Source organism: Idiotropiscis lumnitzeri, chromosome 8 (genome assembly GCF_059441095.1).
Source record: "Idiotropiscis lumnitzeri isolate Australia: NSW breed Sydney's pygmy pipehorse chromosome 8, RoL_Ilum_1.0, whole genome shotgun sequence".
Classification (NCBI taxonomy): domain Eukaryota; kingdom Metazoa; phylum Chordata; class Actinopteri; order Syngnathiformes; family Syngnathidae; genus Idiotropiscis; species Idiotropiscis lumnitzeri.
Genome location: NC_142398.1, coordinates 19,490,023 through 19,616,380, shown reverse-complemented (window position 1 = coordinate 19,616,380; position 126,358 = coordinate 19,490,023). Strand labels below are relative to the sequence as shown.

General features: G+C 41.2%; 7 protein-coding genes and 1 pseudogene across 10 annotated transcripts in view; 5 read left to right on the top strand and 3 right to left on the bottom strand.

The window, feature by feature from the left end:
- Positions 1 to 4,768: 4,768 nt before the first annotated feature.
- On the bottom strand, positions 4,769 to 19,941 carry ccdc85al (coiled-coil domain containing 85A, like). 4 transcript variants are annotated; one of them, XM_088303561.1, is made up of 4 exons: positions 19,266 to 19,941; positions 17,048 to 18,128; positions 8,855 to 8,912; positions 4,769 to 6,026 (listed from the first exon to the last, which is right to left on the bottom strand). In XM_088303561.1, the coding sequence occupies exons 1-4, from the start codon at positions 19,509 to 19,511 to the stop codon at positions 6,008 to 6,010; spliced, it is 1,404 nt and encodes a 467-aa protein (XP_088159687.1). In that variant the 5' UTR covers positions 19,512 to 19,941; the 3' UTR covers positions 4,769 to 6,007. The 4 variants fall into 4 exon arrangements, with proteins under 4 accessions (XP_088159687.1, XP_088159688.1, XP_088159689.1 ...); XM_088303562.1 differs by lacking the exons at positions 4,769 to 6,026; positions 8,855 to 8,912 and adding an exon at positions 13,674 to 13,929 and having other exon boundaries at positions 19,314 to 19,941; XM_088303563.1 differs by lacking the exons at positions 4,769 to 6,026; positions 8,855 to 8,912 and adding an exon at positions 13,674 to 13,929 and having other exon boundaries at positions 19,386 to 19,941.
- Positions 19,942 to 20,714: 773 nt separating this feature from the next.
- On the top strand, positions 20,715 to 30,974 carry sec23b (SEC23 homolog B, coat complex II component). The gene is made up of 19 exons (XM_088302901.1): positions 20,715 to 20,881; positions 21,983 to 22,210; positions 22,707 to 22,764; positions 22,852 to 22,938; positions 23,086 to 23,322; positions 23,620 to 23,702; positions 23,811 to 23,955; positions 25,269 to 25,427; positions 25,522 to 25,637; positions 26,316 to 26,439; positions 26,665 to 26,745; positions 26,819 to 26,908; positions 27,036 to 27,142; positions 28,241 to 28,394; positions 28,504 to 28,581; positions 28,673 to 28,834; positions 28,969 to 29,055; positions 29,254 to 29,475; positions 30,525 to 30,974. Exons 2-19 carry the CDS (start codon positions 21,990 to 21,992, stop codon positions 30,612 to 30,614), a joined length of 2,301 nt encoding a protein of 766 aa, XP_088159027.1. The 5' UTR covers positions 20,715 to 20,881; positions 21,983 to 21,989; the 3' UTR covers positions 30,615 to 30,974.
- Positions 30,975 to 33,920: 2,946 nt separating this feature from the next.
- LOC148332623 (germ cell-specific gene 1-like protein) lies at positions 33,921 to 39,603 on the top strand. Its single transcript, XM_088303517.1, has 5 exons — positions 33,921 to 34,492; positions 36,941 to 36,988; positions 37,221 to 37,373; positions 38,065 to 38,176; positions 38,776 to 39,603. Exons 1-5 carry the CDS (start codon positions 34,204 to 34,206, stop codon positions 39,068 to 39,070), a joined length of 897 nt encoding a protein of 298 aa, XP_088159643.1. The 5' UTR covers positions 33,921 to 34,203; the 3' UTR covers positions 39,071 to 39,603.
- tmc5 (transmembrane channel like 5) lies at positions 39,509 to 47,783 on the bottom strand. Its single transcript, XM_088303518.1, has 21 exons — positions 47,648 to 47,783; positions 46,730 to 46,865; positions 46,143 to 46,363; positions 45,981 to 46,058; positions 45,756 to 45,869; positions 45,562 to 45,664; positions 44,735 to 44,810; positions 44,388 to 44,648; positions 43,775 to 43,917; positions 43,535 to 43,679; positions 43,313 to 43,465; positions 42,613 to 42,779; positions 42,232 to 42,307; positions 42,048 to 42,145; positions 41,876 to 41,971; positions 41,687 to 41,762; positions 41,229 to 41,362; positions 40,667 to 40,840; positions 40,412 to 40,490; positions 40,235 to 40,327; positions 39,509 to 40,169 (listed from the first exon to the last, which is right to left on the bottom strand). Exons 2-21 carry the CDS (start codon positions 46,798 to 46,800, stop codon positions 39,606 to 39,608), a joined length of 2,922 nt encoding a protein of 973 aa, XP_088159644.1. The 5' UTR covers positions 46,801 to 46,865; positions 47,648 to 47,783; the 3' UTR covers positions 39,509 to 39,605.
- Positions 47,784 to 48,574: 791 nt separating this feature from the next.
- On the top strand, positions 48,575 to 54,196 carry tmc7 (transmembrane channel like 7). The gene is made up of 16 exons (XM_088302385.1): positions 48,575 to 48,873; positions 49,182 to 49,446; positions 49,546 to 49,694; positions 50,304 to 50,459; positions 50,589 to 50,674; positions 50,754 to 50,899; positions 50,980 to 51,127; positions 51,255 to 51,437; positions 51,518 to 51,663; positions 51,777 to 51,891; positions 51,965 to 52,062; positions 52,203 to 52,386; positions 52,491 to 52,621; positions 52,936 to 53,091; positions 53,173 to 53,251; positions 53,572 to 54,196. The coding sequence occupies exons 1-16, from the start codon at positions 48,858 to 48,860 to the stop codon at positions 53,764 to 53,766; spliced, it is 2,253 nt and encodes a 750-aa protein (XP_088158511.1). The 5' UTR covers positions 48,575 to 48,857; the 3' UTR covers positions 53,767 to 54,196.
- Positions 54,197 to 54,277: 81 nt separating this feature from the next.
- Positions 54,278 to 65,914, top strand: nomo (nodal modulator). Its single transcript, XM_088302383.1, has 31 exons — positions 54,278 to 54,522; positions 54,758 to 54,847; positions 54,927 to 54,972; positions 55,075 to 55,175; positions 55,301 to 55,407; positions 55,852 to 55,924; positions 56,914 to 57,066; positions 57,158 to 57,295; positions 57,378 to 57,467; positions 57,561 to 57,666; positions 57,759 to 57,909; positions 58,419 to 58,593; positions 58,707 to 58,848; positions 58,933 to 59,064; positions 59,356 to 59,492; positions 59,555 to 59,642; positions 59,725 to 59,788; positions 59,861 to 59,956; positions 60,135 to 60,356; positions 60,633 to 60,715; positions 60,891 to 61,050; positions 61,372 to 61,498; positions 61,715 to 61,828; positions 61,920 to 62,047; positions 62,142 to 62,283; positions 62,442 to 62,525; positions 63,184 to 63,294; positions 63,419 to 63,520; positions 64,068 to 64,187; positions 64,282 to 64,374; positions 64,450 to 65,914. Exons 1-31 carry the CDS (start codon positions 54,367 to 54,369, stop codon positions 64,579 to 64,581), a joined length of 3,663 nt encoding a protein of 1,220 aa, XP_088158509.1. The 5' UTR covers positions 54,278 to 54,366; the 3' UTR covers positions 64,582 to 65,914.
- A 5,750-nt stretch (positions 65,915 to 71,664) lies between these two features.
- LOC148332619 (uncharacterized) lies at positions 71,665 to 72,319 on the bottom strand (annotated as a pseudogene).
- Positions 72,320 to 103,337: 31,018 nt separating this feature from the next.
- Positions 103,338 to 126,358, top strand: part of xylt1 (xylosyltransferase I) — a 63,536-nt gene continuing 40,515 nt past the window's right edge. The window contains exon 1 of the mRNA XM_088303650.1: positions 103,338 to 103,701. Within this exon, the coding sequence (XP_088159776.1) occupies positions 103,396 to 103,701 (306 nt within the window). The 5' untranslated portion in view covers positions 103,338 to 103,395. The remainder of the gene's footprint in view (positions 103,702 to 126,358) is intronic.

The window sequence follows — 126,358 nt, the reverse complement described above, 5'->3', positions numbered from 1 at the left end:
TTTGTTTGCCCCTCAAAGTCACAGATCAGGCTATGCCTTACGTAAAAACTGATCAGAAATGTTATGTTGAAATTTTATATATATATATATATATATATATATATATATATATACATATATATATATATATATATACATACATTATGACATTTTTAACAGAGATGGATTGAAAATCTTACTTTGTAATGCAGGTTGCATTACAAATTCATCTTTATCTAAAATCGCATTCCTCAGTGTCTGGATTATAAGAAGGCAATTAAGAACTTCATTAGAAATATTTCACCAAAGGTTTTCTTTGTTAATCACCGAACGCAAACATGCATTGCCTCGCTGCTGTGTGCGCAACGACGCCCGTACATACTATACTGTCTAACGGCGCAGTGAGTGCCAAGATCTACAATCTACTATCCCCAATCTTAATTGCCTCACATCTGGCTGAAAGCTGAGGCACTTTCGGTCTACTTTACCCTAGTGAGTAGTTGATAACACCTGACATGGATTTTTTTTTTTTTTACATTCACGGCACATACTTTGCACTTATGTGCTCTCCGTGGTTTTCTCTCACACACAAGACATGCCAACAATTAGGAAATCAATATCTGTACTGAAACACGGATATTGCTGTGAGCTTTTAGCCTCTCAGCTATGAAAAATGAATCAAACCTCTGTCAAAAAGTTTGAAATTAATGGCCTGTCTTGACAGTGACAGTCAAGGATGGTTATTTCTTTTCTTTTTTTTCAAACTGACTACTTCATACATGAGCTTCTCAAATGGAGCGGTGCGATGTTGAGCGGGGCGCGTGTGACCCTGGGGAACATGCTTTTTTTTTTACGCCGTACTGCAATAAAGTGTAATTGCACCTCCACTCCAGTAGTTGGCAGTGGCGCGCTCATTGCCCATTGTGCTAGGCAAGTGTTAACTCTACAACATAGGTTTGTTTTGCAACAAAAAGGCTATTATTTATAGTTGTGGCGGAGAGAGGGTGGTGGCAGGGGGCAAATAGTTTTTTTTTGCGCTAAGGGGGCGTAACAGAAAATTATTAAGCACTGCATTACAGTATTTCATTTAGCAAAAACCACAACCACCATCATTTTACTTTAATCACTGGAGGCAAATTTGGAATCCTCTGGCAAATGTCTGGAAAAAGAAATGATACTACAAAGTCTTATACAATTTGAAGAGGACGTCGGCTTTTCAAATAAAACAAAGAATCAAAGAAAAGAGTCCGAATGATTTCCAGGCATTGGAGTGGTTTCAAAGGTTTGGCCTGTCATCGTCTGGCCTGTCTCCACCGGTCCGTCCTAAATCCGACTTCGGTTCCGACTGCACCTCTTCCTTCCTCCGCTGCTGCCACCGCATATCAGCTCGCACTTCAACATTCCTAGACGTGTAAACACACAATTGAAATCTATTCCAAAAGACTTGCGGTCTGAATGTGTGCTGGATCCCTGTTGGTCACCCTTGATATTTTTATGGCATACATCCATGTTGCTATGGAAACTGCTGACCACATCAATCAATCCATTTACGACGGATTAGATCCCATCAGGCTTTCTTTTTGAGCAATTTCGTACATGCCACTCGCGTACCTATTAACCTAACGTGCGTTTCAGGGATGTGGAATGAAAACCCCAGCAAACACGTGCACATCATGTCAAACGACACACAAAAAAAGGTCTGAGCTCAAATGTCAATCTTAATCCATCTCCGACGTGCTAGCCACCACTCCGATCACCTGCGGTGTGCACAAATGTGCCGGTATTGGTTTTCATTACCCGCACCAAAATCACATAAATAGCTTCAATCCAGTTTTTCTCGTAGGAGTCAACGAAATGTGACAAGTGTCCCTCCAATGAAGTGGGGAAAGTTGTTTTAATAAGTCTTCCATTTCAAGCAAGATATGTGAAGGAGGGTAATGAGAGATCGTTTATCTCTGTTGGCCATTAGCCTTAGAGTGTGAAGTCATTAGCCAATGTAATTAACTCGTGTTATACTAAGATGAGAAGCACGTAGCATTGATGTGATTTTCTTAGCTTCTGACTGTGACCTACTTAGAATGAGGATTTCAACTTGTTTGGAGATACTATGTGAAGGAGACATCACGTCTAAAATCAGCATTGTTTTCACACTATATATGCAAAAGCGGCAATTGTGCAACTGTGTCGTAGAAACTTCCTTTACAAAATCTTAAACTGTGAATCTTACACATTATCAGGGTAGCATAATAAAAGCCATCCTAAGACGCTAAAATTAGTGATGGGAAAACGAAGCTTCGAATTTGCTTCATGAACCAGTTATTATATTTTTGTGTCCTCTAGATGGCACTGTTGGTTTAAATAAAGAGTTTAAAAAAATGGCAAGTCAGTCCACTTTCAGCCCCGTGTTGAACAGAGAGTGCCATCGACAGGAGTCCAAAAATACGACAACTGCTTCATGAAGCAGATTTGAAGTTTCATTTATCCATCACTGAACCATGACTATAGGATGAATTATGAGCCAAAAGTCTTCAAACACATCGGACAACAGTTTCCTTCTAAATAAACGACAGATGATATGATTTCCTTAAAATGCGTCAATCGGAATTGCATGCTTGCATGATTTCCACTAACGACCCGGGCTAAAATGACCTCCTCCCAAATTCAAAAGTTGCAGTTTGCCATATTTCAGTGAGTCATAAAGGTACAAAGTAAAATCACTCACCCAAGCTTCCCCTTTTTTTCTTCATTTATCACAGTGACAAATTATTGGCTCGACCATTATGAAAAAAATTAACTTGGGTCTACAGCGCAAAAGTCTATCCATCATCATCTATGAATATTGATTTTTTTTTTCCCAACGACTGCAAATGAATGTATCGTGTTTCGTTTATGCCCTTGAAATTTGGACTTTGCAGGAACACATGAATTTCCATACCTACGTTTTTTTTTGTTTTTTTTTCTGAGGGGGTGTCTTTTATGCTATCTAAAATAGTTTCCGAGATAGCATAAAACTGCACTCAAATAGCGTAACCTTTTTTGACCAGGCTTATTATGCTTTTCTCTCGCTTAATGCCTCACTGATGTCCTGTCGCCGTTGCAGCACACAAATTTGGGTTGGTCTTTCGGCTTTAACCTCGCAATGGGTGGCTATGCAGATGGGGAGGATTGACCTGCTGTGACCTTGGAGGAGTGCCCTGCTCAGCGACGACGGCGACCTCGTGATGCAAAACATGCTGCAATGCACCAAAGCGGATCAGTGCCGATGCGTGCACAGACACCAAAAAAAAAAAAAAAACACTGCCTGCTGCTCACTTACGCACGTTGAACACATGAAAATACGCAAAACAAATACGCAAAAACTCAATACCTGCAATGCAAAAAAAATAAATAAATAAAATAAAATTTCAAAATATTTTCTTTTCGTTTCTGCTTTCCAATGACAGGAATCAGTTCATTCCATCGGCCGCCCACACACTGACACGGTGACCCCAACCCGCTATCCCAAAGACTCCAAATATAGAGCACCACTGACACTACGGCTGTGATTAAACAGCCGTTAAGCACCAAGAAGATATTTTCTAAGCCAAATGAGTAAACTCTGATCACACTGAGCACAGAGATCAAAACAATTAAGCTTCACTTTGCTTTCACAGAAAATAACTACAACTTGAAGCTAATGGACAGCCACCTTAGCTCACATTTTAAAGCGACAATTTTTTTTCATTAGTTTATTTTATGGAGCCCCTGAATTGACATTAGAGGCAGGTTAAATAACTAGGAAAATCCAAAATATATACAAAAGGCATGAAAGAATTCAACACGGCAGCAGACATGGACAACTGAGATAGAAAATGACCTGACAAAAACAGAAAGGAAACGGGGAAAATAAATACACACAAATTGACGAGACAACAAGGAACACCTAACGCAAAGGCTTGGCGGGAGTTGATTGGTCAACACGAGGGCTTGGGTAAACAAACACAGATGGACAGAATAAGCATGACGAGACTCAAAGGGACACAAGGCAAAACATGAAAGTCAGAAACATAAATCAAAAAAACTCATCATGACCATTTTTTTATGGCTTTAAAATAGCTTTTGAAGTTACAAAAGTAATCAGTATCCTTTAAAAATGGCCTAATAGCTGTGCCTCGATTTATTTTGTAATTTTTTTGCAGGGTTTTGTCTTCCTCTCAAATAGGCCCCTTCTTTAAAATAATTTCTTGGTTCTTAATGAACTAAATACATATCCCCATCTTCTGCTCGAGGTATGTGTATTAACTTTACATAAAAAATGCAAAATGAAGAAACCTGCAATTGCATTCTTGTTTTTTTGCGTTGTATTGTATCAGTGTTTCCAATGAGGTGGCCTGCGTATGTGCGTTGCATGAGATATCCGAGGATACAGATGTTAAACACCAATTGTTTGAACAGGATGTAATGGAAGCTGATAGCGGCACAGGAAAGGAGAACTTGCTCGACTCGTTCCATTATTTAACGGGAAATCCTGCCTCGTTTGAATCTGTTCTTTTGCACTTGGACTGATCCAACTGGCTCAAAGGATGAGATAATATTTAGCGTAATTGCTCAGCACATCAAAACAGATGAATTTGCATTTAAGCCATTGATTACCATTGACGGCTAAAGACGTCAAAGATCCATTTTATTTTAACTTGAGTTAAAGTAGTATTCTGTGAAATGCAGTTTTTGTAAATACGGCTTTGTGTTCGCACTCACACGAATTCTGAATTATGCAAGTCTGTAAGAATCGCACCAGTGCTCTTTTAAATACAGAAATCTGTTTATTATTTGATATATATCTTATACATTTTGATATATTAGTTCTAATACCTGGAAGTCAAAAATAATGATCATAATATAGTCATAAATATTGATATATAGAAAACTAATCCAATAATCTACAATAACTTGGACTTTGTTTTCTTGTAAAAAAGAGAAACGAAACAAAACATAAAACATCATAGCTTCAATCTAGGCGCTTTATCGGAGATGTTTATAAAAAAAAAGAAATGACACCTGGACATTGCAATTTTATACGACGATAACTTTTTTTCAGCAGCTATAAGATCATCTTGGTTCAAGACACAGGAAAATATTTTTGTCTTTGCTAGAATATCAAGATTTTTTTTCTCAACATGTAAGGTTTAAAGGTCAGTTGAAACAGACGGCTTTAACAAGTAAGCGACGGGAGGTCTGGATTTGACATGGGTCAGATTACACATCTCTTAATTCCAACACTTGAAAAAAAAACTAAGTTAAAGGAGAGGAAGGGAGACGGTGGAACCAGAGACCTTCAAAAGTTCAAGATTGAGGAAAAAAAAAAAAAGAATGTCAGATGGTGAAGGCTTCTCTACCAATGAGCTATATTTGTAAACAGATGGAAGGCAACACGCATACACGCCAATTTAGTTCGATTCTGCGCGCAAAGTTATGCCTTGCGACCATCCTCCAAAAAAAATTTCAATTGATTCCAACCACAATTTGAAGCAAAATAGATCATTGCATCGCGGCTCGCTTTCTGTTGACCTTGACCTTTTCAACATGTCACTGTAGTTGTTAACTCAATCAGTGATGCTCATGTTGCCATCGTCCACTTTGAACAATTTGTAACGTTTCCTTCTAAATTCTCATTCCCACACAGCAAGTAACAACAGCAAAGTCATTCAAACATCCCAGCATGCATCCATCTCTCGCGATTTCTCTCTCATATCACAATTGGCAGGGAGAGACCTCCATTCGAATCATTTTGATCTGCAGCATAGTTTTAGAAACAGTTAATCACACCCCTTCCCCAAAGTGCTCAATCGAGTAGTAGAGATGAAAACGTGAAGGCAGGTTGTTTTCAGGCGCTGTAGACATGAATGAGGCCAGGGATGGACAGCAGACCATCTGGTGCCTTGGACCACGGCGCCACAGAATCTTTGCAGCGATCAAGACGACGGACGCACCAAGGCGCAAACCGCTGTGATCCTTTTTGTTCCGAGGAGCCTGGCTGACGACGGTGAGGTCAAGATGAGGCATCAAAGCTGGACAGTAATTGAAGAGGAATGACAGAAAGATGCATTATTATTATGTAGAAAGGAAAAAAAAATGTCATAGCACCCAAATTATACCAAAGAATTTTGAAACAGCTTAATTGTAATTTGCAGATCATTGTAGGTTTCTCTATAATTATTTTCTTTCTGGTTAATTTCTTTTTTGACAGTGCACAATTATTTCAGAATTACCGTATTTTCCGGAGTATAAGGTGCACCCGAATATAAGCTGCAGCAACTTATTTATGCAAAAAAAAAGGCTTAAACCGCAGTTTTCTATCTTGGAAAAAAACCCCAGATTGTTAAAACAGTGCCTTTTAACACGGCAACAACTTGGCTCATTAAAACAGACCAGACCCAAGAGAGAAAAAAAATCAAGATTTATTTTGCGTATTTTCTGTATAACTGAGGAGCGCCCCTACTGGTGAAAGAAAAATCCACATAAAAGCCGCACCAGTGTATTAGGCGCATGGTTCAAAACCGAGGAAAAAAGTAGCGGCGTATAGTCGGGAAAATACGGTAAATATTACCGACTAGATTAAACCATAGTTCCAAGAATATGCTTGAAGTACGATTGGTATTTTACTCTTCTAAAAACAAAAAATACAATTAAAAAAATCGCATTAAAAGGAGTATAATAGAAGCATGTTTTCACTTGTAAATAAAATGTAAAATAACATCATTCATGCATCCCAGTTTCTAAACTTCTCATTACAACATCCAACATTAACACGGCAGTCACACCTGCTCGTTATTTCAGGCAACTAGAACTACTGTATGAAATACATCACTTGCATGGCAAGCACTCTAAATGTTATGGTGCATTTAAACACTTTCTTTACAGCCATGCGGACAGAAAGATGGGTGGTTAAGGTCTTCTCGTGAGATATACGTCTAAATGATAAGTAATATTGCGATTGATTTCAAATGTTAGCTGCCGAAATACCAATAATTCGGAGAAGCCCTGGCAGTGTAACAGTGAACAGGAGGAGTCGGAGACAAAAGCAACAACGTGACATGATTCGAAGGTTATTTTTATACCCATGTCAGATCTTGTCAGATCATATCCACAAATAGACTAACAATCAGAGATGGGCATTCCGTCCCAGGAACAGAATAGTTAGTCCATTGCTCTTGGAGGGACGGCCATTTTGGGGATGGGAGGACGAGAAGTTTTGTAAAAAGGACGGACTAAGCAAGGACGGAATTGGGTTTTCGTCCGTCCCTAACCGGGTCGAGTATAAAATTAAAATATTTGTACTCAGCGTAGAATAAAATCTTGTCATGCTGGTGTACTGGCCCTTTAACTGAGAGTTCACCTGAGAGAGAGCGACTGAGAGAGCGTGAGACTTGAAGTGGGCGATACACGCTGCTGTGTGAAGAAGCAATTGAGAGCCAAAATGAACATCTTAAATCGCATTTCATTTGAGGAAAGGGATGAAGTGCAATAAATAAAGCCATTTTTTTTTTTTTTTTTTTTTGAGCCGGGGGAGGGCGAACTGGTGAAATGCGAGGACAGAAGGTATTTAAAAGCACGAGGACTGATGGGGACGGAGGACGATTACTTGATAAATAAAGACACAGGGACGATGGGCTAGGAAAAATGAATTTAAAAAAGGTATGAATAGAACAAAATTTTTTTTGTGTTTGACGGATCAACCCTGCGCAAGAGAGCTGAGGGACTACTTGCAGCTCGCTTCAGTGTTGATGCTTTTGAGAGCTCACAAATCAACGTTCTTCTTTCTTATCAGCCGAGTACCGGATATGTGTGAGCAAGATGCAAAGAAAGCAGAATCACCTGCTTGTCTAATTGCATAAAGTGAGAAAAAAAATGGGTGTCTGTAATTATACATGGTCATGCGTGGGTGCTTTCCTGAAACAGCCTTTGAGGGAGGATATGCCTTATTGTCTTGCAGTCATTAAATATTAACGCAGCCATCTAACCTGCCCCCCACTGAGGTCTGATTGAAAATGTTCAATATTGCAAATAGGACAAGAGAGGGTCACCTTAAACTGGGTTCTCCTGCTGAGATCATACGTGGTTAAAACAAAGTCGGAGGAAATGAACCAGATTACCGTATTTTCCGGTTGCTAATTTTTTTTCTTCGATTTTGTACCATGCGGCTAATCCAGCGGTTTGGCTTTTCTGTGGAATTTTCTTTCACCAGTAGGGGGCGCTCTATAGTTCATAAAATACGCTAAATAAATCTTGTTGGTTTTTTTTTCTCTTGGGTCTGTTCTGTTTTAATTAGAAAAGTCGTTGCCGTGTTAAAAGGCACAGTTTTAACAGTCTGTTGATGTACCTTTAGGTGCATTCACAGGACAAAATCGTTCTGTGCATGCAGTAAACAACTCATTTTTTTCAACATAGAAAACTGCGGCTTGTATATCTTTTCATTTATTCATTTATTTATTTAATAAATTTTTCATTTTTATTTCTTTCCCAAAAAAAGAGCTGCTGCGGCTTATATGCAGGTGCGCTTTATTATTCGGAAATTACGGTGCTTTATCCACAACAGCTTGAAGACTTTTAGAGAGATCAGCTCATGAAAAACATTTTTTTTTTTTTTTCAATACCACCCGCTTCCAGTCGGAAATCAGCTTTAATGCAAAGCACTGCAGGGCCTATAAATTCAATCTGAACAGTTTTGAAGAAAGCATCTGAAGGAAGACTACATAACGGCATCTAATTGCAGGATTATGGACCCTCGTGGAAAAGAACAGACAGTGACCTTCGTTTGCCAGTCTTCTTCTTCTTCTCCAATTAATGTAAAGGAAATTTGAAAGAAGGGCAACAGAGGAGGAAGGAAAGTTCTTACCTGTCCCATAGCTTGACATTTCTGCAGTTGTTGGTGCAGCAGCCGGCTGATATCAAAGCTGTGTCGAAAGAAAGGGGAAAGAAGACAGCAGAGGGAAGAAGTGACGGAAGAAGAGAAATAGGTTTAGGGATGTTTCTTTCACATGGGAGCGACGCCTCATTAATCTAATGATTTAGATATGACATGTGCTTGGAGTGCCACGAGAAGCAAAACGCCTCATAAATAAAACACTGAGATGTCGTGCCACCGGTTTTCATCCGAGGAGCAATGCAGTGTGTGAAGGGGATATACTTGTGATGTGTTGTTCTAGAACATGACAACTATAATTACGACATGAAACGCTGATTGAACCAACCGGTGTGTCATTTTAGGGAATACCTATCTTTGCGGTTTTGACAAGAACAGATGATACTCTTTCATGTCTGAGAATCTCGGCTCAATCTGGGAGATGATTAAAATGTAGTGAGTTCAAAGCAACTAATTCTGTCGACCATCACGTCCGATATTATTTATTTTGCGCACAAACTGAAATGTCGAAATGACAGTTGAAAGGCTTAAGGTTGCAGTGTGGGATTCCCATTTAAAGTCATATCATCATTTCAAGGAGCAAATGCCAAAGCGCATCCTGAAAAATCAATGAGCCGCCACGCACACACACACACAAATAGCATCTCAGTTTGAGGTTGCAATAAGATATCCTGTTAATAATGATGCAGCCATGAGGAACCGGAAGTCTGGGATGTACGTACTTGGCTGCACTCTATGCAGGAAATGGGGGAAAGAAATTGCAATAAAAATAAGTCAGCGCGTATAGCTAATATAAGGTTGGCACATTATTTACTGAAGGTCCGTCAATTGGTCACAGCCACAAAGACTCACTATCGGGGTATGAAGGCGGTCTCCAAGTACCCACTTTGCAGCAGGCAACTTTACATGATCAGAAATTTCTGATTTCTGAAAAAAAAAAAAAAAAGGAGAGATTTGCTTGCAGTTCCTTATAAACATACAAGTTACACGCTTAATTTGTTCTGTGATCCATTTGTTACCCGAAACGTTCGTAAACCGAGGTAACTTTTCCCATTGAAATGAATGGAAATGCAACTAATCCATTACAGGCCCCAAACTATGCTTACATTTTATGATCAATACTATATATATATATATATATATATATATATATATATATATATATATATATATATATATATATATATATATATACCAATGACAACCAAAGTCAATTTCTACACAATACCCTTATCGACGATTCACGTAACGGATTTTTGTTTGGTTGTTTTTGTGTTTTGTTCTTTTAAAACACCCGTTGGACAGGTTTTGGCGGATTTCGTTATGGGCAGTGAGTCAACGTCAAAATAAGATTTAATGGGATGTGGCAGATGTGTCAAGGGAAAGAGTTTCAGTGTCGGTCAGAGCCGGAGTGTATAGATAACATGATTATCCCAGAATAATATGGACCTTAGCGTAGCCCTTTGAATTCCTCCTCCAAAAGATTATCTCGGAAGGAATTCATTGAAGATATCAAAAAACATTTTTTGGAGGAGATTTCCACCATAGTTTGATGAACGTAAAGAGAATAAATTGATTTAAGGGGGTGATGAATGACGTCTACACTCATGTCTTAAGCCTCTTTTATCTGTCACCCATCCTCTCTGCTATTCTCTCAATTTGCAGGATCAATGCAAGGTAATTTCACATGACCACGATTCTCAGATCTCTGAAAAAGTGCAGCCTAAATTATTCAAGCGGGCCGGACAGGGAAGCCCATGCCCAGATGCAGGATAGATCACTGACCTTTTGTTCAGAAAGAAGTCAGTCAGTCTGTCAGGCTGGTGTACTCTCTGGCTGGGAGGCGAGATACTTGAATGTATACTATTGAGACTTTAAAGCGTTTATATCAATCAAAAATCAACTTTTTTTTCCCATCACCTAAAACAACCCCAAAGTGGCGCTTACGGCTCACGTGTTTTCTGAAGCCGAGCCATGATTGGTCGTTAGCTGAGCCCTGAGCAACTGTGATGTCATTTTCAGCAGACCGAAGTGACAAAATGGCTGCCCCCTGAGATGGCTAAAAACGGGTGGATTTTGCGGTTTAACTCATATTCCACAAAGATAATATTTATTAATCAGAATACAATCGAAGGCAAATAGAACATTATTGGGGGGTGACTTCCCCTTAAAAAAAAAAAAAAAAAAAAAACGATAAAATTGTAGGTTTTTTTCATTACATTGTAATTAATATTCAGTACGTTGAGGAAAAATGCAAGTCAACAAAACGAAAATAACCGACAGAAAAAAAAAAATAAAAGAATATTATCCATTATAATCGTATTTCCTTTTCTGTGTTGTCTCACTAGACGGTAGAGAGATAAGAGCATGAAGCTCACTGAAGTAGAGCTGGATAATTGGAGCCCCGTTGGCTGATCAAGCCTGAGAACACTGTGTATGTTTTGCGTGTGCAGTTCTTTTGCCTTTCTGCTTTTATGGAAGCATGCACACATTTTAAAAGACAACACATTCTCTTGCAAATGTATTTTACGCCGATTCTATTCATATTCCACAATATCTTCAAAGCATTTTAATGTTGTTTTGTGTTTGCACGAAATTTGTGTGCGAGTGATAAGTGTGTCCAATTTGATCTAGCTCTGATGAAGATTTATTTTTTAACAGGACATATGAAGCAAGCTGGATACTAAAACTAAATACTCCTTGAGATTTACTGTGAGAAAAGTCTGCTTTTGTTTTCGAGATCTACATTAACCAACAATTTCTACACAGGTCTATTTTGTCAGCTGTATTGACAGAGGTTAAATATTTAAGCAAACGTTTGCAATATAAACTACAGCTTTTTTTTTCTTCCGATTTTATTATGTGAGCAAGCGACAACTCGATGCTAATGAATAAAACATGATAAAGGGCATGCCATGGGGAAGGTGACGAGCGTGCACTCCTACTGAATTGTTTCAGTATTTATGTAAGGTTTAAATGTGCTTGGCTACAGAACAATGGATTGAAATTTCACAAATATAAGGACCACTCCATCACACAGAACCTGAGAATCATCTTGAAGGTTACATTAGGTGCGGGGAAACCAATGGCGGGCCGTGCATTTCACACCTGGGCCTTCAGTGAAGTCCTACTTAGTCCGACTTGAATAAATACCCCTCATAATACCATCATTTATGACACCACGGCTGGACAAAAAAAATAAACTGACACAGACTAACGCACTTGGACCGCCTCGGCATATATAAGGGCGAGCTTCTCTTGAAAATGGCTGCAATTAAATCCACACTTTTCCCTCTTTCGGCCATTGTGGGTTAAAAAAGCAAGAATATATTTTAGATTTTCCAAGCGAACGTTGAATAACAAGACACGTATGCACTTTTAACGTAACTGTAACCAACGAGTGATCTGATTGGCTATCACAGCTGTCTATCAATTTTAAGAGCCCGTTCAGTCACACAGCACAGACGCCCGCACAGGTTCATTCTGAAGGTCTTGGACAAATATTACGGGCCCCACTGATATGATGAAATCTGCCTGGCAACACAAGCTAGCTGAATTGTCATTGGATAAAAATTCTCACCTGAAAATTATAACACTGGGATATAATATGACAATGTGAAAAATTATTATATATATATATATATATATATATAAAATCTTCTATGCTGCTGAAAGTCAGCATACTATCATACGACGCATAACGAAATCAGCTCCCCCCTCTGCAGTTCCACTTCTCCTTCACTCATAATCTGATCATCCGATACCTCCAGACTGACAGCTCTCAGGATGGCACTCAACTTCACCTCAACCTAACGTGACACACACACAAATACGGTGACTGCGGCTGACTTTAGGACGGACAGACACAGTTTCCCTCCGGTCCAGTCGTGCCCCTGCTAAATGACAGCGCTATGTCTAAACTTCCAGTTAATTACCTGGCCTCTCAAGCTAATTTCCTTTCAGATCACTGAGCCATTCCCCATTGGCACTGTCTAAAAAGGACAAATACCCTTCTTCAGTCCACTGGGTTTGCGTGTCTACCGGATGACTGGGGTTATTGTGGAACAGTTGTCACATACCTCAGGGCTTTGTGCTGGAGTGATGCTAGAACACGGAAAGCTGCCTGCTCGCTAACTCGCACAGCTACGACAGTGAAAATATTCCGAAGCATCTTTGCATTCTTAATGAGCTCATGAATTATGAATGGGTTGTTTCTATTCAATTTTATTCTTGACACCCGTCAAATCTTTAGAGTCCAATGGGACGCTTAGACACTCAGTCTCAATATTTTTATTTCGAAGATCGGAACTATATCCCGCCATCCAACCTGATTATCATTTAACTTTACAAAATCCCATTCGTATTCTTTCTAGGGACATCAAACACTTTGATCCAAGTTGCGACTGCAACTGTTTGGAATTAGTATTTACCACACAACAAAGAAGCAGAATGACACCGCTTGTAGCGTCCAGGAAGCGCATTAAGGAGACGAATTTCGCTGCATCTTGCTTCAAAAATGACGACGATCTGCATCTGAAGTAGTGAACAAAATGCCTAATCATGCGCTCCTTGGCTAATGGCTGCTTTAATGGCTTACGGACAAGGTTGTTGGGGATGATTCATCTCAGGTGTGATTACATATTCAAATGCCAGGATAGCAGTTAAAAGTAACATTTAGATACACATCCACCTTGAGAAGCTAAGATCACTTTTTAGTGCAAGCAAAGGGATTGCACATTGAATTTAAAAGTCAAATGACCTGCAGCAGACGTTTGAAACTTTATGCGCTTGAATAAGACAATGAGGACAATAACATGCTATTGTTGCAAATTCACAGCATCGTGAACGGCAAAGGCTGACATAATAACAGTCCAGATGAGGCTTTCTGCTAATAATACTAATCCATTAGCGTTGCAGAAGCCAAATGCTTCCCTAAATCCTTTCATACGAGCAGCTGTGACAAACATTTGGGTTTCTTCGTGAGTCTCTAAGGATGTGGCACTCCACAATTTTATCGGGGGAAGCTTTCCATCCAACAAGTGGACAGACTGGAGGAGGAAGAAGAAAGAAATACGTGAAGGAGGCGGGGGGGGGGGGGGTAGCCAGTAATCCACTCAAATACATATTCAATCCTCTTTCCCTTGCTTAGCCTGCCAATCAGTATCCTCCAGCATCCTCCAGAAATCGTGCTTTGTAATCATTTTTTTTTTCTTTCTCCAACTAACAGCTGATTTTAACACTGCAATCCAATTATGTTGGAAAGAAGAAAGAGAATGACTGAGATTACACAAATCTTAGATGCATCTTCTGCAAAGTTGGCTATCTCATGTAGCTAGCATTCCATAGGATTGTCCATCGTGACCTGCTCAAAGTAGACAACTACAAATTCCACAATCAAGTTCTTCTTTATTTTATTTTTTTTTAATTTGGGCCAACTGAAAAATGGCTAAAAACACATTTGTGTATCACAAAAGGCTTTCCTTTTTTTTGGTATTTATTTATTTATTTTATTTATTTATTTATTTATTTTTTTGGAGCCTATCCTAGCAAAGAATCTCAATTATTGGATGATTATTTATGGAGACAATAACAAATTGTTATACCTTTATATTGAGATGCATTTTATTTAATTTCTTTTTATTTTCATGTTGTTTAGTGCACATTGTGTTTTATAGGTCCTAAAATAACTTCAGGACCTGCATTTGTTCTATTATATGTACTTCTGTAGTAATTGTCAAATCCTCAAAAGCCTTATTAATAGAGTGTCTCTTGTGTTTCGGATGGGAGAGAAGGATTATTCTTCGTGTTTACTTAGCAAAAGTCGAGTTTTTAGTGAGAATGCAATTATTTTTGCTCCTGCTGCTGCTGCTGCTGCAAAGATAAAATAATAAAATAATAACACGCGTGATAAGCCTCACAGAAGATGCAACAGCAGAGCAGAGGTCGGAGTGTTGTTTTTTTTTGTCCCGAATTTAAAAGGCTTAAACTTGTGCACTGTAGAGTGCCACATGAACATGAGACTTTGATTTGTCAACAACAACACAGCTACAGAGACAGCCGTCTCACAAACTCAAGCACGCACACACAAGTTCATAAAAATTGAAATAATACTGCGCAAAGAGCTTACAGGATAATCCCAGAAAGTGGAATGTACGACAACGTCATAGGAATTAAATTCCTTCTTCGTCCAAAAAAAAAGAACATGCAAGGATTGGGTGTATTTATTTTCGCTTGAACTGTCGCTTCCTCTTTTCATCTAAAAAAAAAAAAAAATCAACGCGTGGTGAAGTGAACATTTGAGGTCGTTCATTCATCATCCAATCTCAGAGTTTTTCAGTCAGGGTTGCATGTCATGAGCTGAGTGAAAATGATGTTTTGCTGCTGCGTCTTTATCAAGCCGGTGGCGACCGAGCAGTCCCAGAGGGGTCACGCTCTCGGTAGATAAGCCACCATAGTGACAAATAGCCATTAGAAAATATGACTTTATCACAAGTCATCCACCGTAATGACTAACTCATGCGAGCAGGCTTAATGAAGTCCATATGGACCTGGATAAACACGACTCGCCGCACATGTTTCTCTCTGAGCTCGATTCGCAACTGCTTTGCCACTTGGCGACTCACCAGAACCGAAAGCCAGCGAGTGCCCCTGCGCACTTCAAGTTGTACAATGAAAGAAGTCATAAAGGCAACGCCCTTTGCAAAGATATCAGCCAAAGGACGATATACAACGTGAGGGCGTGCACTTTCGCCACAAGCCAAAGAAGAACAGAAAGATGAGCCAAATGAAAAGTGGTGGGCGTCTTTGCAATAATCCACTGCAATCCAAAAGAGATTTCAAAATGACAAGGGGAGAAGCAAAATAGCTCAACAAGGATACAGAGCAATTTACGTTTTTTGTTTTTTTTTTTCCAAATGACTACATTTGTGTCTTTATTAGTGCAATAGGAGGGTAAAGGGAAATTAAATTATGTATGTTTAGAATACATCATGAAATGAGCCGTATTGTGTTTTGGGTTCATTTTTTTTTTTTGTAGAGACAACGACACATTTCTCCTTGAGACAACCTTTCGTGTCGGCCAGCTCTGTGCCACTCAGCACCTTTCCCCCCCCCCCCCGGACTCCAGAAATGATTATCAGTCACTGTGGGGTATTTTAACAGCAGCCAACTTGGTCGGCTATTTTTGATATCATCCCACAATTTGATACCCTATGCTCAAGGAAATAACTTGCTGGGTGAACGGAATAAATGAATGGAAAGAATTGCCACCGAATGAAAATGCTTTCATTACGCTAAATACAATTTTGTTGAAGCAACTGATTGTAACTATTTTGAGTGAACATTAAAACATGTGACACGTTTGTTAGGAAATAAATACCCATATTGCTTTTTCTTTTTTCTTTTTTTTTTGGTATACTCAGAGAAAACCCGCTCATGTGCAGGGAGAAGATGCTGACGCCGCAAAGGAAAGCCAGAGCAAAAAATAAATTTAAAAAAATGCAAATTCTACTTGATTTAATAATGCTCACTGTGTAAACATCATTGATTACCGATTACATGTTAGATTTAAATAAATGAAGCAGGTTGCTTTTTTGGGGGTATAAAATTGACCATGGACAAGAATTTTGCATGTTTGCCTCACTCACAAACTACGAGGAAGAAATCTGTTCTCAAGTGTTACATTGTACAATCATGGGTTCATTATTAAATTAACTTCAGGAATTCCACTTTTTTTTTTTAAAGAATTATTCTAAGTAGAGGTTGTGTGCATTTGGAGTGTGTACAGCATACATGTCACAATTTAATTTTAAAAATCATTTCGCACGCATTTTTTTTTTCCCTTTAAAGGGCAAGTCATCCGAAAAATTGCTCTATGCAGCCCGACTAGTCTTCGTGTTCCGATTAATATTGCATTTCTGGAGCAAGCTTTGATTGGTCGTTACCTGAGCCCTGAGCGACTGTGATGTCATTTTCAGTCGACAGCAAGTGGCAAAATGGCCGCCCCCAGAGATGGATAAAAAAAAAAAATGAGTGGATTTTGCCGCTTAATACTTTCCCCTTAGATGCCACTTTGCTTTCTGAATTAATCTGTCTGATACTGCGTTTGCGAGGCTCTCAAATAAAATGACAATATTTCATGACATTCAAAGGATTCCTTCAACGTACCATTCATCCCGTTATAGATGCTCCGATGATGGGGTGACAACTCATCTCCAGCTGACCTCCTCTGTGCGTCTCTAATCGGGCTGCCAAACTTCCCATGGTCAGGACTCAAACTGTATTGGTGCCGATGAGTCTCCGGACTGCCTCCTTGGACAATACAACTTTTTTCCACATGCTCACTGGTCCCTAAATGCGTATGGCGAAGCTCAGGGCTCTCACAACCGGTACTGCTAATGCTGCTCCTGTGGTGCCTCTGGTAGAGGTCACCGCTGCCACCCTGGCTCAGGTAGTGCTGCCTCTGGCCTAAAAGAAGGTCAGAGCTGTAGTGCTTCGGGTGCTGCTCCGGACTACTCCGTCCCACGCTCCTTCCATATTTCTCTGGGCTCAAGCCTCGCATGACCCGGTGGTCAGGTACTGATATCGAGCCGCAACGTGGTCGACAGAGTTGGGGCAAAGTGTACGGGTACTCCAGACTTGTGCTCCGGTTGCGCCCGGCCGGGTGTTCGGGGCTGGACACCTCCCTGTCTGCCATTCCGCCTCCGATGGCACTGATGCTGCTACATCTCGGTTTGTGCGCCAGCTCAGGACTGCCTTTGTCCCCGGAATTTCCAAGACCGCTCACTCCCACGGCCAGGTGTGTTTGCTTATGCTGATGGTGATCTGAGCTGTCCGCACTCCCTGCGCTAGAGGTGCTGCTCCCATCGCCAACGTCCCTCATGAGGAGGCCCTGCCCAGGAACCAGCAGCAAACTATTTTGACTGTCTATCGAGTTTCGGGACCCCATGCCCATTCCGACACTCCCGCCAGTTCCTCCACCTCCACCTACGATTCCTTTGTCCTCATCCAGGAGGAGACAGAGCTCTTTCAGCTCCAGGTTTTCGCGGATGACCTCGTCCTGTCGAACCTCTAATTCCTTGAGTTTTTGGAGATAGAGGGTCACCTCTTTGCGCATAATGCTAGAGCTGTAACGGCCCAGGCGCTGCCACTCCCTGGACACTCGCTTTCCTTTCTGGCGGTCATCGTCCAGGAAGCAGCACAAGTCTCGCAGTTCACGGTTGTCTTCCTGCAACTTCTGATTGATGTCCTGACAGGGAGAAATAGAAACATGAGAGGCAGGCAGATTTATTGGCGTGCTCTTCCAACCCAAGGACTCGCAGCATTGTGAATGCTAATCGGAGCTAAACGTGTGTTTTGAAACAATGTAAATTCGTTTTCTGTGTCGAAGTGCAGTGAATTACAGCGATTTCCGATGTAATTCCACTGATTTGAAATTATATTGAAATGAAACCCTAATTCTTTCTGTCCTCCCTCACAGAGCACCAACTCACTGTGTGGCATTCATTACAGAGTACATCAGAAATCTCTGTCGGAGCCTCACCCTGAGCTATCGGATAACCTTGGTGTTATCCCCTTAAACTCAACCTTCTCACCTCTGGCATAGATTCCCCTTCTTTCCACTTTGTGAAACAACTTAACTCTCTCTCTCTCTCGCATTCCTATAGCTTCCAGCTCTTTCCATTGTAATTAGGTAGCTTGGATGGGTGGGGAGGTGACAAGGTCTCCTAGAAAGGCAAATGCTTCTCATGTGATGCTAAACCAGGCGAGCTTTCTGCTTTCACTTTAAGCAATGTCAACAATGTGCCACTTTTGTCACAGTTTAAGCACAAAAGATTAAATCGTTTTTTGAGGCTTTTGTAAAAAAAATAAATAAATACAAATTAAACACCATATGGCGACATGTTGTGTTACACTCTACAAAACATTGAATCTGAAAAATAAATAACGGTCCATTTTCTACAGGGAACCTGAAGGTGCATGTTTTTGGAATGTGAGAGGAGGCTGGAGTATCCAACCCACGCAAGCACGGGAAGTAAATGCAAACTCCATTCCGGAATGCCACAGCCCAAATTCTAACCCTGACCTAAGAACTTGGAGGTGGATGCAACCATCCGAACAGTATAAAATACAACTTTACAAACATGCCAGAGGGAGAGTATCTTGCTACAATGTGCACTTGGTCTATTTCTAAGATACATAGTGTACCATCTGGATAAGAAACCAGATACAGGCCCACACATTGGCACAATGAACTTCAGGATAACCTCGAGACTGACACCATGTTTGCAGCTCATCAAGCCCACTACTACTGTGCATGCACTCAGGTGCGCTGCAATGCTACAGCTACATGATCTCATCCCTCACGAAATGCTCGCCCCCTCACCTTCAGCCCCCTGATCTCGTTCAAGTGCAACTGTAAGCTACGATTGACCTCTCGGATGAGATTTCCGTGGTCCAGAATCACGCTCATCTTGTCGGCCTCGGAGCGTCTCAGACGCCTCACCAGGTCCTCCTTGGTCCACTTAAGCAAGTCCTCATCGGATAAACCGGAGACGTCGTCCGCCGGACTGTCGGTCTTGGCTATTGACAGCTGCACCTGAGGCTGGGGCGGTGGAGTCGCTTTCTCCATTGGCACAGCTCCTCCAAAGGGCGGAAAATACTCAGTGGGTTGCTGGTAGTCTCTGCTCGCATCAGCTCTCCGACTGACTCGTGGTTAAAGGTTATCGTCGAAACATCCGTGGCATAGTTAATCACCGCCGCCGCCTTTGCTCTCGACACGTCTGCTGCTCGGCACACTCTGCAGGCGCAACAGCTGACGATGCCGGCTGAGTGCTGCTGGGAGGACGCGGTGCCGTCACGGCAACATCCCCACGGTCGAGGTGGGCTCTGTGCGAACGGATGCCTCGCTTCCCTTTGCTTTCCCCCCCGCCAGCTACAGTTCGTGAAAACGTGAGGAATAATTAGTGAGGCTTCAGGATCACGCCTGCTCACCACACAATGAGAGCTAGGGAGGGGAGTCCGTGGTCAACACCAGTATAACGCTCTCTCTCTCTCTCTCTCGCTCTCTCTCTCTCTCTCTCTCTCTCTCTCTCTCTCTGTCTCTCTCTCTCTCTCTCTCTCTCTCTCGCTCTCTCTTTCTCTTTCTCTCTCTGTCACAGGGTTTGGCTGCTGAGTATAATAAAAAAATAGAGTAGTCGCAGCGCCATCTAACGGTCACTGTTGTTGTTTTTCATGCTTCTGTTGTATTTCGTTTTGCTTTTACTTGGACGGTCAGTTATAGCTTTTGACTTTCTACTTGAAAGCATGTTTTTTCCCCCGGCAAAGGGACATATGTTTTTGTAGTTAAAGTGAGATACTAGGTTCCTGTATGTTTTTTACGCTTCAGTTGAGACATATAGCCCAAATAATAATAATTAATAATTCGGTGCATTCTAGTTCTGCCCACAATTTGATCGTTCACACACGCAACGCTGCTGACAATATTGTTTACATTATTATATTCTGATGTCAGCACGTGACATCTTTACCGGTGATTTGCTTTTAATTTGGTGAAAGCATTGAGTTAGGACTGAATAAATAATAGATCTAGCTATTAAAAGTAACAGTATCCTCTGTATTACTGTTTTTTCTTGCAAAGTATCCGGGAAGCTAGAGGCAGAAGTTTTAAATAATGTTGAATGACTACTTTATAGAAATTCCGATTTTCACCTCGGAATGGAATGCACCATCACTAGCGTCGTATGGTCAGGAACTTCCTGTTCCGAGTGCATGCGGATCCGCCTACCTTTTGCGTCATTGATATTGCAACCAATCGGAACCACAAATACTTGGAGTAACACGTCACTTAACAGCGAGCACAAGCCGGCTGGTGGAGAGTGAATATCCGCAGTCGTCGCAGTCTTGTTCCCTATATTCCAATTTTTTTTAGTTGCTATTTTTTATTTGTTTTAAAAGAATAAACACCGAACCTTTTATACAGACGTCCCCCTGACATTAAAGGTAAGATTATGTTTGTATTCACGAGACAATTTGTAGCGGATTTGAGGGATTGTCAGAATGGAGGCTAATGCTAACTTTAGTTAGCACCGATGTGAAACGTTATGTTTTCTTTTATTTTACAAAATAAAGATAAATATGTGCGTTCACGGTACGGTTTTTATTGCCGTTCTGGCTTTTTTATTTTGTATGTAGGCGAAGACAAAGTGCTTCTACGTACGTGGCCTCGTATGTACTGTACGATACAATACTGTACTGTAGTTTTGGAAAACAAATCCTTTTTGCTTTTTTACGTCGTCTATTGAACTGGTGGCATTTCCTTGTAACGTGACTTTTTAGGTGTCAATGCTTGTAAATTACACTCGCTTATCGGTGAGGTTTTTTCGATATTTTTGTCTTCAATGTGTAATTTCAAGACTGAAATGGTCTTCCCGAATTGTATGTCATGTGTTAATATATAAAATTTAAATGTAGATAATTGAATTTCTGTTATTTATTCTTCAACTATTTCAGTCTAGTCTTTGAACGCATCTCCACAGTGTCCATAGGCAATACCGATTTAACAATAAATCCACAGAAATTGATATTTCGACAAAAAAGTGTTGTCATTTGTGAGCAAACGCATTCGATGTTTTTTTTTTATGACACGGGTGTATTTAGATGTGCCCAATTGCCTAATTGACAAGTCGAGTCCACATGATGTGTTATCACAAAATAATAATTTAAAATAAAAATAACAATTTACTCAAGGTTTTTTTTCTTCCCTCCACATTCGGCCTTGCAAACAGCAGTATGTCCTCAAGCATCAATTAGTTTCCTGCTACCGTAGAACATTACTCAATTATTTGCTATAGGCGTAACAAATTTTCACTTACACAAACAAGCAAAGGTGGAGTAAAACATTACCCAAAAAAAAATGTTTCACACACTCATTATAAGTCGCTGATCAGGTTTCTTGAGGATACATTTGTGCATCATGTTTTCAAATTAGAAATTGAAATGTAATTTAAACACCCTATTACAGCTGGTCTGAGATCAGATAAAACCAGAAACCGGTTTTGTGTGAGCGTGACTACTTCATATTATCTCTTTTCTCTGCTGAAGCTTGCTGATGGCCACCTACCAGGAATTTATCCAACAAAATGAGGACAGGGATGGGGTCAGATTCAGTTGGAACCTTTGGCCCTCCAGCCGCCTCGAAGCGACCAGGCTTGTGGTGCCAGTCTCGTGCCTCTTCACACCGCTTAAGGAAAGGCCCGACCTGCCCCCGGTCCAATATGAGCCTGTCATGTGCAGCCGATCCAACTGCAAGGCAGTGCTCAATCCACTGTGGTGAGTTACACCTGCTCAGTGTATGACAACATTTTTTTTTTTTTGCTGACCTGTTCTTATTGATCAACAAAGAGTAACTATTGTGTTTTCCATTATTAATATGAAGACCTAAAAGAAAATTCTCACATGGTACTTCTTTGAATGTGAGTTTTTTTTTTTTTTTTTCGCGTAATAACACATCGTGTACTGTACAGGTATAGGTACTCGTTGATACTGGTTCATCATTTGGAATACATGTCACAAAACAAAGAAAAAGGACATCCCGCTCTCCTGAGATGCACGACAACAGTTCTTATTTTTTTGTGTGTGTTCAAAAAATCTTCAGAAATCTAAAGAAAATAGGCACCCTGCAAAAGTCTAGATTTAATTGTACTATGGTCCTGGACTAGGACAGGATGTGATTTTCTTATTTTTTCTGTGGATTGAGCAGGAGTGAAAATCCTCTCCCGTGACACGCTCTCGTACAAATGGGTTTGTTTTTATCTATCTTTTACAGTCAAGTGGACTTCAGAGCAAAAATTTGGGCCTGTAACTTTTGCTTCCAGAGAAATCCAGTAAGTACTGAATACCACAGGATGTTTTGAAACATACATAACTTTATCTTACACATTATGTCTATGAACCAATTTGTATGTTTACAGTTCCCTCCGTCTTATGCGGGAATATCAGAAGGGAACCAACCAGCTGAACTCATGCCTCTATTTTCCACCATTGAGTACATAGTGCAGGTACAAACAAAACACATTTGTTCTGCGACTTCAGACATGGATCTAGTGACAGTGCAGTTTGTACCCTGCAAATTCAATTTTGTACATTAGCATACCACACTCACTGAAACAACACTGAACCTTGTGTCATTTTTCTCCGCTTTACAGCGTGGACCCTCAGCCCCGCTGATCTTCCTTTATGTCGTCGACACGTGCTTGGAAGAAGAGGACCTCCAGGCTTTGAAGGAGTCCCTTCAGATGTCCCTCAGTCTTCTGCCTCCCAATGCTTTAGTGGGCCTCATCACTTTTGGACGAATGGTCCAGGTTCACGAGCTCAGTTGTGAGATGATCTCCAAGAGCTACGTGTTCCGGGGCACCAAGGATCTCACCTCCAAACAGATTCAGGTGGGTGAAGTAAGCCACCGATGAATTAGGATGCTCACTGTGCCTCGTGAATCCCAAAAGTTGCGGTAGATGCAAAACGCATCTTGAGATGCTTGCTGAGGTGACGTCTCAGAATAGTTGCTGACACCAATTCTGAGAGCGGTTTGCACCTTTATTTCTCTTACTGTAAGAGGTTTCCCTGAAGTTCACACACCACTTGAAGCAGACTTTAGTGCCAACATTGGTTGTATGTACTGCTGAATACATCAAACATGTCTTACAACGAAATGTCTTTTTTTTTTTTTTTTTTTCCTTCAGGAGATGTTGGGTTTAACAAAGCCTCCTGCATCAGGACAGCCAGGACGCCCTCCTGCACCTCAAGATGCCGCAGCCTCTTGCAGGTATGAAGGAGAAGCAACACTCCCTTTGCCTTGTTTCGTTCGTGAATGGAAACTGTTTCTACAAATCTCGCTCTTTGAAATGACAAACATCTAATCTTTGCTTTTCAGGTTCCTTCAGCCTGTGCACAAAGTTGATATGAATCTGACCGACTTACTGGGTGAGCTCCAGAGAGACCCATGGCCTGTTCCTCAGGGTAAAAGGCCTCTCCGATCTACTGGTGTAGCGCTGTCTGTCGCTGTTGGTCTGCTGGAGGTAAACCACTCTCATTACCAAAGCCACAAAGTGAATGTTATTTTAGTTAGAAATAAGAAATCGAGCCAGTAAGTAAGAGAAGCTTTAGAACACATTTACAGTACATATCAAATTTATTAGCACATGTAATAAAAATGAGACCACAAATATTTGGGCAATCTTTAAAAAAAAAAAATGTTTGAGTGGCAATGTTCTATGTAAATACAGTACAAGGGAATATTAACTGTCGACATTTTTTCCAAGTGCACAAAACTTTACCAGATGAAGTTACTTTGGCTGAACTTTAGCCTCTTTGTGATGATTCCTCCACACGTTGCTGCTGTTCACGGCGATGCACTCTCTGCAGAATCGTTATCTTGTGCAGAAACAGTACATGTCATTCTCTGGCTCAAAGGCCGGCCGGTTGTGTTTGCCTTCTGTCTTTTCCCCTTAACCATCATTATCCTCTAATCTGTATGATTATGTAATGCAAGTGCAACCAACCACTCTCCTTCAGCCAAGCAAAGAGGCTTGATAAGATTAAATTTAGGTTTTGTCAGTGACTTCAGACTGAATTGTTTGTCCGGAGGCATGTTTGCCTGAAACCTGGGAGGCAGCACGGCAAAAAAAAAAAAAAAATGTCGTTCTCTTCCTTCTCTACTGTGAGCTCTTCTTTTATTCATGATGACACAACCTGAATTAAGCATGCAAGCGCATGTTTAAGCATCTTTGCATATTCCTGGGGGCTGTGTTTGCTGAAACGGGTTTCGTGGAAGACCTTGCTTTCCCATTGACATCAACAAGATTCCCTACCCTCAATTTGCGCTGCATTTTTATTAATGATACTGTAATGCAAAACGTGTCACTAATGGTATAAACATCTTATGTGTTAACTAAGCATGCAACTAACACTTGTAATAATTGAGTAATCTGTCAATTATTTTGGATAAAAAAAAAAGAGTTGGCAAAAATAAATGGATTTGTATGATTCAGTTACTGGTTTGGGCTGCAACATGTCAGAAAATGGCCAAAAATGTTGACCTCCAAAGTAAAAGCAGATGTTTGCAAATGTCTTATGTTGTTTCAACACTGAGGTTATCGGTCCGCTTTCAGGGAGGGCCACAGAAATCTCACAATATTTACTGTTAAGACGCTGAATTTTCAAGGATTTGGACCATTTTCAATTAAGTAAGGTCCGCAATCAATCACCCAAATCTGAAATTAATTATCGTTTAATTAGTTGTCAATTAAGTGATCGTTGCATTTGCACTGTTAGTTATTGGCTATTTAATTAAATGTGATTATTGTCCTTGACTCTTGCTACAATCTCTCAGGGCACATTCCCCAATTCGGGTGCTCGTGTGATGCTGTTCATCGGAGGGCCCCCCACTCAGGGCCCCGGAATGGTGGTGGGAGACGAGCTGAAGACTCCCATCCGCTCCTGGCATGACATCCAGAAGGATAATGCTCGCCACTTGAAAAAGGCTACAAAGGTGAGTCCAGAAATCGCTCATGATGCTCCATGACAACCTGCGTCCGACCAAACATGCCACAATAAATACAATTCCGATTCTTTTTGTCATGCAGTATTATGAAGCCTTAGCCAACCGATCAGCAGTCAACGGCCACAGTATTGATATCTACGCCTGTGCTTTGGACCAGACCGGGCTGCTGGAAATGAAGTGTTTATCTAATCTCACTGGGTACGTCAGCATCTGAAAGCCAAACACTCGTGGGTGTGGAATTGTTTATTTGAGTATTACGCACACAACATTATGCAAACGGATAAGAATTCCATTCTTCCTGGCTTTTGCGATTAATTCTCGTTCAGCGAGATATTCAGGAACCTTTTGAGTTTAAATGGAGTTGTAAAATCCATTTTGGGCTTGCCCCACTTGCTTCCAAATGTGTGGTCCAATTTGGCACATTTGTATTTTTGATGGACTCTTTCCAACTGGACTTACGCTCTATTTGCTTGCAGTTGGATACGTTACATCATGTATTTACTAGGCTGAGGGGAGCATGACGTGTGAGTGTTTGGGCCTGGGTGTTTTTCTTTTTGTATTTTGTGGATTCATTTGTGATCATTATTTTGTATATTATTATTAAAATGATGCTATCCTTTAAAAGTAATAAGTGAGGAAACCCTGCGGCTATGCCGTAATTTGCAGAGCCCGTATTGATCGGACCGGCAAATTGAGACATTACAGCCGATTTTATAAAGTGTGCAAACGATTGGCCAGGAAGTCTATCTCAACCACGGGAGCGAACACTCATTTCAGCTGAGCTCTCTGTAGTCTGCTGATGTTGACGTACATAAACTGCAAGTAGTGAAAAGATATCGATGGCAAACATGCAAATGGTCTCTGCTCTGTTCTCAGGGGACACATAGTGATGGGAGACTCCTTCAATACCTCGTTGTTCAAGCAAACCTTCCAGAGAGTTTTCAACAAAGACTATAACGGCGACTTCCGCATGGCCTTCGGCGGCATCATGGAGGTTAAGGTAAATGAGTGTTTTGTGCTCACAAATGAATCCGTTTGTGCAAAACCATGTTGAAGTGAATAATAATACAATATATTTTGATTTATAATAGCACTTTAACAGCTGCTGCTGAAACAAAAAGCTTTCCAGAACATTTAATAGCTACAAATGTTTTGCGCTGGGGCTACATTTCTGTTATCGCGTACTCCAAAGCTGAGCAAAAATGTGTCCTTTTTGTCTGCGCAGACTTCACGAGAACTGAAGGTTTGTGGGGCCATTGGACCTTGCGTATCGCTCAACTCAAAGGGCTCCTGTGTGTCGGAGAATGTAAGTCATTGTATTGTCTTGCTGTTATTTTGGTGGGGCGCTGTCATTCTTAACAATCCATTGTTTTGTGTAGGAGATGGGTGTTGGTGGCACAAGCCAGTGGAAAGTGTGCAGTCTCAGTCCTTCCACCACTTTGGGCATTTATTTTGAAGTGGTGAATCAGGTAGAACATGTTTGCTTGAGCCTCCAGCTCAGGAAGATCAATTTTGTTTTGACCGAGTAAACATATCGGATCACAGTTTATGAGTATTTGGCGATTTCATAGTGATGTGTTGTCTCTTTGTTTGCAGCACAATGCACCGATCCCGCAGGGTGGCCGAGGGGCAGTCCAATTTGTAACCCAGTACCAACACTCCAACGCTCAGAGGAGGATACGTGTCACCACGATTGCCAGGAAGTGAGAACACTTTTTTTTTATTATTCAGTGGATGCGACAGATTATGCAAGCGTACTTGGCCTGTCTGCAGCTCTATATTGGTCGAGTTTTTATGTCAATTGTCAGAAGATTACACTTCAAATAATTGTCACCTGGACCAGGCCTGTCAAGATAACTACTGGCTTGATTTATTGTTCTATAAATGAAATTGCCACACTAGGTTTTTTTCTGATAAATTGTCATTTCCGTGCGTGTTTGTTTCCGCACGTCATCAGCATTCAATTGTGCTGCTTCGTTCCATCTCCTGGCAGTCACCTTGCTTGCCACTGTGCGACTTGGCACACGCACACAAGGTGACAGATGGTATTAAAACAGCATACAAACAGAGAGAAAAAATAATTAAGCTCCTTCAATGCACTGTTTTATTCTGTGAGGAAAGCATCCTCAAATTTATACATTTGCACCTTTTGTTACTTTAGAATAACCAGTTTTATAAACCAATCCAAAAGAAACTTACATAATTATGTTTCAAAGAATTTGATTTTTACATAGATACGCTTTTTGTTTTATTCCCTCCCCCCCAAAAAAAGAATTGTTTGAATAATCATAATTTCAATTATTACCGAAATAATCATTTTTTTTCATAATGGAGCAGCCCTAGGCTGTAGTTTTACAGTTATAGTTTACGATTTCCCAACATCATGCATTTAAAACGCCCCATTACTCGCTTCAGAGCAAAAGACATGTTGCTCAGCGTGATCCGAGGAAACATTCCGAAGGAGATAAGCCATCTCGTTTTACTCTGCCATTACAGGCAGGTGGTTGCTATGTCCTAATATTTAAAGGCAATGTTTGTGATTTTATTTGATTCTATTTTATTTATAGGCAATATTCTTGAGAATCAAAAGTTAGGTGCTCTTAAAAAGGATGTTTGAATTATTATGCTGCAACATCGTTAAAGAAAAACAAAAAACATCAATGATACTCTCATTCATCTAATTGTTACTAGGGAAAAAAATGTATCCTCGTAAAAGAATGTTATTGTGACAGGCGTAACCTGCACCACACCTGTGTTCAATTACGCTCACAGTGTCCTCTTCCTTTGTGTCCCCACCCAAGCTGGGCGGATGCACAGTCCCAAATTCAGCACATTGAGTCATCATTCGATCAAGAAGCTGCCGCCGTGCTCATGGCTCGTCTGGGAGTCTTCCGAGCAGAGTCGGAGGAGGGGCCTGATGTCTTGCGCTGGCTTGACAGGCAGCTAATTCGCCTGGTGAGTGACTCATCGCACAATTTGAAGAACACTGCACTGATGATCCCGAATTAGAAATATGCTGTTCCTTTTTTTTTTTTTTTTCACGTGTGATTTCATGTCCTTACAGTGCCAAAAGTTTGGTCAATTCAATAAAGATGATCCGACATCCTTCAAGCTATCAGAGTCCCTGTCGCTTTACCCTCAGGTACGTTCCATACATCTGCAAGATCATTGTAATTTAAAAAAAAAAAAAAAAGGGACACTAATCTTAATTTACAAATGACGTCTTGTTGCAGTTTATGTTCCACCTGCGGCGGTCGCCCTTCCTGCAGGTGTTCAACAACAGCCCAGACGAGTCCTCCTATTACAGGCACCACTTTGTCAGGCAGGACCTGACGCAGTCGCTCATCATGATCCAGCCCATCCTTTACTCGTACTCCTTCTGTGGCCCACCAGAGGTCAGCCTTACGCATTTTAGAATATTGATTCTTCTGAGGTGTGGAGCGTTGTGCCAGCAAAATGTCATCATTTAAAAAAAATGAATAAATAGTAAATCAACATCTCATCAGCGATTTTTCTCCCCCCCCCTCAGCCTGTACTCCTGGACAGCAGCAGCATCCTTCCAGATCGAATCTTGCTGATGGACACTTTCTTCCAGCTTGTTATCTACCATGGAGAGGTATTTTACTGAATGTGTTCTTTTGCTTGAATTTATTCGAATGGAAATAAGAATTATAAGATTGTTCGGTTAGTTTTGGCGATTTTCAAAATCTCTCTGGTTTGATTTTGGACAGGTGACCTAACATTTCTCCTCGTGTCCATGTAACTTTAATGACATTATGCTGCAACTGTTTTCATTGACTTTTTTTGTCTCCAGACCATAGCCCAGTGGCGAAAGGCAGGATACCAGGAAATGGCCGAGTATGAAAACTTCAAACAGCTGCTTCAGGCGCCTTTGGATGACGCGCAGGAGATCCTACAGACGCGCTTTCCCATGCCGCGTTATGTCGATACAGAGCACGGTGGTTCGCAGGCTCGCTTCCTGCTCTCGAAGGTCAACCCTTCCCAGACCCACAACAACCTCTACGCTTGGGGACAGGTACACTTTTTAATTATTTTTTTTTTTTGCTGCAAAGCTTCACATATCTGTGTTTTGGCATTTGCAAATTCACACCTTACTAAATATTTGTGGGAACCCATCCTGTGCTGTCTGCTCCCTTTTTTCCATTTTATTTACAGTTTGTTTGCTCAGGCCAAAGCCATGTGTATATAAAAGGAAAAAAAACATTCTTATGGGTGTTCTAAAGCAGTCATTGTCACAAAAAAAGGGTGCTTAAAATGCTCATTAATCCAGTGATGGAAATTATGAAAATGGTGACGGATCATTTAATTCACGGGTGTCAACCTAATTTTTCCTCGCGGGCCGCATCATAGTTTTGGTATCCCTCGGTGGGCCATTATGGCAGTGAACCCATAGGAATCATCATTATCATATTATGACACGTACAACAATAGTTTTTAAAATCAGAATCCAAGAAAATGTGGTATATTTGACTACAGTTAAATCCATTTTAAAAGTGTGATTGGTAAAAAAAAAAAAAAAGCAATATTTTAATGTTATTAAAATTGAGGACAATTTAAAATTTTTGGTATTTTGCAAGAAAGGAAGTCGCGCATGATTAGCCTTCGTGGGCCACATAAAATGATGTGGTGGGCCGGATCTGGCCCCCGGGCCTTGAGTTTGACACCTGTGATTGAACTGGTTAACTATTTCCTAAATGGAACGGCCCCTCCTCCAATGAATAATTTTAAGATACGGAAACATCTCTAGCCTGAGATACTCCAAAGTAAAACTGTCAACAAATGCGTGATCATGGATTAGGTGACCTCTTATCCTAAATGGAGAGCAGGAAATGCATCAAATAGAATTAATCTCCAATTTGCCAAATGGAGGAAGATGTGGTGAATATGGCAACCTGAGATTGAGGTTGTCAAGAGCACTTGCATAAATTAATCTTCTTGACAAAAGCATTTAGTTCATTAAGTGATTCAAGGATTAACGTCAGAAATGAGATTGGATAGTCTGACAGAGTTGGGGGGGACACGCATCACGGTTTTTCATCATCTTTCTCTGCTGTCCGACGACAGGAGACGGGAGCGCCAATCCTTACGGATGACGTCAGCCTGCAGGTCTTCATGGACCACTTGAAAAAACTGGCCGTGTCCAGCTCCACATAGACCTGTCAACATCCCGACTTAACATGGGGTAGAATCCAAGGAATTGACTAGACATTCCCGTTCAGAGGTCTGCCTTGAAAATGTTTCTCTTTTTTTTTTTTTTTTTTTTCCCCCTCTGTCTCGACTCATATGTGAACTCTCCATTGCAAAAATATAGAATTCTCATTTTCTGTGTAATATTTGATATGACCTTTGACATGCAAAGTGATTCAAATGATGTTTTGTTTTCTTTTGTTTGTGTCATAAGTGTTGCAGCACACAAAGTGCTGCTTAATGCAAGTACATGTTTGCCTTGTCCGGAACTAAAGAAATGAAGTGTAGAAAATGTAATTAATCTATTAAATAAATAATGTATGTACATGTTACTGCCTCTTAAACTTGGACCAGACTGGTTGCACTTATTTGCTATTTGAAAGGGTGAAAAGTGCACCGGGGATTGCCCTTGAGTGTTTTCCAAGAAAATTCCATCAGAACAGATTATTGTTGCAAGGAATTGAAGTTTGTCTCGTCGTGTTTTGGACGATAAACATTTGGATTGATTTGGAACTTTAACTAAAGTCCATTCAGACCGTCTTGATTACCAGATGGTATTTTGCTGCACAGATATCTTTGTAATCAAACTTTAATTTAGTGAGATGAGACCGTTTGATTTCGGATGTGTCTGGATCCTTATTAAGGCTTGTCGCCTCTATGTGGCCTGTCCTCGAACCAACTTTAATTTTGTTTGAGGTGTCACACGTAGGTCACCATCCATTTGCATGGTGTGAATGGTTTGTTAAGGGAAAGGGGGAGGGGCCAATACCAGGAAGAGAGAACAGGCCCGAGCGCAGGGGACGGACCGGCAAAAAAGGGTCAAGTGCCCAGCTCGGGTTATTCATTTACGGGAGGCATGGTGGCCGACTGGTTAGCTGCACAGGCTTGGGCAAACTACGGCCCGGGGGCCACATGCGGCCCGCGAAATGTCTTAATCCGGCCCGCCAAATTTGAAAAAAATGAAATGAATAAACCTAGTTCATGTTTTATTTTCTATTTACTCTGGTGTGTTAAACACAGATAATTTATTGAAATGCTTTTGTTCATTTTCATTTAAAATTAAATGCATTTTCTTTTCTCCGAAGAGGTGAGGTTACCAAAACACTCCGTCCATCTGCTTCTGGTCCCTCTGTCAAATTTTAGAACCCATTGTGGCCCACCAACCAAAAAGGTTTGCCCACCCCCCTAGGTTAGCACGTCCGCCTCACCGCCCCCAAAAAATCTTCTTTGTCCAACCCTCGACACGTCCCTGCTCCCGTCAAACGATTGTCATGTCATTTGTTGCTACTGTACACATCCGCATGCAGCTGCAATCACACAACCGCTCGCACACCATCTACTGTCACTGTAAGCTGATTTCCGAGCACCCAGACAGTATGATTTCGAGGATCAGTGAACCACAGATTATGAGGACTAAGCCTCAAGGGCTATCTGTTTAGCGGAAAATTCTACTCTTAGCAGCTTTGAGGGTGAGTTGCCACAGAAATACAAATCAAGTCTGTGTCTATCAAAAGCTTAGGTCTAAAACGTTGCACTCTGAATCCACATATGCTTATAAGGTATTCAAAAGACAAATCAAAAAGTTGCAACGCTGCTCACGCTTAATCTCTTTTGACATGGATACTTGGGAAAAATACCAAAAGCTCCTTTTGTACCCGTCTATTTTTCCCGCTCGGAGCACCATATTGAATTTAGGACCATTTGTTCATGATCCCCTCAAGGGGCAATAATCATATCTCCGGTCCTGTCCAGTATTTTTAATCTGTTTGTTCCTGCTGGGACGCTGATGCATGCCAAGGCAGCAGCTGTGCTGACATTAAGTGTAACAAAAGAGCATTACAATGTCCTTGTGACCACTTTTTTTTTTTTCTTCAGTGATCATTCGTGATGCTCATGTCCATGTGACCCGCAGGCTTAGGCAAAGCTGTGAGGAAATATTTGCGTTTGACTATTTCCTATCAAATCCTAACGGATCAGTTTTCGTACGTCCGCCTGATGAATTACGTAAGAATTCTATATGGATTGCGCCCCAGCATATGGATTAACGATGATCTGCTGCTGTCATCGGTGGACGCGAAGAAACTGGATATTTGTGTATCGCAGGATATAGTTTCTATGTAAGAATAATAAAAAAAAAAAGTTTTCAATGGCGCTGTCAAGATTAGTCAGTTGCAGGCCACTGGAGAACTGCGCTGCAGGGAAAGTGTTTCTAATAGCACCGTGATCAATTTTGCAGCTATTCAATCAATCACAGATTATCATTGTTTATAATCCTTATAGTGTGCGTGTGTGTTTTAGTCATGCACTTTGCCGTTCAGTGACAATCAAGTGGTCATGGCATTCGTGCGGATATTTGAAATGGCCTACGCCGTAGTCTCGATTGAGCCCTTTGCGCTTTGCCTTCAAGTTAATTTTATTTTAAGTTTCGGATGTTTTGTGAGGGCGGAACGGTGGACATACTGGTTAGCACGATGGTCTCACCGTGCAGAAGTGCAGGGTTCGATTCCGGCTCTGGTCTTCCTGAGTGCAGTTTGTATGTTCCTCTTGTGCCTATGTGGGTTTTCTCCGGGTACTCTGGTTTACTCCCACATTCCAAAAAAAAGCAATGATGACATATATGTGGGACTGGTTGCCAACAATTTGCAGGGCATATATTGCAACCTTTCACACTCACATTTACATTTTTAGACAATTTAGTAATCAGTCAAAGCGGAGAGGTTATATAAGTCATTATGACTTGACATGATAAATATTGACTGAAAAAGAAGTACTCAGGCTACAACACCTGTGGATTCACCGATTAGCGTTTTTTTTGGGGGGGGGGCAAAGGATTTTTCTTGTTTTGTTTTTTTTTTTTGGGCAAAAACGCATCCACCAGAAGAACAGCTGCTCATGTTCGATTTAAAATTCAACATACTCGTCTTTCAAATAGACTTTTCCCATTGCAATGAAGTGAAATGCCATTAATATATAGCCCACCCACCCCCCAAAAAACAACACATTTTTGTTAAACTTTTTTAATGATAAATAGCACCGTAATAATCTGAAAGAAAATAGTTAAAAAGATGAAAAATAAAATTGAAACATAAATGACAACGTAAATTTAAACTGGATTTCTCAAGTGCAATTAACCATAAGTCCCCCCCCCCCCTGCCCCGCATGCTCGCGCGCACACTAAAATGAACTTTTGGTGTGCAGAGTTCACAGTGGCGCGCTATGACGTCACATCAAGCAGGGGGCGCACAAACGTCGTCATGACGCAAACGCGTGCGGATGATAAGAAAATCCCACACTGGGATCCAAGCAGGAGTCAAATCCTTAGACAACGTGACTTCCTTTCAAACACTCATTGGCCGCCGAGTGCCAAATAGAAGTGCCCAAATGCTGCAAACAAAAGTGACTCTTGGTCACAAGGACGCTGCGTGATTCTGGCACTTAAATGGATACTTTTGGAAACAGTAGAACGCTCGCCCTCACCATTTGATACATTTGGGAATATCGCCTCTCTTCTTCCTCTTGTACCCATGAACTGTCCGCCACCTCCTCCTCCTCGACAATGAAAACAACTCGCAGATGCAGGACTCTTCTGTCGGTGGGCTTGAACTTCTTCGCCTTGCTCTTCGCCATCACGGCTTTCATCACCACTTATTGGTGCGTGGGGACGCAGAGGGTCCCCAAGCCCAAGTGCAGCAAACTGCGGACCCACCAGTGCATCGACTACGGCGTCAACGAGACCGACCCGAACAAAGTGGTCTACAGCTGGGAAACCGGGGACGACCGCTTCCTCTTTCGACAGTTCCACACAGGAATCTGGTTCTCGTGTGAGGAGAACATCCACGATGAAAGTAAGATCACCAGGTGTGTGTGCGTGTGTGTGCAAGGTTGTTCGGACAAGCCTTGGCAGGGGCATGCTTCAGTTTTTCCCCGTCCAACATGACACTCATCAATCACAATCGAAATCTATTAAAAGATCTTATCATGAGAGGTGTAAAAATACACACTCGGCATTGATGTAGAAGTCCAGATATCTGTGAAAAAAAAACATAAATTGGTGAGTAGAAGTATGGCTTCAAAAATAAGTCAATGAAGCAAAATAAAAAAAAGGTCCACACTCTGAAATGTACTTACTAAAAAAATATTAAAATCAAACCAATTATTTATTTATTTATTTTTGTGAACATGAACTACTAGGGCTGAACTATAAACATATTCTAATCAAAATCCCAATGCAGTAGCATACAAATTTCAAATGTTCTAATTTTGGAGAAAAAAAATTGCCTCATTTGGTCGGTGGGCTTCTATCGGGTTGCAGGGTTCGGTTCCGGCTCCGGCATTTTCATGTTCTCCCCGGGCAAGCGAGGTTTTTCTCCAGGTGCTCCTGTTTCCTCCCAAATTCCAAAGACATCGTTTTTTTTCATGAAACATGAAAAGTTGAAGTGATAAAGCCACAGATTTTTGGGGGGAATTAGCTAAATAAACTCTTGTTTGACTAAATTTAAGTCTAACCAATAAGGCCAAAGCATTTCTATATAACGAATCTGATCAATTTAATCATAATTATCTATTGCCTGTGTATGTTAAAAATGCAAGGGAAGAGGACTTGCATATGAAAAAAAATGCATTTGCAGTATTTTGGGGGGAATCTCAATAAGATAATTTTTTTCAAAATCGTTCATCCCTAGATTTGACAAACAAAAAATGTGAAAATAGGTAGCCTAAACTAAAAGAAAAAATGAAAAAAATATTTGTATGTGTTTTTTTTTTATTTCATTAGATGGCAGAAGTTGGTGATTTAAGCTGACACATTAAATTACAAGTTGTCAAAAAATGCAGTATAGTCGTACTCAAGTAACTACACATCCCTGAATAATGTACTTAAGAACAGCAATAAAAACAAATGTATTCTGCGGGTCCAATACAAAATTCTTAATTATTTCCTAACTCCAATTTTTTCTTCACAATAATGTGATGTATGCACCCACAATAATCTAAATACAACATTGTGATCTGATTTATATTCCGTTTGTGGAAAATTAGTTTAGCAGCAAAAATCCACCCGTTTTTATCCATGTCAGGGGGCGGCCATTTTGCCACTTTCTGTCGACTGAAAATGACATCACAGTTAATCAGGCGTCAGGTAATGACCACTCACGGATCAGCCGCTTCATTCATATTCCACAAACACAATATTAATCAGAAGAATGCGTTCAGACTTGTGTTGCTGCATAGAACATAAAACAATATTTTGATTTGACTTCCCCTTTTGAAGAACAAGAGAGAAGATTGAGTGTGAAGCTAACGTGTGCATTTAGAGGTCATAACAAGCAAGGTCAAAGATGCTCTCCTCTGTAGCTGGCGCACTGCTTCTAAATCTGAAATAACAAGTGGAGTCCATTTTTCTTTCTTTTTTTTTTTGTGAAGAAGATGAGTTCCGACCTCCGCTGCACTTACTTTGTTTCGCTCAGCAACAACAACGTGCATTGAAAAGATTCCTGAGGGCATTGCTAGGACATGTCTATCTCATCAAGTGGCTGTACGATGGAAGGGGGAGCTGAGACAGCTTGAGTTAATAAGGATTACGTAACAGCGGCCTTAATGAATTTTTCCTCAAAACAGCTGTTGCCAGCCTCCGTCTACCTGATTAAAGTGTTTCTTTACAACAACTCCATCAACAAATTCCACTTAGAACATGAGGCATCTTTGTTTACTCCGCCCAAGGCTTGAAGCATCATTGCAAATAGGGTCTTATTTATTTATTTTTTTTGCGAAAATCAACGTTTTAATTCCTCTGTGAAAGGAATGACGGAAGAAGTTTGAGTGACTACAAGGCCTTTTATTATTTTAATTATTCTTCACATTTATGTCATATTATATTCCAGTGTTGTATTTTTAGGTGAGAGTTTTTATCCAATCAGAATTCAGTTGGTTTGTGTTGCCAGGCAGATTTTATAGTACGCCTTCAGACTTGCTGTGAATGAGCTCCTAGAGTTGATGGATAGTTGTGATCGCCAATCAGATCACAAGTTGGTGACAGCGAGTCTTCTCGAAGGCCTCACGTTGAAGATGCGAACGTGTCCTGTCATCACTTTTGAGAGAGCAGCGCTAAGCGGAATCAACAAATCCACACCATACTGTCTTACTATTATTTCTCCAGCCGTGGTGTCATAAATGTTGACATTATGAGAAGTATTTATTCAAGTTTTTTGGTTTCAGAAATGTGAAATAAAAAGTCATCCTGTGTGCCTCATCACAGCAGCAACAAAATGTAATTGTGTTATTCTGCGTGATCCTAGGTGAGCGATGTCGCAGTTTCATCGATTTGGCTCCAGCATCAGAGAAAGGCGAGTGTTCTATGATTTGAAATATTAAAATTAAAATGTTTTAGTCCATTGTACCCTAGATTGTCATCCAATTTTTCTTGCAGAAACTACAGCGCAGCCCCCCCCCCTACCCTTCACCTCCTTCCCTTGATTTTGAAATTCCGACTTGATTTGCATCATTCTGACTGAGATGATGAAATATGACAACGTCTATTATACTTTATGTATTTAATGATTGCATCTTGTCTGTCAGGGATGCTGTGGCTGTCGCTGGTGTCTGAGATGCTGTACATAGTTCTGCTGGTGGTGGGCTTCGGCCTCATGTGTTTGGAGCTCGTCCATTCCAGTAACATCATTGACGGACTCAAGCTCAATGCGTTCGCCGCTGTCTTCACTGTGCTCTCAGGTTATCATCATCGTCATCTATTTATATTTACTTTAGCACGTGTCAGCTATTTCCAAATATATACTCTCGGTATGTTATAGTAAACTACAAACTAGCACCTCGTTAAAACTCTTTCAGTGCCATTGACGGATATAGAAGCCAAAAATTACATTCATGGGTTGGCAGTGAATGAGTTAAAGGGGAAGTTGACCCCCAATTTTTTTTTTATTTATTTTTTTTAATAATTTTTTATGTTCCTTCACTAGTTGAACCCCATTCTGATTGATATTGCATTTGCGGAATATTAGTTAAGCATTAAAACCCACTTTTACCCATCTCAGAGGGCGGCCATTTTGTCACTTCTGTCGACTGAAAATGACCTCGCAGTTGCTCAGGGTAACGACCAATCACGGCTCAGCTTCAAAAAAACAGGTAAGCTGTGATTGGTCGTTACCTGAGCCGTGAGCAACTGCGATGTCATTTTCCGTCGTCAGAAGTGAAAAAATGGCCGTCCAGTAAAATGGCTAAAATCGGGTGTAATATTAATCCGAATGTTTAGACGAGTGAATCCGCAAATTCTGTTGAAGTTGAAGAAGCGCTTATTAAAAGTTAAATTATAGAACATTTTGACAAATTGTCACTGAATCCGTCGCGTTAATGACTAAAAGTTAGAACATTTTTGATGTTTCTCACCTCCTCCATTCATTTGCAGGTCTTCTGGGCATGGTAGCTCATGTGATGTACACTCAAGTCTTCCAGGTCACCGTCAGTCTGGGACCTCCCGATTGGAGGCCTTACAACTGGGACTATGGCTGGTCTTTTTGGTATGACTCATACAACGTTTGTTATTCGATGGCTTCTCTACATTAACATAACTTTTACAAAACCCAACACAAAGAAGGATTCTTAAAATTCCTTGCAACCACTCCAAATAGTCTCTTAGCTCCACTCTCACCTCTCCCCAGCATCACTGTCACCACTAATGAAAAAAAAAAAAAAAAGCCCAAAGCTCTCATGTTCTGCAGGATTAGGCTTTGGTGCCAAAGCCTGATACCGGCGCGATTGGGATTGCATAAGGGGATGATATTTCACGCCTTGACAATATGCGCAGTGTGTGGAAAAATTCATCTATGAGTCGAAACAATTCTTGACCTTTTAGGAGCATCGGCTCAACCTGAGCGCTCGTTACATGAGATGATGATTTGATTGTCTGACCTCACACGTGACCCGCTTTACTTGAGGAGAGCAGAGGGACTTAAAGGGATTGACACTAATCTAGGCAAACACAGTGTGACGAAATTCAAAATGCCATTTGGATTGAGCACTTGCCATTTTTTTTCCCGGCGGTTAAAACTGAAAGTGAGTGGCAGGTAACTAACTCTCTTCGTATGTGCGTGTGTGTGTGTGTGTCATATTATATCAGCATGGCCTGGGCATCCTTCACCTGCTGCATGGGTGCATCGGTCACCACGCTCAACTCCTACACAAAGACTGTCATCGAGTTCAGGCACAAGCGCAAGACCTTTGAGCAGAGCCTTCGGGAGGAACACGCAAGAGAGGCTTTTGAATATTTCCGAGAGCCGTCCGTGCACTCCATTTCCAAGACTGTCGAGGTATATTCCAGCCAGACCCTTAAGAGCGGCCGCAAAACACCCATACCGGCGGACTCCTTGGACCTGAGTGACATTCGGGACTCACTTGGAGAAGAGCAGTGCTGAAATTGAGAGGAATGTTTTTATTTTCGGCTGCTTGGTGGATTGGATGAAGCCTGGCGGTGTTCATTTTGAGACTGGAATCAGCACTTCAGGCCAGACATTTAAACGCTGCCTTAATTGAATCCAGTCCCTGGAACTGGGAGATGTTGAACAATCTAAACCAGCAGAGAACAAAAAGAATGACGGATAATAATTGTGGGGGTTTTTTTTTGTGTTTTTTTTTTTTAATTTAGCTGTTAAAGAAAGTTGTGTTGAGTTGAGTTCTTCTTTAAGAAGAATAAAATTGAAAAAATAAATAAATATATATATATATATATATATATGTATGTATATGTATATATATAAATTATATATTATATTATATATATTATATTTTATATATATATATATAATATATATTTTATATATATATTTTATATATATAGAAGCAAAGCTGCCTCTCACATGCAAAGACTAGATTGAGACTTTATTTACAGTAAATTGTTGTATCGCTAGTTTTGTTAAAAATAAAATTATGTGGGCGAGACAAACTTGTAGTTCAGTATCCGTCGTCATACTCATTCTGGGCTCGTTGCCGGGCTAACATAGCTTGGATGAGAGCGCTGGAACTAGCGGGAGGTGGATTTTGCGGAATAACTGGGCCCCAATGACGACCCTCATCTTGTTCTGCTCTCTGCCTCGCTTGCATGACTTGTATCATAGCGTTTGACAAGGAAGATGGAAAGCCGTCTATTTCTGCTGCTGCATTTTCTTCATCATGTTGTCTTGCCTGAATTACAGCCATGAATCTGTCATGAGGGTTTTGAGGAAATTCTGATGTACCGGAGTACACATCTCTTCCATGATCGTCACCCACGCGCCTGGCAGGCTGTGTGACGGACGAATGGGGGATTGGGTAACGTTCTTCCATTTGCTCCTCAGCTCTCTGGCGGGTCATCGCGGTCACCGCCTCAGAAGTGGAAATATCCGAGGGGAGTGGCATACCACTGGGGAAGCGCCTCTCATCTTGCTCAAGTCGTTGGTGAATAAGTACAGGTTCAAGTGCTGCGTTCGAGTGGGATTGACCGCCCGTTGAACTGTCTTCCATGTGCCGCTTGGGGCGCTGAAATAGAAAAAGAAACAGATGAAACAAAGTAAGGTTAGCATTTGATCACGTAGAAATGCTACCTTCTTTTGATTCTTTTGTTTGTGCTTCTTATTAGGATGTGATTTCTGGAGGTTCTGCAGTTTCTCCAACAAGAAGGACTTGTCTTTCCCCTCCTGGTGAGAAAAACAAAAAAATGGTAAAGAAGAAGTCAAAGTTTCAATCAATAAAACACACATCGACGTTTGAGTCACACTCACATTAGCAATTTGCTGCCTCAGTTGACCAATGAGGTGCTGGCGGCCCTGCGAGACTTGCCAGAAGATATAAATGATGATTCTGACGAGAAAAGCATAGAAGTCAAGAATAATAAAAAAAAATAAAAAATACGGGTAAGATTAAATTTTCATCAATTTAAACGATTCATCAGAAACTGAACTGCATTTTTTTTTTTAAATTGATTTTGAAACAATATAGCGAGAGTAACTCATATTATGCAACTGCTGTGCACTTACAAAATTATGAGTGTACCGAGAAAGTAAACTATTTCACTTCTGATGACATTGTCATAGATCCAGATAGCCCCTTGAGAACCAGGGATGTCTTCCATTCCATCAATCCAGATTCCAACCACACTGAAGGTGTTGTTTAGGCCCCGAAAAGGGCCACATTGCTGAGAGGGAGGAAGTCTACAGAGAATGTAAAAAAAATGAAATGAAAGAATTTGATTTTACCAAAAAAAAAAAATCAAGTAAAAAAATCTGGACTTTTGATGAAACTATATATACATATATATATATATATATATATATATATATATATATATATATATATATATGTATATATATATATATATATATATATATATATATATATAATACAATTTTCTATGGGTCGCCACTTGATAAAATAAATAAATAAATAAATGAAAAAAATACATTAAAAAAAAAAAAATATATATATATATATATATATATATATATATATAATTTTCTATGGGTCGCCACTTGATGAAATAAATGAAAAAAAAAATAAATATATATATATATACACATATATAGATATAGATATAGATACCGCCATGCAGTGTAGGCAACCATTGACAAAGCGCCCACAAAGAAAGGGAAGAAAAGAAGCGCAATGAAGATGGTTTGCATCTGAGCCGCTCTGCCCGTCCGCCGTGGAGGTTGACAGTTGTGAGTCAGGCTGACCTGGGGACAAAACGTATATCTGCATATATCATACATATCGTAATGCCATCAATCTAATTTCATTTGCAAGCTGTAATGGAAAACACGAGGTTGCCTTTTCTATTCAGAGGTTTGAATGGCGTTATTTCAGAGGTCATTCCATGTGCATGAAAAATTCAGCAATGCCACTGACACTGTCAACCAGGATCCAATTACCGATCCTCTTGAGTTCATTTATCGTCTGACATTAGTTGACCTCACAGCGGAATAGTGCTCCTAGAAACCATGTTTTGCATATCCAATAAGATAAAACAAAGGAGAGGAAAAAACAGTCCAGATATTTACCTTTTTTATAAAAAACAGGACGAAAAACTTGATTGTCTGAATGGCAGGCAACAGTGGCGAGAAGTAAATCCCGATCCTACGATGAGAAGAACAACAAACCCTTATGACAGGATCTTAAAATCTTGATAAAATGCAGCATCATTTATACTTTGATTTAAGTTATGAATTAATTGCAATAAACTGTTTCACCAGACTAGAGTCTGTGCATAGATGAGTTCAAGGACATTTCTGGCGACGTCAAACTCTGGAACGCCAAGACGTGGTAGGAATTTTGTTCCAATCAAACTGAAATAGATGACAAAAATAAATTAAAGTCCCATCTGAGGTGACATCTAAAAATTTCCGAATTAGCAGAACTCACTTGCTGAGAAATTCTCCGAACAAGGATCCCAATATGAGAAAGAAAAAATCAAAGATGACCAAGCGGTACAACGCTTGGCCCACCATGGACTCCCAACACTGAGAGGAAAAACATTGAAAAGCTTAAAGGAACACGACGTGGAACTGATTAGATTATGGCTCGAAAGGGTTCATGCTCAACATACCGAAAACTTCTGAGCCACCACATTCATCCAGTAGTAGCACAAAACACCCAGAATAAACATCTTCAGTAAAACGTTTCTGGAAGCAGGAAAAAATAGCTAAATAGAAGTAACACAATTACATTATATTTACATAAATCATTTCTTGATTGGTCGCCTACAGAGCCGTGAAAAATAATTTCCCCATTACTCAATTATTATTATTATTATTATTTTGCATAGTTTTCACATTGGAGGGACTGACCAGCAAAAAAAAGGGTCAAGTGCCCAGCTCTGTTTATTTGATCAATTTAGCACTATTATTTCAGGAAATTTGCAAATATTACAATCCATACTTTTATGTCTACAGAAATATGCTAAAAAATAGAAAGGCTGCTATCAGACCTGAGCAACAGAGTGTAGATCTGTCGGCGTTGACTTGAATATTGCTCAAATTTATTGAAAAGGGAATAGAAGAGTGGGACCACCAGGTTCATCAAGGAGACCACAAAGGGGACAAGGAGAGTCTTTGCCTCTTGGAGCAGAGACCAGTTTGAAGCATCTGTTGTAGTCTGCGAAGATAGAAAGCACATCGGTGGTTGTTAGCTAACAACAGAGTATCTCTCACCTGTAGGGGGCGCTCTATAGTTTAGAAAATACTCAACATAAATCTCAATTTTTTTTTTTCTCTTGGGTCTGTTCTGTTTTAACGAGCAAAGTTGTTGCCGTGGTAAAGACATTGTTTTAAGAATCTGTTTATGTACCTTTATGTGCATTCACAGTACAAAATCGTTCTGTACATGCAGTAAACAACTCATTTTTTCCCCCCCAAAAAAATCATTGCTGTGGCTTATATACAGGTGCATCTTATAGTCCGGAAAATACGGTAGATTAAAAGAAATCTTGTGCGTTATTCTTTTTATATAGTGGGGCAAAATGCATTTTTTTAACTATATATATATATATATATATATATATATATATATATAGCTTTAAACATTAAACAAAATATGACATATAAAACGGTACCGAACATCTTACGTCACCTTTCCATCAACCATAATTCATTGTGTGCTCTCCTTCTGTTAATCAAGCGACCTCATACCTGCTGTTCGTAGTGGCAGAGAAAATAAATGCTGGCTGCACAGCCAACAGCCAGGCCGGTGGAGAGAAGCCACGAGCCCAGATGAATTCCAACGTGCTTCAGCTTTTCAGTGAGTGTGAGCAGATCTCTCTGGGCCTTCTCTGACAATGACTCCTGAGAGGGATAAATCCCAAATCTCTTGTTAAATAAATAAAGAAATCGTCATCAAGTTTTAGCATTTACCTTTAATTGTACTCTGAGGTTGTTCTTGCGCCGTCTCACAGCTCTCTCATTAATGATGTTAAAATCCCAGCTGCACAAAAGCTGCCATGCGCTGTTTGAAACTTGATCGGCAAGCATGTAGTTGGTCTTAAAGGAGTTTGCCATGCTGCAGGGGACAAAAGAAACATTTAACTGGGAAGTTTGTACGTATTTTAAAGCTTCAAATGTTGACTATAAATACATTGTGCAAACGGGACTCACCTTGTGATTAGTGCAAAACCGCACGACACCATATAAATGGCAATTGTGAAGAAGTAAGCGAGCTGCATGTTGTATTCCACCCGATCCACATGAGTTTCATTGCTGTAACCGCCGTAGTACATGACAGTGGAGTTGAAGTAACCCTGATGGAGTTGAAACGCATGATGCAAATTATTTCAATATGAATTACATTTGAATGAAATCTTGGAAAATTTTGTTAATGCTTCTCAATTATTTTCTGTTACGCCCCCCCTAGCAAGAAGAAAACAATCAGTGCTCCCCCCCCACCACCACCGCCCACTTTCCGCCTCAACGATAAATAAATGAATTTTCGCGGCAAAACAAACCTACACCGTGGAGTTAATCCTCACAGCGCACAATGGACAATGAGAGCGCCACTGCCACCTACTGGAGTGGATGTGCAATTACACTTTATTGTAGTACGATGAAAAAAAGCATGTTCCCCAGGGTTATACGCGCCCCCCTTCAGAATGGCACCGCGCCCCCTTAGGGCGGCATGCCCCACTATTTGAGAAGCACTGGTTTAAAATAAGATACTAAAAAGTAGCTCACATTGCGTGACAGTCAAGGCAATGAATAAAACAACACTCACAGCTCCAGTTAGAATCTCCAGTCCTCTGAAGCTGACATTTGGCGGTGCGTTGGGCGAGATATCATAAACCAGCAGCGGGATGGTAATGAAGCCAAAGTTAACCAGGAAGGAGAATATGTTGAACAGGAGCAACCACTTGAGGAATAGAAAGTAGGTGAGGACGCTGGTGCCGAACTTGCCACCGATCTCTTTCATGATGCCTTGCCACAGTTCCAAGGCCTGCCTAGCCGACCGGATACTATAGCCGCACCTGCGAAGAAACTGCAAGAACACAGAATGTGACACGTCAAGTCACTGCTTCAGGATGACGGTGTTAGAAGAAATATTACGATCTTAAAGAAACTCACCAGTGATGTTCTTTCCGAACAGTCTGCAAAACAAGTGAACCGACGAGATTTGGACTCAAATGACAGCACTTCACTCCTGTGAAAGTCGTACAAAACATTATTTGTTGTGACTGTCCATTTGCTTGGATAAAAACTAGGACTGTCAAAATTAAAGCGTTAACTCGAGATTAATTTGACATTTTTTTTTAAACACAGTTAAATATTTGAACTCAGTTAACTCAGTTTTATTCACTTCAAAAATAATTTGCATATCGTGCTGATTCTGAATTCTGAAAAAAAAAAAAAAAAAAAAACTAAATTCAAACACAGTACCATATTAGCGGTATATCTTTAGCACACCATCTCAGAACAAAATATCCCGCTCAAGTTACCACTGGGCCTTGCAATGAAACGCTGCTGGATTGTGGAGCTCGTGGGCAAAACTAAATGTCAAAATTTTGAAAATTATTTGAAAAAAAAAAATGCCTGTAAAGATGACTCCTTTTAAATCGTATTCAAGAATCAAAGAAAGCTATTAGAACAGTCTTTAAATTAAAATATGCTTCATATTATGTGATATTACATTAATTACACGATTATTACCCAAGTAAATACCTGTTACAAGCTTAAAAAAATACTAGTTGAAAAATGTGATTAATCACAATTAATTATGCAATTTTTTGTGATTAATGATTTGAAATTTGTAATCGCTTGACAGCATTAATAAAAACATTACTGTAGGACAACTTGCACATTTTTCTGTAAATCTGTAATCGGCAGAAGGAAATAGATGCTGTCCTTCCTGCTAATTTGTTTCAGTAGAGACTTTGTACCGTACATTTCGTCACCTTATATGTTTTTTCTCTCCAAAGCTCATGGGAAGGTCCCGTATGGCCTTGATTCTGTCTCGTGTTGACAAGGCAACAAGTTCTTTGACCAGACTCTTCTCCTCTGTTACACGGGAAACGACAGACACGTTGTTTGAGTTGTCACTGATAACCGTGCAGAGATCCGAGCTACTAATTCATCACCTGACTCTTACCATGTTCCATCTCATTTTTGATGGCCTCCTCTGTGAAAGCGAGATAACCAGGATCATGGTTAGGAAACGTGTTCATCCTCAATCCGACTCCCCTCCATCTCATAGACATTGTGCCTGAAGATCAACGGGAGCAAGTAAGTACCGTACTATAATGCTGTCAAACACGGACTAGGCGTTATGTTGACCTGCTGCTTTGTTACATCCAGCACATGGTTCAACCGTTACCTGACGATGCAGAAGGAAGTCGGATTGGTAGCAATTGATCGTACTGCAAGTCACGGTCGCTTTGCAATGGCATACGACCTGCATTACAATGAGTGAGTCGGTTGAACGTTAGATCTGATTTTAAAAAATGTGTGTTTTGATGCTAGATCAAGCCTCACTCACTGAAGTCATGCTGGATCTCAGAACTTTCCGGGCGTCTTGACTGGAGTCCCATGGGAATATTTTCTCTTTTCCTCCAGCTTTCCTCCTGCCGGCCGCCCCAGGGAACTCTCTCGACATCGTCAATACCATTGCTTTGACCAATCACAGAGTCGTACGTTTCCTCTCTGTCCTTGCACCAGTCCAGGTCTTCTCGGACATAAGGGTTAGTGTGCTGTGGTTTTCTGGGGGATCGAAATAAAGCGATGGGAACCGTATTACAGTTTGATAATTTTCCGGAGTCCCAAGCGGTTTACGTTTCCAGAGAAAATCATTTTATTGAGCAATTATTAAAATGCAGGGTTCCTCAATCCTGTTCCTCGAGGGCCGGTGTCCTGTCTGTTTTCCCTCTCTCCCTGCTGCAACACACCTGATTCAAATGATCAGATAACCGGCAAGATCTGCAGAAACCAGATAACGACCCTGATCATTTCATTTCGGTGTGATGGAAAACAAGCAGGATACCGGCCCTCGAGGAACAGGATTGAAGAATTTCATGCTCATGTGTAAATATGACTTCATCACAAATAAATGGTTATATGATCACACACCTATCCATTTCCAGAGTCTCGCTGTCATGGTAGGCAGGGTTGAGATGTCCTCCGTTGCTGTAACTTGACATGAGGGCCTTCAAAATGTTGATCCTTTCACTCAATGATCGAGCATGTATTAAATTATGTTCCAGTCCTGTTCAAAAATTCAGTATATGATTAAAATATTGTACCTTGTGTTCCTGTCCATACAAGGCTACGTTGCAAGTTTGATGCGAGGTTCACATTTTGTGAGAGATGTGTGTCATTTAATCTGCCTGCCCCGCCCCCATTGGCTCATTATTAATTCATAAAATGGGTTTGAGTTATTCCCAACAAGGGTGCCGTGGCATCCTAGTTCACGGTGAGAGATAATCAGGGTTGCTCGGGGAAATTATCTAAATTCCCTTAACATGTGCGAAAATGATTATTTCTTCAATTATTCGTCTATCAATGATAAGAAGTACGTGTCGTGAAAGGCAGCAATTAGTGGCTCTTCCGTTCGATGGCTGAAAAAGCAATATACCCGTGTATCCACTGGTTGCCATTAATACAAAGATGAGCTTTTTGTGCAATTAAAAATGCAGAGTTCAAAATGAATAATGCAATTTGTGAGTAAATTGAGATAAAATCCTCTTTATTTCAGTATTCATACATCTTGTGGTGTGCCTTTAGATTTTTTATTTCGTAGTTTCAAATGAATGTCTTGACTCGGTAATGGTTAGGAAACACTAGATAGGCTTCTAGCCTGCATATACGGCTGAGAGTACACGATTACGTAGACACGTAGAATACATAATTCAGCAGGATAAGGCCTTATTAAAACTTCAAAACACTACATACAAAACAGTCGCCTACTGAATCGAGAATGTGAATGGAGTACAGTGTGTCAAAGAGATACCTACATTGCATAACAAAATATTTGTCAAACCGGCTTACCTGGTAATTTGGTGGAAATTGAAACAAATCTAATAGAAGTAAAGCCTGATTAAAAAAAATAAAAATAAATACAAAAACGATAGACCTAGAAGTCCATGCCAATCAGACTAAGAGACAAAAGCGACCTGTGTGTCCAATAACAACCATCACAAAAGTTTGTAACCAGGAAGTCAGTGTGTGCTGAAGTCACAAAGGTAAAAGTCCACTTCATATGAATAGACGAGGTGGGTCTTGGGTGGATGATGTCTGTTGTGAAGAAATAACAAAATCCATAGGCATCATTTATTTAACATCCTTATTTGGACCTTCAGGCAGTTGTCCAAATGTATTTGGATATGCAGACCTGTATACGGTGCTGCTTTTCATACCTGCACACACACAAATAATGAAAATATTTAGATACTGTAATTGTATCTGATTTGATTATGCCAACTTTTTGGCCTACTTTGTGAAATGGCAAAAGCTACTGAAATTTAGTGGAAAAACAATTCTGTTTGGATGTCATGGATGCACCACACTGTACCACTTCTGTGAGATATAGTTTTACTCTATGTTTCGTCGGCTTTCAATTCAAAATCATGCTTATATTGACTTCACTGCAGGGCACAGTGCATTATGCATTTGCACAATTTAGATCTAAAACAAGAATCGTACTTAAAGGTAACTGTGAAGCTGATGTGCGTCATACCAAGAGGTATTGCCAATAATAAGAAAAATTTAAATGTTCGAACTAAAGTAAAATGTTGGTTAAATTATATCTGAAAGTTCCAAACAGCGCATTTTAAATGTATGTTGAGTTGGAAACAACTTTACGAACTTTTACGGTGTCCCTTGAACGTAGCCTTATTGTGCAACCACTGACACTGAATTGTGGGAAATGTAGTGCACAATGTTCCAGGGGCCATGCAGTTGACCGAAGCTGCCTTTTTTTTTTTATATATATAATTTGTATTTTTTTAATTTCTATTATCACCTATTCTTAATCTGCTGTATGAAATCATATAGAAAAATAAATCACAAATGAACACGAAATACAATCCACTTGTGGGAGTGTTCGGGAGTTCAGGAAGTTGTCGCGACCACTGCGGCGCAAATAATGTTTTCAACCTGACAACTGAAGCGTCAACAACTAACAGCAGTTGAGGCTAACAGTTGTCCTACATAACATTGTTCAATATTTATCCGTTTTCCGACCCCGGCAAAGGTCGCGATGGATACGGATTCAGGTAAAACCAATTTAGCATTATTTGTGCCTGCCTTTACCTGTCGCGATCGTCACTCCAGTGAAGTAAACTCTTCAGCTAACCAGCTAATAAGTACGGTTGACGTGAGATGAATTCGTCTCGAAAAAAGATAACAATGATCTCATGTTTTACGACAACACACAAGGATTTAGAATAAACTAGATGATTCACGGGTTGCTGCTCTATAAATTAAACTGCGTTAAAACGAGTTAATCTCTAACTGTCATGTATGTTATCAATTCATCAGCACATCATTCACATTCTAGTTCTTATTTTTCAACCTTTTGCAGTGTTCTACACTGATCGAAGTGGAAAAGTCACCAGTAACACCCTGCTCGATCAGCTCCCCAGCTACCAGTCCCTGCTGTACCGCAGAAAGGTGTCCAACACTGGCACCAAGAGAAGGAGCAGCTCTCGAGCTGGCATTGGCTCCTCCGGCAGTGGGAAATGGACTCTGAGTGCTGTAAACAGCCATGATGAGAAACAGAAGAGCCATGTGGCGCAGAGACCAACAAGAGAGCTTGCCCAGACCATGGCTGAAAAACGTAGAGACAAGTAAGAACCGTTTATCCTCACCCCTATCATTATCTAATTTACCCAATATTTTGTAATGGCATAAGTGATCCTAATGTGTTTGACTTTGCTTGGTGTTAGAGCCCTACGCCTCGAAGAGGATGCTGACCTGAGCAGCTGGAGACAGTGGAGACAAAGCACGCGCAGGTATCTCCGCAGGCTGCAAGATGGTGTCAACGAGTGGTTGACCGCCATGCAGCTCTGGAGGAGCGACATCCACCTGATTGAGGGTGAGGTAGTTGTTACAATTTGATCTCATAACTGAATATTCCCTCTCATTTCCCGTGCGTCTGAGCATTAGCACAAACTCCCTGAGCATTCCTTGGAACACGGTGAACAACATCGGCTAGTATCACACCTGTCCAAAACCTAAGATCATAAGTTAGATGATGTTGTTATGTTACAAAAAAAAATAGACCACATATATATCAAAATAGCGCATATCATTGGTTAGACATTTGTCGCACGAGTAAATGAGAGTGTGTAAGAATCGGTTCAGAAATAAGCATTTCATCAGACTTAGAATGCCCTTTATTGTTATGATACTAAGAGTACAACGAGATTAGAGAGCTTCCCCTCCCCAGTGCAAATAAATAATAAAATAAAATGATTATGACACTTTATGTCGTGCCCACATTGATTCGTCCGTAAATCAGTGTAAGTAAATTGGAATTTTGTAATGATCGTAAATTTGAATAAATTGTTGCTTCAATATTCACTATTTTAGTGAAGAGTGACGAGTGCCGTTTTCATCACCGATATCTGACGATAGGAATAGTTAAAGGTTAGCTGGTATCTACAATTATCATTGATTGTTTTTCTTTCTCTCGCTTGTCTAGGAATGTTCGGCACTGGGATCCTGTCCTACTTTTCCTTCCTGCGCTTCCTTGTCATGCTCAACCTGATCATCTTCACCCTCATGTTCAGCTTCGTCTTGCTGCCCATCATCATTGCCCCCCACGCCTCGGGCAACATCACCTACAACCGGGATGATGGTCAGAGAGCGCTTTGTTGTGTTCAGCACATTCATCACTTTGACTGCCTTCAAATCAGTTAGCGCTTGTTTTGTCTACGTGTATGCCGCCAGGGTGTTCAGCTCGCATCTCATCTTGTTTGTGCAACAGGTGGTGTGTGCAGTGTTTATCCAAGCAGCGCTCGCCAAGGTCTTGTCATTTTTCACGAGCATATCGCAGATCTCTTGTCCGGCGGCGTATGTATTTTTATTGTCAGAAAACAATAACAGTGTATTGCCGGTTCTTCACTCACCCGTGTGTGCTTTTTTTCTGAAGGGTTTTCTTGAGCAGACCTATCTGTTTTACGGCTACTATAAAGTAGACAAAATCCTCTTCCCGGGGACCACGTATAATTTGCCTTTAGCCTACCTGCTGGTCACTGTAGGATACCTCTTCCTCAGTCTTATCTGGATTGTTAAAAGGTGCAAATAATTATCTTTCAAGTGTTATTTTTTTGAAATGCTTTACACGTCGCTGACTAAAGAGACCTTATTTTTTCCAGGTCTGCCACCGGTTTCAAGCGCAACTTGGTGCAGGATGAAGACCGTTTCCAGAGTTTTTGCAACAAGATCTTCGCTGGTTGGGACTTCTGCATCACCAACGGGAATGCGGCAAAGCTCAAAAGAAGCAGTTTGCTTTACGAGCTCAGGGTAATTTGATCTGAAGTTTTTTTTATTATTTCGTGATTAATTACGTTATTTCATTTTCAGTTGAGAAATTCAGGATTTTGTTCTGAATCTGTTCTCCCATTTTTTTTTTTTTTGGTTTTCCCTTTAGACAGATTTGGAGGAAGAAAGGATCAAACAGAAAATAGCCGATCGCACCCGTAAAGAGAAATGTCGCATTTATCTCATACGCTTCATCCTCAACCTATTCGTCATTGCTGTGCTGGCTGCTTGCTTCTACAGCATTTACGTTGCCACCATTTTCTCCCAGAAAGCACAGATGGATGAGGTCAAGGTAAACGCAGCCTTCTTCACGATAAACATGAAAACTGTTTGCATATGAAGCGATGCTGGGTCCGTTTTTCTGAATTGCAGGTCAATTTCATTGTGGATCTCATCCACGAGTACCTGCCGTCAATTGTGATCACTTTGGCCAACTTTGTCACTCCGCTCCTCTTCTCGGTCGTCATCAACTATGAGGACTACTCGCCTGCTTTCGAGATCCGTTTTACTCTTATGAGGTGCATGCAATGTCACGTTATTTCCCGACTATAAAATGCACCTGCATATAAGCCGCAGCAGCTCTTTTTTGGGGGGGAAAAAAAGTTAAATTTCTTCATTTTCTTTCTAAAAGGTGCGTATTCATGCGACTGACCAGCATTGGAGTTTTGCTCTTCTCGCTCTGGTCTCATATCACAAAGTGTAAAGAGGAGCCATGCGTCTGCGGCTACAACCATCTGCTCTACTCGGTAAGTGTCGCAAATGTGAAATGGGATGCAATTATCACCGTGCCCTAAAATGTAATACCATGTCTTCCTGCAGTGTTGGGAGACACGTATTGGCCAGGAAATGTACAAACTCACCATCTTTGATTTTATAATCATTGTGGCGGTCACCATCTTTGTGGAGTTTCCCCGAAAGTAGGTCCAAATTCCGAATCTATGACATTTCCTCAATTTGTGTTTTCCTGTATTGAGTTGTGATATTTATGCGGTTGCATGGAATGTGCTCTGGTCTGCCTTTTAAGTCTCATAATATACAGTCCTTCCTTTTTGCTCAGGCTGATAGTCAAGTACTGCGACTGTGGCCTTGCGAAGTGGTGGGGTCAGCAGGAGTTTGCGATCCCTCAGAATGTTCTTGAGATTGTCTACGGCCAGACCATCTGCTGGATCGGCGCATTCTATTCCCCTATGCTGCCTGCCATCTGCACCATCAAGTACTTTTTTATCTTTTACATCAAAAAGGTAATTAATGCCGACCCTTTTCCCCCCCCCAACATGAACCCAAATCAGAAGTTCTTTAGTAGCCCGTTTCCATGTTGTGTTAATTCTATTTCATCGTTGACCAGGTGTCACTGATGAAAAACTGCCGTCCAGCCACACGTCCTTTCAGAGCCTCAAGTTCCAACTTTTTCTTTCTGGGGGTGCTACTGATCGGCTTGAGTTTGGCCTGCGTGCCTGTTATTGTTAGTGTGGCACAGTAAGTAATGTTACCGCATGCACTTTTTTGTTGTGCAACTCTGCTTGTGTCTTGAATGTCCCAGGATGGCCGAGTGGTCTAAGGCGCCGCGTTCAGGACCCAGTCTCCCCAGGAGGCCTGGGTTCGAATCTCGAATTTCCCCATTGTGGGACTAATAAAGGCAATATTATATTATTATAAATGTCATTCACTTGATTAAAAAAAAAACAAAAAAAAAACAAACCTCAAAATCGGTTTAAGATGTAAAATATAAAAACAATATTTATACATTTTTTTGATTTTATTCATCCATCTGACCACGTGTGTATATGCAGAATAAACTGCTCGCAGGCGTGTGGCCCATTTGTGAATTACACCACCTCCTGGGAGGTGCTGCCAACTGCCATATCCCAGCTGCCCAGTGGGGTCCAAACACTCCTCTTCACTGTCTCATCCGAGGCTTTTGCTGTGTCCTTCTTTGTGGTTACTTGGTACGTGAGACTTTTAAGTGATTTAAAGGACTTGTCATAGAACAGTTGATGACTTGAGCTCTTTTATCTCCTATGCTGCAGTTTGGCCATGTTTTATGTGATCGCACTCGCTGGAGCACACAAGAGGGTGATCAAACAACTTAGAGAGCAGCTCGCCATGGTGGGTGTATTGAATCTTTTTAAAGACTGTCAGTCTTTGTGCAATTTTAGCGGTGTTGGTCAGCTTTGCAGACAGAGAGGTTAAAATTGTCAGAGCCGAGAGAGATTCATTTAAAGATGCTGTAAAGTATTATATGTATGGTCGGTGTGTCGTTACGCTGTTAAAGTAACACCTGGTGGACTTTCAAGAACAGAACTTTTAGTAGGCTCTCTTGTGAGTGCTTTCATTATGAAGGTTCACCTGATATTGTGTGAGGTGAGTATAAGTTTGACTTCAAATAACTGGCTTACTGGCTGGAATACACTTTGTGTGTTGTGCAGGAGGGTCGAGACAAGCATTTCCTGATCCAGAAACTCTGCCAGGCCCAAAAACTCTCTGCTATCACGTCACCCGGGTCAAACAGTCAGCGGCGGTGCAGCAGAAGCAGCCCCAGTTACCACACCAGCTTTTCAAACAATTTTCCAGAAGGGGTGTTTCTGGCACATTCGCCTCCCGACACTTCCACGCATGTGTGAAAAAAGATTTTATGAGTTAGGGAGCAACAAACCAACACTACACTGGAAAAGCAAGCTGCAGTTGTTTGTTTTAATACAATAGGCATTTTATTTTTACCATGTATTTTTTCATTTGACATCGTCTTCCTTCTGAGAAGGACTTCACTACAAACAGTTCTTTATTAACCTACTTTTTGTACTGTATTGTGCACTTTATAAGCATGAATGCAAAATGTTGGCTTTATAAAATATGTATTTGGGTGACATTATTTTTGCACTGTGGTTGTGCGAAAACCAATACATTTACAACACAACACAATGCAAATCTCTCCATACTGTTAACTGTTTTTTAAGTATTTTTTCAAAATGTTGTTAAATGTTTTTTTTTTGTTTTTTTTAAACATTACTGGGTGTTGTGACTGTGAAGGGAAAATAAACATTTAAAATCCTTTATGCATAGCCAGCTTTTCTGTTCAAATTTGGCGATGACCTCTTTGGCCTCCATGCCACTAGAAGGCGCCACTGGTTCCACTTTTGAGTGGTTCATTGACAGCCAGTCAGCTGGTACGGAACCGGAAGCAGCGTGCATGTTCACGGTTAGAGGGGATCAATCAGGCAAAAATGTTGAGAATTGCAATTCGAGCGGAGTTAAGTACTCTTTGGGTTTTGTTTTGGATAACATATTCTCAGTTTTTGACCGTGTCCTCTGATGAGATCGTGGTTGCATGTGGGGGGTTTGTGAAGTCCGACGTTGAAATCAATTACTCATTGATCGAGGTGAGTGAAAATGTGTCTGGAAGCTAATCATCTGTTTGCTAGGGTCATTTACATTTTGTACCATCTAATGTATATTATGGAATATATTGTGGATTCGACTCGGTTTTTAACCCTCAAATGTGTCGGCGTAGAGGACGAGAACGTGTAGTACAAGGCACTCGAGCTAATCCCGACCGTCTCATTAACTGTTCTCAACTGACTGCTGACTGCTTTCTAAGTATTTTAATTTTTACAGATTAAACTATACACCAAACAAGGTTCATTGAAATATCACACTGACTGTGCTCCAAATAATGGATACTTTACAATACCGCTTTATGACAAGGTAGGAAATACACACAGTGGTCTTCGCCTATTTTATTTGTTGCTGATACTAAAGCACACGATTGATTTGTTCTGCAAAGGGTGATTTTGTTTTGAAGATTGAACCGCCCCTTGGGTGGAGCTTTGGTAAGTTCTGTATTGTTATTTACCTTGGCAGATGTTTTTTTTAATACAAAGTCATTTTATTTCTTACTTTTATTGTTGGATGTTTTCTTTGACATTGACCAGAACCCACCAGTGTTGACCTCCATGTTGATGGCGTCACTGACATATGTAAAAAAGAAGAGGACATCAACTTTGTTTTCACTGGTTTTTCAATAGCGGGAATGGTGAGTTTATTTATTTATTTATTTTTTAATAGTTGCCCAAGAAGTAATTGGGTAAATAAACTAAGCATTGTTTGTGTGGAAGAAATAACTTGATCTTATTTCTCAATGTTCTTTACATTGCACAGGTTTTGAGTAAAGGCCATCTCCTTGGCCCAACTGGAGTCGAAGTTAAATTGAGCAGAGCCGGGACAAACGAGAAAATGCAAACTGTTATTACCCAGCCTGGAGGAGCGTACGTAGCTTCACCATTTCTGATTAGTTATAGGTTTATATTCGGCATGGGCTGATACTAGATTTTGATGCTTTGATAACAGTGAGAAAACAATTGTTGTGGTATCAGTTTTAAATTTACAGGTGGAAAACGTAATTTTATGTAATATTTGGGTAAATAAAACCTTTTTTCCTAGAAAATAAACAGCTGGTCTCTCATTGACTTAAGTAACGCGGCTTGTTTATTCACCTGTGCAAGCAGCCAGTTATATTGTGCTCTGCTTAGAAAGTAGAATTGATCCGACAGACCGCTTTTACTGTTATTAAGACCTTAATTTATTTTTATTATTTTTTTTTAAACAATGGTAAACCATTAAACTGGTAATTGGTCCATGCCAAGTTTACACTTACGATCATGAACCGATACAATCTAACCTGTTTTTCTCCTGCAATCCTTGTAACACAGGTATAACTTTCAAAAAGTGCTCCCTGGAACATATGACATCATTGCTTCCCATCCTTCCTGGATTCTGGAGAAGGTTAGTAGCTTCAGAAAATAACTGTCATTATTACATAAACAATTAGGCAGTTTAGATCTTCTCAGTTTAGCAGCATGTGGTATAGAGGTAAGCGAGCACACAAATCTAGATACATCAGCAACAACTATGTACAACAGTATACCTAATGCACCTGTGCAATAAGTGACAGCTGGGAAAAGGTAAGGTGGGATGAGAGCATTTAACGATTGGCAAAAAAATAAAAGAATCTTAAAATGAACTCCAAAATGTACAGGGAGCCAGTGAAGGGGGCCAGTTTGGTCAGCAGCAGTATTTAGGACCAACTGGAGATGCTTGACGGAGGACTCTCTGACTTCCACATAAAGTGCATTACAGGAATCCAGTAAAAAATGTCACAAAGGCATGGATTACTCTTTCTGAAGCCTGTATCCTACTGAGTGGTGAAGGTTTGTGAGTTTTTGTATAGTGTAGCATGTTTTGTTTTTCTTCCTAGCAGGGTTTATTCAAGGTTGTAAAAGTTCACAAAGAAAGGAAAGAATAATTCTTGTTGCTAAGAGATTTTGAACTGTTCAAAATTTCCTTGTGACAAGAATTTTTTTGTTTGCAACCATTAAAACTCTTGGGCGAACGTCCTGGCAACAGTTTCCAACCTTGAACGAACTATGACGAAAAATCAACATCGCTTACCTTTCTTAAACCTTCACCACTCAGTGAGGTATGACATTTTTAAGTGCTTTTGAGAAAGGGGAAGCTTTACTTTAACCTGCTGCCTAAGGTGAAAAAAATGGCTGGTACAATTTAAAATCACTACCCAATTTAAAATGGCTTTAAATAGTCATTAGGCCAGGATGCACATAGGCCCGTGGAACCAAAAACATAATTTATTTATGGTGAGGTTTTATTATTCTGCTTCTATAGTGTCGAAAACATACATAAGTTAAGATGGTAAGGTCCCTGTTGCCTTACTCGGTATTATGACCTCCATTGCAACTTTTCCCGTCTTTATGCAGAGCTCCACAACGGTGCACATTTCCACCGCCAATGCGCCGGCCGCCGACCATCTGGTGGTCGGAGGCTACGACGTCTCGGGCGAAGTCCGCAGTGATGGCGAGCCCATGAACGAGGTCACCTTCCTGCTTTACTCAGCCGTCGTCAAAAGAGAGGTAAATTGAGCTATGGTCGATCACGCTCACGTGATGAGTGAATTGCAACCACGAGGCTCATTGAAGCTGTCTTTTTGTCGTGATTTCCCAGAATGTGAAAGGCTGCAACTTTTCTCCAGTGGAGGGTGCCGACCCTGGGGACAGCTCCCTCATTTATCTTTGCAGTGTCCTCTCCAGTGAGGATGGTACCTTTACCTTCCCCTCACTATCTAGCGGGGAGTACACCGTGGTAAGCACTTTGTAAAGACCAATACCAGTTAAAGCATTTTAATTGACATTTTTAACGGATTAAGAACTCTCTTCTTCTTCAGGTGCCCTTCTACAGAGGAGAAAGGATCACTTTTGATGTTGCGCCTTCCAGAATGACTTTCAAGGTGGAGCACGACAGTTTGACTCTAGAGGTACTTAGACGTATTGTCTTTCAATGTCATGTTAACATTCAAATGTATATAGTTTTGCTCATTTTGCACCTTTATTCTCTTCTTCGTGTGCAGCCCATCTTTCGTGTCATGGGTTTTTCTGTGACTGGTCGGGTTCTCAATAGCGTTGATGGAGAAGGCGTCGTCGATGCCACAGTCTCTATCAACAATCAGATTAAAGGTAAGACAATGAGATGACCACATGCTTTATTTGTCTTCATTGTGTTACTTTTTCTTTATGCTTTGGCTGTCTGTACGTTTGTCTTCTCATAGTTGTCAGCAAAGAGGATGGTTCTTACAGGCTGGAGAACATGACAGCCGGTAATTACACCATTGATGTCCACAAGGATCTCATGTTCTTTGAGCCGGTAACTGTGAAAATTGCCCCCAACACTCCACAACTTCCTGACATCATCACAACGGGGTATGTGTGCTTGATTTGACAAACTTGCCACTTCCTTTTACACGCTGAACAGCATACACTTTGTATTTGCCGATGAATGGAGGAAAGATAAAAAGACCTTTGTATACTTTTACAGACTTCTTCATTATGTATACCTGCTCACTTTTTTCAATCCAGTGAGAGCCTTTACTAAAAGAATAAGACATTATTTAAGTGAAAAAAAATAAATGCATTATTTGTGACAGCAGGTTACTTCTTATATGATGTGTTAGGGCTGGGAGATGTGGCTGAAAGATGTATGACGATATTCACTTGATCATTTATTTCTTATCAGTCCATCAATAAATGATCTAGATTTTTTTCCCTTTTTTATTAATTTCAGTTGACTTATCATCATATGAGGTGTAATTAAACTTTTTGTATTATATCTTAACAAATTGTACATGTTTTGTTTGTGTTGCTGGTGGTGAGCAATGAGCATATAGGATATTAATCATAAGATCTTAATGATCCGCATTGCTCTTATGCAGGTTCAGCGTTTGTGGACTAATCTCTATCAGTCGCCTGCCCGAGGGCATGAAGCAAGGTCGCTACAAGGTCACCTTGACTCGCCTGGGTCAAGATAAGACTTCAGGCTGGATCACTGATTCAGATCTTCAGGGAGCCTTCTGCTTTCGGGCGAAACCTGGAGACTACAGTGTCCATGTATGACAGTAGGAGCTTTTGAATGAAACCGTTATACGGGGACTTTTGAGCCGTGCTGACCTTGGAATTCTGTGTGTGTGTGTGTGTGTGTGTGTGTGTGTGTTTGTGTGTAGGTGTCTCTCCCTGAGGTTGATGTGAAAGCGGGCCTGGCTCTACAGCGTCAGGCCCTGGAGTTCTCAGTTGTGGACCAGCCCCTGACAGACCTGCTTTTTACCCAGTTCATGGCCTCCGTCTCTGGAAAGGTCTACTGTTTGGGTAAGGTCTAACTCTTGATAATATTTGCTAGCTCTTTATTTATATGCTGGAATAATTATACAAAAATCTCTTGTTGAACTATAGCATTTTGCGATGACCTGTCAGTCACACTCCAACCAGTAAACCGTCAAGGAGAGAGAAGATCTATGCCTTTGACTGGCAGCAGTGATATCCTCAGCTTCTCCTTTGACAACGTTCTACCTGGGAAATATAAAGGTCAGGAACCATAAACCCAATCCTTAGTCCTGAAGCTACTACCTAGCACCAAGCCACCTGTAAAGTAGTATGACGATAGATGCCGTAGCTCAGTAAATTGTGTGACATCATACGCAGTGTAAACTTGAATTTAAACAACAAACGACTGCAACAACTTCAACTGAACTTCACTGCTAAACAAAAATAGTGCTGAATATCTCTCACACTTGACTAAACTTCCATCTTTTAGGCTTGTGTGACTCCCAATATTTTCCGTTTTATGACAACGAGTCTTCATTTTGCATGCATCAGTAAGCATCTCTCACGAGGAGTGGTGCTGGAAACATAAGTCCATGGAAGTGGACGTTCTGGATGCTGACATCATGGGGGCTGAGTTCCGGCAGATTGGCTATATCCTACGCTGCTCCCTCTCCCATGCCATCACTTTGGTGAGTAGCTACCCACTCAGAGATGCTTGAGATTCTTACATTCACTCTTTGTTTTTCTGCAGGAGTTCTTTCAGGATGGCAGCAAACCTGAGAATGTGGGCATATACAATCTCTCCAGGGGAATCAATCGTTTTTGTCTCTCCAAACCTGGTTCGCTTCATTATCCTCATCATTCATGTGATGTCCCCGTTTCAGCGTTAAGTAATAAGTTACCCCAAAATGTCTCACCCAGGCGTGTACAAAGTCACCCCTCGCTCCTGCCACCAGTTTGAGCAGGATTTTTACATCTATGATACGTAAGTAAAACTACCTAGAAGCCATTTACCTGCGTCCAATGTGTCAGGTGGTGTGGTACCTTGTCTTAACAGCTCTGCACCCAGCATCCTGACTCTTACTGCAGTGCGCCATCACATGACGGGGCTCATCACCACCGACAAGATCCTAGATGTCACTGTCACCATCAAGTAAGAATTATTAAACAATCCAACTGGCTTTATGGGATGAAATCACTGAAACTGGATGATTACAAAAAAAAAACAATCACATGATCCATTTGTTGAATGAAGAGTAAACTTAGCTGCCCTGTCTTAGTATTTCAATGCTCATCATCCTCTCATTTCTTGTCTCTCCATTGCCTATCAGATCATCCATTGAGAGTGAGCCAGCGCTGGTTCTTGGCCCCCTGCGAAGTCTGGAGGAGAAGCGGCAGGAGCAGCAGCTGCAAGAGATACAGTTGCGACGCCAAGAACGAGAACGGCGAGCTGCTGAAGAGGAAGGGGCCGCCAAGGATGACAATCCTCCTATCCAAGAAAAGGCTGACGAGCTGACGGGCCCCTTCCACTACGAGTTCTCCTACTGGGCCAGGTTGTTTGCATTCAACATTCATGATGATTGTTCACTCGTCTCATGAAATTAAATTGCTTGTCCCTAACCCTCGACTGTTTTTTTTTTCTCCATTATTAGATCTATCTGTCAAAATGAACATGACTTTATTGCATTTCCTCGTATTCGGAAATGCTCTTGCTGTTTGTTTGTGTGTACAGAAAACGATGTGAGCTTATTTCCTTAAAATAATTGCGGAAATCTGTCTATATTAACCAACAGATCTGTACTAATCAATATATTTATGGAATTTTGCAGGGCTGGAGAGAAAATTACAGTGACTCCCTCCTCTAAAGAGCTCCTCTTCTACCCCCCTGAAGTGGAGGCCACTGTCACAGGAGGTATTTTTGACAATATATATGTACTGTATAATATGTACTACAGTTTGGTCTTGTACTACAGTCAGATCATACTGAAAGTTTAAAAAATGAAAAATCACAAAAAGTGATTTAAAAAAAAAAAAAAAAAAGAAGAAATAAATGTCCAACTCCCCTTTTCATTGTCCTCATTCTACAGAGTCATGTCCTGGTCGCATGGTGGACATCATGGGCCGTGCAGGGCTCTTCCTGGAGGGCAAAGTGTCACCGGAGCTGCAAGGTGTCGAGATCTCCATCAGTGAAAGAGGAGCTGCTACACCACTCATCACTGTGGCCACCAATGACAACGGAGTATACAAGTACAAGAAGCACTCACTGCTCGACGAAGAAACACTAGAATTGTTCCCTGTCAAAAAAGTTCAAGTCTTTGGGGACTTACTGCTTGCACCCAAACTACCATGTTACATCAAGGCACTTTTCATATAGAGCAGGTGGCCTTATCATCTGTGTGATGAATCGACAACACATTCTCTTCTTACATCTGTGTTCCTTCCAACAACAAACCATTGATGATTTCACTGAGAACAAAATGTTCATTTTCTCACCAACCGCCACATCTCTGTACTATGCTTTGAGAAAATATGTTCTCATTACCGCATTCTTTCTTCACGTCTTGGCAGCGTGGGTCCACTCCACAGCGACAGGCAGTATGACATCAGTGCCAGCAAAGAGGGGTTTGTCCTGAGTCACGTGGAGGGATCCAAGGGAGATTTCAAGGCTTTTGCTCTGGCTGGAATCACTTTCAAGGTAGACTTGGATTCGATATTTTGCATCTCAATTCGGGTTGTATTACACCTGCACTCCTTATGTTGCCTTCCAATTCTGCATCTCTGTCGCTTCGCTAACCACAATTGAAGCTACACTATTATGTTAATCTATTAGTTTTAGCTGCAAAATTTGTTTCTCAAACAAGTGTGAAGTTTTAACGTATTAACATGTTCCTTTTGTGCATATTTGCTGTAGATAGAATCAGAGGACGGCCAACCGTTGTCGGGAGTCCTTCTGTCTCTAAGTGGCGGACAATTTCGTTCCAACTTGTTGACTCAGGACACCGGCCTCCTCAAATTCAATAACCTGGTAGGGAGCTCAAGCAACATTTGTTTTTTTTGCCTAACTATGACCTAATAATTATTCTTCACTTTATATTAACTGTGTTCATCCTCCACAGAGTCCAGGTCGATACTATTTCAAGCCCATGATGAAAGAATTCCGCTTTGAGCCGGCGTCCCAGATGATTACGGTGGAAGAGGGTCAAAGCCTCAGTATCAATATAACTGGAATTAAGACTGCGTATAGGTATTTCCAATTCTCTCCATGTTGCCCACCATGAACCGGATCCAAAACAGATCTTGTCCAATCCACTTCTCGTTCCTGTACTTTTTGTGCCCAGCTGCTATGGCGCCGTGCAGTCTTTGAGCGGAGATGCGGAGCGGGACGTTGCCGTGGAAGCGGTGGGTCAAGGCGATTGTAGCATCTACAGTGAGGATACTGTCACGGATGAGGAAGGTCGCTTCAGACTTCGAGGTCTGCTGGTAAGAATGCCAATGAGCTGCTTTCAGATTGCCACTAATATCATTTTTTTAAGTACAGTGCAGCATTTTTGGTTGGTGGGGGAGTATTTTAATTTGTAATTGAAATAATTCCTTCGGCTATTCAGTTTTTTAATCCACTATTTCCTAATTTTCTGCAGCCTGGTTGCCAGTACCTGATTCAGCTGCGAGCTGAAGGCAACGACCACATAGAAAGAGCTTTACCACAACAAAGAGCCATCGAGGTAGGTGGCGAAATCACTACGTGCTTTTGAATTGAATTTTTCCCCACTTTACATGCAATTTTTTCATACTTGATAAAATGATTATTTGTAGGCCTTTTTTGGTTTCATACGTCATCAAAATTCACTCTCGTTGCTATGTCACGTCCTCTGATAGCAAGCAACTACAAATCATATTTTTGCTCGCCTCAAAACCCGTGACAGAGGCCACATGTGGAAAACCCACTGCCCCAAAAGGTGTCACTCCCTGTCAATTGACATTCTAGTTCCGTATATGAGGAAAAATTCGCTTTCACATTTGTCATAGTAAGTTTTCTGGATGCTGTTCACAGCAACATTTCTGTCAAGAGAAATTTATTTTTTTTCCTTACAAAATTGGCAGCGTGGGAACATGGAGTGTGACGTATCTCATGGCTCCATTCTGAACACCGAAACAAAAGCGTAGATAATCCCATTGCAAGTTGGAAAACCTTTCACTTTGTAATTTGTCCTCTTTTGAGAAGTGCAGCCCCGCTAATCTCTCTCGCAAGGCCGAAAAGGCCTTAATTCTTGTTAAGTCTCTGTTATTCTTTCACGCCGTGTGACTGGCTTGCAGCTTTATCTCGAATTGGAGTCCAACCTGCATCTGCACATTCTGCACCATGTTCACTCTTTTATTCAGGTCGGCAGCAGTGACGTTGAGGGAGTCAACATCATCGCCTTCCGACAAATCAATCAGTTTGACCTGAGTGGGAATGTCATTACATCTCCAGAACATCTAACAACTTTATCGGTAAGTTATTCTTTGAATTAACGTTATCTCAATCACCGGCTTTATGAGGATGGTAAAAAACGTTTGAGGTCCTCAATGTTTAACAGCTTTTTTTTTTTTTTTTTCTCCCCGTCCCTTTGCTCAGGTAAAGCTCTACAGGAGTGACAACTTGGACAACCCACTTCACAGTGTTTCACTGGGCCAGTCTCTTTTCTTCCATTTCCCCCCATTGGACAGAGATGGAGAGGTATCATTCTACATTTCTGTCTTGAAGCGTATTAGGGGTGTCAAATATAAATTCATTGGATACCAAGCCCCTCTACTAAAGTGCTGTGGGATTAAATTACGACATTATATGTAGTGTTATTTAGAAACTTCATTGTGTTGTATATATTTTATGTTATTTTGATGTTTTGGGATTTTTTTTATTTTTTTTTAACGGTGCCGGCCATCCCAGCCCCCCGACTACTCGGGTTCAAAACCGCGGCGTCACTGGCTGCGCAGTCAAAATTAAAAAAATGTGCCCGTTATGGGAAGTTGAGCTGCAACCACGCAGACCTCCACCATCGTAACTCCTACAGCGAGCATCAATTCTGCTCAATACAACACTAGCGTCGCAATAGGAGTTCAGAACTTTGAGAGTGATCCTCGAATCCCATTGGAAAGTAATATTTAATAAAAATCAAAGGATCAATGAATTTAAAGTGACTGTTATGTCTGCTTGCCAGGGATGACGTTGATTTGCGATTAATATTTGTTTTTTGTTGTTGTTGTTGTTGTTCCCGTTTCTTCAGAGCTACATTCTGATGCTGTACTCCACACTGTCCCGCACGCAATACGACTTCACTCTACCTCAGGTCTCCTTTACTTCCACCGGCTACCACAAGCACGTCACCCTCACCTTCAACCCAACTGTAAGCAAAATGTGATAGGGATTTTTTTTTTTGTTTGTTTGTTTTTAATAATTATGCAGTTTTTTTTTGTCCTAATCTGTGTGTTTTCCTGCAGCGCAAAGTGCCTGACCAAGATGTTGCCCAGGGCTCCTACATTGCTCTACCCCTCACTCTGCTACTCCTTTTGGCAGCATACAACCATGAAAAGGTATCCGAAGCGCCACATGCCGGCAACCACGTGTTCAACTGCATTTATTTACTCTTGTCCTGACTTGTCTTCTAGGTCATCCCCTTCCTCCTGCAGATGATGAATCGTGTCCAAGGTGTAAGGGGCATGTCCCAGGCCAGCGCAGAAAGCGCCGCCTTGGAAGAAGCCAAACGTCAGGTCAAGAGACCGAAGGCCCGACGGACATGAGGCAGAACCCCGCTTCCCAGCACATTTTAATAGTCCATCAACCTTCATGGCCACTGCTCGTCGAGTCAGTTTGGGAGCGCAAAGTCTTCACCGTTGCATCAATTGCAAGTTTTCAACAATGCAATCAGCTCTTCGATAGGTTAGTGAACTATCTAGCTTCATGCGTTTTATGTCAAAGATGTACCCCGTCATCAATTTCTGAAATGCACTGGAATGATTTTTTTTTTTTAATTTCCCTAATTCAATCAATTCATTGTTTTATGCAATATTTGTGATCAAATGATGTTCATGTAATTAATCAAGGAAAATTCCAATCTATTTGTTACTATTTAAAAAACACTTTATTATGTAGTGTCTGCCAACATTGCGAGAACGTTAACACGTTACATTAACATGGAGCGTACCGGAGATTTCCATCTTGTGGTTTTGTCCCTTATTGTGTTTGTAACGCTAGCCACATAATACTGTAAATATTCAGTGAGTGATTTTTAGAACTCTTTTCACGACATATTTAACTTGACAAGTAGGACTATTGAATTGGTGTCACTTTTTGTTTTGTTTTTAACTCAGTAGAATAAGCGTGTGGACTGACCAATAGTATTAATTTGTGGAAAAAAAAAATTAACATGCACATATGTTTCCAATCCGACAGTGACGATATAAAAATCAATTCATGACAATTTAGTATTTTTATACGCTGACATGTATTTCAAACTCATAATTTCTTCCAATTCTTACTGTTAAAATGTGGTTATAACTTTTCCTGATAATGTTTTTTAACCCCATGATAAATGTTAATACGATCATTGAAATATATATTCCACTGTTTTACAGCGAATGCAATTCTCTAAAGGGCCATATTACCATTTTTTCCCATTAAAAGTTTCCAACTTTGAAAATTCCTGGACATTGGCACTCTTAGCGAGTGGCAAGTGGAAACCTCATATGTTGATGAAACTTTTCCAGTGCCTCATCACAAATAGGAGACATGACCGTTTTGACAGAAACATTCATGCGATGCACTCCACTTAACTGTCAGCTTATTCAGAGGCACTTATTTATGTCTGGACAATGAAACTGCAGATTTTGATGTAGATTTCGATACTGTGTGAAGATCTGATATTGTTGTTACTTTTTGAGCGGTTCGGGTGCTGGGAATGAACTGGGAGTGAGATTTTAATAATTTATTAATATGACTGATTAAATGTGAATGTGTTTTCTGTTTGTACGGGTAAGATACTTGATTAACTGGTGAGGTTGTGAACCCTCAACAGGAAATTATTCATAGATCTGGTCATAAATTTGAATAAAAAGACTTCAAATTCGATGTTTATCTTGCCTCGAAAATGTCTTGTTTTCTCCTTCTCGTTCGATTGCTGCCAGTTGAAAAAGCCCAAACCTTTTGAAATTCTGCCTAGTTGTGGATCAATACTCTCCAGAATGTGCGCACATGATGATTTAATAGTTTGGTTGGGCTGAATGGGGAAATTTGGAAGATCGGGTGAATGTCAACCGTTTTTTTATTTATCAAATTGAACTGGCAGAGAATTTACTCTGCTGTTATATGTTGTCACCTCCAGGGGGCAATATAATACTAGTCCGTGTTATAATCCACAGACACAACCAGGTGAACTTTTACCAACAATCCTTTTTATGAGCATTAACTTTTTGATTCGACAAGAATACACCTGTGAAACGCTTTGCATAGACTTTGCCGAGTCATTGTCATCTCATGTGAAGGAGAAGTGTACACATGAAAAACAAATAATCGGCACTACATGTCTCAAGGGCTTTGTTTCTTTGCGCTGCGTCTCCACTGCATAGTTTAAATGTCACAGCCAAGAGTGTAATGAATAACTATGAATATACGGAACAAGTCTGGAGGACACTGATAGGGCCGATGGCCTCCAAAATAAGTCTTAATATTGCAAGGTTTGCTACCAAGGGTATTACCGGGGAGGATCGTATCGGATTAGTATACGGTATCCATTCACTGTCCACACCTGAGTCTAATGAGATCTAATATAGGTCTGCCGTCAACATTTGTTTCTATTATTTCCTTATTCACGAGATTAAGAGATTAAAATCAAGACCAAATATTCATCCGTTCCACCGACACAACTGCAACAACAAAATTTGTGAATACCGGTCCTCTCTGACGATGACAGTGCATCAAAACAGCGATTAGGCCGCTGCATTTCAAAAGAAGGATTTTACATGTTGCTCTTTAGTGGGATGGGCTAACAAAAGACTTTTTTTTGCGAATAGTTTGATCGCTGCCGGGTAATTAGAATCTCTGGGGAATAAGTATGGAGGAGGATGGTGGTCCGTTGTGTAATAATGAATCCACGGCGTGCTGCAAAAACAAAAGGCACAGCAATGGATGCCATATTGCTATGCCGTTACTACAATGCGCATGCATCTTTGAGGAGAAAATGTTATACTCGGATATATTGAAAATTAATTTGCTCAACACTCTAGGCTGCTTTGCAAGAAGTTAGACATGCACTCTAACGTTTACATTTTAAGTCCAGCCTGAAATGTCTGGCAAAAGTCCAATATGACTCACTTTTTTGTGAGTTGTGTATGAGAAAATTGAGTGCCGAATCCACAAGAATAAATTTACGGCCGCTGATAGCACCTTCTACTGGACTTCACTCGCACCCGAAGTTTGCGCCGTCTCAACATCCTATTCACACATTTTGCAATGACGATACCAGTGCAAACACGTCCACAGTTTAACATCTGAACGCAGTTTGCACATTATTTCTCCCTCAGCGCCACGCATGGCAAAGTATGAATGTTGGCTTTGCGCCAAGAACATCAGAGCAGAACAATGGCAGTTAGGAAGAAGAACCAGTTGTTGTATTTTTGTGTCCTGTAGATGGCACTGTTGGTTTAAATAAAAGGTTTAAAAATGGCAACTCAGTGTGCTTTCAGCCCAAAATTGAACAGAGAGCGCCCTCTACAGGAGACCAAAAATACTACAACTGGTTCATGAAGCAGATTTTGAAGCTTCATTTACCCATCACAATTGAACAGGCTTCTACAGTGGAGCGCCAAGATGCTACGTTATTTACTTCGCCGCCAAATATATGCGGATTACCTTATTTAAATCGGAAAATACCTCAGACGCACTCTGCTTGGCATCGCAGCGAGTGAAGCAGTTCTCCGTCTGCACTCGCTATGCGAATTAGATGCTATCTTCGCTCTTTTTTAACCAGTTAGCGCCACGCAATCTTTCATAAATTCGGGTCCTAGAGATTTTTAAAATGTCCGCACAAACCTCTGCAGACATATCCCAAAGTGACCATCTCAGACACTGGACTCCTGCATCACCTGATCGCTTCACCAAACATCGGCTTGCATCTCTCTCTCCCTTTGTTGTTCTCTACAAACGCCAGCTGGCGGCAGCCTGCGCCACGCATGTCTCTTCGCAGGAGCCGTTTTGACTGCCAGTCTTGCTCATGCAGCCCTGACCGGCTTGTACCAATTTTATGGTGCCTGCGTTCATATTCCCAGTCCCAGTCATGACCCAGTGACCCGGACACTAGCGAGTAGGCAGCTGTTAATAGCTTTGGTGGACATGGCTAATGAGATTATCCATTTGAGTCCAACTTGACTATCATTTGTCCCCGTAATCATGTCATTTTTTTTTTTTTCAGATGGAGCCTCTGTTGAGGCAAAGCAAGGTAGGGATTACATGATGAATGCTAATGGAGTTGTTTTGCTATGAGCAGATGTCTTGGTTCTGTTCAAGGTTATTGGTTCCTCGATTAATGTGGTGGACCGTCATTCGCCAGTGATAGACCCGGAAGTCCGTCACTGTCTGTCGGCATTATTTCAGGCTTCGCTAAATTCCGTCACTGCTATCTGTCTCATAGGCAAACAAAATAATTGGGAATTTGCAAGGTTCTAGGTTGGAAACTTCGGATGCGTCTGTCATTTGTCGATACGATTGTGACTGTTCGCTAAGCAGCAGGCTAAAAGCTGCGAGCTGTGAGCTGGGACGACTAGCTCAGGCTAGTGATGGGAAAATGAAGCTTCAAAATTGCTTCATGAACCAGCTGTTGTATTTTTGAGTTCTCTAGATGTCACTGTTGGTATAAATAAAATGTTTAAAAAATGGCAAGTCAGTGTGCTTTCAGCCCAATGTTGAACAGAGAGTGCCCTCTACAGGAGTCCAAAAAAATACTACAACTGGTTCATTTACCCATCACTACCTCAAACCTTCCAAAGCCGACTGAGTTGCTGACTTAGTTGTGCGTGAGTGAGTTTTTGTTGAGCTTAGCAGGCTCGGATATGTGAAGAAAAACAACACAAACGGGGATGTCCCGGGAGACTGGAGGACGACGACGAAATAATAATTTACACAGTCGAGCAAACTTTTTTTGCTGGGAGTGACGTGCAGCAAACATCTCTTAGACTCGATTGGTTAGCGCTCCTTCAAGCCCGAGAAGAGGATCGAAAAGATTAAAATAACCTGCTGTTATGCTGGTGAGCAAAGCGGTCATTGATGTGAACGTTGAAATCTCACCAACCCTCTCCCCCAAATCGTTGGTCCTCCATGAGAATGACTTTGTTCAAAGACTTCCACAACTCCAAATACCTGATTTTTTTTTTCCCCGTATTTTCAAACCCAGACATCGTTCTGTTTTGGTCTGCTCCCCACGTCTCACTCGTCCTCCCACTTTTTGTCAAGCTCCATTGACCATACAGATGATAGTGTCGGATCTGGCACCAGTGGAACTAAGAGTTGAGATGAGCAGCGAGCGCAGTGAGAAGAGCTAGAAGATGTAATACAAGACGGATATGTACCGAGTGGCCTGTCAGCATTTTTATCACCATGATGTCAAAACAAAAATCTTTCGAGCCAAAAGGTCAGCGGTTGCACGGCGAGTAGGCATATGTCAGCTCCTGTAATCAACCAAGTCTGCTTTTAGTCTCACGTGTGATACAAGCAGAGTGAAGTTTAAAGGCTGAGAAAGATGGATTGGCGAGATAAATCCTTGGTGAGCCTTTGTACTGTGGGAAGGGCAAGTGGTGGACAAATTGGGGCAGACAGTGGTTGCGGAGATCAGTGACACACATGAAGAGGAGAAGAAGGTGCTTGTGAGAAGTAGATGGTTATGTAGATGCAAAAAAACACAACTTTCTGTCTCTGTCTCTCTCTCTCTCTTTCTCTGTCTCCATCTCTGTCTCTTTCTCTCTCTCTCTCTTTCTCTTTTTCTCTGTCTCAGTATCTCTCTCAATCTCTCTGTCTCTTTCTCTCTCATTCTCTCTCTCTGTCTCCATCTGTCTTTGTCTCTGTCTCTCTCTCTTTCTCTCTCTTTCTCTCTGTCTATCTTCTCTCTCTCTCTCTGTGTCTCTTTCTCTCTGTCTCAGTATCTCTCTCAATCTCTCTCTCTGTCTCTTTCTTTCTCTCTCTCTCTGTCTCCATCTCTGTCTTTGTCTCTGTCTCTCTCTCTCTCTCTCTCACTTTCTCTCTCTCTCTCTCTGTCTCAGTGTCTCTCTCTGTCTCTGTCTCTTTCTCTCTTTCTGTCTCTGTCTCTGTCTCTCTCTCTCTCTCTCTCTCACTTTCTCTCTCTCTCTCTCTGTCTCAGTGTCTCTCTCTGTCTCTGTCTCTTTCTCTCTTTCTGTCTCTGTCTCTTTCTCTCTTTCTGTCTCTTTCTCTCTCTCTGTCTCCGTCTCTGTCTCTGTCTCTGTCTTTCTCTCTCTCTCTCTCTCTGTCTCAGTGTGTCTCTCTCTTCTCTCTCTCTCTCTCTCTCTCTCTCTCTCTCTCTCTCTCTCTCTCTCTCTCTGTCTCTGTCTCTGTCTCTGTCTCTTTCTCTTTCTCTCTCTCTCTCTGTCTCCATCTCTGTCTTTGTCTCTGTCTCTCTCTCTCTCTCTCTCTCTCTTTCTCTCTGTCTCTCTCACTATCTCTCTCTCTGTTTCTTTCTCTTTCTCTCTGTCTCAGTATCTCTCTCTGTCTCTGTCTCTTTCTCTCTCTCTCTCTCTCTGTCTCCATCTCTGTCTTTGTCTCTGTCTCTCTCTTTCTCTCTGTCTCTCTCACTATCTCTCTCTCTGTTTCTTTCTCTTTTTCTCTGTCTCAGTATCTCTCTCTGTCTCTGTCTCTTTCTCTCTCTCTCTGACTCTCTCTCTCTCTGTCTCCAGCTGTCTTTGTCTGTCTCTGTCTCTCTCTCTCTCTCTCTCTCTCTCTCCCTCTCTCTCTCTGTCTCCATCTCTGTCTTTGTCTCTGTCTCTGTCTCTCTCCATTTCTCTCTCTTTCTCTCTGTCTCTTTCTCTCTCTCTCTCTCTCTGTATCTTTCTCTTTCTCTCTGTCTCAGTATTTCTCTGTCTCTCTCTGTCTCTCTCTCTCTTTCTCTCTCTCTCTCTCATTCTCTCTCTGTCTCTCTCTCTCTCTCTCTCTCTCTCTCTCTCTCATATTTACAAAGTCAAATCTGGTGTATTGATAAAAGCTCATGGATTGAAATGATGTCTGCTATCTTGATGCTGAGCTGCACTGTGTTTGTTTTGCAATGTCGTGTCGTTAGAGCATGAGGTACTTACACTTCTTGACTCAAACCTATTACATTCTAGTTGGGTACCGAATGTCCCTTACTGAAAAATCGTAATCTGAATACCTGTTCCATTAACACCCACCCAATAGATACACTTTCATTCCATTTTACAGGGCGCAGCCACCTCAGCCATAATCACATATGGCATACAGTAAGTGGGCATTAGGTTTCACAAAGGGGTGACATGACACACTGATCTAAACTGGCACTGAGAGTCTGCCTGGGTCATGTCTCCACACACTTGGATTGGAGTGCCCACAAAAGCTGCCAGTAGATAATGTTACACATCTGCCTTAGCACTACCCATCTTGTCATCATCCCTCATGAATATTTCATCCCAGCCCTTTCTGGCCTTCTCATCATAATTTGCTGGTCATAATTTGCGACACAATTTGCACTGCTGCCTCCCTGTGCTCAAACATGAGTTGGTATTTATTTTTTTTTTTTTGACTGGTTAACTGAGAAGAATGTCGGTTGACGTGGATGTCGGCGTTGCAATAATGCAAAAGCTTCAATCCATCAATCAATCATTATTATAAGACATTGGCATGTGGACTGTCACAGAAGACTCAAAACCGTAATCGATGTTTCTAGAAATTGTGATGGTGCCTTCCCAGTTAGGGTGAAGGCCGTCCAACCTCATCGAGTCGGCTCGGCCCAGAAAGAGGCTCCAATTATCTACAAACTGCAGTCCCTGCTACCTACAAAGGCGAGACAGCCACCGTTTAAGCAAGAATAATCCGCTAAACCTCTCATCATTTCCTCTTGCAGGCAAGGGGCCAGAGACAATTACTTGATGCCGACTCATCTTTTGGCGACAAGTCCTCGCTTTGCCCTTTTTTTTGTCATCTCTGATTGCCTCATCCTGTTATCATTGGCGCCGATAAGCAAGACTTTAGATAACTACTGTTGTTAGCCTTTTGCTGGTGTTGAGGCCTGATGCGTGCAAGCTCCCTGAGACGAGCATCAATGGCAGGCCCGCAGGAATACGCGTACCTTTGCTGCTTTTGTTTTTTAGTGTTACGAACGATGGAGTAATCTATAACTAAAGCGCGGGAGCCAGTTAACCAAGCACTGCTTTGCGTCTCAACAGGCTCATCGCGATTAGCAAGTCATTTAGGGCTAATGCTAATCGGGCTAGTGGGTCGACTACAACCCACACTAATTGTTGGGTCCATATTATTCTGCTCTAGAAATCAATTAATAAATGTTTCCACGAACCACCTGCAATACGCTCACATACCACTAGGGGGAGACTACGCATCCTCCCCTGGTTGGGAAACACTGCAATAATGCAAGCTGATTTCTTTTTATTAGAGTGAATTAATCATTACCCCAAAATGTGGCCATTTTTAGTCATTTTTATTGAGTTTCCACTCATGAACATCATCAACAGCCACACAAAGCAAGCACTATTCCACTCTATCGCCCGGCGCCAATGCAAACTGTCTCAAAATTAAATTCCTCAATCTGTGTCTTTACCCAACTCCTAACCAAAATCCTATAGTTCCCAATAATTAAATAAGGAAGTAGCATCTGCTGAAAAAGACAGCCAGAAAGTTGCAGGTGCACCCAGAGGAGACAAAACGAGTTCAGGCCCAAGACGAACAATGGATCCTTGATAAGGTGAGAGCAAAGTGCGCACATGCGGCCTTCGTGGTGACTATTTGCAAATAAGATCAACAGTATGCTTAGCAAGTGTTTCCTGATGGATGCCCAAGGGAGTCTGGCTTGAATGGCAGCTTGGCAGGCCCGTGTTGGAGAGATCCATCATGCCATGACAGGAGGGAGAGGGCGCTGACGTCGAGGCCTGCCCTGAGAGGCCAACGCCTGTCAGATTAATGAGCCACTCAGTGACAGGTGATGTGGTTGTTACGTTGTGTGTGTGCAAGCACACGCGTGTTGAAATGTCTCTAATCGACATCGTTTGTCGTCTTTATTTGTTTCAAAGGAAAATCCCCATCGCCTACTTGGAACCCGCTCTAGCCTTCGACAGCAATTCAGCTCAAAGTCACTCCCTTTAAGGCACTCAAACCAGATAGTTTCTCCAACTTGTGTGAGTGCACATGAAAGTTCCCAACGCTTTGACCTCTCTGTTTTAAACTTACTTTTCCCCCCGTCTGTAAGCCACCCTGCCTCTGAACTTGCCTCACCCATTCCCTCAATTCACCCACCCACTCCCCCTCCCCCCTCCTGTGAGGGCATTCTGTTCACACAGTAGAATATAGATGAATCCAGCATGGACACTTGTATTGATTTCTCCCACAACACAGACACCAGGGAAATAAATGGGCGCTTCCCTCCACAAGCAGCCTTGCATCATATTTCTTTCGAAGGCCTGGAAGTGGGAGACAAATTGATAGGACTCGATCCTGATGCGGTTGAGTGTGCTTGTCCGTTGTGTTCACTTAGAATGAGGTGTGTGGCTTGGGCTGGAAAGTGGAAACATTGACTGTGTCAATTTATTCATAGTATCCTCTATCAAGAAATATCATCGGAATTATTATTATTTTTTTTGTCTGCTTATAACGGCGTCCGTGTTTTCTCATAGGGTATAATGAAAACTGCCCCCCCCCCCGAAATATGCTTACGGTGCCGAACAAGACAATTGACTTTTGGATATTTTCCAATACTTTGTCCGTGAATTTCTTTCCACATTTACTCCCATCCGCTGAAGGGAATATTTGATTTTTTTATTTATTTATTTTTTTTATAAAAACAAATTAAAAAAATATATAGTTTTTGTTGTGCTGACCCCCTGACATATCCTTGTGCAGTCGAGCTCAACGTATATATAAAAACACTTAAAATTTTACCTGGTAGATTTTGAGGTGTGGAAATCATCAGTTTATAACCGCCGTAACATACGACACTTTGAGGTTACAAATGGTGCACAATGAGTTTGTTTGTGCCGTGGCTCAACACTGTCTTAGTAATGATTTTATACAACTATTTTGTTACGACTGTAATAGCATCAGTTTTTTTATGACGAGTGTACAAATTCAGATTTTGTAGAAGCAAAACCACTTCATTATAGGGATTCTCGGTTTAACCCCCTCTAATTCCGTCATAGCCGCCACACGAAACTTTTCCGGCGCACTTCTATGCAGCATTATAAGTATAACACAATGTTTTCTCACGTGAACACATTTTTGTTGTTCGGGTGGCCACTTGTGTCAATGTGAGCTGAGCTATGAACGTGTCTGAGTGGACACACAACAGTGATTTGTGCACACGAGCAGATGCGCTCACAAGTAATTGGTTTAGACTGAAGAATCACCGGTGGAACAACAGGAGGACAGGAAGAGAAAAGAGAGAGGGAAGAGGGGAGATACTTTGCTTCAGCTCATTAACCGGCGCCTGTTAGCTCGGAAATAAATTGGGGGAGATTTCACCACTGGAGAGGCTGATTAGTTAATTTTTCTCCGACTCCTGAATGATCAGTCGTTTGTTTGGCGAGGCGTGAATGCGTCTCTCTCTCTCTCTCTCTCTCTCTCTCTCTCTCTCTCTCTCTCTCTCTCTCCCCCCCAATTCGCTCTCTCTCTCTTTCTCTCTCTCTTTCTCTTTCTCTCTCTCTGTCTCTCTCTCCCCCAATTTGCTCTCTCTCTCTTTCTCTCTCTCTTTCTCTTTCTCTTTCTCTTTCTCTCTCTCTCTCTCTCTCTTTTTCTCTTTCTCTTTCTCTCTCTCTGTCTCTCTCTCCCCCAATTTGCTCTCTCTCTCTTTCTCTCTCTCTCTCTCTCTCTCTCTCTTTCTCTTTCTCTTTCTCTTTCTCTCTCTCTCTCTCTGTCTCTCTCTCCCCCAATTTGCTCTCTCTCTCTTTCTCTCCCCCCCCCCCCCAATTCGCTCTCTGTCTCTCTCTCTCTCTGTCTCTCTCCCCCCCAATTCACGCTCTCTCACTCTCTCACTCTCTCCCTCTCTCTCTCCCTCTCTCCCTCTCCCTCCCGCTCTCTCTCTCACACTCTCTTACATAGACGTTCCATATGAGCACACACTCACGTCAACGGCTGCGCATCCAAGCAGATGAGAATGAGACATGTCACGTCACATGCAGCCAGCTACAGTTCAAAGGTCACGTCGACCTCCAGTGGCCTCACAGTCAGTATTTGAGGAATGCGACTCAACGGGCCTACTCTGTGATTACGGGGGTGTGCACTGGCTTTACCGCAAATTCTTCTTCTAGCGGCAACAGCACACAGAGGTTCTCGAGTAATGTCATCAATATCATGGCGGAAGGGCATAAATTAGCATAAAAATGCTATCATTATGAGGACTAATCATATTAACATTAAAACCAGGCCAGAATAATCCATTAAAAAAAAGCACTTTCAGTGTGCAATTTCGCAAATATTGCTTTATCAAATGGAGCTTTTTATTTGTTACAAGAAAGCGGTGAGGGTTAACATTTGCGTATGCAACGAAATTGGAATCAAACATGAGCGAGTTTCTTTGCCTCTAGTCGGAATATCCAGCATAATGTACTTTTCAGTGACCCTAGGGCATAAAATAGTCGAAAATAAGCGTTGCATTTATGTGTTATATCGTCCCTGTGCTGTGAAAAATGCATGCATATATCCAATTTTGGAATTTATTTTTATTTTATTTTCATGTTAACGCAATGTCTTTAGCGCGGAAATCCCATTCATGTAAAAATAAGAAAAAAGGAAAAAAAATGGCCAGGACAGTGACGATATGTTCACTCCTTCATCCCTAATTTTACATCTTAAACATGGCATGTAGGATTCCGTGATCTGGGGCACCAGCTGTGCTACGGACTTCTTTGACGAAGTAATGCATGTGAATGGATACCAGTGTTTTGAAATGGACTGTCATCTTTCCCCCGCTCCGCCTCCCCTAATAAGATCATTAATCAGGGGGTGTCAGTGCTGAGATATGGGTCGATAAACAATTTGGTGCAACATGCCTAATGGAAACCGGAGTCATTTAATATATTCAGCCGCGTATAAATGAATCGTACAGGAAAAGTTTGGAATCGGGATCCCTCTCCGTAAAAGTGCTGCATTAAAACTTAGGAGTGTACATGTAAAGAAATTAAGTGACATTCAGATTTTGATTTCATCTAGACAGGACAAAAGTAGTCTCAGGGAGAAAGTGTCTTTTTGGCTCAGCGGGACCGTCATCTGCTTTGCAATGGAAGGAAATCTCATGTTCTCGTAAGATGGAACCTCAAGCATCAAATATAACAAAAATAGCAAGGGCCCCAAGACGGAACCTTGTGGAACACCATATGACAAATGAGCAGAGCGGGACTCAGAGCAACCTAGGTGAACAGGATGGCTATCTAGCTTCTGCAAACCTTGCTGATTATCTGATCATTTGAATCATTTATGCTGCACCAAGGAGAGATGGAAAACGGGTAGGACACCTTCCCTCGAGGAACAGGATTGAGGAAGTAGATGCAAAAATGGAGGTGCCCTGCAACAACTGCCTCATTTCTGAGGGTGTTTGTAAATATTTTGGTTTTGGAATTATTAGAAATCCTCAAAGCCCTCAATCCAATCCCTTCCGTTCAAGAACACTTTTCATGGCTGAAGGTTTTACAAATAGTGCTAAAAGCAATGGCTCAAAGGAAATGCTTTGTCTCCGAATCAACCAACCAAAGACGGACAACGTAACAGCCTCAACCTGTTTTGACTGAAACCACATTAAAACAATCCTGTTTCTCCTCTTCAAAACATCTCGTAGCTCTGTCCCTCCTTCACCCTTGCTAATGCACTCACCCCGTAGCTTGTACTATATACTATTCAGTATACTTATCGTATATTATTGTTTGTCTTTCATGTTTTCATAAGTTCCATTTTGTTGCATTTGCACCATGTAACATGACATCTATTTTATTTTGTGCTTTTTTTTTTTTGTGCTCTATAAACACAGTTGAGTTGAGCGTGTCCAAAGAAGCATCTGCTCACAAGGACCTTCACGTACCGTGACTCCAAAAAATGGCTCATTAAATGAGATATGGCGCTTGAGCGCTTCAACCGACGCTTGGAGAACCGGAGCAACAAGGTAACACGTCCTTGACGGCAACTTGACGCCATTTCAGCAGACTGTGAGTATATTTAAAAGTGTGTTAGATGTGCTATGTCTTAATTCAGCACGTCACCGTACCCCAAATGCGGAAATGATCCCTTGAGACAGAACAGACGCTCGCACGATTGTATCTGTGGTTCTCGGACAAATAGTGCGAGCTACCGGTATTGTGAAATCTGCCCGGCAACACGAGCTCGCTGAATTCTGATTGGATAAAAAAATAACCTAAAAATTCAGCACTCGGATAGAATATGACATCAATGTGAAGGATATGATTTATGTTAGGCCAGCAGAGAAGGCCTTGCAGGCCTTGACCGCCCACCACTGGTAGAATTCAATTAAGAATTCTATGTGGGCGTGGCTAAGATAATATAACAACAAGCAGCCATTTTGGATAGGTTAGACCTTCCACATCTGGAAGAAAAGACCTCACAGCCGTGTTGTCTTTCTTTGGCATCCTTTAAACAGTTCAACTGAGAAAATACAGCCTTGTGGTGGTGAATGTTAGCTTAGTGAGCATTCAAGATAAAAGAACCCGGCGGAGGTTCCCACACACTTTTCCCAATGTATGCACATGCTCAACACGAACAGAACAGGTTCATGTTATCATGGAATGTTTTAAAATAAATACTGTCTGATCAGTGTTGCAAAGTTCATGTAAGCATGCTGTGTGAGAGAAAAATTCTTGCCCTTTTTATAAACACTTTTAATCAGGTCCTAGATAAAATTTGTGGACAAATCGGCGCGGTGGTCAGATTTTTTATTTTTTTTTTGTGTGTGTATTTTGTATGCTGAGTTCATCTTTCAGGATTCTGAGTACGGTTTGTTGGCGTCACAGTATTGTTTCGTTATCTTTTTGCATCCATGTTTTACTTGCAAATGTTTTCATCCCGAGTTCTTGTCATTCCTGCAACCTTTTTTTCCCCCGCATTCTTTCTTGAGTGTCTTACTTATTTTGTGGGTTTTTTCATGCACTGTATTTAGTCGCCGTCATTTTCTTTTCTGAGCTTGGCTCCGCATACGTCTTCTGGTCATGCCAAATGTGGCTTTCAGTCATGAACCTTTCAAGGGAACAGGAGTGTTATTGAAAGATTTCTCGTAGCTGGAGTGCTTAGCGTCTCAATTAAAATGACTACGGCGAGTAAATTTGTGCTATTTTCGTTCCCTGCCTATTTCTAAAATGCTGTGTGCCGAGTCTTGCCGGACGTTACGCTCATCAGGTCAGTTGCTCACAAACCAACACAGTTCCTCCTCTGCATATTTAAGCCGGTGCACCTTGCAACACAGCAGGTCACCTTTGCCTCTTCCTCAGCGCTGCCCGGAAGAAAATCCATACATTGCAGTTACGTGAGTCCATCCAGAGCTGGTCTGGAACCGGTGAGATTTCAGACTGCAAATATTTGCAACGTTGAAAAGAAGAACTCCGAGCAATTCACATGGCTTCCATTTTGGCATTTTATCTTAAAATATCCCGAGACTATTGCAGAAAGACTTGGGTCAAAGGTCATCTTAAACCAATTTATTCTCTCTACATTTTCTCTTGGAGTTCACAGGGGGCAACTTGCTTGGTTGTAAACACATCAAGTCGTATTTCCAGCAGATCTATGTCGCTTCTTGTTGTCACACAAGAATACGGCGTTATTGCCAGTAAAGTGTGCAACATTTAACTTTTTGCAATTTATTCCATGCTTTAATTTTTTTTTTTTTTATATTCTCACCGACCGAGCCATCCACATGCTGCGCAGGTCATTTTTGCCCTCATTTTTATACAGCTAAATATTTTATTTATTTTCTGGACCGCTTTCGTGAAGTTGCTTTTATTGCCCCTTGATCTAGTAAGTTTTAGGTTGGGTGTGAAAATATAATTGACTTTCTGTTTTTTTTTTGTATAGACGGAAAATAATAAAACATTTCCTTTTTCTCAGGTTAACTGCAGGGTTTATTCTCTTAAGATCAAAACACACCATACTGGCTTCCCGAGATGATCGAAATAAACATTGACAGGTCACTTTGCAGTACAGTACAAAAGATTCAGTTTTGCCTGTAATATGATAATAGTATTGAAAATATTATGTACCAAAAAGTTAGCTCTTCATCAATATGCCATCTATTCATCCACCGATCAATCCGTTTATTGAAAGCGCAAATTCTCCATATTCCATGGTCCCAATCCACTATACAATAAAGATCATGTACAATTAAAACGCGTCACAATAAAATCACCCACCAGAAAACAACCCAATTTGAACACTTCAAAAATAATGATAACTCACAAAAGAGAAATTAGATTAGACTGTGCAGAAATACTGATTAAAAAGCTACGTATTAAGATTGGATTTAAAAATTGCAGAGGTGGTAGCTTCATTAACATCTAGTGGGAGTCGATTCCGTAACTAAGGGGCACGGCGGGAGAAAGCAATACAACCAGCTGATGTTTTATTGACTCAGGGGATGAGAAGATGATGTGAATTTAAAGAGTGGAATGTATTGAGTGAGTCGTTCAGACACATATGATTGTGCCAGATTATTTAAGGCTTTAAAGGTGAAGAGAAGAACTTTAAAATCAGTCATTCACGCCTTCATCGTATCTCGGCTGGATTACTGAAATGCACTTCAGACAATCCTCCATCAAGCGGCTCCAGTTGGTCCAAAATACTGCTGCTTGGGAGCTCATATCTCCTATGCTGGTTTCCATTCACATTTTATAATTCTTTTTCAGATTCTATTCATTTATTTTTTTTCAAAATTTTAAATGGCTCTCTAGCCTCACCTGACTTCTTTGAGCTCCTCCACCTTTACGAACCTGACCGGTGCCTCAGGTCTGCGGACCAGATGATATGTACAGCAGTGCTTTATTAAAGTGATTTATCAATGAGATTACTTGTCAAGGCGGAGGTATTCCTTAAGCATAGTCAATTTTTAGAACCAAAAACCACTTCATGTTTTTTGTGTCAGTGATGTGGTGAGAGTGCAAACTGCATTGCTCTGCCTCCATCTTTAGGCGTGTATGTGTGTGTTTCCCTAGTCATTCGTTTTGGGTCACCTCTATGCCCAGCGCAACTTGTCTGGGTGATTAGTTACCCGTTCGTGGCTGCCAGCCTTTGCACCCTGCGGATTTATGACAGTGATGGCTGGCCATGGTCTCTGGGGGGCAAGCGTATGTTGCTATGTGCTACTGTGTCAATGAGGCCAAGGGAGACACAGCTGTCCTACTAATGAGGGGACATAAGGTTATCTACAGCAGGCCGGACCGATGTTGTGGATATGGAGATGAGGCACAGCCTGGGTATTAAATCATGTGTGAGGCAGGAAACAAACAAAAGGTTTTTCCAATCCTTACGCATCTTTAAACTGCTGCGCCTAAAATACCCATTTTAAAATGTCAGATTTTTGTGATACAGTGAGACCAAGATGCATAACTTGACGATTAATTGTATATTGCGATATCTCGCAAGATTTCCCTGGCATGCCCTTTGTTGCATCATTTCATGGAAGGTCATTCCAGAGGGAAGGACCGGCAACAGAAAAGGCTTGATCCCATCTGAGGTTCCTCTTAGTCCTCAGCATCTCCAGTAGCATCTGGTATGTGCTCCCTCTTCCGAGTTCCAGTTAAAAGACAAGCAGCAGTATTTTGGACCAACTGGAGACACTTGATGGAGGATTGGCTGACTCCAGAATAAAGTGCTTTACGATAATCTAGCCGAAATGTAACAAAGGCATGCATTATTGTTCAGAAAGCAAGTGCTTCATCTTAGCCAGGTACCCAAGATTTACTATTCATTTCCTAATTAGTTAACTTGAAGATCTATTACCCACTGCCTAACTTGCCTCGCAACAGTAAAATTAGGGTCGTACCGGCACTTACTATTTTTCCCCTCAAAGCACTGGTTATCAGTCAAGAAAAAGAACCACTTTCCAAGGCATTAGCTATGCCTGCCCCAGGGCAACTGTGGCTGCATACGTAGTTTACCGCTACCAGAGTGTGAATGTGCGAGTGCATGAATAATGTATACATTGCGAGCGCTTTGAGTGTCTTACAGAAAAACGGCATATAAATCGGATGCATTTTCATTATTTATTATTTATTATTTATTATTTATTTATTATTTATTATCTGTATTATTATCTGTATTATTATTGTTATCTTTATTATTATCATCTGTATTTATTTATTATTATTATTATTATTATTATTATTAAGACAATCATAAAAAATGGCGAGTGACATTCCCAAAGGCTGTGCGTCACTCCGGAAAAGATGAAAATAAAAAAAGTGAAAACCTATTATGGCACCTGCAGAAATATCTGACATAAAAAGTCCGATTCACACAAGTCGCCATCGGCGTTGCGCATGGCGCCGAGAGTCGATGGCGACGGCACCCTCGGATTCACGTACTTGACGATTTTGGAATGCCGGCAATATATTTAAAATTTTTTTTTTTTTTAATAATGCAGAATTGCAGCCAATGGGATGATAGAAACTATATGCACTGCCGCTTGATATTATTGACGTAAAATATCTATTATTTACGATTCGCAGGTGGTAAAAGAAATATATTTATATGCCACATTTTTCTTTTCGGAATGCATAGTAATTAAACATCAAGTAGGATTTTGCAAATATACGAACCAATGGAAGCGAGTGTGCGAGTCAACTCATGACAGGGGAGTACGAAAGCAGCTTTGAGAGTCTCCATCATTGCCCTGTTTCTGTTGAATAATTTCGGCATCTCCTTGCAGACATTAATTTCCTATCATCTACGTTGACTCCAATTCACAGGAGAATTAATGAGGATTGACAGAGCTGCTCTTTCTTGCGCCTTTCAAGCCAACATGGAAGTGTTGATAAGCAGCGGGGAATAGCATTTTATTCAGCGTGGAGAAGAAAATGAGAAATGGTCTTAATTAGCGACAGCAATAAAGATGAGTCAATGTTACAGTAAAGCCGGTGAGGAAAGTGGATTCGTGTGAATACCGACTACGAACGTGTTTAAATCCAAATAGGACTTTGGCGTGCATTATCACCGAAAGGTCACCTCTGTTTGGTCGTCATGTCAAGGACAAAACGACCGCATGCATCCTCGGACAGTCGGACCATCTGCTCGGAAGATTGATAGCTTGTTGTTTTTTTTATCAATGATCTGCCTGTAGTCCTCTGAGCAATATCAGGTCCTCCGTCGTTTCCCTTCAATGAACAAACCTCAAATGACGTTTGTGAAATCCTGCATAAGACGAGAAGAAGCAGAATGACAATATCAATAATTGCTTTGAATCCCACACTCATGCAACTTTGCAAAGTTGTGGTCATATTCGACTGCAAATGGAAGAAAAAAAAACATTTCCCGCAATTGTGGGGGTGCGGCTTGAGCGATCCATCATGTTCCGGGGGCGACTTTAATGGCCGAGCCGCGGTGACATTCACGGAATCCCGCAGATTAAAAAAAAAAGCGTCTGATCCTAATGTCTCGATGTAGAGTGGAAAAGGGGAATGACTTTCATTTTTATGACTGAATATATTCTTCTTTGAATGGACAATCAGCCAATATGCACCTCAAACGTTTTATACACTTTCAAATATTCCTCTTTAATGGCTGACATTATTTTGCTGTCAGCCGCACTTGCGCTTGCGTTTGCGATATTTCCTCCAAAGGAGGAAAAAAACAAAACTGATGTATGAAGTCAACAATGCTGCTGGAGCTTGTGATGACAATTTAATTGAAATGTCAGTCGGAGGATGTGAATTTTGCCGTTGTTGTCACGCTCGTCGTCTGCTCCTCCCTTTTCCGTCCCTCTTTTTTTATTCCCCGGCACTCAGAATCACACCTTGATCTTCCCACGACAGCAAGGCCGCGTCCGCGCGTCCAAAGCATCCGGTGACAAACTCATTCCTGCCCTCATTTGACCTCTGACCCCAACAATGGAAGCTGACCCTGAGCTGTTCCCCTAATTAATCACCTAACCTTCGCTTTTACGCCACCAGCTGCCCTCCGACTCATCCCAACCTTCTCCTCTCGGATTTGAGCCAAGCCTTTGTCAGCCTCGCCAGCACGACAATCGTCCGGAAGTAATTCTCCGTCACCGTCTGGAGGCCACGAGCAATGGTAGTCTACTTCCATCTTTTTATACTCAGCTGAGAGGAGGATTGTGGGGCATGAGTCCGATTTAGAGTTAATTGCCTCCGGCAGGTGAGGACATCAGTTCCACCGTGCGACCAAGCAGATGGCTCACTGGCGGCACGTTCGATCAACTAATTGTAAAGCTCTCGCTGTGCTTTGGGGATGTTTTGACCCTGAACTGGGGCGGCGGGTGAGGGACGTGAGACACAGAAAACTCTGGCGTTTCTTTTTTTTAATTTTTTTAGTTTTTGCTAAATCATCATCACAAAGAGATGCTGCAAACTCTCAAGCCCCCCCTGGAGACGTAGTGTAGAATATTTGGAATTTACCTCACACTGCCTGAACAAAAGTCGACATAAATACAGGCAACGTCAAACGTGGCCAAGCACAGGCACGTGTCGTTGCGGGTGCCTCAAGCTGTGGCCTTTATTGCTGAGGGAACGAGGGCTGATGTAAATAAAGTTGTTGGCTGAGGAGAAATAACTCGGTCGGCGAAAAATGCAAGTTGGTAAAAAGAATGTGAGGTGTCACAAAGAACTCAAGAGTCAAACACCTTCACTGAAAATGCTTTTTTTAAAAAAAAAAAAAAAAAGAAGAGATTTCAGGACTTGATATTTATATTATTGAGGCCATAGCGGAGTTGCTATTGTCCATGTTTGTATTATTTATTGACTGAACAATGTGACGATTATTTACTGACAAAATTTCCATGAGCATACTTAACCGATTCTCCTTCTCCTGCTACTCGCTCGTACGTCACATCCATCTCACCTCACCTCTCACGGTTCATCTCCAGCTTCGGGGGGTGCAGTGCGATGCTGAGACTACAATAAAGTGTAATTGCACATCCACTCCAGTAGTTGGCAGTGGCGCTCTCCTTGCACATTAACACCACGGTGTAGGTTTGTTTTGCAACAGAAATGCTATTATTTAAAGTTGCGGCGGAGAGTGGGTGTTCGCGGGGGGAAGCGAATTGTTTTCTTTTTTCCTGGGGGGGCGTAACAGAAAATAATTGAGAAGCACTGGTCTAGGTCAAATTGAATTTGAACCGAATTGAAGCCATTTTTTTTTTTTGTTAGTTGATTTACAAATAAATGTTTAAATCAATTCACATATTGGAAATAAAAGGTTGTGTTCACTGCTTTTATCGCCTGTCGACTTTAGGAGCAGTGTCCATATCAAGTGAAAATTACACCAGCGGATTGTCCTCACTACTGATTGGAACCAAACAAATGAATCCCTTCCTTCCAACAAGACATTCTAGCGTGAAAACAATATCGGGTTTGACCTAATGAAGCACAACGTAATAGCTATTTAGTGTGATTATCAGCCCCCTCTGATGATTGAATTACCAACTGTATTAGCGGGGTTGAATATCAGTAAATCAATGCGGCATCTCCTTTGCATCATGTTTCATTACTTCATACAATATTACTTGGCTTAGTTGCCATACGATGCTATTAATGTAGCCATGTATCACCGTGCAATCCAAGAGTGTGAAGCGTTTGGATTAATGTATCAAAAAAACAATAGCTCATACTGGGTGAGTTATCGTTTTGGGACTGAAATTGCGATCTCAGACAACGTGATTTTGAGATCGGCAAAGCTTAGTTTTTTTTATTTTTTTTTTTTAGGGCTGTTGTGCCCCGCAACCACGAACTGATAAAAAAAAAATAAATAAATAAAAACGTTCCGCTGTCCCCTGTAGTCCTCACAAGTAATTTATTTCGTCGCAGCAGTACGGACTTTATTTACGCTATATGCAATTTCGTGCAAAGCAGCAGCAACGAGCTACGTGATGCGGATCATCTCCTCCGTGATGACAAATAAACTACCCCACTAACAAGTAGCATTTTAACCGAGGAGGCTAAGCGTGCTAATCGTTCAAGTGAAATTTGTGAAGAAAATCGCAAATCAAATCGAAATCACAATATCTGTCAGAAAAATCCCCCCCCCTCCCAAAAAAAAAACGTTCAGCCCTACTGTCAACCGAGTTTCCTGAAATTTATATTATCATACAAGTCTTTGCTTGGCCAATATGAGGTTTTTCTTTTTTTTGGGACTGAACATGTTTGTCTGGCCTCCTTCAAATTTGACACACTGTGCAAGGCTTGCACTTCATTTGTAGCTGGCGAAACTGCTGCGGGATATTCCATTTTTGCTTTGGTGATCCGGCATCTGTTTAGATGGAATATTTAATGCCCCTGAGCAGCTGTCAATCCACCCGAGCACTGACGACGTATCCGTCATACAACACAATGCTCTCTCTGAGCATTAGCTCACCCCACGTCTCCCCTTCGCAGATTACACATTCGATCCACTGCAGATCCCCTCTATTCGTCTTGTGTGATTTGTTGAGCTGCGCATGGTTGTGAAGACGCAGATGATAAACACTAACTGCTGCCCTGCCTAATCTCACCTTGGTGAGAAGATAGAGTGGAAAGCAGCCAGACAGGACAGGAACCTCTCATTGACTTTGATGGGTCACCGTGGGGGCAAAGACGGAATGAAAATGCTGTGGCTTGGTGAGAAAAATAGTAAGAGTGAGAGTGGGCAGACATTTTAGCCAATAACAGCTTGGCCAAAATAGTTGTTTGTTGTTTTTTCTTCCCCCGCAGGCACAACTCGTTTTGTGCTTATAACCAGTGAACCATAGTAGACAGAGGAAACAAGAAGTGTTCCAGCGCGTTGTTGAATTGATGTGCAAATGAAGGCAGTTCATTTATGAGTGCAGAGCTTTTAGCTGGTCTGTGAATGTGTGTTACACAAGCTCAGCCTTGAGAGCACTGTACACACACACACACACACACACACACACACACACACACACACACAGAGAGAGAGAGAGAGAGAGAGAGAGAGAGAGAGAGAGAGAGAGAGAGAGAGAGAGAGAGAGAGAGAGAGAGAGAGAGAGAGAGAGAGAGAGAGAGAGAGAGAGAGAGAGAGAGAGAGAGAGAGAGAGAGAGAGAGAGAGAGAGAGAGAGAGAGAGAGAGAGAGAGAGAGAGAGAGAGAGAGAGAGAGAGAGAGAGAGAGAGAGAGAGAGAGAAAATATAAAGAAAAAATAAAGAAAGAAATGACACATGCAGACCTTTCCCTCAACACGTAGAGGTCAGCTGCACTGAGGTGTGACTCGGGTTGTAAGGGCATCATGAATCGAGTCCCCGATAAATAGAATTAAAATGAATTCATAGATGGAGAGTGATTGATTCCACACTTTTATAGAGCCGGCTGAATACCACCAGCACCATAGAAATCAATATGTAATTACAGACATCCTACCTTGGGCCGTTTGTCTCTCAGCATCCACTTCCCACCAACCGGACCAACATCACCCACAAAACAAATGTCACAACAATACTGGAACTGAGAAGAGAAACAATGATTCGAATACTATTCATTCTTTTTTTTTTTCATTTTAATGGAAACAAATCAGACATGAAAAATAGCTTTTGTATACATATGTATTAGGGGTGGAACGGCTTCTCTTGAAAGGTCCGGCTTGAAAATGGCCTCGCAAGTGCATCTGCAATTAAATCCACACTTTTCCCTCCTTCGGCCATTGTGGTTTAAAAAAAAAAAAGTAAAAATATATTTAAGATTTTCGAACGGTCACCAGTTATGACTTTCTGGTGTGTTTATTCCGCCTAGCGTTGCCCCTTCGCGAGTGAGCATCCAATCACAAGATGCGTTCATCACCTTCAACGTAGAAAGGCCTTGCTGTCATCAACTCTTGATCTGATTGGCTATCGCAACTATCAATCAACGCGAAAAGCCCCCTTGTGACAGAACAGACGCCCGCACGATTGTATCCGAAGGCTCTCCACAGCATCGGCGTCCGTACTGTCGCGTGGGCCACGTTGCCATACATCATTGCCTATCAATATCTGCCTCAAATGAGGACTGAAATTGGGAATATGCGCCGTTTTTGATTCACTGCCACCTCCTTCCGGATTCAGGCTTCAGTTTTGAGTCAAGCTGCACAAGAACAGTTTATTTCAAGATCCACAGCAGGCGAGATGGATGTTGAATCATTTGATGCGGCACGAGGCAAGACGTGTCAGCTGTGTGTCATTTTTTCTCACAGGAGTCAAACATGAACACGGTAAATCACTTTATGTGCCGCGGTGCCAGAAACGACGAGATTTTCACGATTCTGTGATAAAAGCGTTAAATCGTTATACACCAGGTACACGCAGAATAATCCAGACAGATCTGAAATATTTATAATGTCGATGTCAAGGCTCATGTGGCGGAGGCAGAGGCTGAGCAGTTTAACTGGAATATTGGGGGGAAAAAAAATGGATGCAAAAAAGCAACGTTTGAAAATACATCAAGCTACTTGGAGCAAGGAGTTTAGAAAAAAACAAAACTCCAGACGAGAGTGGACATGGAGAAAATACCTCTGTGATAATCATTCAGATGTCTAAAAATAAATCCAATAATTAGAATTTAATGTTTACTTTGGATTTCTCCCAAAATCGACTTGCCAAATTGTGTGCGACGGTTGCTATTTATACCATGGCATTTGAAGTTCTTATGTAATGACATTTTTTCCACGTTGCTGCTCTGAATTCTGAATTATTAACGCATTACACGTTATTTTGGCAAGTGATGTCACAAAATAAGGCCCTCGGGGGGCGGGGGTGGGGGGGCGGAGGAGTAGGCTGGGAAATTCACTGACAAGCTGTGTGAATCCCCCCCCTGCAGTGCGTTATGTCAAGGACGCCAAGAAGCCACCGTGATGTCATCGTGTTTGAGGCGCAGACTCACTCTGGTCAAGTCCGGCTAACGCCAAAGTGGCCAAGTGATCCCGGTGCAGATTAGGCGAGAGGACGCGTCTCTCGAAAGCACAAAAATAGAAATGACCTTTGGATGACGACGCCGACAGAACCTCATTTGAATAACAGTAACACGTCAAAAAAATGTCAAAATTGATTTATGTTGATGGCGATGAGAATTTTGTGCAGTTGCAATTGTGATTTGAAAAAAGAAATAGTTTGGAGAATCGTGTTTTGATTTGGTCGAGAAGAATTTGGGCTGAATAATTGGGATGGTTTGAAGGTCTGGATTCTTTTAAAGAGTTTCTTTGCTTCACATCGGTCAACCTCTGAAAATGTGGAAGTGGAAGGAAAAATGTACCTTTGCCAAGCAGCAATGGAATCGCCGATATTTCCGTGCTATTTTTAGCCCCAATATCAAGATAGCAGGCCAACTCAGTGCAAATGTTCTTGTCAGGCTTCCAGGCGTTTGTAATCTTTTCTCGTTCAGCGTTCTGGATGCCAACCAGGACCAGCGTTTGTTTTGTGATAATCTTCGCCTGAATACAAGTTGCAATTGTGCATTTTGCAACATGCGGTTCGTTATTTTGATCCTATCGCCTGAGCACTCTCCCCAACTAAATTCTGTCCGGTGGCCTGTTTTTTTTTTTTTGTTTTTTTTGTCACCATCTGGGGATCCAAATCTGGATCCGATCCACATGTGGCCAAAGGTAAAAAAAAAAAAAAAAAAAAAAAAAAGCCAAGGAGTGAGTGAGCAGATTAAACTTTCATGAGTTTGGTGTTGGCAACCGCAATGAAAATGCAAAGCTTGAACTTTTCTCAAGGAACGAGAGCGGACTGATGAGAGTCAGTAACGCTTGACGGTGTGTGAGCGATTGGTCAAGAGGAGGAAGACGGCACACTTTTTCGTTTGACATTTTTCATTCTTATAATTATTCGTATGAAATGGACTCAGTTAACGATCCATTATCTTCCAGTTGCTCTCAAGTTGCACGAATTGCGACATGTCAGATACCAGGCCGGCAATGTCTCCAGAATGTCTTTCATAGATTTTTGTCTCTCAACACACACATAAACACGCATCGTGGCTCCGCTCTTCTCCCTCTGCGCGTGATCTTTATCTTGTCTCCCCTCTTCCAGGAAATGTGCCGTGCTATATTATGATCGATGGGTTACGTTCAAAGACAAAGTAGCCCCCGCCGGCATTTTTCGGCTGCAGACAGAGAGCTTGAACCAGTGCTGAGTTTTGATTCCGACATCAAACGCCACTCTGGGTGTAATCCTAAAAAGCGAGAAGGTTGCCATGTGTGTCGTCAAATTTGTTTGCCATCGGACTTGGAATCAAGGAACGCCACGGACATTAAGAATGAGCAATCTCATGGAAATAAACTGCATTTCATCTTTTTTTTTTTAAATGAACCTCAACACTGTTGTCTTTTGGGGGTCGTTCCAGATGGAATGGAAGTTATTCCCTCCTTCCCGCAGCATCAGGAGTGGACGGCGTTCCCTCCAGTGGCACACCTGTCCGGCCTTTCAAGTCTTTGTCGGACTATTCTTCTGCTTGCTCACGACTTTTGTCACAAGTATTAAATTGGTTATGCTTTGTTTTTGTTTGGGAAAAAAAATTGTGAACAAAATAGCTCCACCTTTGTCTCTAAAACCCCCCCCCCACTGAGATACATTGACATAAATAGTTACACAGGTAGCGGAATTGCCTGGGGTCTCCCTTACACCTTTCCTCTGAACCTTGATGTTCTCTCCAATTCCCAAACATCTGCTTAATACATCTAGCCCTGAGCGTTCACTTCCTCCTCACCAGAGAAAGAAAGAGATGGTAAGAGGAGAGTGAAGGATTGTGGGGATCAGGTGTCTCTGGAGACCACCATTAGTATTCAGAAGCCCAGCTTGCAGCCCTCATGCCTGATCACCCTGCAGCAGAGAGTTTGTGGAAAAGCAACAATATGTCGTCGTTCTACGTTAAAATAACAAGTTCATACTAAGTCTGATCGCTCACTCGCTTATAAGGAGGAGACTGTTGCTGTCAAGTAGGTCAAAAAGATGTCATGGAATGAAGCCTTATTGAAGCATTAGTTAGTTGCTCCTTTTGTCCTATATCGCAATGTCATCGTCGCGACGGAAAATGTGGATTTGTTGCATTTAAAAAAAAAGTCCAAAAAAAAAGAGATTATAAATTATTTGCCTCTCCAAAGATGGTCAATTTACAACATTTTCATTTGTTAGCGGCCTTTGATTAAAAAAAAAAAGAAAGTGTGATTTTTTCCTTTTTTTTAAATCCTTTTTTTTTAAACCCTTTTGGTAAATATATTTAATTAAGTTAAATAAGGAAAATGTCGCTTTACGACTATTTTATATGTTTCTTACATATGAAAAAACATACAAAAAGCAATGGTATAATTTATGAAAATATACTTGAACGCACCCTTACCGTTGATGGAAGGGTGTCGTCCTGTCACCTCCAAAATGGCGGTTACATCGCTGACGACGCATAATTGCGCATTCCCCACTGGTATGGACATCATCGCCACCTACAGGACGATAGAGGTACAGCATTGACTCGTTGAATGAATGTGGGTAATTTTCTGCAGCCTGGAGCGCATGAAATTTGTTCAAGCACTTTGTGTGCACGTGGGGACGTTTGCGCTCACGCATGGATGTTTGCGGAGTCAGGTGTTCGTGCTGAGGGCAGAAAATGAAAGCGAAGAGAAAACAATACCAGCTATTGTCTCCATTTGCTCTCATGATGCTTCGAGGTGATAATCTTCTTGCCTGTCATCTCTTCTTGTAATTTGCCCCCCCCCCCACACACACACACACACACACACAATCATCTTTTTTACGAGAAAAATGCTTGTGCCTGTAGTTTTGAAAACAGTATTGACAGCAATTCCGAAATACATGCCCATGCGCGCGCACACCCCCCCACACACACACACACACACACATACGTGTTTTCAGGACTTTTTGGGACGCATGACAAAAATGTGACAAATGGGTACAAGCCTTTCCCGTGGTCCTACTGGCTCCCAAAAATGCCATGTTTTACGAGAATGATGCTTGTGTCTGTAGTTTTGAAAACAGTATTGACAGCAATTCTGAAATACATGCCCATGCGCACACACACACACACACACACACACGTTAAAAACATCCATAAATGGGTCTTGACCCCGTGTTACAACCCATTCTGGAAAAGCTGTTTCCTCCTCTCAAACCACTTCGACCTGACAGCCAGCCTCTGTCAAATTGTGAAGATCGTTCAGAGGCTCTCTGGTGTGTCGTCTCTTTGGCGGGGGTCTCGTTCTGTCTGTGTCCCTCTCTATTCTGATGTACAGCTGCTGGTTCCCATCCAACTATTTGTGCATTATTCGACTTTCCGACACAGCCGTCAACACGGCACTAGAAAACCAACGGGATGGGATGCTGCTGTCTTTTCTTTGCTCTTTCTGGCATTACATCAAACAAAAGCAAATTAACAAAATATGAGGGGCTGTTAGGGACAGAACGTAATTCATGATTAACTCACACACTTTCTACTGAAAGGCTCTTATAGACACGAGAGATTTTTATTTGATTTTATTATTTTTTTTGCACATAAACAATTGAAATGCTTTCAAAGCCATTACTGAAACACTCTCATAAACACAACTGAATTGCGCTCATTAACACCAGCGAGTTTATACTTTATGTGCAGTATAAATTTTGACACGCACGCTGAGAGATTTGAGAGTACGTTTGATTCACGCGGTCTCCTGACTAAGGGCAGGTTAAAATGTTGGGCTATTGTGTAATCTTAATATTAAATTGCACTCCATGACTGTCTGGAGGGAAATGTGATGTGAATGTGTAGCCAGTGTGTCCTCTCGGTGTCAAATTAATTGAATAGTTATAAGTTTGTTGGACGGACGCCATGATTTGTTATATTGTTTTATTAATGAGTTCGAACAGGAGATTTTTTTTTCTATCATACGTTCTTTGAGAGAAAATTAAATTTTTATTAATTTATTTTTTTTAATAAATTTTAAGTTGTTTAAGTTTCAGTCTGTGTTTATTTTATAAATCCAGTGTATGTTGATGTTGTTTATGGTTTTCACTTTTATTACCCTATTTTCATTAGTTCGTGAATGTTAAAAATGATTTTGTCTTGACTATTGCATGTGCTACTTGTTTTTAAAAAAAATTCTGATTTGTATACTAGCTTGTTTTTCAATAGGTTGTGAGAGCGAAAGCATTTCAGTTGCGCTTACGAGTAAAAAAAAAGAAAAAAGGTTTTTATTTATGTATTTATTAAATTTTTTTATAAGAGCCTTTCAAAAGTAAATGTGAGATCTGATCATCAATTAGATCCCTAATGGCCACTCATAACAGGATTTCCCTGCTTTAAAATCTGTCAATTTGGGGGAGAACAAAAGCAAAAGGATGCAGGTATTTGGACAGAATTTAAAACTCGAGTTGTGCTTATTTTCCAAACGTGTCTGTCAGCGTTTTTTTTTTTCTGAAAATGGACAAATACTCAATTGTTGGACCCCAATTTTTTTCCAAGCCAGAAAAAAAAGACTGACTGCCGTTTATTCCCGATCATAGCTGCAGTATTCCAGATCAAACCCCCGCTTAGGTTCACTCTGTCAAAAGTCAAGAATTGTCATCTTTTTGTCCTCAGTTGCCTAGCAGCCGCAGCAGCAGCAGTTGGCATCTCGCAGCTCTCATCCTCCTTGCATAGGCGAGCACGTGTGTATACTCTTACTGTCTGAGCTTGTACTTGAAATGCTAATCTGCTCAGACAACAGGGCCAGTCATGTCCACAGGCTACGGGCAAAGGACGGAAAGACCTTGACAACGTTGCGTCCGCGTAAGAACGCCGCCGCCCGCACTGGTCAGCCTCGCTTACCTCATGACTGTCAAGATAATTAAGATTGTGTAGAATCTGATTAATAAGGCTCCGGGGAGACAACCTTCACTGATGTGGGCACTCATTTAATGTGCTTGCTTGTAAACAAGTTTGGTATTTTTTTCACTGAAAGAAAATGAGGGCTAATTCCAAAGTCAATTTAAAAAGGGATGCTCAAATGAAAGAAGGCGATCGCAAATGAGTGACAGATTTGATAAAAATTTTTTTTTAAAAAAAGACAGATGGGGATCATTTTAAAAGAAGCAAGAAAAATCAAAAGACGGGCAACTAGCCAGTGGTGGCTCTGCAGGGAGTCTCTGCGTCTGGTGCTTGAACAGCTGGTCAACTTCACACTTTTTGCCCTTAAAACATTATAAGAGAAATCGTCTCACCAATCCCGCCGATAATGAACATAACCCATCTAGCTTCCCTGCACATGCACCGGCATTCCGGACGAATCGTACCCGCCACTGGTACGGAGAAATCTCCCCGGCAACACAAGCTAGCTGAATTCTGATTGGATAAAAACTCTCACCTAAAAATGCAATAATTTGATATAATATGGATGTGAAGAATAACATGTTGACCCCGATCACTTGCCTCAAGAACACAGTCTAAAATGTGAGCCCAAGCTTTAGAAACCTTGAGGTCATATTCACTGCAAAAATATAACTTCTTTTCCACCTCCAAAATATATTTATTATAGTTACTTAGTTTGGGATATTTCACCATAAATTTTTGGGTTTTGAGATTTGTTTTATAAATGTCGCTAGTTTTAATTAGTTTTCAGCATTGGTTTATTTTTTATTTTTTTATTTGATTTAGTTTTATCCAAAGTTGAATATATACGAATATATTTTTGGGGCGTTATAACTAGTGATGGGTAAGTGAAGCTTCAAATATGCTTCATGAACCAGTTGTAATTGTTTTGGACTCCAGTAGATGGCAGTCTCTGTTCAACATTGGGATGAAAGCGCACTGACTTGCCATTTTTTTAAAGCCTTTATTTAAACCAACAGTGCCCTCGAGAGGACTCAAAAATACAACAACTGGTTCATGAAGCAAATTTGAAGCTTCATTTTCCTATCGCTAGTTATAACTCCCCCCGACGGAAAATTCTACCCGCTGCCACTGGTGCCACCCGCATTTATAACCATAAATCATTAGCATAATTATAAGAAGATGTTTGTCTTGTCTAAAGTTGATTTTCGTCAGAAATTATAAAAGCTTTCATCCAGCATTCTGCCCACTGAGCAAGCCGAAGATGCTGCATACCGCAGCGTTTCCTTTAAGACTTCTTGTTTGTTTGTGCATTGAGGCACTTCATTGATTGAAGTCATTTTTGACTCGGTCAGGTGCACAAAGCAAACAAATTTGCTGAAATACCGCAATGTTTGACAGTTGCAACAATGCCCCAGATACGTTCTGCCGCGGAGGGATTGTTGAACACATGCTGACTTGTGTGGGACCAACAAATCGAAGCAAACCTGTCTGTTCTATTATTGGGTGAAAAAGTCAACAAGTGCACACCGACAATAGAGGCTCTTGAAATGGAGGAGCTTGAGTATCGCGGGTATACGAATCCCTGATGCATTTGAGAAAAAAATGCATGTTGTTGTTTGGTAGAAGTTTAAACTCCCGTTTTAGGGACTCTCTCTCCATCATCATCACGAGGTCTGCCAAAAATGTTCATTTTCATTCAATTTTGACCTTCCTTCCATCCTGCCACCAATTAAAATTTGGATGTGATATTTAACCAATTCGTTCAAACATGACTTTGGGGAATTATTGCTGTAAATATCAACGTTCATTCCAGGACATCTGTTATACATGATATAAGCGGCTTACATGGGTGTTTTAATTTAAATTTTTTTTCATATTGGGGGGGGGTCACTGGGCGAGTAGGAACTTTTTTTTTTTCATCATTTTACAAAAAATTAGTATTCTTCCTGAAAACTTACGCAACAAATATTTTTTTAAATTTGTTTAATTACAAAAAATATTTTATTAATTTAATTAGATTTAATTAAAAGTAATTAAATTTAAATTAAATAAAAAAATAAATAAATGCAATTCACCAACCTGTATAACGTGACCTTGTTTAATAAATATATATGTCGCTGTGTATATTTATCTGATATAATCACCCGTAAATTAATTTGAGCCGTTTGATCCCACCCACAACGGCCCACAGCTTCTCAGCATGCAATATTCAAAGAATTTATTTCTGTTTGCAGAGAGCCGTTTGCTCTTGGTGGAATCCAAGTGAGATAAACATTTATTTGCATGTCTCATTAACAAAGGTCAGTGTTAATCAGACAGATCAGCTGGGGCATATCATATGTATTTCTCACCTACGCAGCTCAAAGTTGGGCTTCTGCGAAAAAGCATGCATATTTCCCAGGCTCTTTAACTCTCTAGGTTGCTTTCTTTTTTTCCCTCCTTTTCTCAAATGATCAGTTATGTTACTATTTTTACCAATCCTGGTCAAAGAGGAGTGTGGAGAGCTGCAGACAAAAACAGAAGAATGCACAAGTGGAGGACAAGAAGCAAAGCTACACGAGCGTCCGCACTCAATTCGACAGAAATAAAAGCCCTTTCGCCTTGCATGGGGATTTGGAAAAAAATGCAGGCTTAAATCAGGTTGAGCGGTATCGTTTGGGGAAGAGGAAAGGGTGAACCAGTTTGAAAGGTCAAAGGCAGAAAGTGGAGAAAAAGGGATATAAAAAAAAAAAAATGGGATAAAAGATCATTTCATTCCAGGCATCACTTGAGCTGCCAACTTGCAATGTAGATCTTCCAGACTCTGATTCAAAGTAAAAGTTCTGCATTGCATTGCAAACGGCAATTTGACACCATTATACTAATTGTTTATTTATTTATTTTTTCCATCTTTGATAAAATGGAAATATGCAACATGACAAACATCACTAAAACTTGTTCAGCACTTGAGTAATTAACTTCAACAAGCAGCGTTTGGTCAACATGCTGTTTGGTTGACTCATTAGAACCCACCTCCTTTTCCAACCTTGATTTTTCATTTCCATATATCATCTTTTGGGTCTGGTTTAATGAGAGGCTATCCTTGGACGAGACTGGTTGCCAATCAATCGCAAGGCAGTAACGTGAGCAATGTACAGAGTTGGGCACTTTACCTTATTTTTTTTTTTTTGCTGGAATATTCTCTGTCCGCGACCTGGGCACCCTCCCCATCATCGTCCTTTTAAACGCTTCATGCATGATGAGAATCAGAGGTTTCATCATGCATACATATACATTATTTAAAGAATTATTTTATTTTATAATTTTATTAATATTTAAAAAATTTAAAATAATTATATATATATATATAGATATATATAAATAATTTCAGTGGGTGTCACTTGCAACTCGGCACCGTCACTATCCACAGAAAATACTGGGCTTTGGTATCAGTACTCAATCATTTGTTTTCTTACTGTCAGACACGGAGCATCCTTCAAACCTATTTTACAGGGCTTCACTTTTTATGAAGTCAGCAAAATATCTGGATGTCGGAAGACTAAATTATTCAGTAATGTAATGAAGGTGCATGGAAGTAAATTTGCTCTGTAAAATGATTGTTCCTCTTCGAGGGTTTGCTCAGGGACTTGGGGAAGAGCGGAATAGCTTGAAAGGTCACAGAATATTAATATTAATATTTTAGCGTTTTATCCCCTAAAGTCTTAGACCTCTGACCGCTTACATGGCAAATGGAAGGAGTTAGGCAAGTTAAATTCCATCAGCTACATAATGGGAACAAATACTCGTATTCTGTGTAATTTATGAGCAGCATTTATTGAAAATGTGTTTGAAAGCATTTGAAATCAGGCAGTTGGAAAATACGGAAGGCCAATCCAGGATGGACAATTCGGAAAAAACATATTTATACAATATATGTGTCATTGCATTCGCTTCTGCTTAAGGAAGTTTGTTGCTATTCACAATAATTTAATTTAACATTTGCGTAAACACACTTGAGAATATCATAATTTCAGTTGCAAGGGCTTCCATTGTTTTAAGAATGTGATCATTCATGACAAATTAGATAATGTCATGCCCACGCAATGCTTGAAAAAAAATCTCATAATAATCATCAAAAAAAAAAAAAAAAAAAACACTACTATGATTTTTTTATGGTGTACACAACATTCTTTTTTGTTGCTTAGCAACAAACAGTTCCTGGCTCTGTTACGATTATGTGCTGACCTCCTACAAACTCAACTGTTGCTCACAAAGAGGACTCTAAGGCCCATTATCACATGGCTTGCAATTTTTTGGGGTCACAACAGCAAACCATGCTCTTTTATTTCAAATCAGAAAAAAAAAATGCTTTACTGTGCACTCTATTGATGCTCCGCCATTTAATGACGGCATTTATATCACTGCTATTAAGGGTCGTGTGAAACTGGAGACGATAGACCCAGCCGTCTTTGCGGCAAACTTGGACTATTAACTGAAATAGTCACAAGTCCTCAATAATTATATAAGTATAATTACGTATAGGTATGATTGTAATTACGCTCCTCCATTTCCCGTGCTGCTTATAATTATTCGAGTTCATGGGTAACTGGCGCCAATCCTGACGACTGATTTTGAAAACCTGTGCAAGCATGAGGAAAGCACGTATGCTCTAAAGGAAATGATCCAACATTGATATCACAGTGCGCACATCTTGGTTATGCATCCATCCATTTTCTATACGGCCTGTCCTAATTAGGGTTGAAAGTGAGCCGGAGCCTATCCCAGCTGACTTTGAGCATAAGGCCCGACGCGCCTGATGGATGGTGCAAATAAAAAAAATAATAATAAGAAACTTCCGTGAGGGTATTTGGAGGTTCTATCAGGAAAAATAACTATGCTAATGTAATCGGTGATAGATGTCCCTTATAAAGTTTATCATTGGCATCTGTTGATGAGCACTTCCGGCACTTTTTCTTATTTCTAAAAGACCAATTAAACATTTTAAACACTAAAGTCAATTATTTGTATGTGTTTGTATATTTAAGCGATATTACAAAAAATTGTGAGTATAATCAAGGCTATAATGAAAACAGCTTATATTACGGTCAAATATGGTTGACAGAAAATGTGTCCTAATTTGGCTAATTGGCTAATTGTCCTTATTAAGGTTGCTAGTGAGAGCCAGGACTGGACAGAAATCACCATTCACACTCAAAGTAGGAAATTATTATTACAATTATTTTCTTTTATGCCCCCCCCAACAAGAAGAAAACAATTCGCCCCCCCCCCCCCCCCAACTACCCACTCTCATCCGCAACTTTAAATAATAGCATTTCCGTTGTACATCGTAGAGTTAATATTCGCTGCGCACAATGGGCAAGGAGAGTGCCACTGCCACCTGCTGGAGTGGAGGTGGAATTACACTTTATTGTAATACGGCGGGGAAAAAAAAAAGCATGTTCCCCAGGGTCACACGCGCCCCTCTCAGGGGGATCCGCCCCACTATTTGAGAAGCACTGGATTAACATAACATGAGTATTTTTTGGAATGTGGAGAGAAATCTCAAGTAGAACATGACTTCACATGACGCGATTCAAACGCCAAACATGAGAATTGTGAGGCAGATGCGCAAACCACTCACATGCTGTGCTGCCAACTCAAAACATAACATGCTCTAGCCAAGATTTGAGTTAAAATACTCTTTAAAAACAGGTTGTTATAAAACACATTCACTTTTGTTTAGTTACACACAGGCCAAGAAGGAAAAAAACATGACGCCTCATGTGGAAAAAGTCAAAAGAGGACAAAGTCTTTGGTGGACCGTGAGAATCTGTAAATTTCAGTGCAGATGCTCTGAGAGATAAAAGTTGCATAAAATATTCAATTACAAATCCAAAACACGTGAATCAGTCGCATTACAATGTGCGATATTATATGTGCCTTGTATTACACTGCGTGATGACTAAAAGTCACATAAATGATCAAAACTTCCTGATAACAAACAAAAAGGCGGATTAGGTTTCTTTGTGCCTTTACCCCGTGACTCCCAAATTTAGAACATGTGAGAAATTAATTTGCCAGAGGGTACGTAGGGAAAGCCCCCCTTTCAGTTTTCCAGCTTGGTCTGTTAAGCATGCTCGCTTGACTGAACCTACAGCATAGACACGACTTGTTCTCCAGCGATATGAGTGTCACGGCAACCCCGGCAGCAACATATTCCAAAACAACGCGGAGCATCAAAACACTCAAACATGCTGTGCTGGAGGTATTTAGCCTGAAAAATGAAATTGCAATGAATGCAATTCACAGGTTGCCATAACGGGGCAGGCAACCCAGACGATTGCCCCGATTCGAAGGGGGTTCTAAGGAACGATATTGCCCCATGTCGATGACAAAATAATGGCAATACTTTAGACTAGTGGTCCTCAACCTTTTTTCAGCAATGTACCCCCTCTGAAATATTTTTTCAGTCAAATTCCCGAAGCACAAAGCATTTTGGGGTAAAATAAATTAAAATTAAAATTCAAACTAAAAAATGGAGTCTGATTTATTAAAATTTATAACTTTTCAAACTTCATTTGTATTAGTCCACAAAAAAAAAATCAACATAAAGTGTCCTCTTTGATCATAGAAGAAATCTGCGACTTGTGGGCTCGAATACAAATAAAACATAATCTTCAACATACACCCGGAAATTTGAGACTGGTTTGGCCTGAGTTTTTTTTTTTTCCAAGTTGGGTCGAACCATTCTAGTATGGGGAGAATCTGAGTGTTTAAAATAATGAAATTGAACAACTTACTGAATATAAAATTTGTTTTATGAGCTTCTATTTTCCTGAAATAATTATTTTTAAAGGATTTTTGCATGTTTGTTTGCTTTATTTAAAATCTCGCGTACCTCGAGGAGTTCCTTCAAGTACCCCCAGGGGTACGCGTGCCACCGTTTGAGTACCACTTCTTGACTAGCGCAGATAGAATAGTGCGTTTTGTGCCCTTGTGCCGACTCCCGGCGAATCAAAGCGGTTCCCCTCATTCTGTTTAAAATCCGAGCGAAGACATCGCAGAGGTTGAAACGGACTCGCTGGGGGATCGTGCATGACAGAACTGCAAGATCTCCCCTTGCGGAATATGAAGTCGGTCACGCATGTGATATGCCCAATTGTAGACGGCCAGCCTTGCACTCCCCATCGCGCATCTGTGTGTGACCCCCCCCCCCCCCCACCTGTGTGGCGGTGTGTCTCTCGCTGTGTTCATCCACTCCAGACAACACGCTGCCCAATTACATGAAACGCTGAATGCGGCAGGACGCCACAGGCTTCAACAGTCATGTTGTGCTGCTCCCACCAGAGGTCTGCCCCCCCCCCCCGTCCCAGGGCCACGCCACCAACTGCTTCGTCGCATTCCTCTTTCTACCTCTCCGTTATCGATCGCTTCTCCACATGCAGAATGTGCAGGTTGTTTGGGAGTCGGCATCACATGCTTGGCCGAATCCCGGCGAGTTAAACTACGTCAGTCGTTCTCCGTCTGGCTCGGAGTGAGTGACATGGTCAGCTGGAATTATTATCAGTATTGGTTGCCATGCTGTCGCCACGACGACAGTGTGGCCCAGTCTGTTCCTGGGATAGGACTTGTGGGTGTGTGTGTGCCACCTTTCAATCCTTTATTTTAATCGACCCTCTCGTGTGCTTTACATGCTCTTATTATGTTCTATTATAAGCTTCTCATAAATTTACTTTCTGAATATCTATTTATATTTCAGCCGTTCTTCATCTCACTTTTCTTTCATTTTGCTCTCATTTTATGGTTCGTATCATCTCCCTTGCTGCCTTCCATTCTCTGTTATCATTTTCCCGTTTGTTGTAATTAGCAGCTTTGCATTTGGATCCCTTTGCAGCCCCCATCACCGTCTTCCGTACTCACCTTGAAGAACAAAAGCTTGGCATTTCCAAGTTTGGCTAATATCTCCGGAGTGTCAGACTTGCAGCCTTATCTCCGGAGTGTTGTCTCTGTTTGCCTGCAGATAGAGCACCAATTTTAATCCGAAACTCACGTCAAGAAAGCGCGTGGAGAATGACAGTGACTGGAATATTTAACATTAGTCAAATGGACCTCTGGACGACTTTCACCTTGTTCTGTCATGTGACATATTGCGAACATTCGAGTATCACGTAGACGCCACAAATCATTAGATGTTTACTTTGCATAATGTGAATTGCCTGCAGCTGAACTGTGCGCCTTTCAAATCCCGCTAAGTCATGCGAAAGAATACACTGAAGGAATAGGGCATGCAACGAGCATAACAAAATAAATCTATGTTATTACATGTGCGTTACTAATGAAACTGGAAACCACAAATTGGCACATAGCTTACTATTGTCGTAGAATAAAAAGAAGAGTTTAGGGAAAAAAAAATTGTATTTTACAGTAAAATTCATTTTAAATGTCGCTCAGGCACAAAATAATGGTGATGACTTGCATTGTCCCGATAATCAAGTCCCAGGTGAGAATATAACCCTAACACTCGGTCCTGCACGTTTTCATTTTCACCTCAGAATTGTAGTTATCGGCTTATTACGTACTACGTTCTCGTCCTAACGAGAAACGTCCGTGGATTTGCATTTTTAACTCCCCCCCGCACCCCACCAATATTTTTTTATTGATTCTATTGAGTTGGATAAAGTACATCGAGCAATCTTTCATTCCAGAGAAATCTTCGATACATGTCATGAACGACAATCGCAAACTCAACATGACCGAGAAGTTGTCGTCAGTCATGCAATAAAATTCTCCACATTTACCAAACTTGCCCCAACACATAATACAAGCGAGAACAAATCGAGGTATAAAGCAACGTTTGGAATTTTGAAGAACTGAGCGATTGGTGATGTCATTGTGCACCTCAGATGCGATTTGAATGAATGAGCTGTCATTCGGCACTATGCAAAATGGTGTCGGCTGTTGGTGACAATTGATCACTCTGATAGGCTCTTAGCTGGTGAATCGGTGCATTAAATGAAACTCGACGATGAGAGCACAAAAGCAAAGAAAAAGGAAGTATCTGAGCAAGTAAGCTCAGCAAAACATTTTATTTTTTTACTTGAAGACTTGTTCGTGCTTGGTTATGAATCGGTTGTTTCACGAAACCCTTCCTGTGGATGGTATGATAAACAACGACTTCTCGGCCAAGACTGACCCGGCAACCTCTAAATTGTGAGTTTACGGCACGTGTCGTCTTATGGCCGCGCCTTAATGAGTCATTGTGTCACCCTTGGCACCCCCGCGGAAACATTTCTGGCTTCGACCCTGTCTGAAAATGTCAAGAATGTCTGCCTTGTCAGTTTAGCGACCCAAGGTTGGCATGTCAAGGAGATCAACTGCGGTGCTGCCGTTTTGGGTCATTAAAAATATGTTGGCGTTTTTGAGACAGTTATAGCACTTTGAAAGGATAAGCATCATGATTCGAATGATCGCTTCTTTTTATGGCTTTCAAATGCCTTTGGGCTGTATAATCGAGTCGCAATCAAATGCTTGACATGCCATACGGGAAACATAGTCTGTCGTTAAAATCCGCATCTATCAATTTTCTTCGTTTCCACCCTCAGTTTTCTTCTTTGATTACATTAAAGCAAAGCAAGAAAATGTGTCCACCGTCATAAATGCCCGAATGCTCTTAAAGTATGATGACAAGGCTGTTGAGTGTGCCTGGAGCTCTGTTGCCACAGAGTAACCATGATATTTGAAATCTCTCTTCTATTTACCTCCAAATAATCAGATGACTTGCTCACTAACGCTACATATCTTATGAAAACTCCCTGAAAATCTGTACGGCTTGTCCTCACGAGGGTCGCAGGGGGTTGCTGGAGCCTATCCCAGCTGTCTTTGGGCAGCAGGCTGGGTACACCCTGAACTGGTTGCCGGCCAATCGCAAGACACACGTAGACAAACTACACACTCATACCTAGGGGCAATTTAGAGTGTCCAATCAACCTGCCACGCATGTTTTTGGAATGTGGGAGGTAACCGGAGTACCTGGAGGAAACCCACGCAGGCACGGGGAGAACATGCAAATTCCACACAGGAGGGAATGGAACCCAAGACCTCTGCACTGCGAGGCCAGCGTTCTAACCAATCAAGATCAATTTTTTTGAGTAAATTTTCTTTTCAAGGGGTCCCAAAATCCCTGACGGCGTCCGTGGTCGAACCTCCACTTCGCGTTTCACCACACGGTGGCTCTGTCCTTCTCCTGTCGACGCAGCTTCCACGCTCGTGTGGCTCTGCCTCCCTCCTCCCCTCCGCCCGCTTGCCTCCTCCTCACCCCCTCATCCCTCACCCCCCCCTTCCCTCATACTTGCACAGTCTCCAACCTCGCTGCACAGTGCGCACGCACCGCCGCTCCTCCAGCTCTGTGCTGCCCGCTGCGAAGATGGTTGGCGGCGCGTGTGCTCGCAGGCTGGCCCGCCGCTCTCGGTCCGCCCTCATCGTCGCCCTCACGGTGCTGCTGGTGCAGACGCTGATCGTGTGGAACTTCAGCAGCCTCGACTCCGGTGAAGACAGCCAGGGAGACGGAGGCTCCAACGTGTGGCAGAAGAGGGACCGGGGAGCGGGCAACAAAGCCGCTGGCAGCGACTATTTCCAGCATGGGGGGCAGCGGCAGCGGCAGCGGCGGCAGCAGCAGCAGCAGCATCTTCCGCCGGCTGAAAGAGGAACCTCTCGTCACATACAGCAGCCGGTAAGATTCGCGCGGTGGACGATGCGTGTAGCCGTGGTCGGCGCCGCTTGCTTGTATAGCTTTCTCCTCCGGTGGAGAAGCGCACGACAGGGCCTCGAACTGCACGTTTATTATTTGTTGTCTTGAACGTAGACAGCCCGGCAGGCAAATAACAGCATGCCTGCAGTCACACACGTGTGGCCTCTTGGCTCCTGTGATGCTGAGGACAGGAAGCACATCACTCTACTCCCGTCTGGAAATGCAAATGCCAAAGCTGTGGATGAAATGTGAACTCAGTCGTGTTGGCCGGTGCTACTCCGGGCCACGATGACGGCCATGGCATCGCCAATCCTTCCCGTCCCAAATTTAACATCATGTCATGATTTGCTTGCTCGTTATGCATTGAAGTTAGATGACTTTGTACAAATTAATTACTTGCAAGAATTTTGTCCTTAACTGACTATTTGCAAAAGTGTGGCGGTCTTTTTTGCTTGCTCTGGTCGGAGAGGTATTGATCCATCAAAATGTTTATTGGTTGTAGTTTACAATGGATCTAAACGCAAACAATATGTCCCTCTCAAGAAGCACCAATCTATATTGAATTACTGCAAAATAACGACATATTGTTAACTTAAATCCTGACGACTTTCGCGACGGCTATTGCATTGTGTCGTATTCGTAGCCAAATTGTATGGCTGGAGAGTTAAGAATGGTTCACATGATTGCGGAAAACCTGAGAGCAATTACATCTCTGTGAAATATCAGCGTAAGAAAAGCTGTTTCGACGCCTTGGCGACTGGAAAAAAAAATAAAATACTACTATTTATTTGTACATTGAGCAGACTGGATCCGTGTGCCCTGAGCAAGTTTGTGTTTGACCAGGACTTCCGCTCAGCATGTTATTCATTTTTACCGCCTGATGGCTGGCATTAAATCCTGGAAAATTGAACGTCTCTTTCACGTGGTCTCGCCACGACGTTAGTCTGCCCTAAAGAAATGAGACGCAGTTGTGTCAGGCACTCACGCAGCATTTTCCCTTCATAAAACTGCCAGCCGTTTAGCGGAAGACTGCTTTTTCAGACTGCGTGCGACTTGGAGACAAGTGGGATGGGTTCTGATCAACTGTGGCCTTCACACGCAGTCACTTCCTCCGAGCCGTGCGTTGTATCGTCTGTCACCTCCGCAGAATTTACGGTGAGACAGACGATTCCTTGTGGTGGGGGTGTTCAAATGGAATAATTGTCAATTAATTTGATAATTAATTAACTGCCGATCAATTAATTCATTTTAACAACAGGATTTGTTTTTCACTTTTGCTAACATCAGCGTTTTTCCCCAAATATTTTGCACCCTATCGCAACATAATCTCTCGCAAGATAACATTGTGGCAGTTTTATCGGTGAAGACGGCCAATTCGTCTCACGATTGTTCAGCCTTGGCACAAGTTGCATTCTTTGTTCTATGGCTGAAAAAAAAAAACTGAATTCATCGTCATAAAGCATCAGTTTGCCTGAATTGCTTCATGATATGTTGACGCGAAATATACCGTATTTTTGGACTATAAGGCGCACCCGCATAAAAGCCACAGCAACTAGTCATTAAAAAAAATACGATATACAAGCCACACCAGACCATAAGCCGTAATTTTCTATGTTGAAAAAAAATACACATATATATAATGTCTCCTAACAAGTCAACAACTTTGCTAATTAAAACACAACAGACCTAAGCGAGAAAAAAAAATGACGATTTATTTAGTGTATTTTAACTATAGAGCGCCCCTACTGGTGAAAGAAAAATCTACAGACAAGCTGCACCGTTGTATTAGCCGCTTGGTTCAAAATCTAGAAAAAAAAGTAACGGCTTATAGTGGAGAATACACGGTATTGAAATTTTACAAAGACTTTGTACGCTCTTTCTCTGAATCCATAACCTTCTGCTGTCATTGGCAAGGTGATCTCCACGAGACACTTAAAACAACCTTAATGAGCGTCCAGCACTCTTTTAAATGCTCTGCCCCCTCTTTCTTTTCGGTCCCTCAATTGAACATATTCAATGAGTCTCTTCCAGACGCCTGCCTCCCCTCAAGTGGATAATCACCGCGTTTTATTTTATTTTATTTTTTAAATTTCTTTTGCCTACCTACCATTGTGGGTGGTGTGTGAGTGGAACTTCGAGAATGTGGTTTGGCAAAGCAGAGCTGCTCTTGCCTTGAGGGTGACGCATCAAACGACAAGTGACGCTTCGTGAGGCACAATAGCCGCTAGAAAGGACAGCGGCACTTCTCCTCCGTAGTCGAAGGAGCCGCAAGCCACCATGTGACAAAAGACGGATTCTGATGTGGCAACTTGCGCTGGATGGACATGATATGTTGGAGATGTGATTTCAGTTAGGGGCAGGCAAACTTGTCATTTGTGGTTGGTTCATCTTGTGGGAAGTGACGCAAAGGGTTCGTCCAATTTAGTCTTTAACTGTCTATATTTTTCGAAATCCTCCTTAGTTACCCTTTGCCGATTCCGATGAGACGTGTTTTGTTGTAGCATGCATCCGTTTAGAGCAAAAAAAAAAAGGCATTGCATTATTGTCATCACTGAGACTTTTATCTCGCCAGACTTTGTAGTCGACACGAGTGAATGTTAATCTGCCGGATTTTAAACAATCTGCTTTCAGCAGGAGGCAGAGGAAGTTTTTCGGGGCTTCACATCTGGTCGTCAGCTTTTTTTTTTTTTTTTTTCCCCTTCCCGTTTGCCATTACATACAGTCAGGATGTTTCCAGTGGGTGTCCACGCTGTAAAGAGTTTCCCTGTTGGTCATTTTATAGCGTGTAACATTACCTTGGTTGGACGCTTTTTCCATTTCCATTACGATTTACTAATTATTCACAAATCTTTCCCATGCTAAATGGGAAAAGGTGCTCATGTTACCCCCCTCTTTTTTTTCTCCACGTGTTTGCCCGATAGTTTGCCAGATAATGTTATTACAATGTCCAAGGGCTAACAAATATTACTAATATAATATCTTATTTTTTTAAGTAATTAGAAACAAGAAACTTTTATTCTGAAGAATTGGTGATGAATTGATTTAAAAGATGTTAAATGTTGATGGTATGCAAATGAGATATTCCGCAAAAAAAACAAAAAAAAACACGCTTGCTGATGAAAAACTAAAATTTCCAGTAAGCAAAGTTATTTGATTTTTTTTAAATTAAATTTTGTCTAGTTCTGATAAAACTGCACAATATTAAAATATATGTAATATTAAATGAAATAAAATCTAATGAAATTAATGTTCTTTACTTACCTATGGCCGTCAGTGATCTCATGCACTCCATGCATCTCTTGAAGAATTAACCAATCGGATTTGGATTGAAACGATTAGTTAAGAGAAATGTGGAAAATTTCCGGCTTCAATCTTTGTGGGAACTATTCGGGAAAGGCCCTTTTGTTTTCCAACATGTGCCACTGCGCACTATGCTTGGTCAATAAAGCCTTGGATGGAGACGTTTGCTGTCCTGACCTCCACTTCATTAATTAGAGCAGAGATAATCAATGACCTGTGACCTACTTTTTTTTCTGGATTGTTACGAATATTAGGCACTGTAGCTAAATAAAAAACATAATCATTTGCAGCATTATCACTGAAAAAAATCATGTCAATAGTCGTCTTCCTGGATTTGTGCCTTGTGACTGACTGATGAAATGGGATAGTCTCGCCTACGTCGTCTTCGGTTTCGACCAATAGGAAGACAGCGCCTTCCGACTTATGACGAGAGACTGGACGAAAAGAGCCAGTCCTTGTGTGATGCTTAATAGCATGTGTTGCTGACGTGAAGGAGTACAAAAACATATCGTTACGTGTCGCACTTTGCTTCTTTGGCAATTGCGTTTTGTTTCCGGCCCATTTCAAGTGCCAGTCACTGTCGGCCATTTTACTCGTCGTAATTGACTTTTAAATTGTCACCCCAAATAGAAGTAAATGTTGCTGCAGTCTGAGTTGCTTTATACGGACCTCCAAAAATACAACTCAAAGAAAAAAAATCATCTGAACTCATTGACTACCATTGACGGCTAAAGACGTCAAATCTCTTTTTTTTTTTTTTTACCCGGCTGGTAGTGAATGACTTAATAATGACATCAAAAAAATGCTTATGTGTGGAACCTTTAATGAAAGACAAGCAAAGGACAGCCAGCTGATCAGTCCGTCACTCCGTCGTCAGTATTTGAGCCTCTTTATCAAATGCCGTGAAGTCTCAAAATGGAGGTGGAAGCGTAGTCTGATCTGAGGGAAGTGGGATGCACCGAAGACTTGAAAGAGGCACATTGAAAAACCGCAGACACTTTGATGTTGAAGTGTAATTTGTACACATGACGCCATCACACTTCAAATCCCGCACTGGGGAAACCTTTCATTATTATTATAATACATCTCGAGAAAAAAAAAAAAAAGAGTTTGGAGCTGATCTGACAAACAGCGCTGTCATGGAACTTTAAGACTTGCGACTATTTATAGTGTGCTGACTAAAAGTTTGCCATCTCCATAGCAGCTCAAACACAGACACCAACCTGTGAAACGCTCCTTGCAGCACAGGTGCTGAAAGTGGTGAAGCCTCTTCAGTGAATTTTCTGCTCCTTGGCTGACTTTGTGGGAAGGACGAATAGCCCTCCGACGCATCAACAGGTGTCAGGATGTTAGAAATGCTCCACACAAGGGGGGGGTAGAAAACCGACCGGCATGACTCGTCTGTGCCGTGTCAGCTCTGTTGACTCTCACTTCGGAGAGGAGGAGATGAGGAAAGGTCCATGAGCATCACGTTTGACGGGGTACGCGGTTACCGCATCATTAAGTTCAGCAAGTGTAACATCTGCACGTCTAAAATTCACATTTTTTTTTCTTGCCAATTTTTTGTTGCCACGATGAAATACGGTTGGTTCTCGTCTTCTTTGGATTTGACTGGTTTTAATTACATTTATATATATATATATATAAAATATATATAATATATTTTACATTTTCTATTGGTCGCCAGGTAACACTGTCTGGTGTGGATTTGTTGATTTCGCATAGCGCTGCCCTCTCGCAAGTGAGTAACCAATCACAAGAAGTGTGAGAAGGCTTACTGACTTACTCGCGATCTGGTTGGCTATCGCGACTGTCTTTCAACTCTCAGAGCCCGTAGACTCACAGCACAGATGCCAGAACTGTAGAATCTGAACACAGCGGATGAATAGTACGTGCAACTGGTTCTATGAAATTTTTATAATGCCGATCATTTGACAAATTGGAGGTTGACCAAAGGGTGAAACCGTAATCATGTCGTTGAAAAATAATTTATATCTTAATTAGTGACGTCGTTTGTTGTATTGAAATAAAGTGATATGAGCTACTACATTTTTTTCCCGTCCCCCTCAACACTGATGAAAAATAGTAAATCTGAGCCACTCGATTAAAACTGCAATCTTGTTGACAGTTTTCGACGCACCTAGATTGATGAGCATCTCAAATGAACAACTTTATTTATTTATTTATTTATTTTCTCCATTTATACTTGCACAGATGCACGTGTGTTAGTGTTCCGCATGATACCCTTTAATCTCGAACCAGCCGTCACCACAACTGAGTCCATCTCTCCAACTGTTGCAAGATACTCAGATGACCCCCCTCCCACCTTCATCCCCCCGCCCCCCTCATCCTTCCATCATCCTCTGTTGCTGTTACAGATGGTTTCATTCCCAACACATTAATAACACATCATCCAGATGAATGAAGCTGTATAATACGTAGCGTTGCCAATAATCCCGTAGGTAAGAGGCTTAGCAGACAACCCCGCGAGAGACAAAGAGAAAGATATGAACACGAGCCGAGGAGGAGGGGAGGGGTGGGGTGGACACGGGGAGTTAAGTTTCGTCTCTTCCTGAAGTCTGGTGCCCAGGTTGATTTTGAAATTTATTATTGTGTTTTTTTATAATTACACACATATATATATATATATATATATGTATATATATATATATATATACATATATATATATATATATATATATATATATATATATATGTATTATAATTTGATTACAAATGTGTTTCATAATTTAATTTAAATCTATCCAGTGTTTATTAAAGCGTTATGACACATATTCAGAACTAAATTCCTAAGACACTCGTATAATAACTGGACTTGAAATCCGAACCGTATTTTCAGGGCGTTCAGAGCTGAGCAGACTTGCTAGCTAATTGAGGCTGCTGGTATTATTGATCACGTGTCAATCACGGGACGGAGAAATATTGACAAATAACCAATTATTCACACGTTCACAACTCACTCGATTAAGACCCGAGTCAGAAATGCTCGTTTCAATGATTTGTTGTGACAATAGATTTTGAAGTGGTTCATTCCACCAGTCCTCCCCCAAAAACATTGTATGTGAGCTTTTACGTTGACAATTTGTCGTTTTGTGCGCTTAAAATATTCATTGTGGTGCTGATATCTCAGCCTTGATCACCTTATCCGTCGTCATCGTATCCCCCTGAAGCATTCCCCATCAACAACCTTCTGTTGGCGTCATCAGACAGTATGGAATATGTTTCTCTCTCAGCCGTAATGGCCGCATCACGCTGAAAATCTCTTGACGTCTAGGAAACATGTGCGGTACTCCACTTTTCTGCAGTGCCGCTGCAGTGACATGCAACATGCTGATTCGCACAAAAAAAAAAACGGGCAATTCACAAGAACATGTAATCGTGCCCACACACCCTAATACGGGCACTCAGCGTGAGCCACTTTGTTGCTATCTTCTCCTCCACTTCATCTCTGTGCGTTTTTGTGACTGCATTAAAACACGATGTCCGAAAGGGTAAAGGGACGGCGATATTAACGTGAACACACGGTTGATGATATGTCACGGTGAGGAGGTAGTGACCGTCTTCCCTTTCATTTCAAACCGTATTGTCCTCCCAATCCTGCGGAGCGAGTGGAGACAGTGACACTTTTATTCTTTCTTCCTCCGTTTTTCATCATCTCCACACGACCGGAGATGAATACCAACAGGCCAGAAGACTTGAATCTATCAGCGATTAAGAGGGGTGAGTGAGGGGGAAAAAAAGAGGAGAGAACAAGATGGGCAAAAGGAGGCGAGATGGAAGAAAAATGCGTGAAAAAAAAAAACAAACGAAAAGATGAATGTCTCATCCCTTCGAAAAATCCAACATTGACTCAAATCCTGAGTAATCCTCACTGAAACCTGGTTGGGTTTGAAGGTCTGTTAGCGAAAATCATTTGAGGCAAAGATTGTGTAATAGGACGCAAAGCTCTGTTGAAACAAACTCGGAATAATAACTGTCATTTTAATAATGTCGATTAATGGATGAATCGGAAAAAAATAATAATAATATCTATACCTTTATTTAAAAACGGGACATTAATTTAAATTGACAGTGAAGTAAGTACTCATAATTGAGTTATTAGTATTATCCATCACGTTTAAAAAAAAATATAATTATTATAAAAAATAAAAGCAAATGTTTTATTTTGATTCCACACGAAGATAATCAGTGTGCTTTCACGGAGGACTACGGAAATCAGAAAATATTTACTGTCGAGAAACTGAGATTCTGATCATTTGGGCTATTTTGAATTAAAAACAGATGCGCAAGATGTCTTTAATTTTATTTTCTGACACATCCAGTTTTTTTGTTGTTTTTTTGTTGTTTCTTTTTTTTTTTAGATATTTTAATTTTTTGTTTTTTTAGGGATGATTTTTGCAAAAAAAAAAATCCACCTCTTTCTGAACCTAACCCTAATTCATAAATATGACTAAATATATCACTATAGTATTTATTTTTTATATTTATCATTATTATGAAAACCTGATTGCCAGAGAGAAAAATATGGCAGATTCTGAGTCAAAGGGAAAAAAAAATCAGCTAAAAATGTTTCCTCACAATTAGGTGACAATTATCGTTTAGAATTGGCACAAGAGGGGGATAAATTTTCTCAGATCATACTTCTCATGTTCAGAATATATGTCAACATATTTTTTAAATGTTCCAAAACTGATCCTGTAATACGCTATTTTGCATTGAAGACTGAAATATTTGTCAGGCTTGAGCGGTGACGCATACACATAAGTGTGCCAATGGGAATAATAACGGTTGACTTGTGTGGGTGGGGGGGGGGGGGAGACCATGGGTGGCCGTTTTCCACCAAGCAGAACAATTTGGTTCAGTCACGCATTTTTGTGTTGCCGTTGTCAAACGTGAAACTTACCACTTTGTGACAATGGAAATGGAATGAGAAGACCACAAAAAACACTCCTCTCAAACAAAGCTTCTTCTTGTAACAAACAACCACATGCCAAGAAGAAAGCTCAAAATGCTTGCTGTCCTCCGTGTGTTTTGTGTTGCATTGTTTTTTGTTTTTTCAAAAAATTTGAGCCGAGCTGAACTGAATTGTACCATTCAATGGGAATATGGATTACCGCTCCGGTATTTTAAGGTTCCCGTTAAAAGTGACCGACATTGCAAGTGATTCAACGTAGCTTTGTAAACTATATGATCTTCTGATGTTTTATTCAACACCCACAACGTGCAGAGTTGATTGACAATTCTCTCTGGGTCTGAATCGGCGGGTGGCGTTGTTTGCATAACACAGACACATTTCGAGCATCGCTAATGAAGCGTTGTGTTAGTTGAGGCTGTGCATTCGAGTCGCCCTGGCAATGCAAAGTGTTACCTCGTCGTTCCCCTCGGCATGCCGACCATACAAGAAGAGAATCAAGGTGAAGGTCATTTAGGCCACTCCAACACCATGAGGTCAGTGAAGCGGTTCAGCCCAGGCTGCCTATGCCTCAGGGCCTTAAAATGCTGCACATGAAGCTCAGGATAAAACACACGTATATCCGCATTCAATGTTTATGCAGCAGCATTTATTAGCGATGTTTAAATGAACAACATTTCTTGAATCCCATCAGAGTTCGGATTAAAATTATGATCGGATGAACTGGACTCTAAAAATAATAGGAATCGTGTGTTCATGCAAGCGCAGATTGACCAAGTATACCGAAAATAGTAGTAGAAGAAGAAGTCGGAGCAACTTTGGTGTCAAGAAGACATCGCTAAATCCATTTAATCTTTAAACATTAATTAGCGTATTTTTCCCGTTTGCGCTGTTCCGTCGAGTTCATACTTTCGAAATGTAGCCTCCAGACCGCACTTTTCAGTTCAGTCTTCCGCCCGGCGTGTCTTCTGCTCATTCTGCAGCTACTAGCTTCCGGAACCGATTGTCGGCCGGGCTGATTATCGGGGCCGATATTTGGCATTTTGCCAATAATCGGCATCAACCTTTTTAATAAGTTTCAAGGCCGATAAATTAAAAGATGGTTTATTTTGGCTCGCTGCAACACACTTCTCTCTCTTCCTGCTGTGCTGGTAGCCCTGCCTGCAGAAGCAGATTTTTTTTTTTTGACTTTTAAAATTAAGTTTTCCATTTTTTAAGATCTAAAGATGCTTTAACATGTTGTAAATGACTTAAGTTATTTAATAAACGTGTTCTTAAACGCATTTAAACTAAGTCAAGTTTTGAGTTTTTATTTTTTTCAAATTCTGTCGCCATTTCCCCCTTTTTTCAACCAATGATTATCGGCTTGAAATATCGGTTATCGGCCTCCATGACTAATAATAATTGGTATTAGTATCGGCCCTGAAAAAAACCATATCGGTCTATCGCTGCAATCGACGCAAACCAACCCCCTTGTTCTTGATCAAAATGGGTTTCATTGGGTCATAATATTCCATATGAGTTGTGTACGTGAACATTTTTATTTAATCCGAATAAATGTGTCCAAGTAAAAAACAAATCATTGAATATCTCCTTGGATTCCAAAAAAATCCTACAAAAATCCAATTTACCTGATATGAGCCGACACGTACGGCACAAAGACTTTCCCTCATCACTTGCTCACTATCGACATCCTCAGACACTTTGAGAGTAAATAAAATTGTAGAACACTCCACACCACATAAATAGCAGCTCTTCGGTATTCATACTAACGCTCCAAGGCCAGGCAGCAAGCTCATGCTCGTTACAGGACAGGTGTTTGTACCGTAAGTGGCGCTTTCCGTCCGCTCTCTGCTCGCTTGCCTTCAGGTGCCCTCGCACATATCCACGCCGGCGTCCCTCACTTTGTCTGCTTCCTCGCTCTCCTCATAACCGCACATTGCCACTCATCCGTTCACCCGTCTTCCCAACCCTCGTCTCAAGTGGGGACGTCTCGCTGCGCCGCAGAGTCGTTCGCTGGTGCTCCAGACACCGCAGGCCTCCCAAATCAGCTTCAATGAGGAGCCCTACCGAGGTTGTCGCTGCCGGGGAGAAATTGCGCTGTAATTGAGCGCCCCGTTATAATAATAATAATACGGTTTTTTTTGTTTTTTTTGCTGATTTCTTCGCGGCGGTGAATCATCAACACCGTCATCAGCATCATCGCGCCATCACATCAGCAACGCTTGCCATATAATGTCACACGTCGCCGCTTGAGTTGACCTGCTCGATTGTCTCTCCTCCATTGCTCTCGTTGCACTGATTTGATTCCAATTTCATCCCTCTTTCTCTTTTCTGTGACCGCTTCCTCACGAGCTGCTCTTCTCGTGCCTCACATTAATATTCCATTACAACGAATCCGATGCCTCAAAGGTATATAGAAATTCGAGGGGGAAAAAATACAGAGGAGCTGGTGGGAAAAGAGGTAATTGGGATAATGATTGTTCAACTTTTTTTATTTTTTTACTCTGTTCCGCAATTGATGCTCATTTATCCAATACTACTAATTTGATGCAGTTAACAATAAATGTTATTACACAGTAGTACACCGCTAATTGCAAGTGTGCTTAATACAAATGATATGGATTACTGTAGCGTCCCCACTAAACATTTTTGCCGTTGCGTTCCATAGCACTTACCGAATTTTCCCGGACAAGCGAGCTGCTACTTATTTCTTCGATTTTGAACCATGCAGCTAATACAACAGTGCGGCTTTTCTGTGGATTTTTCTTTCACCACTAGGGGGGCTCTATAGATCAGAAAATACACTAAATATATTAAAAAAAAATTTCTCTTTGGGTCTGTTCTCTTTTAATTAGCAAAGTTGTTGCCGTGTTAAACAGGAATGTTTTAACAATCTGATTATGTACCTTTTAGGTCGTAACCCCCGCCCCTCCCCAACTCCTCCTCGTTCCGTCTGTTGGCGGTCCGCAAAAGATATATACTTGCTTGAACCGATTTGCGGTGGGGGGGAAAAAAAAGGTGCGACTCATTTTTCATAATGTCGTGAAATTTACCCATACAGGTATAAAAGGTCTTTTTGTGATTGTAGCACTTTGTGAGTTCAAGGGGAGCAAGAGTTAAAGCGTTATTATAGACAGAGGGCTGCCGCCAGGGATTTGGCACCCTGTGAATAAAAAAAAATAAAAAAAAGACTCTGGGGCCCACCACTTCAATGGCGAATTGAAAATATTATTTTCTAGGGCAACTGTCAGTTATGAGTCGTCATTACTTTTTTCTCCCCCTGTGGCTCCCCCTGGTTATTCTCGTGAAAGAATGTGAGGCCATTTTAAACGACGATGCTAATTGACTTTCCAAAACCCAGACTGAGATGTAAGCAGAAACACAAGTTAAGGGAAAGCAAATGCATGTCGAACTGGATTTCAAGCCTGCAGCCTGCCACGTGTGTCTGTGTGTGACCCTTTACAAAGAACACTACTTCGCTTTTTTTTTTTTTTTTTTTTTGGGTGGGTAGTCCGGGGCGATGACTACCGTCTTTGTCCTCAGGTTTCCGTTGAACTGCTGCAAGGGAAATCTGTTTAGCGGCGGCCTCCGACAATATTTTGCAGAACGCTTAGTATACTCGGAGGTGATGAATATGTCTTTGTCATGGAGATCTAAGTGAGTCCTGCAGCACCCCTTCGGGAACAGAACATCTTTGTTTCTATGCGCCGTGGATTCACTTTGCTTCGCTTTGCGTCGCTGCTCATGTTTTACGTCTCGAACAAACGTATGCGCTCTTCATACCACGCCGATGTAATCTGCTGGAGAGATTCGGTCCGAGCAATTATAAATCAGCCGAGACGCGTCTGCTTACTTAGCACTCAGTCTATTTGCTTAAAAGACACAAATGAGTGCAGTTTAACGGTCTAATGAGTAAGTGACTATTTTCTTGGTGTGAGTTGCTCCAAGGTGAGTGGAATAAGGACAGTATTTATACTGGGATTATGTCCACTGGCAGCAATGAAGATGAATGGGCATAAGGTTCATTATTGCCTTCAAATGAATTTCTTTTCTCCATTTCCTTTTCCGTCATCCGGCATGTTCAACCAAATATATTTCATTTGTTGCTTGACGGCGAGGCAGGTGGCTATTGTGATATTGATATTGAAAACAATAAAAAAGTGCATCGTAGTTTTTTTTTGGAATCGTGATCAAGCATGAGACCCCGTTGTTAATGACCGAATTTTCACGACCGCTTCAATGTCCCAAATATTCTCCTAAACGGACGAAGCGCCCTGTAATGCGGAGCGCCCTGCAGACATCATCAGAATTTATTGGGTCACGCCTCTTGAGTGGCTGCTCGAGTTTTCACCAGTTGCGCAGGTTTCAAGTGAGCTGGGATCAGGTTGTGTGTCTGAAAACTAAGACAGATTCTTTCTCTTGTCAAGTCTTAAGGCAACTGAAAGAGTAAGAAAAGTAACAATATGATGAAATAATGAAAAACATATGACGATTGAACAAACTTATTGTCAGGTTCATCAATTAGACCAGTGCTTCTCAAATAGTAGGGCGGGCCCCCCTGGGGGGGTGTGGTGCGATGCTGAGGGGGGCGCGTGTGAACCTGGGGAATGCCGTACTACAATAAAGTGTAATTGCACCTCCACTCCAGTAGGTGGCAGTGGCGCTCTCCTTGCTCATCGTGCGCAACGAGTATTAACTCTACGGCGTCGGTTTGTTTTACGATGACTATGCTATGATTTAATATTTGCGGCGGAGAGTGGGTGGAGAGGCCAGGGGGGTGCGAATTGTTTTCCTCTTGCTAGGGGCGGGGGGGGCGTGTGAACCGAAAATAATTGAGAAGCGCTGAATTAGACATTTATACACAGCACTCAAAGAAAACTCCGTTCAGGTGATTTCTCGTGAGGCGGATGGAGGGAACGCCGCTAGTTATTGAAGGAAGTCCCGTTTTCATGGATGTTTCCAACCTAAGAAGTGGAGTTTTAATCTATAATCGGAAACATACTGTAATTGTCTGTCGATGTTATCAAATAGGTGACTTTTCGGCGTGTTTTTTGTTGTCAATGTAGTCTGCTTCCTGAGACTTCATTCCTCTTTCGTTCCTCAGCGCTCTGCAGGTTCCTCGTTTCATCCTGCCTGTCATATCAATTGAACTCATTCACTGCCATCGACGGCTATAGAAGCCGAAAAGTGCATTCTGGATTGTCAGTGAACGAGTTAAAGCAGAAGCAAATCTTTCATGTTAAACATATCAGATTGTCGTAATTGCACACGATCAGCTTTGATATAAAATGATGAAATCAAGCAAATGTATAATTACCAACAAATTATGATTCCAGCATTTAACAAAGTATCCTGTGCAATAATGACAAAATTTAATAAGATGTGTTGAAGATCAATTCCATGTGTGTGTGTGTGTGTGTGCGTGGGTGGGTATTGGTGCTTGCATGCTGCACTGCACATCAAATGTCAGTGAAGGTGATGGTTTGTGTTCGTGTGTGTGTGTGTGTGTGTGTGTGTGTGTGTTCAACATTGTGTCCCCCCCAGCAGCGTGTATGATGATGATTCAAGGGACACATTGTGCATGACATGCACTGTCTTTGACCCTCAACAGCAGCTGCTAATGTGGTGCGCAGCTGTGTGTTTTGTTTGTCTAACATGTTGTATGGGTGAGGGTCAAGACATAGCACGTTTGTTTTTTTTGCATACAATTATGACTCCTACGATGCGCTCATTTCCAACCGCTACATTAATCCATGAGTAACTTTTTTTTTTTTAAGGCTGTCCAGCTGTGTGCACACAACACCTGCTGGGCCAGCTCAAGCCTCAACGCTCGTTCCAGTGCGCTGCTCTTCCGCCCACAGGCCACAAATGGTTTTGGTGGGCGCATCTTGTCGGATCGAGGCTGCGGGGCGGGATAACGGCTCCTTTTATGACCGGCAACATCTGCATGTAGATGACTCGATGTGGTTTGTTATAGCAGGGAGGAGTTTCCTTTTTGCACATTTGTCAGATGGAAATGATAAATTGAGATGTTCGCAGTTCTAGAATGATTTCAATCGAGCGTAAAATGGCGATGAAATCACTCATCTCGACTCGGAGGGGTCGGGTCTGATTCATTTCTGGCTATTGGCAACTTTCCCATGGATGGCTAAATAATGGTCGCTAAAGGTCATTTTCAGTTACTCGTTACGCCGGTATGGTTTGTATAAGCTGTAATAGGGTCAGCATTCTTGGAATTGTTGCACGGCAATTTATAACCAGTTGGTTTTGTTTGCGCGTGGAGGGTCAATGCATGCTCTTTGAAATTATGAACTGAAAAATCTGGGAGCCTCATTTCAGGCTTTTGGCCGTTGCTTTTCAATTAATGTTAATAAAGAAATATGTCGCAGAATCAAAAAAAAATGACGCCATCGTTAATATTGAGTAATCGTAATTTTTCCAAGAATTTTTTTTTCCCAGTCATGAGTTCATGTTCTTTTCCGCATGTTTTGCTTTATATCGATGTTCTCTTGTCACTTCTTTTAAGAGGATTTGGAAGTGATTTTTTTTGTTGTTCTTGTTGTTTCAAACGATAAAAGGAGAAAAAAAAGCATTCTGCAGTTAACTGTTTGATGCATGACACACAATTACTCCCAAAAAATGCCGTCAATTTACAAATTGTACAACGTTGAAGAGCGTTTGACTCGAAAGGTTGCACAATTTAACGGCGATTTTTTTCAATAGAGCGTGCACTGTGACTAAACTCTCATGCAGTCAATTCATCATTTCTTTCCTCCTTTAAAGTGCATCACTCTGGGCTCCAATAATGACACACCCAAACCAAAGTACACAAAGCACTCTTTACCTTCACAATGTGACCTCAGCCATGAGCAAGGTAGCCCTCCTCATTGCATCACACCCCCTCTCGCTCACAGAAGGGACTCTGTATGTCTCACTTCCTTCTCAGAGTCAGAGTCAATTATTTCGATTTGTCAACCAGTGCATCGCTTAGCGGGCCAGTACCAAAAGTATGAGTTGCACCAGTAATCGGCTAACCACATAATTAGCAGACTCATCTGGCTGAGTCGCTTCTCAATGCAATTCCGAAGCTCGATTTTGCTCTTGGAGGGATCCAGACCCTCACTGCAGAGTAAGGAAGCTTGAGCCAACTTTTTTTTTTTTTTTTCGTATAAGGTCATTGATTTGCCAGCTATGTTGCCAAAGTCTGATTTATTATTATGTTTTAGTACAGCGTCAACAAACCCGCACTGTCGTAGTTTTTCAGTCATCGTTCCATCATTATTTCCGGCCGTGCCAGCCCGTCAGCGATAGCGACAGCCAATCACCGTCGAGAACGTGTTAACTACGTCACACACAGACTCGGGTTAAAAATAAAATGTATATGGTACATTGTTTTAATTTCACCAATCACCACATTGTGTGTGTGTTTGTGTGATTTTTTTTTTTTTGTCCGGATTATAGTAAAAAAAAAAAATGATAATAATAATTAAATAAATAAATGTTATATATATATATATATATATATATATATATATATATATATATATCCTGTTCCAGCCAGTGACGGTGAAAACGACGCCTGTCCCATTCTGCGCCTGTTCAGAATGACTCCCACGTCTGTACCACTCCCATTTTGAAGGTCGGCTTCATAAAAAAACAAACAAAAAAAAAAAAATGTTTGACACTCCCTCTTCCTCATGGACTCTCCCACTGCCGTCTCCCTCTGGGAATTTTTTTTATCCTGTACCGTCTCAATCCTATGATTAAAGGTCAAATTGACTCCGATCCTGCGGGAATCCTGCAAAAAAAAAATCCTCCCAAAAAATGTCAGCCTCGAATCCCAACCTAAGATTGATTGAGATGTCTCAATAATTTATTTAGTTTGTACAATTTTAAGAGAGAGCACTCATGTTTGTTATAGATCATTTTAGTCATGAAGAACTAAATGTGTGGGGGGTGTTTGTGCTCTGATTGATGAAAGTGTAGGTTTCAACAGCGACGGCACCAGAAAGACAAACATAAAAACAAATGAGTTAGATTGAGTGAATAAATGCCCCATTTCCGTCTCCATTCAATCACATTATTTCTTCGGTGAATCTGTTTGATCTCACCTTCTGCTCACCTCCGAAATCCAAATGTGTCTCCGAAATGCCTGCAATGCTTTGGGTTATTTTGAAACCCATTTCAAATGTATTCTGTGCAGTGGCCGATTGTGTGAGGGATGGTTCGTTTTGCAAAGCTCCTTCTACATTGGGGATCGACGTGGCGCTCATCCTGCTTGGATTTGATCAAAGAGTTCTTCAGCATCCACAGAATTACTATAATTAGACCCTCTTTCCGGAGTACTGCCCACAACATCAAAATAGTAGCTTCTGTTTTCAGGGATTCCAAAATAGACTGCAAAATCGTATTGCAGTATATCACCTTGGTTAAGTTTTAAATGTGATGGGCATATTATAAGAGCAGTGTTTTGGATTTGACTGAATGACCTTGAACAATTATAGAGAAAAATAATGATCAAGGTATGAGTTAATTGCTGTTTTTATAAGGCGCACAAATTGCCATGTATTGTATTTTAGGGCCACCCCCCCCAAAACACCATTTCACGACGAGGTCATGTTAAGTGTTTTTCTAGAAATTAATTCTCCTCAAATATATTTAGCATAAATCAAAATTTCGTCGCATAGTGGATCTTATTGAATTACACATAAGCATGTCAACATGAAAGCAGTCGAGAGATATTCCGGCAACGGTGAACAGTAAACACCGTTGCAGTCATGGGGTCATACTGACATTTGAACTTGATTAGCCTGTGTGCTAACTTTGCTAGCATGGGTAGAGTCACTCCGTAGACCAGAAGAACCTTTCCAGCCTGTCGGCCACCTATTATTTGTAGCCCTTGCAGTATTATGGCACGCCAAATTTTAGAATTTACTTTTTTAAATGAATTTATTTAATTGCCTCCCTATTTATCGTGTGCGCCGCATTAGCCGTGCTCCTTTTTCACCGCATGCTGCCATGAAAGGGAGCTTTGTCTTTTTGGTGAAATGCGCCCAAATTTTCCGACTCTATTGCTAACGCAGGTTAGCCATTACACCGAAGAGCCAGTTCTTCATGAAAGTGAAAGCTGTGGATAAAATGACGGACGAGTCAGAACCACCTTCGACTGGCCACACTGATTAACGGAGCTTACGAGAAAACTGAATTCCTGCCGTTACACACCGCATTAGCCACGACGGCAGGAAAACCCGGATTACCACGACTGCACATGAGCGTCACAGCCAAGGTTTACAGCCAGTGTGGAAAGCAGGCGACAAGGCAGGTTAAAGAAATATCGAAATAAACGACTGGCCGACTATTAAATTTATTGTCGACGATTTTGATCGTCAACGTGACGGCGCCATATACATCCCAAACTCCAGAATTTCCAACAACATGCAACCATGATCCCGTGGCTCCTGACATCCTGCCGCCAGTGTGTTCATGATTTTACGCAGGCGCGTCGTAAAACGAAATTGTAACCACCAAGGTGCTACCTCAGTTTTCTCAGAGCCCCTAAGCATAGCACTTATGTCATAATTATACGTCCTGCTGTTCCAAACGAAAGCATGTAAAGGATTTGGCCATGTCAGACACTTTGTAAAAAAAAAAAAAAAAAAAAAAGAAAGCAATTTCCTCATGTTTCCATTAAAGCAGGAATACTGAGAGAGGGTTACAGGCTAAATCTGTAGAACAACACGCATGAAAGAGCCAGGAGGTAAAATTGTAAAAATGGATTTAAGCACGAGACAATGTGTTGTTTTTTTCTAATGCCAGTATTTTCTCCCACCACAAACACACTGAAATTTTTTTTTTCATTTATTAAACGTCACAGTTCAATGATATGTTTACCTCTGCACTATATAGATTATTCATGTAGGCAGCATTGGGATTTGTTTTTAATACCGCTGTACATAATTTGGGAGATAAACTCCTGAATGAGACAAAAAAAAAAAAGTGACGCGGTGACAATGCAAGACGAAGGAGGCAAATGACAAATATGCCGAATAAAAAAAAGTTTTCAGAATAAAGCTGTATGGGAGGAGATTTGGAGTGCCCTAATTAAAATGCTAGAATCCTGAGAGGAATGAATTAAGGAAATGTCAGTTAGGCTGAGCCAGAAGAGGCGAGATTAAGAGGCACAAGCTCAACTACTGTCTGATTCCTGTGTCTTTTTTTATCACTGCTACTTGGAACATTGGTCTTAAACAAGAACGATAATTATTAACTATTGGAATATACACTCACTGGCCATTTCATTAGGTACATAGACAATCTAATGAGATCCAAGACAAGGTTAAATAGCCCTCTGATAGCGTTTTTAGCCGTATCAATTGCAATAAATATATATATACGTATATGGTGCAGAATTTTATTGCATTATGCTAAAAGTTGTTTCTAGTATTTTCATTCCCTCGTTTAACTACTACATGAGAATCCCAGTAGTGTTGGGAATAGATGATGCAATGCAATTCTAAACAGTAGACACATTAAAAAAAAATTATAAATTGCTAATAGATTTTAATTTTAATTCATTTTTTTTAAACAATAAAAGTTAGTTTCTTTTTTTTGTAAAAAAAAAATAAAATAAAATGTCTCAAGCAGCAGAGTGTGACTGCAATTAACGCCCCAACACAGTCTAGGAAATTAGTCAAGTCAGCCGTTACGCCGAGACACGCTGCCAGGAACAACTTCAAAATAAAAAAAATAAATAATAATAAATAATTTTTTTTTAAAAAACGTACCAAGGCATTGATGTCCATATATTATGGGTAACTAAGCTTTAGTTGGCCTTTTTACCGAGAAAAAAAATCCCACGAGTGTTTTTTTGGACTCAAAGTACTCAAACTACCCGAAGACCCGTTTCAGCCGTAAAATACACAACACTCCCTCTCTCTCACACACTCCCTCTCACACATACAGTATGAGCTGATGTACTTCCTCGCATCCGTGTGTATGAGTTCTCATAATTGTACCACCTTTCAACTTAAGCTGCTTACCGGTCATCACATCCTCCTGTTCTGCAGCGCTTTGAAAGCCACCAGTCTATTAGCAACATCCTTACAGACTTTCCCCCGCTGTCCCATATCTATTCGCCCCGTAGGGAAGCTCCATATGGGGCCAACATACGCACACTGTCAGACTGCTTGTAGAGTGCATTAGAACAAATGACATGGAGATGTCGATTGTCAACACAGAGGAGGGAAGAGATGGAGGTGAACAGTTTGGGGAGGGGGGGGGTAGTAGGCACAGCAGTACACGGCATTGTACCTGATAGTATTTAATGATGATGAGATGACGTATGCCGGGTTGGTTTAAAGTATCTGTCCAGCCAAGATGGCCCATTTTTTTACGAACAAGCTCAGTTGAAATATTTTTTGATCAGGAAATTGCAAATGAGTTATTTTCTTTTTTTATCCATTCATTTTGGAGAAATTAAAAAATAAGTGATGACTTGAAAAACGCCTACTTTCAATGAGGAATATGGCCACGCCCCCTCAGCTCTCTCCAAGTTTTGGCGAGAGTCACTTCTGGACCGATTACAAACTCTCCAATGGAAATCATTGTACTTTCATTGCTTATAATTTCCAAAAACGGTTTATCAATTAGCACCAAAATTCATGTGGACATCCTTACCTATGAACAAGATCCATGCCTCTTTCGAGTTGACACAAGCGTAGCTAAATGTCCAAAATATAACGTGTAGGGGTTCGTGTGCGCATTCTTGCTCTTGTCCGCTTCAGCCTCTGTCGGTGGAGAATCGATCGTCACGGGGGCGTGCCAATTTCTCATAAATCTTGTCTCAAAATAACTGAAACGACTCCAGAATCTTTTAGGGGGGCATTTTTGAACGGATGTCATTTTTGCGTGCAAACTTTTTCTATAGGTGTCAATGAAGCGTCCCACGGCAAAGTACAAAATCAATGATTCCACTTCTGTTAAAATTGTTGCACGGAAGAACTACTTTGGTGAAGTATCCTTAATTTAGCCTTCATCGACTCCCTTAAAAGGCTCTGACTTGACTTGCCTGTAGAATAAGCCAGCGTCGCATCAGTCTTAACGGCAAGATCTTTCCGCATTGAAAAGTCTGTTCTATCAAATCAGCAGTTTTCAATTCACATTTTCACGCAAGATAAAATAAAAGTAAATTAACTCCCAGCATGGCCATGCCAATTTTCAGCACTCGTGCACACACTGTGCGATCCAGGCCAAGCGATATTTATTTCTTCCATTTTGCAGAGCCTCACACCACAACAACAGCAGCAGCAGCAGCAGCAGGTCATTAGTTTCAATCTAACGAGAGATGGTCGCAATCGTGTCTCCTCGCCGCAAATTCACCGTAAAACATTGAGTCAGCCCGTTGATGTTTGACATAAGTTCCGTCACCATTCATGATCGCAATCTTAAATCTCTATTCGGACTTCAATCAATGCGGCTGTGTGCTTTTCTGGGTGCCGCTTTGCTACAGGACAGGTTTGTTCTGGTTCTGTCTGGTGATCGTACGACAATAGCCGTGGGGGGGGGGGGGTGCACTCCACTGAAACTGTCATGCTCCATAATGAACAGCGTGGATCGCGATTTGTTGTGTGGAGTTTGTTGGAAAGAGAAGAGAAGTAGGTCAGACCAAGCGTGGCACCTTGAAGGAGAGGAGTTGACAGACGGATGTGGTTCCGACAGCACGCTGATGTCAAAGCAACAAACCAGGAGCAACTCAAACCAAATGTCTTTATTCGCCGCGGCGAATAAAGTGTAAAATCCCAAGCAGTGATCGTTATCATCATTTGGTACGTTTGTGCAGATTCATTTCCGTCTACTCGGGTTTAGCAAGCTCATTGTTGCCTTTGAAGAAGATTTTGGGGATGTCATTTGATCGCGGCTGTAGGGAACAGTTTTAATGAGTGAAAACGTATTAAATGGGAAAACATATTTTATGATGCAAAGCACTGTTTGGGAACTCAAACGAGATGGCATTTAAAAAAATAGATTTTTTGATAAGTTGTCATTTTGGGGGTGGGGTGAATCCGCCGGACAAAGATAATCGATAAAATATAAGTAATTACTACCGCTCAATTGTAGTAACTAATTGGTGTCCAGTCCTGTCGCTGGCATGTATTGATGATTTTAGCGGGTTCATTTTCCTGAACGAAAAATACACAAGGTGAGCATGTCGGTGAAAAATCTACAACATAGTTCCTTTAACTCATTCATTCCCATTGACGGATAAACACGTCATTCATTCTTTTTTACAGCCCAGGTAAAATGAATGCACTTTTTGGCTTCTATAGCCGTCATCGGCAGTGGATGAGTTCATATTGGCACCATTGAAGCTTTTAAAAGAAATTCAATTTCTTGAGTTTTACCTTCAAGTACATTGCATAAACATTTTAGAAACCCACAAATAGCCACAGTTAAAACAATAAAAATTTAAATGAGTTAAAATTCCAAATTTTCCTATTGTTTGTGAGCATGACAAAATGGTGCCGATGCTTTTGTTTTTCATCGCGCTAAAGCACTTGTAATACTGAAAGTAAAGAAGTACAATTAAAATCATCAAATTTTTACTTTTTGGCATAAAGACTGATCAAATTTGTCTTCTTTCCCCCCCTCTGAATCTTTTCTTAAAATGATCTCTCCTCATTTGCCCGCTTTAGCGTATCATGGTCTGCATTCGTGCCGGGTAGCTCTGTCACTTCAGCACTTCTCGCCGTGCAGCCCGTGTTTGCGTGCGTGCACGAGTGTGTTTCTTTTCCTCGTGACATTTCCATGCCAGGTGTGACAAATGGCAGGCAGAGAGGAAACATTTATTCCCTGTGGTGAGCTTAATTAGCCTATCAGCTAAGCCTTGGCACTAGCTTGTTTTGAAGACCGCAGACACACACGCACACCCCCCCACACACACACACATTTGTCCTCGAGAATGACTCCACCAGCGAGCGCAAGCACAGCAGACGAATTACATCAAAACATGAAGCGCGCAGATAAGTGGACACTGCAATTAAATGATATGTAAATCATAGCGGCAATTCTTATTTTGCGTCTCAGGCATCACATCCAAAGGGACTCGGTGTAGCCAACAACATCATTTTCTCCATTAAAAGGTTAAATCGTTTACTAACCGGCGCTTTCCTCCAGCAGTTAGCCTTTGGTGGTTTGCAGAGGACATTTAAGGCGAGCGAGCCAGACTGGCAGGGAAGAGATAGTGTTTGTGCGTGTTTCTGCAATGTGTCAGTTTGGACTCCAAAAAGTGCATCATTGCTGTTTTACACCTTTTGTACATTGCGTGCTTGTGTTTAGTCCCACTTGGATAAATCCCCCTTCTATTACCGTTATTTATGAAACTACGGCTGGACAAATAATATACAG

Bases quoted from the DNA above. Each gene is read 5' to 3' on its own strand.
- tmc5 (XM_088303518.1), bottom strand. From the start codon at position 46,800: ATGTCAAGTTACAGCAACGGAGGACATCTCAACCCTGCCTACCATGAC. The intron at 43,466-43,534 runs GTAAATGCTAAA...TATCCCTCTCAG, and splicing joins ACCTCAGAGTACAATTAAAG to GAGTCATTGTCAGAGAAGGC. The intron at 42,308-42,612 runs GTCTGATAGCAG...TCCTGCTTCCAG, and splicing joins ATCTACACTCTGTTGCTCAG to AAACGTTTTACTGAAGATGT.
- LOC148332623 (XM_088303517.1), top strand. From the start codon at position 34,204: ATGAAAACAACTCGCAGATGCAGGACTCTTCTGTCGGTGGGCTTGAAC. The intron at 36,989-37,220 runs GCGAGTGTTCTA...CTTGTCTGTCAG, and splicing joins GGCTCCAGCATCAGAGAAAG to GGATGCTGTGGCTGTCGCTG. The intron at 38,177-38,775 runs GTATGACTCATA...ATATTATATCAG, and splicing joins GACTATGGCTGGTCTTTTTG to CATGGCCTGGGCATCCTTCA.
- tmc7 (XM_088302385.1), top strand. The intron at 50,900-50,979 runs GTGCAAATAATT...TATTTTTTCCAG, and splicing joins CTTATCTGGATTGTTAAAAG to GTCTGCCACCGGTTTCAAGC. The intron at 51,892-51,964 runs GTAAGTGTCGCA...GTCTTCCTGCAG, and splicing joins ACAACCATCTGCTCTACTCG to TGTTGGGAGACACGTATTGG.
- nomo (XM_088302383.1), top strand. From the start codon at position 54,367: ATGTTGAGAATTGCAATTCGAGCGGAGTTAAGTACTCTTTGGGTTTTG. The intron at 54,848-54,926 runs GTAGGAAATACA...TGTTCTGCAAAG, and splicing joins CAATACCGCTTTATGACAAG to GGTGATTTTGTTTTGAAGAT. The intron at 57,910-58,418 runs GTATGTGTGCTT...GCTCTTATGCAG, and splicing joins CCTGACATCATCACAACGGG to GTTCAGCGTTTGTGGACTAA.
- ccdc85al (XM_088303560.1), bottom strand. From the start codon at position 19,511: ATGGAGAAAGCGACTCCACCGCCCCAGCCTCAGGTGCAGCTGTCAATA. The intron at 18,129-19,265 runs GTGAGGGGGCGA...TCTCCCTGTCAG, and splicing joins ACGAGATCAGGGGGCTGAAG to GACATCAATCAGAAGTTGCA. The intron at 13,930-17,047 runs GTACGTTGAAGG...TTCCTCCTCCAG, and splicing joins CATCTATAACGGGATGAATG to TCTGTCCACTTGTTGGATGG.
- sec23b (XM_088302901.1), top strand. From the start codon at position 21,990: ATGGCCACCTACCAGGAATTTATCCAACAAAATGAGGACAGGGATGGG. The intron at 26,440-26,664 runs GTAAATGAGTGT...TTGTCTGCGCAG, and splicing joins GCGGCATCATGGAGGTTAAG to ACTTCACGAGAACTGAAGGT. The intron at 27,143-28,240 runs GTGAGAACACTT...TCCCCACCCAAG, and splicing joins GTCACCACGATTGCCAGGAA to CTGGGCGGATGCACAGTCCC.